At 43.7% G+C, this 144179-nt stretch overlaps 1 protein-coding gene and 1 pseudogene across 3 annotated transcripts; one reads left to right on the top strand and one right to left on the bottom strand.

Annotated features, from left to right (window-relative positions):
- The first annotated feature begins 48582 nt into the window (after positions 1–48582).
- TNRC6C (trinucleotide repeat containing adaptor 6C) lies at positions 48583–118898 on the top strand. Of its 3 annotated transcripts, none has more exons than XM_069953607.1 (22): positions 48583–49152; positions 64027–64126; positions 66175–66196; positions 79218–79535; positions 91789–94332; positions 100349–100555; positions 101874–102034; positions 102116–102196; positions 102524–102581; positions 103008–103153; positions 105597–105746; positions 105908–106054; positions 107197–107316; positions 107578–107661; positions 109930–110164; positions 111952–112122; positions 113160–113351; positions 113437–113580; positions 113670–113864; positions 114888–114958; positions 115772–115911; positions 117629–118898. In XM_069953607.1, exons 2-22 carry the CDS (start codon positions 64064–64066, stop codon positions 117987–117989), a joined length of 5610 nt encoding a protein of 1869 aa, XP_069809708.1. In that variant the 5' UTR covers positions 48583–49152; positions 64027–64063; the 3' UTR covers positions 117990–118898. The 3 variants fall into 3 exon arrangements, with proteins under 3 accessions (XP_069809708.1, XP_069809707.1, XP_069809709.1); XM_069953606.1 differs by having other exon boundaries at positions 105573–105746; XM_069953608.1 differs by lacking the exons at positions 48583–49152; positions 64027–64126; positions 66175–66196; positions 79218–79535 and adding an exon at positions 89148–89342 and having other exon boundaries at positions 105573–105746.
- Positions 118899–132912: 14014 nt separating this feature from the next.
- LOC138772556 (ras-related protein Rap-1b pseudogene) lies at positions 132913–133886 on the bottom strand (annotated as a pseudogene).
- Between the last annotated feature and the right edge of the window lie 10293 nt (positions 133887–144179).

The following is a 144179-nucleotide window of genomic DNA, read 5'->3' as shown; positions in this document are numbered from 1 at the left end:
GGTGCAGAAACCATCCATTAAAGTCCTGAATATTAATAGATTAGCGAAGGGATCTTTGTGCTACTCATATACATAGCTAGTCAGTTCTCTAAATGAAATAACCCCAATTTTGATCATCTTTTTGGGATCTGTAGTCCACCCGTACTTTTAGGCTAGGTTCACACTATGTAAAAACAATGGACGTATTTCTAACAACGGCCATTATTAAATGCAGCTGTTGTTTTTACAAAGCATGAACCTAGCCTCAACCTGTCAAGAAAAAAAACATTTGACATGTCATTACACCAGCGCCAAATCTTTCACATGGATGGAGAAGAAGTTGGGAACACACTACATGCTACTGCCTGTCACCCTGGTCACTCGCTGCCTCTATATATGATGAAACCCCAGGTTACTATATGGAGGCAGTGAGTTATTGGGTAATAGGCATGTGCAGTAGTGCTAGGGATTATATGTCATCCTGGAGCTGCTAAACAGGGAGGCCTACTTACTGCTCAGAGGCCCACTAAGTGGTAGGGCCCACCGGGAGATTTCCCTGTTCCCCGGTGGGCCAGTCCGAGGCTGAATTTACTATTGACTATTGCCCCACTTAGTAATAACCAAAGAAATATTCAGCTACGCAACTTTAGCCTATGTTCACACTGCGTATATGTCCGGCCGCATATTTTCGCGGCCGGACATATACGCGGTAAACTCCGGCCGGAGATTTACACTACTTGCGGCCGGCTACGTACGGACCGCGAACTTACGCCCGTAGTCTACTTACGCTTCCCGAGCGCCCTACGTAGCGATCTGACAGCGGTCTTTTACTTGGAAATCTTCGCCTAGCCCCGGACACCCCACAGAACCTTTTGGATCGGCACAAAAAGCTGCAAAAATGAAGAAATCACCACTACGTACGGGACCGCATGTAACGCTACGGGCGTAAGTTACGGCATTTTCGTCCGCAAACAATGGTCTGGTTCATTTTTTACGGCGCCGCGTATGATCCGGGCGTAAGTTCATACGTAGTGTGAACTGTGCCGCCGTACATCATATACTTTCCATTGTACACAAACTACGTAAGTCTTCGGCCGCTTATTCTCGGAACGCGCTACGGCCGGAAACTTATGTAGTGTGAACATAGCCTTAATATGGCAAGCTTCACATGGTTGTTCTTATTTATTATTATTATATATTTATTATATTGTATTCCTATTCCCATAGACCTAATTCATAAAGTAAACTTTATCCTTCAATACAACTTATTAAAGAGAAGCTGTTCACCTTACCAGCTCCTCAAGGCTTCTTGCCTATCACTTCAAGCTGTATTTAGTCCTTCATCTCAATGCTAATTTTATTGTTTTTTTTATCTATGTACTTTTAAAATATTGGTTATATCAAGGTTTACAATTATTCATCCTATTAAATAATATAATATATAACGTAATTCTTAGGGAGATCAGGGCGCTGTAATCCTTGTTGGCAAAGAAGGAGTTAATACCAGGCCTGTGGGTGGCAGTCATGAAAGTGCATGGAAGAACTGTGACCTGCCCCTGAACTGCCAGCCAGCAGCTTACTCACCTTGGTTACTGCACCTCTGCAAAAGGGGGAATTAGGCACAGTCTGGTAATCCTGTTAGCTATGGCCACCAGTAAATAGATCTGGCATGGCCACTGCGTGAGATGGTCTGGGGGGCTAAAACAGCTAGCGTAAAATATAAAATATAAAACATAAAAATATTACCATGGCTTTGGTTTCAATTCAGAAACTTTTCAACAAAGTTCTACCTATTCCATTATCTGTATGAGTAACTTTACCTCTACTATTACTATTGTATGTGCTGTAAAATATAATGATCATTTGATTCTGACATTGTACAAATGTTCTATATTGGAATGACTGGTTAGAACACATATATAAATATGATCCTCAATGCCTTGAATTAGAACTTGTACAGTATATTGTATGGGATAATATATGAATAAGTTCTTGTATTTTCAAGGGTGTGATTAAGTCAGATATCATTATATATAGGGGGATGTTACTAAGATGCCAGATAGGTCTTGATGTCTTGATGCAGATAGGTAAGGGTAAGGGCAATGCTAATTTGACGTGTTCAAAGTGATGTCCATGGTGCTGAACACAGAGCAAACAAAAGTTTGGAATTCCCCTCTATGTACATCTGAAGGATGAAGGATTCAGCAATCCTGGCCACACAACTGATTGAGTCTCATAAAAGCTATAAATGAGCGCCTATCACTGAGTGACATCAGTGCTTGTTACAGACCCGCTTGACTAGAATCATCTAACAAATCTTAGTGTCTGCATTTATTTACAAACCATTTATAGTCAATTTTTTGAACAAAATTCTCTTTTACTGAATTAGTGAAGTTATGTTTTCTCTCTTCTAGCAAAGCCTACATGGAATCAGCCTATTAGATCCAAGTCTTTGCCAAGAAGTTGTGACGACACAAATCAGGTAAGAAACTTTCTATCACTGTGTTGTTAAAATGTTCCCTTCTTAAAGGGAACAAACCCACACAATTGTGTCCCCTCCCCTGCAATTAGCTGTCCACTGTTATTAGGGGAAATCTGTCTCTAGTAACAGCTAGGATATGTTAGTATGTGATCTGTGCCAGAGAGAATGGAAGAGAGTCTAAGGCCTAGTTTACACATATCCGGCGATCCGGCGGCGTTTCCCTCCGGTGCAGTAGAGAAGCACCGTAGGGAAACGCATCTCTGAACTGATCCCATTGTTTTCAATGGGGCAGTTCGGATGATCCGTTCTACAACTCATGCCGCGGGACAGACCACACATGAGAATGCAGCATGCAGCGTTCTGACGTACGGCCCACTAGGCTAAGCGCCGGAGGCATGCCGTGTGCAGACGCATGCATTATGCATCCTCCGGCGCTCAATGGAGAAGTCCCTGTCCCTGTCCCCCCTGTGACCCTGGCTCTGCAACAGAGTGCCCCCTTGCAGGGGGACAGCCCCCTGCTCCTCTGTACAGGTGCAGCACTATAGGACAGGGGTAGGGAACCTTGCATCTCCCGCTGTTGTAAAACTACAACTCTCATCATGTCTGGGATATCCAGGCATGATGGGAGTTGTAGTTTTGCAACAGCTGGAGAGCCAAGGTTCCCTCCCCTGGTATAGGGGATATCCCCAAGTCCTGATGCCAAAGGTAGAGGGCTTTGGTGTGCTGCTGCCCCCCTACACTGGTGGCCCCCTGTAATGCCGTATAGGAAAAAAACTGATGACAACTGATAATAAACGTATGGCAACTGATAGAACTGATAGAAACTCATAGTTAAAAAAAAAAAAAATGGATAGAAAACCTGATGACAACGGATGCCTTTTTGGCATCAGTTGTGGTCATTTTTTTTTTTTTTTTACAAAAAAACGGAAACGGATGCAACATATTTATGTAAACTAGGCCTAAGAAAGCCTGAGCTGGTCACCTGTAAGCTAAGGCTATGCCTGATGAAGGTGATCCACACTTTTCCTAAAAGATAAATCAAGGCATTTCTCTCCTCTCCTATAACCCATAAAGCTCAGGGCAGCTTTCCCTTGTGTAAATAGCAATGTACCTATAGCACATTGGACCTTGCAAACCCCGTGCATCAGTAACCCCTTCTCCCCGATATGCCATTTCAAGACTTAATGTATAAATTTCAAGATTTACTGTATGAATCACCCCTCATAGAGTACCAGCCTGTTGAGTAAAGTGCACGTTCACCAGCTCTGTTATGGTACAGCACAAAGGTGTACATGCTATGCTAAGCTGTGATTGGCCAGAGGAGTGAGGGAAAGGAGGCTTCTGGCAAACAACCTTGAAAGTGAAAAATAACTGTGCGCCATGGATCAATAAAAGCACAAAAGGACAAAATCAACTTTTTCCCAATCCACAGGATAGGGAAAAAAGTAAGAGACCACGGGGGGTCACACCTCGGTACCCCCTGCCAATCTCCGCATTGGGCCCTGGCTTCTGTGTTATGAATAGAGCCAAGGGTATGGCACGTGACCTGCCACTGTATTCATTCCTATGAAGCCATTGGAAAGAACCGAGTAAGTTGGAAGAGCACTATACTTGGATCTTTCCAGCACCTCAAATGACGTACCTACGGCTCTATTAATAATATAGAAGATGGGGCCCAAGGCAGAGATCATGAGGGCACAGAGGTCGGACCCCCCTCCCCCACTCCCCTGCGATCTCTCAAAAGAAAAGTTGATTTTGCCCGGACAACCTCTTCAAACCTCAATACTATAGGGGTCCACCAGAAAACAATGTGTGATGACCTGTCCCAGGCCAAACCAGAGACTTTTCTGTCTGCAGGAAATCTGGGTTATCGAGTAATGGGGTCATTGGTCATAGTGTGGGAAAGAGTTCTGTCCCAGAGAAACAAGAAAAAGAAGTGGTGATATTGTTGCATTTGTGTTTCATTAAAAAACATGGGGACATTGTGGGGTTGAAGGTTCTTTTTTTAATGCACAGGAATAATGCTCATATTTTAATATAATAATGTAACTTCATGTAACAGTGAATGGTTAGTTAGCTTATTCTGATTACAGGAAAGATGCACACAGCGATGTGCCAGCTTCCCTATAATGCATAATGTAATGTAACTGTAGCTTATTTAAAGGGTTTCCCCTAATTAAAGGCCCTACTACTCTAAACGATTATCGGGCAGCCCGAATGTTAGGCAGCCCTAACAATCCAAGGATCGTTCGGGTAACCATACCCCCCCTCGCTGTCTGCACCTCTTCCCCACCCTGCCATGCGCCCACCCATCCCCCTCCATCAGGGGAGTGGGGGATATGACTGGCGCACTAATTTTTACATTGTGCCAAAGGCTATATTCCTGCACAGTATTTTTGATCAGTTTTATTGTCAATATTTTTCAACCAAAACCAGAAGTGGATTGAAAACACATTCAATGACAAGTAATAAACGTTTTTTTTTTTTTTTTTTTTAAAACAACAAACGTTATTTAAATAGCAGACATCCACTAAATTTCAACAGTGTGGGAACATAGCCTTTCTGTCTTTTTAATCCACTCCTGGTTTTGGTTGAAAAATACTGTGCGTGAACATAGCTTTGGCTATGCTCACACAACGTACTATTTAAAGATCGGCCATTGTTCCATTGATAATGCATTTCATTGCAGTATGAAAATTACGGCCATTGTTTTAATGGGAAACAACGGCCGTTCTTTTAAAAAATAGTATGTTGTGTGAACTGATGAGTGATTGGCTTGGTATCACGTATCCCTCATTAGGGACTGCACAGGTCTATACATGCTTCTCCACGTCACTTCTATCATGACACCTTTTACAGCATGTCCCTTAATTGTACATTGGCGTGCGGAGCAGATAGGCCCATTGTTCCCCATCTATACTTCCCAACCATTACAACGTCTTCCTCACACCTCGCAAACCTCATTCCTGCCTCTTCTATTACTGAATATGCTAATCCGTCACCATTCTCTTCTCATGAATAATGCCACCCCCCAACGTCTCCCATACACAGCGGCCACGCTCCCCCTCCCTCCCCGCCAATATGCAGATTGCCAGGCTCGGCACACATAAATATGCTTATTTGCCGCTTTCCCCGCACATAGCTTATGCACAAAGAATTCTTATTCGATATGTGATTTTGCCTTTCCAGTCGCAATTCACCACCTAGGATGAAAAAGAGAATGATGTCTGCGAGCGACTTCTTCGGGGAAATGTCAATGGAAAATTAACTAAAAGGAAATTTGTAGAGGAGAAATTATCATGTGTGGATGAGTAATGTGTTGACAATGAACCCTGGAGTTAGCTTAGCTCCCAGGTTAGACAAGCACTTAAAGTTACACGAGCCTCTCCATCATTAAATAGAAGAGGTTATAGGTTCCTATGTAAAAGCATCACCTGATTATTATCTATATGTTGTTTAGGAGAATTCAATTACACTTTTTTGCAATCAAGTGTGTTGAGTAGCTGATATAGCTAATAAGCCAATATATTTATAACCATATATATTACAGCCTTGGGTTAGCAAATATGCAGTTTTATTAGTAGCCTGAGAGATGTAGGATTATGTGATGTTCTTTCTGTTTGCCAGGCAGCATTTTACAGCAGTCTGTGGACAGGCTTCCACAAAATTGTCAAATCTAGAGGCCCCATATTATATGGGCCGACCTGATCAGCGCACGCTTGCTCCTTGTTCCCCGCTCCTCGTTCCTAAGGCTCCTTAAGGCCTCATGCTCAGTGGACTCTCTCAGCATCATGTACCAATATGATGCCAGGAGAGCCAAAAGTGTTTAAAACGAATATACAATAAGGGGTGTAGTGACTTTTTTTCCCTTAAAATAAGAAAGACGAGAGGCTCTCCCCATTTAGTGTTGTTTATTCATCTTTAAAGTACAGGATGTGTTCCATGCTAGCAGGACACGAGGATGCCAACCCCCTGGTCTGGAGAAGCATGTGAACACATGCGAAACACCTGTTACACATCCTGTACGTCAACAATTAATAAACAACACTTTGTGGGGAGTGCCTCTCGTCATTCTTATTTCAAGACTCTATGTCATTCAAGAGTAACACCCCATTGTGTCTTTGTATGAATTGCAACTCCCAGTATGAACATAGCATGTGACTACAAATGGGTAGTGACGATCCTGTCCTTCATTGATGTTAAAAGAATTTTTTTTTCACTACCCTGTCGTTACCGGCGTGGGGATCCCAGTGGCATGGTCCTTTATTTTCACAACACCACCAGGTTCCCACGATCAGTGCCATTTTGTTGTTGGGCACCGGCCTGCACTGGAGGTGGGCCCGGCGAACCCAGTGTAATGGTATCCCCTCCTTTCAGTGACGGACCTCCACTAGAATCAAGCCTGGCCGTATCATAGAGGGGAGGGGATATTGTTACACTAGAGGCGCTGGGCCTGCCTCCAGTGCATAGAGCAGGCCAATGCACAAGAAGAAAACAGCGTTGATCATATTTTGAAAAAAGGACCACGCCACTGGGATCCCCTTGCCAGCAACAACAGGGTAGTGAAAAAAATTCACTACTTCTGATGGTACCCTGGCTTTAAATCTTCCCGGTAATGTATTGATACAGCTGTGCGGCTGTATCAATAATGTCCGGGGAAGATTCATAGCAAGATTTAGCAGCTTCCTGAATCAGTAATATAATCTGAATCAGTCATATAAGCACTTTGAGTTGCCCCTACTGTGCCCCACAGTCATTTTATAGCAAGCAAAATAAAAAAGTCATACTTACCTGTCCCTGTGACGCCCCCAGAGGTGCATCAACACCAGCTCCATCTCAACCTCAGGTCTCCAGTTTTCTCCCAGATCCTGTGTCATCACGACCCAGCAGGAACAACCCCTCAGCCCAGGCCCGCTTCTGCCATGAGGCGGAATGAGTATTCCGCCTCAGGCGGCAGATTCTGCGCTCCTGCAGGGGGCGGCAGACAGCAGCCCTGCAGCCGCTTGCCTGTCCTGTCATCAGCGCTCACCACTGTACCCCGCCGGGCTCCCGCGCCGTCAGCCAGCATCTCCCTTTGCCCTTCAGCCTGTGGTGAGTGTCGGCGAGGGCTGCAGTCGGATCGGAGCGCGCGGGGGGGTATTCCTATAAGGGCTGCATTCCCATGTCGAGGAATGCCTGTAACCGGAGTCTCCCCCGCCCGGACAGCATCTGATAAGATGCTGAGAGCGGGGGAGAACTGTACTGATACGCGCGATGCTGTAATGAATCAGCCGCGCGTGGTGCTGTCATTACAGCGCGGCACATATCAATAGAGTTCTCCCCCGCTCTCAGCATCTTATCAGATGCTGTCCGGGCGGGGGAGACTCCGGTTACAGGCATTCCTCGACATGGGAATGCAGCCCTTATAGGAATACCCCCCCCCCCCGGCGCTCCCGCGCGCACCGATCCGACAGCCGCCCTCGCCGACACTCACCACAGGCTGAAGGGCAAAGGGAGATGCTGGCTGACGGGAGCCCGGCGGGGTACAGTGGTGAATGAGTGGTGGTGGTGGTGGGGGGGGGGGGAGGCAGGGGGGGTCGCTAGTGTGGGGCGGCCGCCTGAGGTTTGCCTCAGGCGGCAGAGACCACAGAAACGGCCCTGCCTCAGCCACTCAGTGACTGTAGAGATTTTCTGTCTCAGTCACTGACTACCTGAGTGGGCATTTCTGATCCAAGTCATGACATCAAAGGAGCTGCAGGAGGCCAGCGGAGGACCTTGAGCAGTAACACTTTGGGGACATGTAAGTATAGATTCTTTATTATATTACCATCACCTCCAAAATAAAGAACATTGTCTCATGTATGCGCCTCTTAGAGAATCTGGCCAGGGAAAGAGGGACAAGGCCTAATTTAAGACTGACATACGAGTACGCCGGTCTTGATAAATTCCCCCCATAGTATCTTCTATGTCCTTCTGTAACACAGGAACTGGGTGGCTACCAAAACTACTCTACGCAGGTGTTGATAATGTCCAGGTGCAGGACGGGCAACCTTCCAAACTCAACCCTAACCATAACATTTTGTTTGGGCCTAGAGATACACTATGTAAGCTTGAAATAAGGAAAATCACTGCCAGATTTAGATGAGTAAACATTTCTAGTGAAAAAGTAATGTCATCTAGGAAGATTTTGGATACGTTCCAAGGAAAGAGAATTATTTCTTATAAACACTGATCTCATTTTTAGAAACCTTATTAAAATCCCTGCCACGAACCATTACTGGAAACGTACACTGTATACACTACATAAACTCCACGGCCTAACACATCGAAAAAAAGAGTAATGCTCTGGAGCCGTTCAGTAATTAATCACCAATCGGTCAGGTGTGGGCACAGTCCTCCTGAATGAAAACAGCAGAAGAGCGTAACGCGGTACCATGGAGCCAATACAGAAGATAATTCTCAAGGTCTACCATCAGATAATGGGCACTTTAACTACATTCCCAGCTATAATGTCATCAGCCAAAAAAATTATTAGTGAATAAAATCTCTAAGACTATCACAACAGAAAGGGATTGTCTCCAAATAATCGTCCAATGGTCCAGCTTCTAATGCAGGGGTAGGGAACTTTGGCTCTCCAGGCAAGCTTTATCTTTGGCTGTCCAAGGAAGATGGGAATTGTTTTGCAACAGCTGGAGGTTCCCCATCCATTTCCTAATGGGTGACGTTACTATAACAGTACATGTGCCCTCTGGTGAAACAACCAGTACTCAGGAGGAGCACCCACATAAGTACAACCAACCAGATGTAATGTTGACTTTACATTATTACAAGCCAAAAATCCTTCAAATTATTATTATTGTGCTAAGGATGCTACTGTTCCATTAGAAGGTAAACCCCTTAGGCAGGGCTGGATTAAAGGGAGGGTCATATGGGGGACACATGTCGTGAATCTCCCAAGGACTGCCAAACCTGACTGCATCTGTGTTTTATCATTTCCCTGCTCTGCTGATGGGTGATGCATCTGGCCCTTTGGGGGTGTTACCTACAGGAGCATTGTCCATAGGGGTGACTACCTAAAAGAGGGATTACCTATAGGGGGCATTTCCTACAAAATGCTTACTACAGGGGGTATTGCCTATAGGGTAAGCTAACTGTAGGGGGTTACCTACATAGGGGATACAGATTACTGTGGGGGCTAACTATCAGGGGCATTACTGATGGGTTATGTCTACATGGGGAATGCTACCTACTGGGCATGGGCAGTTTAACAATTGAGGGGGCAGGTAGCATCTACGGAGAGGAATAGCCTAAGTAGTCTATCTGGTACATGTATGCACAGAGGAGACCTAACCATTATATGGGGGCACAAAGGGGACCTTTCTACTAGATGGGGGCAAAGAGGTGCCTAACCTTTTATGGGTGCACAAAAGAGATGTAGCTACTGTTTGAAGGCAAAAAGAGGGCTAACTACTATATGGGGGCACAAATGGACCTATACATGCAAACATAGAAGAACCTAACTACTATATGGGGGCACAAACAGACCTATATTTAGAAACACAGAAGAACCCAACTACTATATGGGGACATAGAGGGACCTAATTACTATATGGGGTGTGGAGAGGTCTAACTACATGGAGACACAAAGACCTATACTATATGAAAATTAAGCATCACACCATTTAAGAAATAGTTGATAATATATAAGACATCACAAGTACTCTAGAGCCAGGGATGCTTTTTTTGACACCTCTCCAATCCAAGACCTGGATCCTGAACAGAGGACCTATTTCTGGCAATTGTTCTGGTGATATCTTCATAAATATCTAGGACATACCAAGTGCTGTGCAGTATGCACGTTTGATAGTCTTCGATATTGGTGAGAGCTATCCAGAGAACTACTACAGTGTAAGTATGGGCCCTATTACAAGGAGCGATAATCGGCCGAATCAGGCTGATCCAGCCGATTATCGATCTATGTAATGGAGACAACGATCAGCCAATGATTGTGTCATCGACTGATCGTGTCTTTAGGTCCAGACCTAAAATCATTGGCCACCAACCATGCGTCGCTAGATGTAATAGCGAAGCGCGGCCAACAGTTAACAATTGAATGAACTGTTATACATCACCTCTCCATGCTCCTACTCCTGTTCTCCGCTTCCTCCCTGGCGCCACAGCTGTAGCTTCAGAGCAGACGGGCCGCTCAGCCAATCACTAGCCACGGAGGGAGCAGAGAACAGGAGAAGACCGGGAGCGTGGAGAGGTGATGTATTACAGTTTAGGGCAAGGGGTGCACGGACATCCCTAACGATGTCCGTGTAGCCCTTGCTAAATGATAATCGAGCCATGCAGATCGGCGCTCATCTACATCATTGATTGGGCCAACATTGGCCCATCTAATAGGACCCAAATAGGACAAACCTAGTAACAGATTCCTTTTTTAGCAATACATACTAAACTGTTTCATACTACTGTCTATATAATGCCTACTACACTGCTGAGAGCTGAGATCTATATTGATTCATCAGACATGCAGCTCATGTATTTCCCACCAGGCAGAATGAGTTTAGAATCCACTGACCAGAAGAAAACAGAATAATCCTTCATTATATCACCTATAAAATGACTATGCAGGATACTTAGGGTGTTCCTGTTAGGAATAGTAATATGCTGCTTGTCTCTTAGCATGCGATAAAGTGTTGATTATTTACAGCACAGATGAAAAACTAAACCACCATTCAACTAGTAGAGGCCTGGGGACAATTACCCCCCGCCACCCTAATCAGACCCACATGCCATGTAAGCAAACCTTTATAATGTGAAAAGCTTTCTCCTTTGTCACATTTGTTGTATTTATAATTAGATTTTATTATATAGAATTTTGTTAGAAATAAATAAAACATAATACATATATATCTACATTCTGTGTAAGCAATACCAGCAGGGAGGTGCTAAGAGCAGCTGTAAAGGAGCACGATATAGAAAACATGAAATAATAATTCGCGGCTAATCTCCCGCTTCTTCTATAATCATACTGCAATGAAAACTAAGAAGTATATTTAGAAATCTTCTTTAGATGTCACAGGAGATCAGTAACTCCTCTCTTCTCCTCCTTGCAATCCTGTGCCCAGCTGTAAGACAACTGGCTGCAGCAGGAGCCTCCCCCCTCGGCCCAATCTGAAATAAAACACTCAGGATCATTTAAAGGAGAAGTCCAGTGATTTTGAAAAGCCGGCAGCCAGAAGGCAGGGAGGAATTTGATCACAAGTATTAACTTACCTCTCCCTATGCCCATGGTGAGCGGCGGGACTGGCTCCAGGATCTCCAGGGTGTACACGTCATGACCCGGGTGACTGGGCTGGGACACCGCTGCAGTCACTGATTGGCTGAGCGGCCTTTCCATCAGCCGGGACAGGCATTTCCCCCCTGAGGATCGCACCACTCATCACGGGCACTGGGAGAGGTAAGTTCCTACTCCTGATCAAACTCCTTCCTGCCTCTGCTTGCTGCCAGATTTAAAAAATGGCCGGACTTTCAATTATTTTCTTTTAGGGTGCGTTCACACCTACAGGATCCGCAGCAGATTTGATGGTGCAGATTTGATGGTGTTCAGTTATTCAAATGAAATCTGCTGCGGGTCCACTGCGGATCCGCAGCAGAAAATACGCTGCGGATCCGGTAAGTGTGAACGTACCCTAAAAATAGTTTTCATTAATTTTTCACAAAATTGATAACAAACGTTTCGAGGTATAAAGGTTTCGAGCTCAACACAGTGAGAAGGAGAGGAAGAAAAATAGAATGGGAAGCTCATACCAATTGCTTTCCCAAAAAGTTTGGGAAACTAACCATCAAATTATAGGTTCCTATCAGGATAGATAACCTGAGTGGATGACAATGCCTATATTACGTTCTATAATCTGAGGCTGATGGAACCAAAGATATATCCAGGAAAAGGGGAGCAGGAAGAGGGTAAGAAAAAAGAGGGGTGGCCGTGGGTCTCCAGTGCTCCTGAGAAAACTGCTCTTCCACCAATGTATAAGTTATAATTGGGGGGTCACCAGCAGTGTTGTACCAGATCGTTTGGCTAAAGGTCCGTTGTAGTTGTTCTTGGATTCTGTTGGGTAGCGTCACAATGAAACTTTCCGAGACCAAGAAGAAGTTTTCCACTCTGTTTTCCTTTAGTATAGCAACTTCTACTCAGTCCATCCGGGAGATGAATAAGAGTTTTTCAAGAGCCGCTGCTGACAAGTGCTGAAGTTTTCTGGGTCCCCACTCACATTTGAATTGTTTGGGGTCTATCCGCCCAAAGATGCCCCACTGTGCATTGTATGGAACAAAGTTCACAAGGTGTGTCTTAGCGAAATGATCCACAATTTTCCAGAATCCCTGGAAGGCTGGACAGTGCCACATGCAGTATGTGAGGTCAGCTTCTGGAGCTCCGCACTTGAAGCACAATGAGGTGTAGAATACTCCCATCTTGTGACCCCATCTTGGAGAGATCTAAGAGTGGTAAAATATAGGTAGAGTCATCTCCATATATCGTGCCGCAGGCAGAGTATTCTAGCATAGTGAGGCGGTCTGGCACCGCTAGATCTGGGAAGTCTTGGAGCCATTGAGGCAATCCTGTTGTTTGAGTTGTATAGTCCAACAAGGAGTGGAGATAGCTATATGTATAAGAAATCGTATGAAACGTAATGTCCCATTCAAGTTCAGGCCGCTATGCAGCTTAGTTTGTTGTAGGATGTGGTTGACAATTTTTGACTTCTTAGAACCCCAAATAAATTTTTTATTTTCACCCCCAAAAAATCAGCTTTTAATTTTGTATTTTAATACTTTAAATGTTATTACAAACTATTTTATGCCACATCTTTTCATTGCTTGGAAGTACTTTAACAAAATGTATCTTCCTTCTAGAAAACAGATTGATATTATTTAACACATTTTATTTTTCCTTTCTAAATACGGTAGGTTAAGATGTCAGTGATGCCAGTTTTTGGCCTTTGGCACCAAGACAGCTTGATGCCCAGAGGACCTGCTTATTAAGCATTTCTCCAGACGCTGCCGATCCTTATGGATCTGTATATTATGGATGTTCCACGCCTCTATCCTGATTAGAGCAGAGAGAATTTCCGTCAATCTTCACAGAATGACCCCAGAACTCAATTCTCCTCTTTAATTGTAATGAGAAATGGTTCTCGCTTTCCAAACACCAGTTAGTGCGCACAAGAGGGTCAGCAAGGTTACGCTTCATCAGGAATAGGGTGCTGAGGCCTAATTGACCCTATCACATTCACAGACAAAGCAGTTAACACAGAAGTATATACTCTGATTTCATTGAGAAAAGAAAAAAAACTAAGAAAAGAGAAGGAGTCCCGGATTTCTAATTGGGGAAGTGCTAGTAGGTCGGAGACTTAAAGGGATAAAAAAATACTGACTGCTAAAATCCTATGTCAAATGATCAGTGACATTAAATGTATGGAACGAGGTGGCACTACCTTCTTAAAGGAGAAGTCCTGTGGGTGGGGGTGGTTGGGATTATATATTAGGGGATCAGGGGAACATTACAGAAAACATAAGCTTATCAGACCTCGTGCCATGCAGTGTGAACCTAGCCTTACAAGTCACGTCTTCTCTGACTGAAGTCTTCTTCTTTCATCATCTTCCCTATTTGGCTCCGACCATCATGATGACCTCTTCTGGTCCCTTAATAGTATCCCCTAACACTGCCCCATAGTAGTAGCCCTATGATAATGCCCTCAAAACGGTAGTTATCCTTTAGTATTGCCCCCACACAGTAGTTGCCCCTTTATTTCCTCCATGCAGTAGGTAACCCAATAATATTGCCCCTTATAGTAGTTAGTCCCCCTACAGTGCCCCATATTCCCCTAATAGTACCTCACATGCTTACTTCCCTCAGTAGTGCTTCCACATGGTAGTTTGATTCCCCCAAACCACCTACATGGGAGTATGCACCCACAGGTCTATACTTTCCTGTCTGCCATTTTGTGGCCCTTCTAGCAGCTGGTCGCGTCTGGTTCAGGAAGGGTGTGATGTGATGACACCACGCTACCTGTGCCAAGATGTGACTCACATGCAACTATTCACGTGACTACCTGCAGCCTAGAAGATAATAATATGGGCAATTCAGGCAGCCGTCTGGGGCCCACTGCTCCTAGTGGGACCATGGCTTGCCCCATATTTCCAGAGCTGGGCTGCAGGGAATATGGGAAGTTCAGACTCAGGTCAACCACCCGAACCACCCATATTATAATCTGCCACTGCACCCACATATACACTGTGCACCCCATTTATACCCTATTTTCCACCTGCATCCATACCCTCTGTACACCTGCACGAATACCCTCATGTACATTTGATGCCCTCTTCCCTCCTGAATGGTACCAACCCCTAACTCCTCCACTACCAGTCTCCACCTTCCCGACAACTCTTGACTGTATGTCCTGCCTCGTTGCATCCAGCATGCTAGTAACCTGATGTACAGTCATTTAAAATGGTGGTCTGTTTGGGTGGTCATGAGAATCGTACCAAAACAACCCTTAGTATAATCCACAATGGATCTAGTGTACCATGATTAAATATCAAATGACCATGTTGAATTTTTGGTTTTCGTGGTCTTCATCAGGGCTCCAAACGTCAACCTCCATTTTGGTACCACATTACTTTTGTTACTATTGGGCAACGGGTGATAAACATTTATTGCAGGTGGATTACCACCGCTCTAGTTGGGATGAATTATTATGATGTTGTCCATTAAGACCTTCAAGAGCAGCTTCATAAATTTAGCTTGAGGTCCACATTGGCTACAGATTACTTTATCTCTACGACAAAGATAGATAGACGCACTTTCTAGGATTCCATGTACTGCAAATATTAAGTCCACTGCTTAGGGGGCAGTTTTTTTTTTTTAAGCCTTGAGCCTTTCACAGAAACTTGCTCACATGTCTACTCACGTTCAAGGTCTTGTACATAGCTCGTGTCTATATCCGTGATGGATAACAATAATTACTGCTGTGTCATTCCAATCTGCTATAGTAACACCAGTATGCTATGAGAACCATTTGTTAGTGTCAAAGATGCAGTATGATCTATGTTGTATTTAGGCCATGCAGATTGTACCACAGGCATGCTTTAGACAGTCACAACATCATTGGTTTAGGTTGGTGCTGCCCCGTAATATGGGTCTGTTATGTTTTCTTGCGTATTTTCTAAGATGAACTAAAAACAGAAAAAATGGCCAATAATAATAAAAATAACCATTTATGTATATGAAACCACTCACAGCTTCTTACAAAATTTACATTTTCTGAGCAGTATTTCCCAGTATGTAGTCTCCGCCGCAGCCGGCTGAACCGATAGGCGTTGACTGTGAATGAAGCAGCTTACTCTCCCACTCTCTCAGCAGGAAATCCCAGCACAAGCTTAAGCACCAATCAATTGTAGATTAACAAGTTCTGAAAAACATGCTACCTTTTATAGTAATTTGTTTCATTACTTATTTCTATTAAAGCTTTAAGAAAAGCACACCGTGAAATACGAATCGTATTTGTTTCCCCGTCTATTAGCTATGTATCAATTTCATAATCTGAAATCTCGAGATTTTCCGTTTCTATTGTACCGGATAAAAAAAAAAATATACAAAGAGATAAACTGGTTATGGGAATCTCTATATTTGCATGAAGCCAATTCATATTCATTACCTATAACAATTTAGAGATTAATGTGTTGATCTCCAGGGGGGCATCCAGCTATTAGTTTGGTAAGCGTGCCCTTGTGACCCACATTTGATAAAATAGATACAGAACTATTTACAAAAAGATTGTAGCATTGGGGTTTTGCATTCTCTATTAATCCTAAAGCTGCCTGCTGGTGTTAATGATATGACTATGCAGAAATTTCCTTTTACAGTGCTGGTGTAATTTGGTATTAGAGGGTTTTCATTACATCACGTGACTAAAGGCAACAGTATACAGAACCGACTCATTTACTGCCAACGCAACGATCATGAGGAGCCACCAAAAGCTTAGAGACAGAAATAGAATTTCTGTATAATTTTATATTGAATTTCTTACATACAGGGGTCTCAAACTCGCGGCCCCCCCAGCTGTTGTTATACTACAATTCCCATCATGCCTGGATAGCTAAAGCTTTGGCTGTCCAGTTATGATGGGAATTGTAGTTTGGCAACAGCTGGAGGGCCGCGAGTTTGAGACCCCTGCTATTTATATGGTGGAAGTTTAAAGTCCGGTAAAAAATTTTATTAAAGTATTGTATTGCCCCCCAAAAGTTATACAAATCACCAAAATGCACTTATTATGGGAAATGCTTATACTACTGCATCAAGGCTTCACTTCCTGGATAAAATGGTGATGTCACTTCCTTGATAACATGGTGATGTCACTTCCTGGCTAAAATGGTGATGTCACGCCCCGACTCCCAGAGCTGTGCAGGCTGTGGCTGCTGGAGAGAATGATGGCAGGGGGACACTGAGGGACACAGGGCACTGGAGGGACACTGAACATCCCTCTGCCATCATCTTCTCTATCAGCCACAGCCCGCACAGCTCTGGGAGTCGGGGCGTGACATCACCATGTTATCCAGGAAGTGACATCACCATGTTATCCAGGAAGTGACATCACCATGTTATCCAGGAAGTGACATCACCATTTTATCGAGGAAGTGACATCACCATGTTATCCAGGAAGTGACATCACCATTTTATCGAGGAAGTGACATCACCATGTTATCCAGGAAGTGACATCACCATTTTATCGAGGAAGTGACATCACCATTTTATCGAGGAAGTGAAGCCTTGATGCAGTAGTAAGTGCAGGGAAAAAAGTACTTTATAAGCATTTCCTGTAATAAGTGTATATTGGTGATTTGTATAATTTCACCGGACTTTAACGTTTTAGATTGATACTCAGCTGTACTTGCCTATCTCTGGCTGTTTCTGTAGAGAATGAATGAAACTGATGAATGACTGATGCTCCGTTCTCACAGGAGACGTGTTTCCCCCTTTGTAGAGATCATTGGGGTCTGATTGCTGAGGACAGAAGATATCTTGTATTTCTTGTCAAACCCTTTTACTGTTTCATGAGCTTAACCCTTTCAGGACCAGGCTAATTTAGAGGGGATAAGCCGGCCAAAATTGATATTGAACTCTTGTATAGCCCCATAAAACTTATATTACATCTAAATATACTGTCTCTACTGCTTCTGGCTATGTTATCTGCACTTACCGCGACCGGAAGTCTTATACGCCTTAGGAAAATACTTTTGTAATGTCTCGGGCACCATCTTGGGTCCAAGAAGTTTCCAGCATGATGTCTGCTTGGTGGGTCTGGTCTTAGCGCTGGCCGTGTAAGAGGCTAGGAGGCCGCCTTTTCCCTGTCCCACTTTCTGTGTCCTGCGAAACTTGGTAACTGAGCAGATACAGAGGCTACGGCCTTTAATAACTGCTCAGTTACCAAGGCTTGCAAGACACTGAAAGTGGGATGGGGAAAAGGCGGCCTCCTAGCCTCTTACACGGCCAGCGCTAAGACCAGACCCACCAAGCAGACGTCACACTAAACACAACACAGACCATGGCGCTTGATTCTAGTCAGCGAGACGTGACTGAAGCAATTTACTATGGAGTACAAGACTTCCAGTCGCAGTGTGCAGATAGAGACAGTATATTTAGATGTTATAAAGCTTTTGTGGGACAATACAGTAGTTTAATATCAATTCTGGTCGGAGTATACCTTTTTTAAAATCTGACCTGTCACACTTTATGCGGTTATATTTCTGGGATGCTTTCATTTATCCATATTGTACTTTAGGTTAGCTTTAAATTTTTGTTAAATATCCTTACAATTTTCTTGTAAAAAAGAGACACATTTAATAAAAAAAATAGCTAAATTTGTCGTTTTCTAGCTTTAAAATTCTCTGCGTAATAAGTCATCTGCTCATGGCCCTCGTCTGGACTAGGACCCCCCTTTGCCTGTCCATCCAGTGTCCTGCCCTTCTGTCTTCTGGTTGGCTGGGCCAACAGCTACCCACACCAGGACCGCTCTTAGGAAATGACCCGGTATCCTCTATCCCATTCCAAGATGTAGACGTTGCTTAAGGTTGAACACTTAGAGGGTACTTATAGTCTGTTCTTATATTTAGCCCAAAGTTAAACCAGTTGGGTGGTCCAGTAGGTCCACACCAATTGCTCTACAGTGATGCCACATTGTCCATATATATTTTCTCACCACACCACAGATGCATCCAGGAATTGGTGAATGAGGGACCCTATATGGACCTATAAGAAGATGGTAAAATTAAAGGAGTAGTCCGCTTAGGCTAGGTTCACACTGCGTTTTCAGCATCCGTTTAACGCATCCGTTTTTTGCAAAAAACGCATGAAAAACGGATTGCAAAAAACGGATTCATTTGTGTGCATCCGTTTTTCCATTGACTTCCATTATAAAAAAAAACGGATCCGTTTTTTTTGACGGACCAAAACGGACAAAAAAACGTTGATGACCCTATTTTTCTGGACGTTAAAAAAAACGGATCCGTTAAACGGATGCTGAAAACGCAGTGTGAACCTAGCCTTAAAAAAAATTTCTTCCAAATCAACTGGTGCCAAAAAGTGTCAGAGATTTGCAATTTACTTCTACAAAAAAAAATTTACTCCTTCCAGTACTTATCAGCTGCTCTATGTCCTGCAGGAAGTGGTGTATTCCTTCCAGTCTGGAGAACAGGAAAGGTTTTCTGTTTCTATGTTTTTATTAAATTTTTCAAAAGCATTGTAGACAAAGCAAATTTTTGCAAACAAAGTATACAATTAAACCGACATGTTGTATATTTAAACATAAGGAGAAATCAAAGAAAATAAACATAACTCATTAAGAAAAACATTAATTCAAGCAGTATTCCCGCAAGCCATTCACAAAAATTTGATAAATTTGCATGTATTATGTTCATACATGTTTTGTAATATGTTCATAATAGTTAAGGTGAGAAAAGTGGACTAATCGTCCACGGTGACCACATCTCTCTGAATTTTAGAATAGTGTTTTTGCTATAGGCTATAGCCTCCTCATATTTATACGTTTTGTTTATTTCTTGAACCAATTCTGATTTAGTTGGTATATCAGGTGTTTTCCACCGTCTGGTGATTAGTAGTTTTGCTATCGTTATAAGCAAGCAGAATAGTATCCTGTGTTGAGGTATTATGTGTTGTATTTCCAAAAATAGTATTGCTAATTGGGGTGTTATAGATATTGGGTATTTGAAGATTTCACACATTACATCTGAGACCTCTGACCAATATCTAGCTACAGGAGGGCAATTCCACAAAATATGAATTAAAGAGCCATCATTGCCACAATTCCTCCAACATTTTTGTGAAGTTGAGGGGAACATTTTGTGGAGCCTTAAGGGGGTATAATACCATTGTAACCTGGTTTTAATACAGTTCTCAACATGTGCTATACAGTGAACAGCTTTATATGACCAACGGAAGGCTTGCTTCCAATCGTCCTCCGAAGGTGATATATTTAGGTCTGATGCCCATTTTTCAAAAGGGCCTATGGGTTCAAACTCCATATGGTTGCCTAACAAGTTATAAATATACTTAATGCCTTTTGGTTTCATATTAAATAATCGGATGATTTCCGAACTACATTTTAAGGAAGTATGTTTCCTTGTCATTAAATAGTTTCTTATTTTTAGGAATTTATATAGGTCTTCTTTGGGCAGATCATAAATTTTCTGTAGTTCTAGATATGTGTGGAAAATTCCCTCCTGGAACAACTGGTTCACCTCCGACAAACCCCTTGCAATCCAATTGGATAAATCAATTTTAGGAATAGCAACATGGAGTACGTCTAATGGTAAATGTGGCAAAATGATATTCTGTCTTGTACCTATAGCGGTATGGGAAATAATCCAAGCTTTTTTTTTTTTTTATAATTGTATCTTTATTAAAGTTTTTGAAAATTTTTATACAACACAAATTACATCAACATTGTAGTAATGTACAAACACAAATAAGGCATTCAAAGCCCCCAGTGCGGAGGTCTATGCTACTGGTCACAAGGTAGTTCCAGTAGGAAAGCAGATATCTGGAGGGTTCCAGTTCTCGTAATACAGATGCCAGTGACAGACAGACAAGACTAAAAGACATTCAACGGGGGGGGGGGAATGGGGGATCAGAATAGGATACAGGTGAATCGCCATCACACGAAACCTTGCGTAGAGGAGTAGGTATCCCACGGGGACCAGATCTGTTCGAACAGGTCTGTCTTTTCATTTATCGAGGCCGTAAGATACTCTAATGAACGTATCTCCTTAATTCGGGATAGTAGGTCCACAAAGGGGGGAAGGGTCCTTTGCTTCCATTGTCGGGCGATCAGGGTCTTAGCCGCGGTTAATAATTTCAGCAGAAGTTTGGTAGGTTTTTTTCCAAAGTCTTTGGGAGTTAGGTTCAACAGACATACTACTGGGTCATAGGGAATGGGCTGTGGGAATATCGCCGAAAAGTTATTACAGAAAGCCATCCAATATTCTTTGACAACTGGGCATGTCCAAAATAGGTGGTAAAGAGAGCCCACGGCCTGGAGACACCTCCAACAAACCGGGGATATGCTCGCATTCAGTTTGTGTAAAAGCTCTGGGGTGTGATACCATGTCATAAGCAACTTGTATTGGGTCTCTTTATATGTTACACATATGGAGGAGGTGGCTGCTCTATCCCAGATAATTTTCCAGCATTCCGGAGATATCTCCTTCCCTAGAGCTGTTTCCCACCTATCCATGTACTTATGACGGACAGGACTATCATCTCCCGGGGATCCTAGTATTTTATAGATATCTGAGATTAAGCCTTTGGCAGATGGGCCCGTTATAATCCAAGCTTTTAAACTTGCTATTGTGGTGCAAGAGTGAATTCTCGGAGTGGGTAAGTGCCATAAATAAGCATATAATAATGACTTAAGTGAATATGGTTTAACTAAATATTGTTCGACAGTCATCCATGGGGGGGTTGTATCATTCTTAAACCATGCGTATGTCTGCGCTAAGATTGTGGCCCTATAATACAGTTCAATATCCGGAAGCCCAATTCCGCCTGCTGAATTATGTTTGTGTAGTAGTTTATATGATATTCTGGGCCTTTTAGAGCCCCATAAATATGATAATAAAATGGTTCTAGTAGCAGAAAAGAATTTCTTTGGTACGCCTATGGGAACATTGCGAAATATATACATCAGTTTAGGAAGCAAAAACATTTTGAATGCATTGAGTCTAAACAGGAAAGGTTTTCTATGAGGATTTGTTACTGCTCTGGACAGTTCCTGGCATGGACAGAGGTGGCAGCAGAGAGCACTGTGAGATTGAAAAAAAAATACACCACTTCCAGCAGCTGATAAGTACTGGAAGACTGGAGATTTTTTAATAGAGGTAAATTACAAATCTCTGGCACATTCTTTCACCAGTTAATTACCTTTTAAAATGGTCTGTTAGAGATTTTGAACTGGGGCCGCAATAACATCAACCGATGACAGAGCCTTGAAGAATACTTTCTGTAGGATGGTAGAGAAAATACATCCAAAAAAATTGGTTCTTCTCGCTCACCCTAATGACATAGTTACCGGTTGAAGATTTTCCAGAAATGCCTCCCCGGTGTGTCTACGGAGTCCTGCCTGATAATGGACTGAACCTGTGCCTGGTATTAATGGAGTGCTGAGCGTTCTCTAAATAGCTCTTTAATGGTTTTTCTTAGAGCAGATTGCTGAGTGGGTGACAAGCAGCTGGAACACTGCTGATAAAAAAATACAGAACGCAGACAGAGGGAGATTGGCAGGCAGAATTTTCATACTGCCGAGAAAGGCGGGAGAAGCTTTCACTGGATGGAAAGGCTTCATATCTTTCATGTCACATGGAGTTGGCAAAGAGGGTCCCGTAACCCTTGTAGAACACATCACTTGGCAGGAAAGAGGAGACAATCGCAAAGAGTACAACATACAAAGCACCAAGGGCGCATTACATACAGAAAGACCATGTCAGTCTTTACATCCTTCAAGTTACATTTATAATTATAGAAATTCCTTCAAGTTACTTGTAGAATATGAAAGATAGCACGAAACACAGTATATGCTCAAAAGCAGATAAAAAAAAATGGATCATCTGGGTTTTTCTAGTATAGTTTTTACATCTGAGAAAAATGTGAAATGCCCTTTGCAGGTCTCCTCCGGACAACCCAAGAGTTACCCATTTATTTGTCATAGTCCTCACAAAAGTCTCTTCTTTCCTGACCTTTCTTCTTCTTTTTTTTTAGCATTTATGATTAGCCAGAGTTTGCGACTGTGTATAACAGATGTCACACCATGGGAAAATCTTGAGCAGTAAAGATGATAGGATTTTGTGATGTACTTAGTTGCACATCTGCATTGTCACTGTCCATCGGTCACTGCAGCCATAGAGTAAGCGGTGGGATTGTGGTACGTTTGATACATGCCACATCTGTGACTTCATCAGGTTAACCAATCTAAACACTATGTTGGGTCAGCTAGCAGCTTCCATCTGTAAACGCAGCAAACGATCAAACGACAAACGAGAAATCGTTCATTTTAGTCTTACAACATGTTCTCAAATCGTCGTTCGTTGTTCGCAAAAAATTCGCAGATTGTTCCGTGTAAACAGTCGTTCCAATGTGTGAGATGGGCTTAAGCGATCGCAAAACGAATTTGACATACGATGTATCGTTCAGTCTAAACGCTGATCGTTATGAGAGAAAAAAACGTTACTCCGACATCGTTAATCGTACGATCGGGCCAATTATCGTCTGGGTTAGGGTCCTATTACACAAGGCAATTATCTGCCCAATCAGGCAAAATTTTCCCGACGTAACAAAAACAACGATCAGCCGAGAAGCTGATCATCAGCTGATATTTGCTTTTCAGCATGTTAAAAAATTATTGGGGACCTGTGTAATAGGAGATGCATGGTTGGCGGCTGATTAAAGTATATATAAAATAATAAAGATGTATACTTACCTCTCCATGCTCCTCCAGGGTTCTCCTACCTGTTCTCCGCGGACCGGAGCCACCACTAAAGCTTCTACACCTGTATCTGAAGTGCAAACTACTCAGCCAATCACTGGCTGTGGCAAAGTCCTTCCTCCGGTCAGGGATTGGCTGAGCAGGCTGTCACTTCAGAGATGGGTGTTGAAGCTTCAGAAGCAGCTCCGGTCAGCAGGAAACAGGCAGTAGGAGAGGTAAGTATACATCTTTATTATTTTCTATATAAAGCAAAGGCTGCACAGACACCACTAACAAACTTGACATTGGGAACGTTACCATATTTCAACACCTACAAATCAATCACCCCATTCACATCAATATTGGTAGAGGTGTGAATGTAGGTTTAACCCCTAACAGCACTGTGTTTACTTTCACTATAAAAAAAATAGCATCTAACAGACTCCATTGAAGCCGTCCAGGCACTGAATGCTGGCCGTTGTAAGTGAGCCAAGACGTCCTTCACGTTGCCTGAAAGCCCTACTTTGCCCTGCTGTCTGATAGCTGGTTTATTCCATCTTTGGCCCAGGCACAGCATTGAAAAATATAATCTGCAGCCATTTTATTCCTTTGGCAAATGGTACTATAAGAAGATTTAAAGAGCACAGAGTGTTAGGGTCAGTGTATGTCACCGTATCACGTAACAATGAAATTTCACAAGGATTCCAGGTTGCGGAGCGCACAATGCACAGAGATTAACTGTGAACACTCTGTTCCCACGCACTGAGCCACCCTCCATTAAAAAAAACATTGGTCTGCATGTGAAAAGTCACTGCCATGAAACTGCTTACAATACAACACCAGTACAGTTTATTATAGTTGCACTGGATGAGGCTTTCAGATCAAGCTAATATTAAAGGGGTACTCCAGTGGAGTTCAAATCAGCTGATATCTGAAAGTTATATAGATTTTTATTTTACTTCTATTTAAAAATCTCAAGTCTTCCAGTACTTATCAGCTGCTGTATGCCCTTAGGGTTGTGGTGTTTTCTTTCCAGTCTGACACAGTGCTCTCTGCTGCCACCTCTGTCCATGTCCCGAACTGTCCAGAGCAGTAGCAAATCCCCATAGAAAACCCTCCCCTGCTTTGGGCAGTTCCTGACATAGACAGAGATGGCAGCAGAGAGCAATGTGTCAGACTGGAAAGAATACACCACTTCCTGCAGGGCATACAGCAGTTGATAAGTACTGGAAGATTTGAGAATTACAAATCTGTCTAACTTTTTGACACCAGTTGATTTGAAAGAATTTTTGTTGTTGTTGCTGGAGTACCCCTTTAAACCCCTTAGCGACCCATGACGTATCTGATACGTCATGGTGCCGCTTGGGGTGTTCAGAGCGGGGTCCCGCGGGGACCGCGCTCTGAACGGCGCTGATCCCGGCTGACACGTGCAGCCGGGCAGTGCCTCTATTAGCCGGCGCGGGTCCCGTTGCCGCGCTGGCTAATTAAGCCTCTAAGTGCAGCTGTCAAACCTGACAGCTGCACTTAGAGGCACTGCGCCGCACGTCCCTGGTGTCTAGTGGGACGGATCTCCCCCCCGCGATGCGATCGCGGGGGGGAGATCCGTTCTTCTGCCCGTGCCGGGCCTCAGCGTCGGAATGACGCTGATCCCGGCTCAGCAATAGATTGCTATGGCCTGCAGCAGGCCATAGCAATCTATGACCGATCTGATCGATCTTTGCTGTGTATATACACAGCATTGATCTCTATGAGAGATCAGTGCTGTCTATATACAAGTGCCCCAGGGGGGCTTCTAGTTACAGTAAAAAAAAAAGTAAAAAAGTGTTTTTATTAATAAAATATCCCCTCCCCTAATAAAAGTCCAAATCACCCCCCTTTTCCCATTTTATAAATATAAATTAATAAATAAATAAACATATTTAGTATCGCCGCGCGCGTAATCGCCCGAACTATTAATTAATCACATTCCTGATCTCGCACGGTAAACGGCACGGTAAAGCACGGTAAAGTGCAAAATTGCGCATTTTTGGTCGCATCAAATCCAGAAAAAATGTAATAAAAAACGATCAAAAAGTCGTATATGCGAAATCAAGGTACCGATAGAAAGAACACATCATGGCGCAAAAACTGACACCTCACACAGCCCCATAGACCAAAGGATAAAAGCGCTATAAGCCTGGGAATGGAGCGATTTTAAGGAACGTATATTTGTTAACAATGGTTTGAATTTTTTACAGGCCATCCGATACAATATAAGTTATACATGTTATATATCGTAGTAATCGTAACGACTTGAGGAACATGCATAACAAGTCAGTTTTACCATAGGACGGACGGCGTAAATGCAAAACTCCCCGAAATCAAAACAAATTCGTTTTTTTTTCAATTTGACAGCGCAAATACGTTATGGAAAAATAATGCCTGTCATTGCAAAGTACAATTGGTTTCGCAAAAAATAAGCGCTCATATACGTCTCTAGGTGAAAAAATGCAAGCGCTATGGACTTTTAAACTTAAAATGGAATAGGCAAAAGCGCAAAAACGAAAATAGGCTTTGACCTTAAGGGGTTAAAGTCCTAGCAACCAAAATTTGAAAAGTTTTTTTTTAACTCTTCTAAAAAGGAGCATTTTCTTTACACCTGACTGTGACCACATCCTGTAGCTGGTTGTATTGGGTTGGATAAGTCAGTGACAAGATGAGGTCTAGACAGAGAGTGTTAGAAACCACACTAAGCCAGCATATGAACATCTCTGGTACCGCGGACAACCAGAAAAGAGGCGTCCATCCTGCAACCTTGCTGTTCCGTGTGCTGAAGAGGCATATGATCTGTCATCTCCACATGTCCTGTCCTACTTCAGTGTGAGAATCAGAACCCAGTGCTCCCAGTATGGTGCGGATACAAAGACGGTACACAATGTGGCTGACACATCCAGAGCACTGTGTGTGTATAACAGCGTCACACATCCAGCTTGGCGCTTTTGAGGTCAACGGTTCTTCGTGTTTCTAATGAATGGTTCTTTCTGTTGTGCAACAACATTTTGCAAATTGATTTCCACAGGGGTTTAGGAACTCCTATGAGAATGCTTGTTTGTATATTTAGCTATTAAACAGAAGTAAGCACTATATCGCTATATATCATTCGATAGTGGGTAATGGTGGGCAGCACTTCTCTCCAGATGTTTTATGTGGCTTGTTTCCAGTACATGCTGAGTAGATAGTGTGGAGTAGTGACGCACGCTGGCACCCAGCTGGTTCACGCTCCACACTATCTATAGCTTTTAAGCTTGTCCGCCACTATTTTTGCTGCACTTAAAGGGGTATTCCCATCTCCACACCTATATATAAAACATTAGTTAAAGTGACACTGTCACCCCCTTTTTGCATTCTGACTTCTCTTCATAGATGTAAAGGGTAAATTTAGCAGTTTTCATACCTTATTTTACATCATCCGTGACGTCATTGGCACATAGGCCCCACTCCTCGCTGACCATTGAAACAGGCGGGCCTAAAGATCTAGGCCCCACCCCCTCTAGGTCAGCCCATACCAATGGGCGTCGAGAAGGCAGGGCCTGTGTCCTGATGATGTCACGGAGGGGGTGGACCCTACGGTGGCGCTGTGGGCGGGGCTAAGTGGTGCAGATGCCCAATCTGCAGTTGAACAAGCACCATGACGTATGATGTAAAATAAGGTATGAAAACTGATAAATTTATCCTTTACAGTGTCCCAGCTCCCAGCTCTGTGTAGCTGTCAGAGTTGGTGTAGCTGAGCTAAGCACAGAACAGCAGAGCTAAACACAGAACAGCAGAGCACAGGCCAGCAGCCATGAGTGCTGGTGAAAAGAACAAATCACCAGAAGAAGCGGTAGGATAAGTGCGAAACGCTTCTGAAACATCCCAGGCTGTTTGCCCTTTGTTTCTGCGCTATTGTTTTGAGCGTGACAAGTAAAGTTTTCTAAAAGTACCCATTCTGGTGAGTGCCGCTGCCTTTGATCTTTTGATCTTGATTATTACAATGTTATAAAACTTTTTAAAAGAAATGTAAAAAAAAAAAATTCTTCCAAATTCCCCTTTCATGTCTCCATATCCATGGTGGTCCATCATTTGTACAGTTGGAGACGGCATTGTAAAGTCCCTTAGGCTGGACTTACATTCATCCAGCAAATCCTGCTGCGTTTCCTTCCAGTGCAGCAGAAAAGCGCCGGAGGGAAACGCATCTTTGAACTGATCCCATCGTCTTCAATGGGACAGTTCAACACATTGGGCGTGTTAACAGTGCTGGACAGGCTGTATATGAGAACGTTTTTTGCAGCATCCGGATGTACGGCCTCTCCGGTAATCCGGTGCCGCATCCATTAAAGTCCATGGGGAGCCGGAGGCGTGGCTGTGCGTAGACGCATGCATTGGCAATGGCGCTGGTCACAGTTGCTGGTTGTAAACATGAGGACTGGAAAGGATGGGCAATGAGTCCAGCTCTGAAATTCATCTACGGAAAAGTAGAGAAAAAAGTAGGCCACCCATGAATATAAAGGAAGAAGAGGAATCACGCTGTATAACAGACCAACACCGCGACAGCAACGGACAAAGACATATGCTGGCGGAAACTGTGAAGCTCCTAGGGAACTAATTGTCCCAGTAAATGGAGAATAATCTAGGATGACTTGAATGGCCAGGATTATTTCACAAACTGCAGGAAGGCCAAGTGAAAGGGCTCAATGTCCTGAAAGTTTAATTGGGCAGGTTACACAACGTAAAAAAAAAAACTTGTGACGCTCAATTTGGAGTGAGGCTTATATAATGTCATCTAACAGGGACAAATCTATAAGTCCCTTAACCGTTTCATAGCCAGAAAGTGTCCACCTCTGATAGCTGGGACACAACTAGACAATACATACAAGTACAACAAAACATATATATATATATATATATATATATATATATATATATATAGTGGTTAAATTTAAACCACCTGCCTTACATTGGGTAGATTGTTGCCAAAGCAGCTTTGACTAGAGATGAGCGAACCTTGAGCATGTTCCAGTCCATCCGAACCAGAACGTTCGGCATTTGATTAGCTGGGGCTGCTGAACTTGGATAAAGCTCTAAGGTTGTCTGGAAAACATGGAGACAGCCAATGACTATCCATGTTTTCCACATAGCCTTAGGGCTTTATCTAACTTCAGCAGCCACCGCTAAGCATTTTTCACTGCACCAAGCACCAAGAAATTTAATGGAAAGTAAGGCATGAAAACTGCAGAATTTAGGCTTTGCACTGTGTAGAGAGGGGGTGACAGTATCCCTTTCAACCAATCTAAGACTGTGGGCGGTCATGTTCCCTCCCACTTTCTTGGTATGACCTATGGGCCGCCACTAAGAGAAAAGTATTCCTTTATTCTGTCAAATTAAAAGGCAGGATAGCAGATACATAGAACAATGGGCATCAGTCATTACTGGGCTTCATCCTGGCTCTAGCCACACGACCCATCACACACTTGTTTTATGGGTTATTAGAAACACTAGGAAAGAATGGTAACGCCACCTACACTTATATTAAAAGCAACATGAAAGAAACATTCTGATTTCTTCTCTATGATATTTAAAAACAAGAGATTAGCAACTGAGTAAAGCCAAAAATGCGCACCCACCTAATCTATGTCATTTCTGCCATTCAGTTCAAGCAGTCCTAATGCAATAACCTGATAAAGCAAACATTTCCTCCCATCAACCCTTTCCTCAATACCAGCAAAAAAAATCAACATGCCCATTGTGAACAAACTAAAAATGATCATCTACCCCTGGGCAACCCCACTCCCTATGTTCCCTTGTATCTATTGCTAGAGACAGTTATCCCCTAGCAAAAGGTAGTGAACAGCTGACTGCAGGGGAGTGAGACACCTAGTGGTCAAAATTTTACATTTTTTTTTTTGGGGGGGGGGGGGGGGGAATGAGGTAATTTTTGGTAAATTTACTAGTATGTTAGGGATCACATGGGCTATCACATGGTCACAGTAACCCTTTAGGCCTGGTTCACACACTCTATTTTTTCATTAAACAACGGCCGTTGTTGCAAGTTTGCAACAACAGCCCTTGTTTAATCACAGCAGCTGATCACATTTACTCACTATGGGATCCCAGCCAGAGTGTATACACGCACCCACATGTCTATTTTGTGTGGCCGCTATTCATTGAATAGCGTCTGCATGAAATAAACTGTGCAGACAACGTAAAGTACGGCTCCGGACGTACTTTACACTGTTTGCTATGGTAATTGGAATGCGGGCACGCCTGAATGTTAACGAATTTCAATTTAAAAAAAAGTAAAGTTCATCCAGTCGGTACTGCACACAGCCGCTGTTAGGCTGGGTTCACACTAGGTATATTTGAGGCTGTATTTGGTCCTCATGTCAAGCACATATTTGCCATTAAATGGCGGCCATCCACTCAATTACAACATTATGTGAACAGAGCCTTTCTGTGTTTTTAATCCACTCCTTGTTTTGGTTGCTATACAGCCTCAAACATATGTAGTGTGAACCCAGCCTTATACTGCATCTGAACATGGCCCTAATCAGTAAAATTCCAAGAATATACTGTATAAGCCATAAAATGTTGCTGCTAAATAGTTTGTTTCCACAAAGGTTTATTGGAATTTAAAATCTCTAAATGATGAACATTGGCTTAAACAGGAAGTAGAAGAAAAATCTGGCTACCACACAGCAAGTCTATGAGAAGATGAAAATATGCTGCTTTACATATACACTGCGGAACCTTCCGGTATAAAGCTCGTCTCTGCCTAACCTACTGTGCTTGTCAATGTTTCTTCTTCTGCAGAGCATTTCATTTATTAGTCCAGCCGTTTGTGCGACTTATCTGTAAGGAGCAGTAGTGGTGTAGGTGATAAGTATAGAGTCTACATAATTATTTTAGGTTATTGCAATTTTTTATGTTCTATTTGAATGGGGTGGTTTGAGCTTTTTTTAGACTTTTTTTTTTAATTTTCAGATTTTTTTGTGGGGTACAACAAAAGCTATAGTCCAAAAAATGCCATCCTGCTGAAAAACAAACAATGATATACACTTAGAAAAAGATAAAATCTACCACTTTGTAGCAGGCCTGTACCCTTTGCTTACTGAGGGAATAAAACGTAACCGATATTGTGCTGCCTATGGTCTGCAGGAAAGGAAAATTTTGTAGTCCACTATTCATATCCCTATGGTCGGAGGAGGCCTGGGCAGGAACAGTAACACCAGGTTCATTTGAGAGTGTTGGTTCTGATGTTGGTCTGCGTGCAGGGACGTATTTACCACTAGGCACCCAGGGTCCGGTGCCTAGGGCAGCACCTTGCAGGGGGCAGCACCAGGGAGCAGGGGGACACAAAAACTTAATTTTTTTGTTTTTATTTTCTTAGTTTCCCTTCTCCCGTTGAGACTTGCCAGTAAATCTGGTGTCTTTTCCAGGGGGGTGGGGGGTATGGTGGTATTGGTCAGGTCTGGTATCGCCAATAGGTGTGTAAGGATGGGGCATCTTCAGGTTTAGTGCCTAGGGCAGCAGCAGCTGTTAAAACAGCCCTGGCTGTGTGAAACTCCGACTGAAGGAGTTTGAGGCACATGATCCAGGCCCGGGGAAGGGGGGAATTAGTGGCAGAACTCCCTAAGAGTGAGTAAGAAGTCCCAGAGTGAGTAAGAAGTCCCAGGAAGTTGAAAAAGGGAAGAAGGCAGTGGGTGGTGGGAAAATAATAAACAAAGTAAACTCACCCATCCCCGTGCCTCCGTAGCGCCCTCACAGGTCAAACTTACAGCCACGGGATAACATTTATGGCTGGAATCTGTGTACCCGGCTCTTCCAGCTGGACCACTGCCTGCTCAGCCAGTCAGTGACTGGGGGAAGTTCCCGCCCCAGTCACTGATTGGCTGAGCAGGCAATTGATCACATGGGTATGTGACGATGCAGCTGGAAGAGCTGCAGGTGGACGCTAAAATTCAACAGGACGCAGGAGTGGCACTACAAGGACAGGTAAGAATACTTTATTATTTCAATGCTCCCACCTAGATTCTTCCCTTTTTTCAATTTTACGGGACTTCTCCTTTAAATGTGAATGTACCATACGAAAGAATACATAGGACTACAACGCCAACAGCAAAGTCAAGCAGAGTCTTAACCAGTGCATAGAAAATAAGGCAATTCACACCGACAATAACTCCATAGCCAAAGTATAAGAATTCGCTGTTTACTCAGGGGACATCGGAGTAAAAAGACTCTAACAGGCCAATAACATCGTCCGTGGGAAGTCCTGATGAAGGTGCATGGGAGAGAGAGACTCTATATCGTATATAGTAATGTATTTTCCTAACATCTACAGTATATCATAATAGGGATGGTCCAAACCGAGTTTGGTTCGGGTTCGTACGAACCCGAACTCTCGGTAATGATTCCCGCTTTCTGCCCGCTCCATGCAGCGGGCGGATCCAGCAGGAGGACTGCCTGGAAAACTGGGATACAGCCATAGGCTGTATCCCAGTTTTCCAGGCGGTCCTCCCGTTGTATCCACCCGCTCCACGGAGCGGGCAGACAGCGGGAATCTGATGCCGAGCATTCGGGTTCATACGAACCCGAACCTCGGAGGGTTCGGACCATCCCTAATCACAATATATAATAAAAGTATATCAGTATATCATACCATATATCATACTACAGTATATCATAATATATCATAAAAAAATCAAGCCGCCTCTGATGAGTGTGCAGCAGGGTGCTGGATGGTGGGAAGATTTCACTGGATCATGCGGAGTGCCCACTCGCTTCTTCCTCATACATGCGGCTTGCCGAAGGCTACATGCAGGTCATGGCAGCTACACAGCAAGGTATACAAAAATCTGCCTCTAAGTGACCACCATTACATGTATAGAACCTGATAAGGAAAGATTTCGGTCTATTGGATCAGAGGTTCAGTTTGGGGCTGCAGTTAGCTAGTTATCTTTTTTTCTTCCAATGTTTTAGCACTAACATGGAGATCAGCTTGTGGAGCACTGGCCTCCTGCTGCGTCTGTGCGTATACATAGCAGCCAATCTGGGCAAGATGTGAAGAGCATCAGGGAGCGGGAAAGCAGAAGAGGATATTTTACTGTGTGTGTGTGTGCGTGCGTGTGTGTGCGTGTGTGTGTGTATATATATATATATATATATATACAGTGTATATATATATATATATATATATATATATATATACATACGTGTGTGTTCCTGGATACATGAGATAAAGCAATGGTCATGGGGGAAGACACTTGGTTCCTTGATCTTGACTGCTCATTACTAATCTTATTAGGAAGCATTAGGAGTAACAGGGACACATTGTGAAGTTGCATAGAAAAGGGGATACTCTAAAAACAGTTTCTTGGTGTGTATTAGATAACACAGGATGATTGGCTGAACAAGCCGGCATTTCCCTGTATGAGGCCACTCTTAGGCCTTCTGTGCATGTCTGTGGACGTGTTTACGCCAGGAAACCCTGATGCTGAAGCCTTTTAGGAGGCTTTAAAGGGGCACTCCACTAATATGTAATTTTTCATATGTTGCTGCCCACGGTGAGACTAACAATTTCTTCCATACTTATTATCTATTCAGTCTCCTTCCCCCAGTTCTGAGCTGCTGCTTTCTGCTGAAGACACAAAAATCTATGTGAGCTTTTCTCTCTGTCTCCCCCTCCCTTCTAAGATGGCTGATGTAAACAAGCCCCTGACTTTGCAACTTTGTAGCTTCTTTGTAATGCTGGAAGGGTTAATCTGAGGTCAAGTTGCTGATCAAATCACTGTGATTCTCCCTGGATTACAAATAAGCTACGATGTTGCAGATAAAGCCAGTCAGGGACTTGTTTACAGTAGTTGTCTCAGAATGGAGGGGGGAGGATGGGGAGACAGAGAGATTTTTGTGTCTTCAGCAGAAATCAGCAGCTAAGAACTGGGGGAAGGAGACTGAATAGATAATAACAAGTATGGACGGAATTGTTATTCTCACCATGGGCAGCAACATATGAAAAGTTATGTTTGAGTGGAATAACCTTTTAAGAAACCATCCGTATTTACTGACTGTAAAAACTAAAGATAAAAAAAAAACCATACTCACCTGCTGCAGCTGTGTTGCATTTAAATGTATGCGCTCAAAGCATCTTCATTTAAAGGGTGAGATGCAGCACCCAACAGCACGTGCCCTGGGTGCCAGCACTGGCCTGGTCTGACAAGCAGCACGACTGGACAGTTTGCGGACTGGATGAGCATACAGAGCTGTCTGCAATTCTGGATGCTCCTATAGGGTTCTATGACAATGTGACTATGTTTAACTTTGGGGATGGAGTATATGTTTTCACACTTTGAGCTTAAGAAAAAATTAAAAATTATTTTTTACTAAATTAATTTAACCAGTTTAAAGACAAAATTCCAAGTGGCTATAGATCAGACACAATAGATAGAACAGTGCTGTACAGTTCAGTTTCCCAACTTTGCTCTCCCCCGCAGAGAACCATCTGTACACCTGCTTGCTTCAGTCCTCCTCCAGTTAGGGTCACGGGGAGTATATTACACCTCAAAGCTTTTTTTTTTTTTCTTATTTTGGAATTCCAGCTGTGTAGTGGTATCATGTTACTCATTCAGGCACTTACGTATTTTCATAGAAAGACATTGCAATTTGCCAAAGAACGATCGGGTGTAAATTTTAAAGAGAACAAAAAACCACTAAGGAATGATATAAACCTCAGCGAGTAGTATAAGTGTTTGTTATCAAAGGTTCGGATGGACGCGTATTTACAACTAGATCTGTAAAGCAACATCAAATTGATAGTGTAGAAAGTAGGGCTATGCTTCGGCTAAAAGAGTGGAGATGTTGTCGCAGCAGGAAGTCCCAGACAATGGGCCGTTGCTTCACAGCAAGGTTCAATCATGTCGCTTTACAAATAGAATCACTTGGAAAAATAGATCTTTAGAAGGGTCAGATATGCGGGAGAAGTACTTTGTAATGGACGAGAACATCCATGAATCTTTTACCACCTTAGAAAAAAACAAATAAAAGTACCTTACATTGCCACGTCCTGACCCCTAGAACCTTTATATCTCCGGAGCTGTGTGAGGGTTCACTGAATGGGCTGGGATCATTCGTTTTTCTCCATTTTTGTTGCTTTGTATTAAAAAAAAGTCAGTAAAAATCTGCAATTCAAGCATTGCCTTTTTTTTTTTTTTGCATAACCCTGTGGCATTAATAATATTATATATATATATTTACACTTTTTTTTTTTAAAGTATATTTAGTATTCAATTGCTTATACAGTTTGAGGCTGCGTTCACACTACGTATATTTCAGTCAGTATTGTGGTCCTCATATTGCAACCAAAACCAGGAGTGGATTAAAAACACAGAAAGGCTCTGTTCACACAATGTTGAAATTGAGTGGATGGCCGCCATATAACAGTAAATAACGGCCATTATTTCAATATAACAGCCGTTGTTCTAAAATAACAGCAAATATTTGCCATTAAATGGCGGCCATCCACTCAATTTCAACATTGTGTGAACAGAGCCTTTCTGTGTTTTCAATCCACTCCTGGTTTCGGTTGCGTTGCAATATGAGGACCACAATACTGACTGAAATATACGTAGTGTGAACCCAGCCTAAGACTATGTTCACACAACGTATCTTTTGGTAAAAGTACGGCCGTTGCAATCGGCAACAACGGCTGGACTTTTCACGCAAAGATACATTGCCTTGTGTTCTATGGGATCCCATCCGGGGTGTATACACATGGTATACACTCCGACCGGGATCCCTCGCGGCGCTGTAGAAAACTGACAGTTCACACAATAGAGCGAGCGGCTCCGGCTGTACGCTCTATTGTGTGCTGTGGGGAGTTCTGATGCGCGCACGCGCACGGATGCGCCCGCATCAGAGCTCTGCAGCCCGAAAGATCATCCCGCCGGTACTGGAGTACTGGCTGGGATGATCTTTTCAGAGACTGGCCGTTCCGTCACCCGACTGGGTCACGGAACAGCTGGTCTCATACGAGGTCTGAACATGGCCTAAAGGGGTTTTATGAGAATAAAACCTATTTTGAACAGTCTGTTGAATTAACATCTATTAATGAATAAAGTTTTGGGTTTTTTTTTTACTACTTTTCTGTAGTCTTTCATACTTTTCTTCTGCTTTTAATGCAAACTATAGCCTGTGGTGTCTTCATTAACCCAACTTCATGTCTGGGGCACATTTTGAAGCAGACTTCCTGTTGCGGTGTACACTCTAGCCAGGAACTCAGTCTACTCTGTTTCTCTTCCACTACACCTTCTTGACTATAATCCCTTGTAGAGTGAACTCCCTGGATAGAGTGTACAAAGGAACTGGAAGTCTGTTCAGTGAACTTGGTGACAGCTATAAACCTGCGAGGTCTGTTCTTTCGCTCCTGTGATTGGTCTTACTTACCTCACTAGCATTATTTCCCTGTACTCAGCTTTCCTGGAACCCCTATGATTTGCTTTGTTTTCTGCCTCCCGATTCTGGACCTGACGTGATATCCTGACTTTTACTGCTTTATTGGTTTCTAATTTTGTACTGCATTGCCATCTAGGTTCTGTCCCTTGATCAATCAGGTTAAGCTTTATTATGTTCTTTGTATTTTGTTTGTATTTATCCCAGTGGCGTAGCTACCATAGAGGCAGAGTAGGCAGTTGCTATGGGGCCCGTGCAGGAGGGGGACCCGGGGATGCACAGGGAAGATAAGAGTCTCCTGTGTCCTTCTGCTTAACCCCTTATGTACTGCAGTGTGTAAGTGACTCAATGTTCACTTACATGCTGCAACATAAAAAAGGGTTAATATGCAGAAGACAAAGAGATCATTCCTTAACTCCTCTGATAACCCCTGACCTCTGTTCTCCTGCTGCAATCAAGTAGGAAAATGTGCCAGGGGGTATCAGTTCATGAGCAGTGAAGCAGAGATCTCATTGTCTTCCTTTTTAACTCCTTTTGTGTGTGTGTGTGTTGCAGCAGCAGCAGCACGTAAGTGAACTTTGGGTCAATTACACACTGCAGTACATAAGAGGTTAAGCAGAAGGTAGTCTGCTCCTGCACCTATGTATTTAACCATAACAGCTCCTAATGGGCCCTTTTAGTTAAATACAGTGGACTGACAGAGCAAACAGCCACTGGCTCTCTGCTCTGCCAGTCACTTTTGTAGCTACTTCCGTCTCTGGCCACAACACTGAGCATATATATATATATATATATATATATATATATATATATATATATATATATACAGTACTTTGTGGTGTGCCTAGGGGAGTTGGGACCCGTACTGTTTTTTTGCTATAGGACCCCATGAATCCTAGCTATACTAGGTTATACTAATAGATTTGATGTGACAGGCACAGAGGCCTTTTGCAGGTATCTGGCTTCTGTGGCAACTGATTGTCACCCCACCTAGAATCCTGACAAATGCAGCACCTGACAAATTACCCTCTACATGCTGTGGGTGTTACTAGAGGGGTAAACTGCTTAATGGTGTGTGTAATATACAGCTGCCATCATATATGGCGTGGTCTTAGCTTCAAAGCCCACCCCATGTGCATGAAAGGATTAACAGTACCATACATTTCAGTTCAGGGTCTGTAGTTGTTTTAGGGGGTCTTATAATATATATTATTCAGTGTGGCCCCTCTCATATAGTGATGGCGTGGCCCCATTCATATAGTGATAGCGTGGCCCCATTCATATAGTGATGGCGTGGCACCATTCCTATAGTAATAGCATAGCCCCATTCATATAGTGATGGCGTAGCCCAATTCATATAGTGATGGCGTAGCCCCATTCATATTGTGAATAGCGTGGCCCCATTCATATAGTGATAACGTGGCCCCATTCATATAGTGATGGCGTGGCCCCATTCATATAGTGATAGCGTGGCCCCATTCATATTGTGAATAGCGTGGCCCCATTCATATAGTGATAGCGTGGCCCCATTCATATAGTGATAGCGTGGCCCCATTCATATAGTGATGGCGTGGCCCTATTCATATAGTAATAGCGTGGCCCCATTCATATAGTGATAGCTTGGCCCCATTCATATAGTAATAGCGTGGCCCCATTCGTATAGTGATGGCGTGGCCCCATTCATATAGTAATAGCGTGGCCCCATTTGTATAGTGATGGCGTGGCCCCATTCATATAGTAATAGCGTGGCCCCATTTGTATAGTGATGGCGTGGCCCCATTCATATATTAATAGTGTGGCCCCATTCATATAGTGATGGCGTGGCCCCATTCATATAGTAATAGTGTGTGGCCCCATTCATATAGTGATAGCGTGGCCCCATTCATATAGTGATAGCGTGGCCCCATTCATATAGTGATAGCGTGGCCCCATTCATATAGTGATAGCGTGGCCCCATTCGTATAGTAATAGCGTGGCCCCATTCGTATAGTGATGACGTGGCCCCATTCATATAGTAATAGCGTGGCCCCATTCATATAGTAATAGCGTGGCCCCATTCATATAGTAATAGCGTGGCCCCATTCATATAGTAATAGCGTGGCCCCATTCATATAGTGATAGCGTGGCCCCATTCATATAGTGATGGCGTAGCCCCATTCATATTGTGAATAGCGTGGCCTAGTGCTGGGCGATTAATCAAATTAATTCGATTAATTCGCCCAGAAGGTTAGAATCGATTAGATTTTTTGTGAAAATCGTAAATTCGATTTTCACAAAAAATCATTGCGGGCAGAGAAGGGCAGAGAAGCGCGGAGAGTCAGTCGGGCGGGCGGGCGGACGGGAGGCGCAGGTGCCGGGCGGGAGATGGAGGGCGGGCAGCACTGCGTGGAGGTGCCGGCCGGGCATGAGGTGCAGGTTACGGCCGGCGGGAAGTGAGGGGGCGGCGCTGCGTGGAGGTGCCGGGCGGGCGGGAAGTGGGGCGAGGTGCAGGTCGGTCGGCAGTCCCCCAGAGCCGCGACCGACCTTCCCCAGCTGTACACATAGCGTTCCGTTCCCCTACCGGCCACACATGCAGGTCCCGGTCTCTGCAGGAGGCTGCAGGGACTGTAGTGGTGATAGCGTCGCTGCCATTACTGGAGCTGTACAGCAGGATCTTCACCCCTGATCCTGCTGTACAGCTCCAGTAATGGCAGCGACGCTATCACCACTACAGTCCCTGCAGCCTCCTGCAGAGACCGGGACGTGCATGTGTGGCCGGGGTGAGGGGAGGAGGGCTATGTGTACTCCTTTCCCAATCATTCCCAGCTGCCCCAGCCCCCCTCCATCTCCCCCAGTCGCCCTCCATCTCCCCCAGTCGCCCTCCATCACCCCCAGTCCCCCTCCGTCACCCCCAGTCGCCCTCCATCACCCCCACTCCTCCTTCAGTCACCCCCAGTCGCCCTCCATCACCCCCACTCCTCCTTCAGTCACCTCCAGTCGCCCTCCATCACCCCCACTCCTCCTTCAGTCACCCCCAGTCGCCCTCCATCACCCCCACTCCTCCTTCAGTCACCCCCAGTCGCCCTCCATCACCCCCACTCCTCCTTCAGTCACCCCCAGTCGCCCTCCATCACCCCCACTCCTCCTTCAGTCACCCCCAGTCGCCCTCCATCACCCCCACTCCTCCTTCAGTAACCCCCAGTCCCCCTCCATCACCCCCAGTCACCCCCAGTCGCCCTCCGTCGCCCCCAGTCGCCCTCCGTCACCCCCAGTCGCCCTCCGTCACCCCCAGTCGCCCTCCGTCACCCCCAGTCCCCCTCCATCCCCCCCTAGCTGCCCATCTATACCTGTACTACTACACCCCTCATCTGTACCTGTACTACTACTACACCCCTCATCTATACCTGTACTACTACTACACCCCTCATCTATACCTGTACTACCACACCCCTCATCTATACCTGTACTACTACCACACCCCTCATCTATACCTGTACTACTACTACACCCCTCATCTATACCTGTACTACTACTACACCCCTCATCTGTACCTGTACTACTACACCCCTCATCCTATACCTGTACTACTACCACACCCCTCATCTATACCTGTACTACCACACCCCTCATCTATACCTGTACTACTACACCCATCATCTTTACCTGTACTACTACTACACCCCTCATCTATACCTGTACTACCACACCCCTCATCTATACCTGTACTACTACACCCCTCATCCTATACCTGTACTACTACTACACCCCTCATCTTTACCTGTACTACTACTACACCCCTCATCTGTACCTGTACTACTACTACACCCCTCATCTGTACCTGTACTACTACTACTACACTCCTCATCTATACCTGTACTACTACTACTACATCCCTCATCTGTACCTGTACTACTACACCCTTCATCTTTACCTGTACTACTACTACTACTACTACACCCCTTATCCACTATACCTCCACTACTAAACACACAAAGAAGATCTCCTATACTATATGGGGGCCCAGAATGGCACACAGGGAGCTTGTCTACTACAGGGGAGCACTGTTACAGTGAGAAGCAATACAGTTGTCTCAAATGTCATTAAAATAGTATCTGATGCTGCAAGGACAAAACTATTCTGTTTATTTAGCAAAAAGGAAAAAAAAATCGAGATTTAAATCGAGAATCGTCCAAAATTTTAAAAAAATCGAGATTTTATTTTTTGGCCATATCGCCCAGCTCTAGCGTGGCCCCATTCATATAGTGATAGCGTGGCCCCATTCATATAGTGATAGCGCGGCCCCATTCATATAGTAATAGCGTGGCCCCATTCGTATAGTGATGGCGTGGCCCCATTCATATAGTAATAGCGTGGCCCCATTTGTATAGTGATGGCGTGGCCCTATTCATATAGTAATAGTGTGGCCCCATTCGTATAGTGATGGCATATGCTAGTAGTATGCTATTATATCTTTTTTTTATTTACACACAGCACAGTTATTATCTATGTGTTTATAATTTTATCTAATCATTGTCTCCTTTATAGTCATTTTCACCCAAAACGCAGGCTATTATCTTTCTAGTATGTAAATTAGAGGGTTGGAACCAGTACAACTACACATTCTGTTCCTAAAATATCCAAAGAAAAAAAGAGACAGCGTCCTTCCTCTGGAAAAAAGAGGGAAAAAAAGGAGACGTTGTTGGAGGAATTTGCTCTTCTCGGAGCCAGAGGGAACAATGCCACTAGCTACGTGTAGCCTTTAGTAGGAAGCGGAGAGACAGCTGGCAGAGCACAAAGCATACAAATACAAACTAGAGAGTACACTGCGATGGAGAGGTCACAATATGGCGCTATAGGAAGAACGGGATAGAAGAGTAAGAAGAATATATAGAGTGGTATATAATACAGAGATAAAACAGAGTAAGAAAGAAAAAGAGCTCGCTTGTGAATGTGACTCCGATTAAATATTCTACCATGAAATAAAAGGAAGCAAAATATCTGAAGGCACGGTTTCCCCATAGGTCTGTACAGACACGCATGGTCAGGTATGCTTGGATACAGCAGAAAATATGGCCAAAAAGGAAGGAAGTAGGAAGGAAAAGAAAGTGTTTTTGTCTGATAAGATATATTACAGTTTCTTATATTTGCTTGCACTTGACTAGAAGTTACCTGACCTCAGTCTCACCAGTCGTTTGACTTCTTAAGCGATGCGGGAGGCAGGCCCCCAGTGTGATAGAGGATCAGCCATCTTCCGTCACGATTGGCTGAGCACAGTTATGCTCAGCCAATCGCGGCTGAGCAGCTGATGACGCAGCATGAGGGACGGATGGAGCGGTTCGTCCGGCCTCCCGAAGACAACGTCATTGTCCCAAGATGGCGGACGGGGGTCGACACGAAAGCGGTAAGTATAATGAACAAACACTTCTGGGTCTAGCGTGGGTGGGGTGGTGGGACACGGGGAAGGGGGCCATTCACATACATAACATACATTACAAAGTTATATAACTTTGTAATGTGTGTTATTTTGTGAATAAATGATTAGCGCCGCACTACCCCTTTAAGGCTTGCCTGCTTCCCCAAGGTTTACTGTGTTTGCTATTTTTGTGGTGACCAATGGGTGGACACCATTAAAGATAACCAATAACCGCAAAGCAAGGTGCTACTAAAAGCAAATTTAAATGGTGTACCAAAAGAGACATATGTAATACAAACATGATGACGTCACACAAGCAAGTGTCATACCCGATATGTTCAGAAATGGTTAAACAACTACAAATATGTAAACGTATCTTCTCAAAGTAGTAAGTCAAAAGGTTTCAGAAAGTTATATAGATTTTTAATTTACTTCTATTTAAAAATCTCAAGTCTTCACATACTTAGCATCTGCTGTATGTCCTGCAGGAAATCTTGTTTTTTTTCACAGTGCTCTCTGCTGCCACCTCTGTCCGAGGTGGGGATTTGCTGCCTCTCTGGACAGTTCCTGACATGGACAGAGGGGGCAGCAGAGAGCACTGTGTCAGACTGGAAAGAACACACCACTTTCTGCAGGACATACAGCAGATGATAAGTATGGGAAGTAAATTACAAATCTATCTAAAAAAGATTTTCGCTGGAGTACCCCTATAACAAAAGATCAAGGTATAGCACAATACAAAAAGGGCTAAATATGTTGAGCGAAGTGGCCACACACCTTCAAGAACTGACGGCCGGACACTGATACCATTTAAAGAGGACCTGTCACCCCGGTGACGGGGTGACAGGCTCCTGACCCCCCGTTAGAGCCCCCTATACTCACGTGATCCCGCCGGGTCCCGCTTCTGGAGATGGTCGGGTCACAGAGATATCGGCGCCCGAAGCCAGGTGCGCGCTCCTCAGATGAGACCAACACTCATGGAGAATGACTGGAGAGTCCAGCGCTCCGTCATTCTCTATGAGCGTTGGACTCATCTGAGGAGCGCGCGTGTCGGGCTGCAGCGGCTGAGATCTCCGTGATCCGACCATCTCCAGAAGCGGGACCCCACATGTTACACGGCTTACTTAGTCAGGAGCAAAGGAGTAGCTGTATATATATATATATATATATATATATATATATATATATATATTAATACTTACGAGGACGGCGTATGGTTTGGCATGGGTGGTGGGGGGGTGGATAACACCTTTAATTCATACTCAGTTTTATAATGTGCTAATCTCACAATAGCAGGTTGTGTTTAATTGTTATCAACTTCAATAGCCGTCTCTTCATTTTCCTCTCGATTCTGTTGTGGTACAGACATGTTTCCTACACTATGTTACAAGAATGCTTGCATCTATTACTAGGCTGCTTATCTTGTCTTTGTTTTCTATGTTTGTGATGCACCACTAGTGTTTAGCTTTACTCATAGCCTGTTTTATATTCTGATGATCTTAGAGGGGTATGTCACCCCCCAAAATTCTTTCAAATCAACTGGTGCCGGAGAGTTGTAATATTAAGAAAAATCTTAAGTCTTCCAGTACTTATCAGCTGCTGTATGTCCTGCAGGAAGTGGTGTATTCTTTCCAGTCTGACACAGTGCTCTCTGCTGCCACCTCTGTCCATGTCAGTAACAAGAGCTGGAGTAAATCCCCATAGAAAATCTCTCCTGCTCTGGACAGAGGTGGCAGCAGTGAGCACTGTGTCAGACTGGAAAGAATACACCACTTCCTGCAGGGCATACAGTGGCTAATAAGTACTGGAAGACTTTTTTTTTTTTTTTTTTTTTTTAAATAAAAACTAATTTACAAATCTATATAATTTTCTGATACCTGTTGATTCAAAAACATTTTATTTTGTCCAGAGTAGCCCTTTAACAGTAGTACCAAGAAGGACATGGTAGAAGTGTGGAGCCTGCATGTGCACTGTTGCCTGGAGTTACAGGGTATACAGGGTGGTACCAGCTGGTGGAACAGGTGTAAGAGACTGACAAAATCAGTGTACGCCAGACACGACATCCGCTTTCACAAAAATACACATCCACTTTATAAACCACCAGTGGTAAAACGTGAAACCAACACAGGACCCAGGTCCCATGACACCGGGGCCCGGGCGTGAACTGGGCTACCATGACAACCAAGTATAGACATGGACAGAAGTAACACACAATCACAGCATTAACCTTTTATCCATAGTCCCATGGAAGGCACAGATGGGCGGCATAGTATAACACACATCACTAGGGGCGTAGCGGGGATTCATGGGGCCCCATAGCAAAAAACTGTACCTCCCCTACACACAACACAAAGTACTGCATATATATATATATATACCAACAAAACACAACAATCACTGAACTCAGGGAGAACAGTGAAAAATTCCAATGGAGTACTCATTTACGAGTCTCCATTGATTGTCCCCTACAAAATTTAAATATGCAAAAAAGGGCTCCGTGGAGCCTCAGTTACGAGTCTCAAAACACGGGAATAGCCAGATATCCCTCTCTCCAGAGAAGGAAGCCCATTGCCAAGGGGTGCCTCCTAGTGGGGAGAGCACCAAACCACCCTGATACGTAGTCCCTCAGGTCCTCACTCTGTTGCGAGCTTTAGGACCTAAATAGGGAAACACCAGGGTGGCCCCTGTAAGTCAAAGTCTAACTCTGTGGCGAGTATAACGACATAAGACAAGGGTTACCAAGGCTAGGCATCCATCCACAGACTGCAGTTTCGGGGTATTTGCCCCTCGTCAGTGTGGAGCAGGATTCTGGCTACTGGGGCAATATATATATAGGCTCAGTGATGTGGCCGAAAAATAAAATCTCTTGCGACCTGCAGCTACAAAAGTGACTGGCAGAGCACAGAGCCAATGGCTGCTTGCTCTGTCAGTCCACTGTATTTAAGTATAAGGGACAATTAGGAACCAAATAGGTGCAGGAGCCGACTACCTTCTGCTTTACCCATTATGTACTGCAGTGTGTAAGTGACCCAATGTTCACTTACATGCTGCAACACAAAAAAAGGGTTAAAAAGCACAAGACAAGGAGATGTCTGCTTCACTGCTCGGGAATCACAGAATAAAACTAAAATATAACTTTTATTAGATACTGTCTAAAATACCTTGTCTAGGCAAATACACACAAACATATAGAAAAATACCAAAATTATCGTCAGGATATTTACTGACAACAAGAAAACCAAGTTGCTGGGGATTAGAGGTCCACACACCAGAAAAATAAATAAATCTACACTCCGGAGACCCTGATGTATGTATGTCCCGGTCCGTGTGTGGCCAATATCCCCTGACCTCTGCAGGAGCTCCAGAGAACAGAGGTCAGGGGCAGGGGCGGATTAACTTTACCATAGCCTGGGCACCCCCACCCCACTGTAACGATGGCAGCACTAGCCTGGCGTTCACAGTACAGGACAGATAATGTCAAGATGTCCTGATTTGTGCAAAATTGCCATAAAAAAAACAGTGATTTTTTGCAAATCATAGCGGAAGTGTAGCCAGGAGACAGTACACCACTGAAAGTATAAGTCTGTTTGGGTGGTCATGCCCCCCCCCAGGAGCTAAGGGCCCCGGGCTGCCGCCCGGAACGCCCCTGTTATAATCCACTACTGGTCAGGGGTTATCAGAGCAGTCAAGCAGAGATCTCCTTTTTTTTGTGCTTTTTAACCCTTTTTTGTGTTGCAGCATGTAAGTGAACTTTGGGTCACTTACACACTGCAGTAGATAAGGGGCTCTTATCATTTCTGTACCTCCCAGGCCCCCCTCATGCATGGGCCCCATAGCAGCTTCCTACCCTGCCTCTGTGGTAGCTACACCACTGCACATCACATATAGCAGAATATAAAAAAATCAGATGTCCTAGGCTGCTCAACTGTGATGTCATAATATTATGGTGTGATGTAATATCACAAGTTTTCTCTTTTCCCTAGCTGATAATGTGCTAATAGTGTGCGTGTCTTTATTGGGTTTGTTATGAAGATGTTAGCACAGTGCGCGATCCATTTTGATGACATCACAATATTCCATGTCTTTCCTTAGGTGATATAATGTTATGGGGTTGCACTGTGCATCTGTTTATATGCTGTGCGTTCTAAAGTGATGCTGCAGAGATATTAGTCTATGGGGGAGATTTATCAAACTGGTGTAAAGTGAGACTGGCTCAGTTGCCCCTAGCAACCAATCAGATTCAACCTTTCATTTTCCAAAGAGTCTGTGAGGAATGAAAGGTGGAATCTGATTGGTTGCTAGGGGCAACTGAGCCAGTCTCACTTTACACCATGTTTGATAAATCTCCCCCTATTTCTCTATGCTGTCACAGCGGCGTTATACTCATGTTTAGCTCATATATACGCTATGTTATGTTGCGATCTTATATAACGCTTGTTTTATGCTTAGGCAGTAATCTATTGTGATGTTTTGTTTTTATTCTACTGCCATGATATCACAATGGTGTGTGCTTTATTTATTGGCTGCGTTCTATTCTGTGGCTGTCACAATATTCTGTATTCTTATCCCGTGTTCTGTTGCCATCCAATAGGTTTCCGTTATCTGTTCTATTAGGATTATTACATAATATTGTTTCCCTTTATTCCTGGTCTTTTCTATTTCCGCTCTATGTTCTTCTGCATGAGATGGGTGACTATACAAAGCTTATATTTTCATGGCGTCACAATGGACTGTGCACTACTGGGATGATGTATATCCAGTAGGGCTCATTTACTAACCTCTTCCCAGCAGCAGATTGTCAGGTTTTTGTCCATTTTCCATTGGTGTAGTGTTCTGACAGATTAACTAAAGGTGTGCAGCACAAAATTTCCAGAAAAATTGAAAAACTCGCTATTTTTGTACAAAAACTTGTCACGTGGGAGTGACTTGGGTGTGTCCTTTAAAATCTGCCGCGACCAACAGATTTTTTAAAGGGAATCTGTCACTAGGTTTATACTGTCTTAACCCCTTAACGACATCGGGCGTAAATTTACGCCCTGATGCCGGTAAGGGAGTTCAGAGCGGGGCCGCGTGGCGACCCCGCTCTGAACCGCGGCGGTCCCGGGTGCCACTTGTAGCCCGGGACCGCTGGTATTAGCGGGCACTGTCCGATCGCCGTGCCCGCTAATACAGTAATCAGATGCAGCTGTCAAACATGACAGCTGCATCCGATTACCGGACGCAGCGTCATCCCTGGTGTCTAGTGGGGAGATCGCTCCTCCGGGATGTTATCCCGGAGGAGCGATCTCCGTAACTGAAGCCGGCCGGGGACCGCTCCAAGATGGCGCCGTCCCCGGCTCGGCACTCGTTTGTTTCCGGCTGCAGCAGCCGAAAGCAAACGAGTGCCGATCTCATGGATCTCTGCAGCATATCTATGCTGCAGAGATCTCAATGAGAGATCAAAGCACTTATACTAGAAGTCCCCCAGGGGGAATAACCCTAACCCCAGGGGGAATAACCCCAACCCCAGGGGGGCTTCTAGTATAAGTGTAAAAGTAAAAAAAAAAGTGTCATTATTAGTAAAAAGCCCCCTCCCCTAATAAAAGTCTGAATCACCCCCCTTTTCCCCGGTTATAAATAAAAGTAAATAAATAAACATGCTTGCTATCGCCGCGTGCGTAATCGCCCGAACTATTAATTACATTCCTGATCTCGCACGGTAAATGGCGTCAGCGCAAAAAAATCCCAAAGTGCAACATTGCGCATTTTTGGTCGCATCAAATCCAGAAAAATTGTAATAAAAAGCGATCAAAAAATCGTATATGCGCAATCAAGGTACCGATAGAAAGAACATATCATGGCGCAAAAAATGACACCTGACACAGACCCATAGACCAAAGGATAAAAGCGCTATAAGCCTGGGAATGGAGCGATTTTAAGGAACATATATTTGTTGACAATGGTTTAAATTTTTTACAGGCCATCAGATACAATATAAGTTATACATGTTATATATCGTTGTAATCGTAACGACTTGTGGAACATATATAACAAGTCAGTTTTACCCCAGGGCAAACGGCGTAAAAACACATTTCCCCCAAATAAACAAAATGCGTTTTTTTTTTTCAATTTCACCACACTTTGAATTTTTTTCTGGTTTTGCAGTGTACTTTATGCAAAATTTCAGCCTGTCATTGCAAAGTACAATTAGTGACGCAAAAAATAAGGGCTCATGTGGGTCTCTAGGTGGAAAAATGCAACTGCTATGGCCTTTTAAGCACAAGGAGGAAAAAACTAAAACACAAAAATCGAAACTGGCTCTGTCCTTAAGGGGTTAAATGAAGGAAGCATGAACTAGTGACAGAAATGCTGAACAGATCGGTGTATTACTTCCATCATTCTGTTCAGCCGTTCTCCTAATATGCAGGAGAATAGGATTTTTGCCACACCCCTACCCCCGCCCTCCAGCTGCTATACACAGCATGGATAGATAACTGCCAATCAGCAGCTGGTGGGTGGAGTTTTCTACTTCTCATGAATATCCAGGACTACTGGGCTCATGCACATAATAGAGAGGACTACTTATTGTCCATGTTATTCAGGAGGAGATCTCTGGATCAGCTGCACAGATCTATATAAGTGATCCATCATTCTGTTCAGCTTCTCTGTCACTAGTTTATGCTCCCCTGAGATAGGACACCATAATCTTACTGACAGAGTCTCTTTAAGCAAACCGTGATTTGTACGGGTTTTCTATTCTAAAAAAACAGCCAGTTGCTGACACGGACAGAGGTGGCAGAAGAGAGCAGTGTGTCAGACTGGAAAGAATACACAACTTTCTGCAGGACATACAGCAGCTGATAGGTATTGGAAAACTGGAGATATTTTTTTTTTATAGAAGTAAATTACAAATCTCTGGCACTAGTTGATTTGAAAAAAAAAAGTTTCTATGGAGTCCCCTGTTAAGTGTGCTTTACTAAGCCCCCACTCCAATCCTCCAGCTGCAGACAAGTCCTCCATTATCTACACTGGTGTCACAGAACAAGTGGTCTTGTTGCCAATGCCAACCAGTATCCGGCGAAATATAGGTAATGAAAGCTGCACTGCGATTGGCCGCAGCGGACAGTGACGTCACGTCTCCTCTCGTCCACAGCCAGCACTAACTATTCCAGACATGCGCTTTCCCCGGCGGACTACTCTGCGCATGCGCACTGTGCCATCTGTTAAAGCTGTCAACTGGAAAAAAAAAAAAACATAAACAACCCATAAGCCCGCCTAATAGAAGGCGGGAGGGGGCGGTAATGATCACGCCCATATTTAGAGTACGCCGTCAATCATCTTGACACGCCCCCTAGTCGTTTCCCTTTACCGCCCAGCACCAAGGTGGACACGCCCCTTTGAGAACTTAGCAGCCTATGAACGTTCCGAACGACTGTCAGCCCCCAGCGTCTCATTTGCATAGCCGCGCCCCTCCCTTGGCTTCTTGTCAGTTAGCAACAAAATGGCCGCAGCTGCCCATTTTCTGCCTCCCGTCAGCGGAACAGCGTTAGCGCTCTGAGGGGAAAGCCGAGGACGAGAGCGAGCAGCCGGAGAGGAAGCCCTCCCCCCGCACACACCGAGGTGACAGCGCCCTGCGGAGGGAGCCTGGCCGTGTCCCGGGGGAGAGGCGCGCGCACCGGAGCCCTCACTCCTCCGCCTCCCTGGATTCCGCTGGGTCTCCCCGGAGCCCCCTCCTCCGCCTCAGACGATCTCCAAAGCGGCGGCTGATTGACAGGAGGGAATCGGTCATCGAGAGCCCTCCGGTACCGACACTGCCATCAAGAAACGGAGGGAGAGGAGACCAGGTACGCGGGGGAGGCGATCCGTCATCTCCGCAGGATGATGGGGGTTGTGGGCTGCGATCCAGGGCAGCGCTACAGGCGCCCGCAGGGGTCAAAAGTCATTGATTTCATGTCAAAAGCCATATATGGTGCAGTGACGGCTGTCACCGCTAGAGGCGCTCTACTCAGCCCATCATTGTTCCCTGCTTGGCCATCACCTGACCATAGAGAGGTCTGATCGCTGGTTCAGTCATTGTGGATCAGATGCTTAAAGGGATCAGAACCCTTTTTAATGTAGGATATCAGCTAGACTGGCACTTAGTGGGTGTGCCGAGTCTCAGCCAATCAGAAGCGCTCCAGGAGCCGTTGTGATGGACACAGCCTCACTGCCGCTTGCTTGTAAATAATCGAATTTCCACTATAATTTTAAGATCACATGTGACGTTCTTGTCAGGACCTGTGGTTCATGATGGGAGTTGTAGTTGGGGAACGCAGTCATAGAGAATGTGACTTTGTTTCGATCACTTTCAGGGGTGTCAAACTCAGGCCCCTCCAGCTGTTGCAAAACTACAATTCCCATCATGCCTGGACAGCCGAAGGCTGTCCAGGCATGATGGGAGTTGTAGTTTTGTAACAGCTGGAGGGCCTGAGTTTGACACCTGTGCTTTAAATGGTCACAGTTCCTCCCCCCCCCCCCCCCCAGAAATATGTTTTTACCGCTAGGGCTCTCACTTCCCTGCAATTTGCTGTTCACTATCTGTTGTTAGGGGAATTCTGTCTGGTAACAGCAAGACAGAACATGGGAAGTGAGGGCAGGGTTTATCTGCTGTTGTGTGGACTGTGTGGATGCAAGTTGAGGCTGTCTGTTTTTGTCACTTCATTCATGTTGTCCTTTAAAGTGACTGAACCACCAGGCCCAGGCAGAAGCACTGGAGGCGGCCGACCCACCGCCAGTGGGAAGAACCCCCAGCCCGTCCATGACGTGACTCCGTTAGAATCAATGGCACCCTAGCTGGAGTTTCTTCCCACTAAGGGTGGGTCGGCCCGCCTCCAGTGCTTCAGCCTAGGCCTGGTGGTACAGTCACTTTAAGGGAAAGGAAGTTCACGTGTGTGCACCGCTGGCAAACAACCCAGCTGTGGTCCTGTGAATAAGCTGAGCACCATGGAGAAGACTCTCATAATCTCAGGGAAATCACTGATTTAAAGGGTTAATCCACCAAACCATGCAGGTGTTCAAAATTTTTTTGAAAGGACAAGTTCCCTTTAAGGATGTCACCTAGTGAGGGACTCCCCTTTAAGCCCAATTAGTACTTTTTTTTATTTTTTTTTATTTTTTTATTTTTTCCATTATTGGTTTGGTGTTTAAGTTCGGATTTGCCATACCCAGAGCACTGGATAAAAAAAAAATTTTAATCCAGTGCTCTGGGTATGGCAAATCCGAATTTAAACATATGTATAATTTTTTTTTTTTTTTTTTCACTGTTGACTGTTGATTTCTGGCTGCTGCACCATTTCGGGGCAGAAGACAACCAGACTCTGTAGCGATTACCCTAAGAAGTGTGTGAAAGCGGCCTCAGGTATGTGGGGTGAATGGCGTTCATCTGCGGAGTCCGGCGGGGAGGTGGCGGTGTGTACTCTAATCCCAGCATTATTGGGTTAAAGGTTAATAGGCATTGTACTCTCTCACGTAAAACCTGGGCTGAATGGGATTACACGCCTGGGTAACGTCGGCGCACACTGCTCTACAGCCGCCAGTTCTTCATCAGAAATTATATCCAATGCATTTTTGCTTTTATCCAGTGGGGGGAGTCGGATTTAGAGCGTAAAACTGTTCCCAACCTCTTGGATCGCTCTGCCTGCCCTGTCGGTACGTTGTTTCTTTTGCGTCTACTAGGTTTGTCCAATAGTATTCTATTATTCAGTAAACGTTAGGGGTCGAGGGAGACTAATGGGCAGTCAGGGAGTTGCCCATAGCAGCCAGTCAGATTCCAGCTTTTGTTTTAAAAATGAAAGGAATCCGATTGGTTGTTGCAAGCCCCTCCCATTTCTGTTTTGACATAGTTTTAATAAATCTCGAGAATAGATGGTGCACCATGTCTAGGGAGTCTGGTTAGGATGCCCTTAGAAGTAGTAAACTCAATGGCTCAAGGATTTTCCTGTTTAAAGGAGAAGTCCGGCCAAAATTAATTTTTGATATGTTGTTACTTATGAAAAGTTATACAAATTTCTAATGTACATTAATTATGGGAAATGCACATATACTGCTATTTCCCTTAATTTAGTAGATCAGGAAGTGTTAGAAATATCTCTGAAGAAGTGACGTCACGACCCAGGGTGTAATTCCTATGGAGTGTCCAGCAGGGGGCGCTCTCTATATAGAAGTCTATGGGACTTTATTGTTTCTATGGGTTTCTATGTAATGTAGTGTACAGTGCTTTATTGAATGAATACATCTATGGAATACTTTGGGGAGCAAGTGTTCTTGCTCCCCAAAGTATTGCATAAATGTATTCATTCAATACATTCAATACACAGTAAGCCCGCCGATCCGCCGAATTTCCGCCGCATTCCCGCCGATCCGCCACACGCTGATCCGCCGCATTCCCGCCGATCCGGACCATATACATTGAACTACAGCTCCCATCATCTGCTTCTAGTATGAACAGGTGATGGGAGCTGTAGCTGGGTAATGGATATGACATGCCGCCGGGCGCAGGGGGGAGCCGCTCAGTACACAGGAGCGCTCCCCCCTCCTCCTCCTCCTCCTTCCGTGATAACTTCCGCCTATACCAATGCTGAGTCCCTGCCTGGCCGCCGCTCTCCGCTCACATATACCGGCATCAGCGCGGACACCAGGATGCATCGGGAGCCGGTATGTATGGGGGGGAGAGCGGAGAGCGGCGGCCAGGCAGGGACTCAGCATTGGTATAGGCGGAAGTTATCACGGAAGGAGGAGGGGGAGGGGGGAGCGCTCCTGTGTACTGAGCGGCTCCCCCCTGCGCCCGGCGGCATGTCATATCCATTACCCAGCTACAGCTCCCATCACCTGTTCATACTAGAAGCAGATGATGGGAGCTGTAGTTCAATGTATATGGTCCGGATCGGCGGGATTGCGGCGGATCAGCGTGTGGCGGATCGGCGGGAATGCGGCGGAAATTCGGCGGATCGGCGGGCTTACTGTGTATTGAATGTATTGAATGAATACTTTATGCAATACTTTGGGGAGCAAGGACACTTGCTCCCCAAAGTATTCCATAGATGTATTCATTCAATAAAGCACTGTACACTACATTACATTACATTACATAGAAACCCATAGAAACAATAAAGTCCCATAGACTTCTATATAGAGAGCGCCCCCTGCTGGACACTCCATAGGAATTACACCCTGGGTCGTGACGTCACTTCTTCAGAGATATTTCTAACACTTCCTGATCTACTAAATTAAGGGAAATAGCTCTATATGTGCATTTCCCATAATTAATGTACATTAGAAATTTGTATAACTTTTCATAAGTAACAACATATCAAAAATTAATTTTGGCCGGACTTCTCCTTTAACAATGGTTGGCGGCCCGATGATGCTATGGGACATATGTGAAAGGCGTTGGGCAGGGTTAATTTGCGTTGGGGCACCGTCACAGATTTTGTTTGGTGAAATCCCGCAAAATAGTAACCTGGCAGACCCCTAAAGTCAGTGTGATCACTAAGGCCCCCTTCACACGTCCGGAAAAACCACACGGATTTCTGGACGCATAGACTTTCATTAGTCACGGACACCGTTCTGGATTTTTCCGGAAGGGTGTCCGTTCCGGAAAATAGATCCGGAAAAAATAGGACATGTCCTATTTATGTCCGGAATTCCGGTCCGGACGCCCCCATAGAAATCTATGGGAGCACCGGAATCACGGGCACTTTCCTGATGTGCATCAGGAAAGTGCCCGGGATTCCGGACAGGTTAAGAGGCCGCTGGCACGCCCGCACACTTTTCTGCCGGGCACCTGCAACCTCAGCACACCTCTCTGCTGGGCCGCCCGCTCGCACCCGTCCATCCAGCCTGCAGGAGTGCAGCCCCCATTATGCCCTGCAACCTGGATGGCCACAGGCTGCAGAAGTACAACTCCCATCATGACCTGTCAGCCGGGCATGATGGGAGTTTTACTTCTGCAAGCTGTGACCATCTAGTTTGCAGAAATACATCTCCCATCATGTCCTATTTTTTCTTCTGATCAGGAAATCCTGAAGGCTTTTCCTGATGGTTTTCTGAAGCTAAAAACGGATTACTGTCAGGAAATCCTGATACTTTCCTGATGACATTTGAGGTGTCCTGATCAGGATTTCCTGACAGTAAAAACTGACACGGACGTGTGAATGGGGCCTAAGAATCTGTCATAGTCCGTCGTGCAACCGACCAACTCTATCGGACTGGGCAGATACTCTCCCTCCATTAAATCAGAAATGTCTGTATTCTCTATCGGTGGGAGTCCCAGCTTTTAAGCAATCTGTTGCATCAGCTGTAGCTACAGTGTGAGCTCCTGTCTCTTTCCAATGTGAACACTGTCAGGTAGGAGTAGTAGTCATCTGTTTGTCCTCGTCATTGAGAATTAACCTAATTGTTCTCACGTTGAGGTTACTCCCCATAGTTCATAGTGTGAAGCTTATAAGGATGCTGCTGTGCTTCTCTCTGCCTTGTGTGACTGCACAGGAGCGCAGCGCGCATGTCTGCAGCCTTAAGATGGATCTCGGGAGACTTGTATTGTTTACTATGGAAGGACTTGGTTTGCCGGAGCTGAGATCTGCTTTGGGATGCAGCTCTCGGCTTCATGTGACAGCTGCCGGTCCAGAGGGATCCTCTTCATTACCCGAGTGCTGGATGGAAGTTACTTAAGATAGTCCAGGGCTTATTTGTGGTGTAGTGAAAAGTCAGGCGATTTTCTATTAAACTTCATTTACAGGTAGTCGCAGCGGTATGAGACGCAGCGGACGTGATGGGGCCATGAAATGCAATGGTCGTACAAGAACTGTCCGCATGCTCTAACTCGACTCCTGCAAACATGGTTGGCATGGTTGGCAGGATTATTCAGTGTATCAGTTCTTATATGAAAAGTAGAGACTCGAGCACGATTGGGTCCATCCAAACCCCAGCATGCATGAAATGCCAAGTTGGATGCAGCCCGAGTGAGTCAGGGAAACATGGTAACAACCTATGGTTTTACACAAAGCTTTACAAAGAAAACAGTACCCGCACTACCCTCCAGGCACAGCTGCTATTGGATTGCGAGATGAGGTTGCATATACCAAAAACACTGCATCGGGTGCTCCTCATGAAATACAAAAACATTCATACGTATATCTGTAGAAGAGAAAAAAAAAGGTTGGAGGGCACTCACCGTACTGATGTGTAAACTTTATTCCACAAGCTATTACAGCTGTTTCGTGCACATGCACGCTTCGCCTGACAAAGCACGCAAAACAGCTGTAATAGCTCGTGCTAATTAGTGGTTGCCGTCCGAGCCCGCTACAGATGAACCGGCTGGAATTTTAAAGCTTGTATGGAATAAAGTTTACACATCAGTACGGTGAGTGCCCTCCAACTTTTTTTTTTTTTCCTCTCTTTTACGGATAAACCTATGGTTTTATCTATGTTTTCCAGGCAGCCTTAGGGCTGCATCCAACTTCTTCATCCACCGGTAATCAAATGTCGCACACTCTGGTTCGCTTATCTCTAATTATAATCCTGCTTGGTATGGCTAGGTTCACACTGCGTTCTCAGCATCCGTTTAACGGATCCGTTTTTTGCAAAAAAAAACGAATTGCAGAAAATGGATGCATTTGTGTGCGTTTACACGGAGCGATAATTCGCCCTATCTAACGATTTTGAAGTAACAATGTGGTTTTTTTTTTTAATAACGATCAGCGTTTAGACAGAACAATATATTATTTGGAAAATTCGTTATTGCGATCGTTTTAAGATCGCTTAAGCCCATCTCACACACCAGGTGAATCGGTGAAGGACTGTTAACACGAAGCGATTTGCAAATTTTTAGTGAACGACCAACAACGATTTGAGAACACGTTGAAAGATCACAATGAACGATTTCTCGCTTGATCGTTCGCTGTGTTTACACGAGCCGATTATCGCTCAAATGCGATCATTATCATGAAATTTCGAACGATAATCAGTCTGTGTAAACGCACCATTAGAAGCAGTTTGGTAACCCCTGAGGCATAACCCCCCCATTTGATGTTTTTAATTTCTGCTCCCATAGTCCATCAGTAACCCCTACTCCCATCATTGACATTTATATTTATGTAATGCAAATCCTCCCCCCGCACAGGGGCAGCTTGGTCAGTGCACTTTCACAGACAAAATGTCATGGAAGATCAGTATGGAATGCTGTGCTACCATTGGCCAAATAACTACAGGAAAGGAAGTCCTGTGTGTACTACTGGCTTACAGCCCAGCTGATACTGCTCTGGGCAGTTCATCACATGGACAGAGGTGGCAGCAGAGAGCACTGTGTCAGGATGCAAAGAGTACACCATTTCCTGCAGGACATACAGCAGCTGATATGTACAGGGAGACTTGAGGTTTTTTTTTAATAGAAGTAATTCTCATATCTGTATGACTTTCTACTGTCTGGCTGAAATAGTAATAAAACCACATATAATTTTCATGAAGCAAATATGAAACTTATTTTCCACAAATCTGCTACTACAGTTTATACTAATGATAATGACTGGTGGTCATAAGTTTCCATACTCTTGGGTCGCAGTCAGTAAAACCCATATTTCTCTCCTTCAGACAACAATCTATAGTTTTAGCATCTGCTTTGTACCTGATATGAGGAATTTTTCCAACAAATGTTCACAAACGGACCATATAAAAATAATATATAAATCGGAAATCCAGTGGTCAGAAGTTTACAGAGGCGACTGTGCATTTTTCTTCCAGAAGGCGTAACTCAACTTATTGTCTCATCTACGAAACCTTGTAAGGACTTGTTTTTTGCAGGACCAATTTGTACTTTGTAATATCCTTCAATTTACCATAAAGTATATTGCAAAACAGGGGGAAAATTTTTTAGGTGAAACTGAAGGGAAAAAAAATTATTTGCAGATTTGAGCTTTTATGCCACTGACTGTGCGATAAAATAGTTGTTTATATTCCTTAGGTTAATACGATTAAAACCGTACCCCATTTATACTGTTTTCTTCATGTTACTGTTTTTATTTTTTAAAAAAACTTTTTGTTAGTAAACAATTTGAATCTCTTTCTAAACTTTGTAATTTTTATTTTTTAAATTTTCTACCTCAGATGCTGTATGGGGGCTTTTTTTTTTTTTCTTTATTAGTACCATAATTTGACGATTTATTCACTTTTTATTCTTTTTTTTTAGGGTAAGAATCCTTTTTACGTTTATGTTGATAACATTTATATTTTTTATTTAAATAAAATTATTTTCAAAAAGGGAAAGGGATTTAAAGTGTCACTGTCTTTATAACTTTCAAAATCTAAATCAGCAGTAGATGTGATATAAAGCAAGTTTGCAATTTACTTTCAATATTTTTTGTTGTTGTTATCATGCTGTAAAATAACGCTGTACTCACCAGAAAATCAGGTCCAGTCTCCAGAAGGCAGATTTTCTGACTTGTGCTTGTTGGAATTCCGGCCAGTACAGAGAGTCACAGCTCAATGTGTCCATCAGTCACATGACTGCCTTCTCTCTGTGAGCGCTCAGATGGCCTGGGGTACACAGGACTTCCTGTCTTCTGTTTTGTCATTTTTAGAAAAAAAATCAGAAAACAGGAAGTGCCGTGCTTTCCATGATAACTACAAAAAAAATGAATGTAAATTGCAAACTTGCTTTATAGCACATCAGCTATTGATTTAGCTTTTGAAAGTTTTAACGACTGCGACATTATATATAATATATATATATATATATATATATATATATATATATATATATATATATATATATAAATAATATATATATATAATTTTTTTTTTCCCCCTAGAGGGCTTGTATGAGATCTGGATTGATCATACAGATCAATGTATTGTATTGATCCTTGAGATCTATCTTCTGTTGGTACAACCACGGAGGCCTAGTAAAGCCGATCATGTTCCATACCCTTATATTACCAATGACATTTACTGACACCTTTTAATTGCCCCCCCCCCCCCTCCTCAATAACCTCTGTAAGCTTCAGTGAACTGTAGACACGAGACTGCTGCTGTCCGCTGAGGATCTACCACGCACTACTGACTTCAGAGTTGGCAGATCCTCTTCAATCTTGGATCAGTAGACAGAAACCAAGTGACCATGGCAGGAATAAATGCCAGACGTTCAAGATGAATCGTAGGCAAAAAAAAAAAAGTGCTTGAATCTAATTCATGGCAGTGTATAACTTTCTATACTAAGAATTAGACCGTTCTAGTAATTCTTGGCCAAGGTCTTTGTGCAGCCTGTATACTCCGGACTAGTGTATTTCGTGCTGGTGATCTATAAGCACAGTATGGATTGAGCCCATGGGGGTGGGGTGGTGGTGGGGGTTAATGCCTTTTATATAACTGGATTTACTTATGACCCACAATGTAATCTATGTTCCAAGATCTGCACTTCTCCATTCTGATCTGCTCAGTCCACAATCTGCCATCTGTTATCATGCTACTTCCTTGTTACACACCTCGATAAGTAGACTGATCAGCGCCCGGGGACTCATGTCCTCATCACGTGACTACTTACACACCGCCGCTTCCTTGGTCCCGGTGTAAAACCTTTTGCCTGACATTACAAATCACCAGAAATAAACAGTTACCAGCATGTCTGCTATAATATAATATTACATAGTGCTCGTTTATTGGGGGACACGGTACTTAATATTATACCCTTATTATAAGCCATTTCTACAGTCTGCCTCCTTCAGAGCTGAAATCTCCCAGCTCACTTTGGTGGCTTAATGTACTGTCTGTACACAGGTGTTGACAGATATATCCCTAGTTGTTTAGCTGGTTATTTTATTACAGTGCAAGCGAAGTAATTCAGTGCAGTTACCAAGTTCCTTTCTGTGCAGGTGTTCACTGCCTGTTACTACGCTCAGTCTGTCTCTGGTAACAGAGACCAAGACAGATATGTATGTCTATATAAGATCTAATAAATGATCAGTGGTAAGCATATATTTTAAAGGGATCTTTAGTAGTTTAACTCTTTCCTGAAATTTGATGTACGTGTAAGTCAGAATGCTGGGCAAGGCGTATAAGGCAGGTTAAAGGGGTAGTGCGGCGCTAAACAATTATTCACTAAATAACACACATCACAAAGTTATACAACTTTATAATGTATGTTATGTTAGTGAATCGCCCCCTTCCCCGTGTTTTCCCCCACCCACACCAGACCCGGAAGTGTAGTGCTCTATACATACCTGCTTCTTGCCGGCCCCCGTCCGCCATCTTGTGCCAATGATGTCATCTTCGGACTGACGGCCGAACCGCTCCGATCGTCCCTAGTGCCGGCCTCCCTCTGCCGCGTCATCAGCTGCTCAGCCGCAATTGGCTGAGCACAGTTATGCTCAGCCAATCGCAGCTGAGTAGCTGATGATGCGGCAGAGGGCGGCCGGCACTAGGGGTCTGGTTTGGGTGGGGGGAAACACGGGGAAGGGGGCCATTCACTTACATAACATACATTACAAAGTTGTATAACTTTGTAATGTGTGTTATTTAGTGAATAATTGTTTAGCGCCGCACTACCCCTTTAAGAGTGGGTGCGGCAGTGTTATGTAACAGACTTGAGTTATCAGTGGCTGGTATCAGAGAGAACTCTGGTCCCAGCTATTTAACCCCCCTACAAGCACCTCTGACATTTGATTGCTTCCCCTCAACACGTTTGGACAGTGATGACAAAGAGATGAGGTTAATGAAGCGACCGCCGGCTTCCCTTAAACTCTGCTCCGTGTGCCTGGAAAAGCTGGATCCAGTCCTGGGAAACATCTTCCTGCGGCACTGAAATCAAAGGCAGCCGTCTGCTAACAATGAGCTTCTCTCCGTTAATACTGTAAATCCGTTCAATTCTTGTTAAAAGTAAAATGAATGTTTTAAGTTTCAAAATTTTTAATTTAAAAATTAATATAAAAATGTATCAGATAACTATAAAAAAATGATTTTGCTGCCTGTTTAAAACGTAAACGAAACGTAGTTAAAACAGAGTTAAAACAAAAAAGCCCCCTTAGCGGGTGATCCTGCATGCGAAGTGTGTAGCAGCAGCCAGATCCTCATTCATATTCCAGGCGAGTTGTTCCTACTGAAGTGGGAAGAATATGTCGGATCTGTATTCGCGGCTGTAGTGATGCGGCAGCTGGGCGAGTGCCAGAGAAGGAGACCCACAGGTAAGGATTCTCAGGGCGTGTAGTAAACATCTCTAGTGTGCCTCCTCTGAAGACCTCCCACAGGAGATCCCATTCAGCATGTTTTAGAGGGTGAAACTAAAGACACAAAAAGGTATTTTTTTTTTTTTTCTTTTCTTTTTACAGGTTTGGGAGGTTTTGGTAGTAGAACAAGTTGTGGGACATCCCCTTCGATCTCCTAAATGAATTTAATTTACAACTTACTGTAAATGGTCACTGGCGTTTGATAAAACGTCCCCCTTATGTGATTCCTACTCCATTTACCAAAAATTACTTCTTACCCCAGTAAACAGCTCTAAAGTCTTGACCTTTCTGCTGTCCACTGCCTGTGGAGGAAATATGGTCTCTAACAACCGCAGGATGGGAGGACGAGGCTTAGCTATAGGTGTGTGGGAGTAAGATGGAGTTTAGAGCTTAGGCTGTCTTCCTGTTCAAGACCCATGTTGTACCTGAAAGGTAAATCAAAGCTTCCCTCTTGCCACCCGTGAAGGTGGGGGTTGGCTGTCCCTTGTGTAAATACCAGGGTTCCTTCCCCTTATTCCTTTAGCTTCTTAGCAACAGCAGTATGTAATCCCTTCCTCGCTGTTCTGCTGTTTTTTTTGGTTATGCTAAATTAGCACCTTTCAAACCCAGTACATCAGTAACCCCTTTTCTTTTCACGTGGTCAAGTTGTGTGCTTAAAATTGTCCTCCATCCTGGTCTGTCCAGTGCTCTTCAGCTCGGTTTATGGCATAACAGAGAGGAGTATGTGTTGTGTTTGGACAGGTAAGAAAAGGAAAGGAGGAACCTGTTAGAGTATGTTCACTTTGAGTAAATCAGGTGGAATCCTGCGTGTCTTAGGGCCCTATTCCACGGGACGATTATCGTTCACATAATTGTTAACGATAAACGATCCAAACGACCGCTATTGCGAAAGACCTGAAATCGTTCACCCATTTACATGGAACGATAATCGTTACTTATGATCGTTCTTGCGGTCGCCTTGTCGTCGCTATTGCGTTCGTCACTACTGCGAACGACCGAACGACGTCTTATTCAATGCGAACGATCCAGGTCTTATTAAACGATCAACGATTTCTCCTTCGGCTGTTAATTGTTAACTGCTATTCAACCGAACAATTATCGTTTAGATTCGACTTAACGATAATCTGAACAATAATCGTCCCGTGGAATAGGGCCTTTAGTGTGACACTGCTTCTCTTAACCCCCTCCCTCCCTTCTTGAAGACATTTGTTGCTCTGAATAGGTTAGCAGAATGTGGTGACCAGGCGTCCTTCATGTATCTGGTATCGTCCCCTGGTGCAGAATACATGATTGTACCTACCTAGCACCATCCTATGCTGCACTTATGGTGCGTTTACATGGAGCGATTATCGTAGAATTTTCGCAATAACTATCGCATTCGAGCGATAATCAGCTTGTGTAAACAATCGTCGGTTGCTCGCTAACAAATTGCAGATCGTTTCATGTAAACAGTCTTTCAAAGATTCACCCTATGTGTGAGATGGGCTTAAGCGATCTTAAAAACGATTGCAATAACTTTTCTAATGAAATTTCTAGCGATTTTTCAAATGTTTTTTTTTTTCATCTAAACGCTATATTCGTATAAAAAAACAAATTGTTGCTTCAAAATCGTTAAACGATTGATTGGGCGAATTATCACTTTATGTAAACGGACTATTACACGGAACGATTATCATTCGAATTTTAAGCGCATTTGAGCGATAATCGTCTTATGTAAACACAGCAAATGATTGTTAGCCATCTGCGAATTTTTAGCAAAAGACCTTGTGTAAACAGTCCTTCACTAATTAACCCTGTGTGTGAGATGGGCTTAAAGGGGTAGTGCGCCCCTCTGTCGCGTCATAACTTGGCTGAGCACAGTTATGCTCAGCCAATCGCGGCTGAGCTGCTGATGACGCTGCATAGGGGGGCCAGCATGAGGGACGGATGGAGCGGTTTGGCCGGCCTCCCGAAGATTACATCATTGTCCCAAAATGGCGGACGGGGGTCGACACAAGATGCAGGGAGTATAATGCACCACACTTCCGGGTCTAGCGTGGGTGGAGGGAAACACTGGGAAGGGGGTCATTCACATAACACACATTACAAAATTGTATAACCTTGTAATGTGTGTTATTTTGTAAATAATTGTTTAGCGCCGCACTACCCCTTTAAGCGATCTTAAAATGATCGCAATAACATTTTCCAAACAATATATCGTTTAATCTAAACACTGATCGGTATAGAAAACACATCGGTACTTCGAAATCGTTAATCGTTCGATTGGGCAAATGATCGCTCAGTGTAAACATAGCATTACACTGCAGAAGCCATCACAGACCGCTACTGCATTGCAGAATAGATTCATAGCTGGAATTAAAATTTATTATTATTGTTATTATTATTTATTATTATTTATTATTATTAAATAATAATAATATTATTATTATCTTTTGCTTTTTGTTGTCCACTTAGTATGGTTGTTTGCACCTAGCTGTATAGTGTATTTGTGGCCTGCTAATCTGTATACCCTGGTAAGCAGCTAGTGTTTACCATTAAGGATTGTAGTGCGGCCTGGGATTAGGCGGCAGGCTTTTTCTGTGCTGGTTTACAAGCCTGAAGGACCCTTGATAGCAGGAGAAAGCTATTTGAGCAGCCTTCTGGCATTTTTATGGCTGGCTGCCCAGATTGGATTCCCCCTCTCCTCCGGCTCTCTAGTCTGCTGATTGCTCTGGAGGGTCGCAGAAGGTGCAACTTATTTCCTAACCTCTATCAGAGGCAAAGACAACAACGGCATTGTGTGGCTGTACACCACATGATTCCGCTCCTGGCCAGGGACCGATCCGTTTTCTTTATATTTTCACCTATTTCAGTCCTGTCACTTGGTTTTCTGTTATTATATAGATGAGGTTACGTTGTCCATGTATAAGGATGGACATAATGTGGCATGTCTGTCTTGATGCAGCATCCTCATGTTAATTGGACTTTGTGAGGAGATACCCTTAAAGTGTACCTGTGTGGTGTCAGGTGACCTCTCGGGATAAGCTGCTATACGTGTTATATAACATTTATATGGCATTTTCTTCAGGTTTCTTCTCGGTAGGCTTCATTTTTAGTTGTCCCTGAGATTGTAGGGGGTGGCCAATGTGCCTTCCATACACTGCCCCCATATAGGAGACGGGATCCTGCACCTTTTTCTTTATAGTGCACCTCAAAGTGTACCTGTTGTCATAAGGACGTGTCAAATGTTTTCATCGGTCCAGGTCTTAGTGTTTAGACCCGTACCGGTTGAGAGAGGAAAAATCAGAGTTGGGCTCATAATGTGAGTCTATGGAGCCCTAGGCTTTACCCTCCCCATAGAGAACACAGGAACGCTTGGCCATGCTAAACATTCCTGTTTATGGGAAGAATGGGGGTCATGTGGGAGAGAACTTATGTCCAGTTATTAAAAGTTTAAGGCCACCTTTAGAAGAGGCAACAGCATGGAGGACTTTATAGAGCAGTAGTTAACAGTCTAAGCTGTCAGATCAAACACTCACACGTTTTATGGCAGTCTATTTGGCTATGAGCGCCTAACTTCATCATGGGACGCCGACCCCACGTGCAGCTGACATTGCTCCTAGGACTCAGGACTCATCTAGATTAACAGAAGTCATCTACATCACTGTAAACAATTGACTGAGTGACTTATTCTGTTGACCAAGTGAGGGTTCACAATATATGTAAATATTTGTATATATTGGTATTCAATTAAAGGGGAACTCTGGTGTATTTTTTTTTTCTTCTTTCAAATCAACTGGAGTCAGAAAGTTATATAGATTTGTAATGTACTTCTATTTAAAAATCTCCAGTCTTCCCATACTTATCAGCTGCTGTATGTCCTGCAGGAATTGGTGTATCCTTTCCAGTCTCTGCTGCCACCTCTGTCCAGAGCAGGAGCAAATCCCCATAGAAAAACTCTCCTGCTCGAGATAGTAGTACCTGACCTGGACAGAGGTGGCAGCAGAGAGCACTCGAAAGAATACATCACTTCCCGCAGGACATACAGCAGCTAATAAGTACTGGAAGACTGGAGATTTTCTTTAAATACAAAATTTATATAACTTTCTGACACCAGTTGATTCCAAAGTAAAAAAAATGGCTAAATTCCCCATTTATAAAATTGCACCAATAGAGTTTTTTTTTTTTTTTTTTTTTTGCAAGCTTTAAACTGTTGCTATAACCTCTTCACTATCAACAGTGAGACATAGATCTCTCTTTACAGTCAGAGACTTCTACAACAAATCTGCTCTGTGTGAATAAAGCCTAAATGAATGCGACCACTATTGTCCTATGACAGACAAATCTAAGAAGTTCCCAGTACTTAGCCGGCTCTTTCTATGTACCTGTTCACACAGTGCTCCCCTGTTTATAAGGGCGCGATCCCTATAACCTGCTCATACTGCTCTTCATGGAGGGTTCACAATTGTTTCTTTCTTTCTTCCTCAGGGACATAGAGCCAGAGACTCAAAAAGAGGAACATTTGATGGAAGAAAAGAAAAAGAAAAAGCAGGAAGAAAAGAAGAAGAAGGAAGGTGCCCAGAAAAAGGTCAGGGTTGGTTTCTTTTTGGACATTGTATTTGGCAAAGATTTCCCTCTAATTAAAATACCAGAGTCCTGATGGCGGAGGCCGAATCTGCTGGAGATGGATGGGAACCGCTCTCAGGATACTGGGAAGCTCTGAAGTTCTTGCACTTAGAAAGCGTCAAGGAGGCAATTAGCAGTAGAGAGGCCGTAGTCTGCCCTCTCCAACCTGTAGCAGACCCTCTCACATGCCCTGTGTCTCTACTGTGCCCTTCCTTACCCCTCACTCTCTGCTGTACACACTCTTTCCCCTTGCTCTCTGTTCCCCCTTCGGTTTTTCATTCTGTGTTCTCAGTTTCCCCCCTCTGTCTCTGTCATGCACTCTTTTGCTCTGTGTTTATTGTGTGCTCCATATCACCCCCCTCTGTGGTGCGTTCTTTCACCCCTATCTCTTTGCCGTACACTTTTTTTTTTGCCTCATGTCTCTGTCATCCACTCCTTAGCTTGCCCTTCTTCACCCCCACACGGTTTGTACCCTCTTTCTCCCCCTCTGTTGTGCCCCCTCTAACCACTGTCTTTTTGTCACATGCTTTCTTTCTCTCTCTCTTTTTCTCTTTCTTTCTCTTTTTCTCTTTCTTTCTCTTTTTCTCTTTCTTTCTCTTTTTTTCTCTTTCTTTCTCTTTTTCTCTTTCTTTCTCTTTTTCTCGCTCTTTCTCTTTTTCTCGCTCTCTCTCTTTCTCTCGCTCTCTCTTTCTCTCGCTCTCTCTCTTTCTCTCGCTCTCTCTCTTTCTCTCGCTCTCTCTCTTTCTCTCGCTCTCTCTCTTTCTCTCGCTCTCTCTCTTTCTCTCGCTCTCTCTCTCTCTCTCGCTCTCTCTCTTTCTCTCGCTCTCTCTCTTTCTCTCGCTCTCTCTCTTTCTCTCGCTCTCTCTCTTTCTCTCGCTCTCTCTCTTTCTCTCGCTCTCTCTCTTTCTCTCGCTCTCTCTCTTTCTCTCGCTCTCTCTCTTTCTCTCGCTCTCTCTCTTTCTCTCGCTCTCGCTCTCGCTCTCTCTCGCTCTCTCTCGCTCTCTCTCGCTCTCTCTCGCTCTCTCTCGCTCTCTCTCTTTCTCTCTCTCGCTCTCTCTCTTTCTCTCTCTCGCTCTCTCTCTTTCTCTCTCTCGCTCTCTCTCTTTCTCTCTCTCGCTCTCTCTCTTTCTCTCTCTCGCTCTCTCTCTTTCTCTCTCTCGCTCTCTCTCTTTCTCTCTCTCGCTCTCTCTCTTTCTCTCGCTCTCTCGCTCTCTCTCTCTCTCGCTCTCTCTCGCTCTCTCTCTTTCTCTCGCTCTCTCTCGCTCTCTCTCTCTCTCGCTCTCTCTCTTTCTCTCTTTCTCTCGCTCTCTCTCTTTCTCTCGCTCTCTCTCGCTCTCTCTCGCTCTCGCTCTCTCTCGCTCTCTCTTTCTCTCTCTCGCTCTCTCTTTCTCTCTCTCGCTCTCTCTCTTTCTCTCTCTCGCTCTCTCTCTTTCTCTCTCTCGCTCTCTCTCTTTCTCTCTCTCGCTCTCTCTCTTTCTCTCTCTCGCTCTCTCTCTTTCTCTCTCTCGCTCTCTCTTTTTTACCCCTTCTGTCTGCTGCTTGCCTTTACCCTTCTGTCTCACTCTGTTATGCCTCTCTCAGCTGTGTGCTCATTTTCTCAAAACTCTTTTTTTTTCCCCCTCCCTGTCTGTTGCGTGCTCTCCTCTTCCCTGACTGCTTCCTCCACATGCCCTCTCGCTCCTGTGTCTGTAACGCTCTGTCATTCATACTTCTTTTGCCTCCTGTCTCTCTTGTGCTCCCTCTGTCTCTTTCACCTTATGTCTGTCTCACGTACCATCTCTGTTCCTGTCACGCTCCCTCTGTCATGCTCTGTCTTTTGCCCTTCCGTCTCTCACTGTTTCGTACACTCTTTCCTAATCCCTCTCTTGCTGTTGAGCGCTCTCTTTCCTCCCCTGTCTCCCTATTCTTGTATGCTCTTCCCCTTCTCTCTCCCGTTTAGCTTTCTGTCACTTTTTTCCATAGTGTTTTTTTGACCTTCAATTAAAGACTTTTTCTTTCTTTTTGTTTCAGGCTGCTGAACAAAAAACCAAAGGTTAGTGAGCCTCTGCCTCTTGCCCCATTCATATGGATGTCTTGTGAGTTCCCTGGCTGCTCCGTTTCAGTGTTGCAGCCTGCTTGTCTGGCACTGCTGAGGACGGGGTCCCTGCACTCATTGGTATTCAGTGCCGGTACACGGATGGTGAGGGTGCCTGCAGCCTTCATGCTTGTGTGCCTGCCATTTTCTCCTGTATCAGGCCATCCATCTTCCTATACGTTTCATTCACAATGCACCTCAGCCCTGTTCTAGGCCTAATGTTTACTGTGACCGGGGGGATTAGACTCACAATATCTGTCTACATCTACAGTATTGAGCGGCTGCAGAATTAATGTCTGTGCCCCCCCCCCTCTCTCTCTGCTCAGATCACATATTGATGATACATTATCTTAATCTGTGTTTTTTTATTTTTTAGGCAAAATTATTTTATTTTCCTAAAAATCTATTAGAATTTATAGATTTAGCACTACATAATGCAAGTGCAATGTACTAAACTACTTATAATGATTGATGGCCCTCACAAATGTTTCAGAACCTTCGCCATAGATAGGCCTCTAATATTGACGAATGGATTGATCGCTTAAAGTGGTTATGCAGGGTTCGAGAAACATGGCTGCTTTCTTAAAGCGCCACTCTTGTCCTCACCTGGTATTGCAGCTTTGTTCCTTTGATGATGCAATACTGCACTTAACCAGGGGACAGGTGTGGTGCTGTTTTTTTGAAAGAAAGCTGTGTTTATTTTTTTTTCTTCAAATCCTGGATAACCCCCTTTAACCTCTTCATGACCTAAGGTCAGAAATGCACGGATGGTCGGGTCACATTGCAGCAGTGCTCCTCCTTGCCTTCTAATAACCATACGCTTTAATTTTTTTTTCACCTACGGGGCTATAGTTTTTATTTGTACCTTACTGGTGTAAATAGAAATTTTTGATTGATTTTTTTTTTTTTTTTTTTTTTTTGGTATTTAAATTTTTTTCCCCTGATATAATATAACAAATCGGCAATCCTGGTGTTTATTTTCATTTACACTATTCACTGTGCAGGAACAATATTGTTATGTATACTCTATTATTTTTACTTTTTTTTGTTAATTTGTAAAATGGGATGATTTAAACTTTTATTACATTAACTTTTACACTTTACTTAAGGACTTTAGATTGCTTATACCCATTAGATTTCTTATACTGATCAATGCTATTCCATTGCATAGCATTGATCAGTATTATCAGCGTTATTCGCTGATCCAGCTGGAAGGACTATTCTTCCTCTGTCTGTCAGGGAATCTGTTCCGGTCCCGATCAGTCACTGACAGATACTTCTCTTGTCACTGGCCTCCTTAAACTCTTAGATCTCTATAGATTGCGTTGTTTGAATAGAGCCGCGGGTCACAGCTGTATTCATAGCAAAGGAGCCCGGCGCCAATCTCTTACTTCTTCACTATCTGTTATTCCTCCTGGAAATTAGGAATCATCTGAAAACTGGCTTTTGTCATTTCCTTTGTCTAGCTTGTCCCTGTGTGCTGGAAATGTTGAGCCCTCCATTGAATACTGGGAGTTACCCTTCTCCTTGGCAATTTTATTCAGGAGGAATAACAGAAAAGCTACTGTAAGAAAGTGATTCAGAGTGATATATGAGCTATGGAGGGTGGTCTGCTTCTCCAAAGGAGATGGAAATTGGGCAATGGCCATTTCAGATGATGCGCTCGCCATTTTTCAAGAAAATTGTTGCTCAGTCAACAACAGGTGGCGCTGTAGCAGTATTTAATTTGCATAAATTGAGGCTTTGACAAATAAAAAAATACACTCCTTTTAGTGTTAAAGGCAAAGATGTTTTACTGTCATTTTAGCAGAGAGAAATCACAATTGGAGCCGAGCTCTCTACAGTAAGTTCTGGTGCGCAACCTCCTGAGCGTTATGTATTTTACTCCCGGTGGCCTATGGCTGGATTCATGTTTTCCATGCAGTCCTCAGGCCTGTTTTCTATCAAGTTAATTTGTTAAACTAGGATTTAACTACATGCAAAGGGTTAATCTTCTAGAGTAGGACATAACTGCTTGTAAGGAGTTAATCTTGGTCTCTCACACAGAGAACCTGTAGCTGGCACAGCACACTGAGAAGACAGACCACACTGAGACTTTGTTATACATCCGCCTCCATAATACATAAGATGCCTTCATCCTTCATTATTGCTCATGTATAATATTGTCCTGGATTCTGTAAGAGATCAGCACTGATCTTCCTATGTTTACAGACCCCCCACCCCCCACTAGACGCCTTTGGCCTACAAAACACAGCAATTACTGAGCTCAAGGAGATCAGCGACAAAAAATCCAATGGAGTAAATAAATGGAATAAATTTAAATATGCAAAAAAGGGTCTATGGAGCCTCAGTTACGAGTCTCAGAACATGGGAATAGCCAGATATGTGTCCAGAGAAGGAAAGCCTGTTGCCAAGGGGTGCCTCTCAGTGGGGAGTCAAAGTCTAACTCTGTGGCGAGTATTGCAACATAACAAGGGCTACCAAGGCTAGGCATCCATCCACATACACCTGTTTCGGGGTATTTGCCCCTCGTCAGTGTGGAGCAGGATTCTGGCCACCAGGGGCAATGAAAAATAGACCAACAAAATTTTAGGGGGCATTGTATCAGTGGAGATTTTTGAGTGAGTACTCCATTGGATTTTTTTTGTCACTGATCTCTTTAAGCTCAGTAATTACTGTGTTTTGTTGGTCTATTTTTCATTGTCCCTGGGAGCCAGAATCCTACTCCACACTGACGAGGGGCAAATACCCCGAAACAGCTGTCTGTGGATGGATGCCGAGCCTTTTGAGACTCGTAACTGAGGCTCCACAGACCCTTTTTTGCATACTCTTCTGGCCTACAAGCAGATATTATATCAGGGTAGTGATCTGTCCTCTTGGACGCTAGCTTCTATTTCTTAAAGGGCCAGCGCAACATTGAGAAAATGTTTATATTCTAGTCTTCTATTGAGAAGGTTTACAAGCCGTGTTAATAGGAAATAAGGAGTATGGCTGTTTTGGATGTTTTGAGGGAAAAATGGGGAAAATTCACTTGACATTCTCTCCTGTTAATACATTTCTTCCATGAGATAGTAATCTGTTTTTATCCCCTACAGAAAGTTATAAGTGACTTGTTAACTGTGCATTACCACTGAGGGGCGTGTCTTTGCACACTGGCTTCGGCCAATCACTGCTGAGAATGGTGCTCTGGAAAACACTCCCCTTTGACTAGAGAAACCATAACAAACCTCCTTTAGCTAAGACTGAGATCTCAAATGCTGGTCTTCAGTAAGTTCCTCCAAAGATGCTATAGAATTATATTCAACAGTATACTAAGATGGACATGTCAGTGAAATGGTCTGCATTCTAAACAGGAGTTGGTACTTAAAGGGGCTGTCTATATTTAAAACATTACTTTCGGATACTTAAAATGGTTGTCCAGGATTAGAAATTAATTGGCTTGCTGTGCCAAAAAGGAATCTGCCAACTTAACATCATGCTCTGAGCTCAAGTGTCAAGGAGCCGCAGCATGCAGGCCTGCTCCCTCCCCCACTCCTCCTTGTCCTGCATGACTACTGCACAGGGCGCAGCTTCCAGCAATGAGCCATCAACGTAGACCGTAGGCCTCCCTTCTGCCACCTATTGCAGAAGTGGGTGCCACCGAGGCCCTGGGGATGGGCAGGACTGTGTACAAAGCGCTGCGGAATCTGTTGGCGCTATACAAATAAATATTATTATTCCATACACCTTCCGTATCTCATTCAGACATTCCATTGATCTCAGCAGGACAATGTAACTGCTCAGACCTATGCCAGGCCCCATTGATCCAGCTATTTCTCGGTAACGTGTGAACCATCACTTACACAATGCAGTAAAGCCGGACCCAGACTGCCCTGTGTGAATGCGGCCTTATGGTGAATTTCTGGATTTTATGTATTCCCCCGGATCTTTTTGCCAGCTGGTAAATGACAGTGATATGACGGCTTTCATTTCTTCTCTGCCATCCGATAGCTGTAAATGTAATGGAAACAAACCATGGAAACATGGTGCCCTTCTCTGATTATTTCCATGGTTACTCCTCTTTGCTTCAGAAGGTCAGGTCTCAATCTGTGAAATATAGCAGCATTGGAGACACATTCACTAACCTTGTGTTTTTTTTTTTTTATTTGCCTGCACAGACTGAGCAAAATTCACGGCTGGACAATAATTTTTTAGCAAATCGCGATGACACGCCATAAATAAACCAAGATGTGCTCCTTAAAGGGGTATTTCCATCTCATAAGGTAATGGTGTATTACTAGGCTGGCTGTTTCCACTGTCTGGATTGGTGGGAATCCCAGTTCCTGTCATCGACAGAGGTGGCAGCAGAGAGCACTGTGTCAGACTAGAAAGGGGGAAAAAAAAAAACACTTCCTGCAGGACATACAGCAGCTGATAAGTACTGGAAGACTGGGGATTTTTTAAATAGAAGGAATTAATGTACTAATTTCTTCGATTTAAAAATCTCCAGTTTCCAGTACTTATCAGCTGCTGTATGCCCCGTAGGAAGTGGTGTATTCCTTCCAGTCTATAATGGTGCTCTTTGCTGCCACCGCTGTTTATTATAGGAATGTCCACAGCAGTAGCCTATCTTGAAAACCTCTCTTGATCTGCACAGTTCACATGATGCCACATAGGTGGCAGCAGAGAGCACTGTCAGACTGGAAGGAATACACCACTTCCTGCAGGACGTACAGCAGCTGAAAAGTATTGGAAAACCAAGAGTTTTTAAATAGAACAAATTTTTATAAATCTGATACCAATTGCTTTAAAAACAATTATTTTACCACATTTTACCACTAGTTGTAAGTGGCACCTGGACTAAGCAGATGCTGTTTTAAAGGGGTACTCCAGAGAAAAATAATTGTTTTCAAAGCAATTGATATCAGAGTTATACAGATTTGTAAATTATTTCTATTTAAAAATATCCAGTTTTCTAGTGCGTATCAGCTGCTGTATGTCCTGCAGGAAGTGGCGTGTATCTATCTCCATATATATGTATATGTGTATGTGTATATATAATATATATAAATGAGAGGCTTCTGATCTGGACAATTCCTGTAATGGACAGGGGTGGCAGCAGAGAGCACTGGGAAGAATACAGCACTTCCTACAGAACATACAGCAGCTGATAAGTACTGAAAGACTGGAGATTTTATGGGTTATGTTCACGCAGATTGGCTGCAGCGTCTTGTCACATCTCAGCAGCAAGCGGGCGGACGGCAAGGAGGAGGACCAAGATGGCACCGGAACTCCTCCCCGGACCTACCGGCAGGCATAGGGGCGGGCTTCCAGGCTTGGGGAGCAGGAGGCAATACAGTAAGCAACTAATATGTTGCAGGGGAAATGAGCGGGCGGGGAGGAAAGCGGCATGCATATGGCAGAGAGGTGGATGGGGAGCAGAGCGGCAGACATATGGCGGCGGGGCGGACGGGGAGCAGAGCGGCAGGCATATGGTGGCGGGGCGGATGGGTAGCAGAGTGGAACACCTCCCGGCAGGCTTATGTGGCGGAGCGGATGAGGAGCAGGAGGCATGTTGCAGGGGAAATGAGCGGATGGGGGGCAGAGAGGCAATACAGTAAGCAACTTCTATGTTGCAGGGGAAATGAGCTACTGGGAGCAGAGAGGCACACCTCCCGACAGGCGTATGGTGGCGGGGTGGACAGTCCGGAGGCGGACTGGAAGCAGAGCGGCACATCTACCGGCAGGCATATGGCGGTGAGGCGGACGGAGAGCAGGGCGGCACACCTCCCAGCAGGCATATAGTGGTGAGGAAGACGGAGCAGGAGGCATGCTGCAGGGGAAATGAGCGGACAGGGAAGAGAGTGTCAGACCTCCCAGCAGGCATATGGCGGCGGTGCGGACGGGGAGCGAAGCGGACAGGCTGGGGGAGCAGAGAGGCAATACAGTAAGCAACTTCTATGTTGCAGGGGAAGTATAGAATTCATTCCATCATTTCCCTGAGAGGGGTCGGGGGTTTTGATCAAATCACTGACTTTCTTCAGGGGTATGATGGAACAGCTATTTCATTATTTTCCGGGATTTGATCAAATCCCTGGATTCTATGATTTCGCTGCAACACATACAGAACCAATTGCAGAAAATCTGCCCGTGTGAGCATTCCCTTAAAGTGACAGGTGCTGCCTATAATTTAAAAATTGTAAAAATTCACCTGCGACCTGACAACTGCCTTTAAATTGGGGGCCGAACATCCCTCTGTTTGATGAACTGATTCTTTTGGGCTCCGATGTTCTATATGATGGGTCCTACGGGTGCTACGTGCCGCTGGGCAGATGAGGTCAAAGCGTAGTCACAAAAGGAGAGCGGCTTATGTAAGAGAAGTGATAGCTGCCGGTGAACATCATTATGAGCCGGCTTTTTATTAATTCCCTTTGCCGCGGCCGGTAATGAAGTGTCAGTGACTGGGAGGGGCATTTAATTACTACAATTCAATTTACAGACGTAACCGCATTAAACATCCGTCCAGCAAATCGCCCTCTGCCAGTCATTCCTCATCGGCGACACGCAATAAGTTCATTTAGCTCTGCTTTTGTGGGGAGGCCTGCCAGTGGCGGCTTAGAGGTTGCCATAGCGACTGGCTGACGAACGAGAGCTGTCATGCAAGGCAACAAATACTGGAGCATAGCTTAGCGCGCAGAGTGGCCGCCCGTCACTCTACAAACACTGACAGATGGGTCTTGTTTGTCAGACGTCTGTATTCCGGGCTGAGCTGCCTCTTGTGATCTCGAGAACCTTTTTTATTTGGATTCATAGGGATTGATGGTAAAGGCCACGCAGGGGATTGATCTGGCTCCTTGTCCCAGTGATCAAGGATAAGACTGGGTTCACACCATGGTGCAATTTTTAGGGGAAGAGGAGGAGAAAAATTATTCTGGTCCCTTTTTTCTGTCCTATTTAAAGGGGTACTCCAGCGAAAATCATTTTCTTTCAAGTCAACTAGTTTCAGAAAGTTATATAGATTTGTTCTATTTAAAAATGTCAAGTCTTTCCGTATTTATGAGCTGCTGTATGTCCTGCAGAAAATATTGTTTTCTGTCTGACACTGCTCTCTGCTGCCATCCCTCTCCGAGACAGGTACTGTCCAGGCAACTACAGGTTTTCTATGGGGATTTGCTGCTGCTCTGGACAGTTCCTGTCACGGACAGAGGTGGCAGCAGAGAGCACTGTGTCAAACTGGAAAGAAAACATTTCTTGCAGGACATACAGCAGTTGGTAAGTATAGGACTTGAGATTTTTGAAAATAAGTAAATTATAAATCTATATAAACTTTACAAACTAGATGTTTTAAAAGAAAAAGATTTTGGCTGCATAACCCCTTTAAGAACAGGATCCAGACGGATCTTGCTTTTGTTTTTGTTTCTTTAAAAGAGAGATCATTGACAACAGAATAGATATGGTCTTGCATCCCTCTTTAAAGGGAATCTGTCAGCTCCCGGGCCCTTCCTAAAGTGCCGACAGTGTGCTGTAGCTGGCAGTCCCCTAGTGAGCATGGTGATTTTTGGTAATTTTCCGTGCAGTGGATTATGCACAATCTCCGCTTTTCTACTGTTCTGAAGAGGCAAAGAGGAGTTGTTTGTGCCACACTCTGGCACACCTCACCACTCCTTCCTCCTCCCTCCTCTTCATGAATAAACAATGCTGCCCGTCCTCCTGCTTGCTCAGCTGTCAGCCAGTGTCACTGATTGCAGATCAGTCCTCTGTAGGCAGATATGTCTGAAAAGAAACACTCAGATATAGTTGAATCTCTGATCCTGTCAGCTGTATAGAGACCTGCCAGCAGTTCATTCTCTGGTTCAAATCCCCCTGGTTTAAATTTTTTCCTCATTATTGTACCCTTTTTAAGGCTATGTTCACACACAGTACTTTGCTTAGTGTTTTGCAACCAAAACCATGAGTGGATTGAAAGGCTATAGAAACACTGTTGAAATTGAGCAGATGGTTGTCATTTAATGGCAAATATTGTCCGTTGTTTTTAAATAACAGTAATTTGACATTAAATGACGGCCATCCACTCCATTTCAACAGTGTTTGAACATAGCCTTTCTGTGTTTTTAATCCACTCCTGGTTTTGGTTGCAAAATACTGCGCAAAAGTACTGTGTGTGAACATAGCCTTAAAAATGATACAATAATGAGAAGAAAAAAATAAGAACTCTATTTCATTTCCATCAGGGGATTTGAACCAGATAATGAACTGCTGGCAGGTCACTAGACAGGTGAGTTACGCCTAGACCACAGCCCCAACACATTAGGGCTGAGAGATTCAACTATATCTGCGTGTTTCTTTCAGACATAAATTGCTTACAGAGGACTGATCTGCAATCAGAGACACTGGCTGACAGCTTTGTGAGCAGGAGGCCGGGCAGTATTGCTGAAGGAGACCCAGGGAGGTATGATCTCCCCCGCCCCCTTTCTTTATGCCATTTACAGCTATACATATAAGCTTTTAGGGTTAACCCCTTATAAGGCTACTTGTTTTGTTTATTTTTTTTTTTTGTGAAGACAAAATAAGGAGTGAATGAATCATGAAGGATAGGATAGTAGGTTATAAGATCTTCAAAAAACCTGATCAAAATCCAAACAGGCGTTTACACAGAGAGATTTATCCAACAGATAATTGAAGCCAAAGCCAGGAACAGACTATTAATAGAGAAAAGTTCAAGACTGAGATTTCTTCTATTTTTCAAATCCTCTCCCGGCTTTGGCTTTAAAAATCTGCCAGATAAATCTCTGTGTAAATGCAGCATTAGGCTAGGGATTATTTTGCAGCAAGACTTTCCTTTCTTAAAGGGGTTTCTTAAATTTAAGCTATGCTGCAGGGGGACATGCCAGTCAGTTATACTTGCCTTTCCTGATCTCTGCAGTTCCCGGGTCTCGGGACACTCACTCCCCACTGCTCTCAGCGATTTCAAAACATCCGGTGAATATAATTTTACCCCTTTAAAACACACCTACACCCCTCTTCATGTAAAGTGCTGTGGTTTGCATTCATTCACAAGGCACACCACTTTCTATTAATAAGTGAACCAGCTTCGAGAGGACCACCTAAAATTGTGGTCTACTATAGGGGTTGTCTTCTCAAAGAAATTGGCTACCGTGTGTGATGTATGATGGACTGATATTCTCCATGAGGGGTGGTCTTTTATTCTACCTAAAGGCCTGGACTCCATTATGGCCAATCACAGGCCTACTTGTGTGTTGAGGAAATTTACAAACACCATAGGCCACCAGGTGAGAATTGCTGTGATTGTTGTGTGACATCCACCTACCTCCAGATAGGGTAATACAATGTGTGACTAGACCATCTTAGCCTTATCATCAGTATTTATTCATTGGGTTTGAGCAGAAGTTTCTATGAGGGTTTGTAATGTCACATGATATTCAGTTACAATGGATTGTAATGCTGTCAGTATCTGGGCTGGCAGTGCTATGTCCTGGCATTGGTGGCAGCATACCCCTGATTCGTGGAGCACCACTGCCTCTTGGTGGCCGTCTCCTCTCATCGGCTCCTGATGTAAAAGTGTTAGGTCATGGCAATGGGGCCTGCTGTAACAGTGCTATAAAATATTGGGGACTTGATGTGATCACATTCTGCAAATACATCTGTATAGTCCGGAGATATGAGGATCTGTAAATGAGAAGAGAAAGGGTCACAATGCTCAGAGCAATGCCGCATCCGCTTCATTCTACCCGGGGTCTCAGAGCAGTGCCGCATCCGCTTCATTCTACCCAGACCTCCTCATGAAACTTCATGGCTAAAAGTGAACCATCTCTTTAACCCTTTCATGTCACCGACAGTTTTTGGTGGTGACTTTTTTCTTTTTCATTCCTATAACTTTTATTTTTTTATTTTTCCATAGCTGTTTGAGGGATGTGTGTTTTTTTTTTTTTCTTTTTTTATGCAACCATTTAAAAAAATAACGTTTGTATTGTCAAGTCCCGCTGTGGAACAAAAAGCTTAAAAAACAAAAAACAAATATAAATTTGCAGTGAAAGACTCAAAGATTATTGAAATGACAGGACCACTCTGACACTGTCCAGTACACTATACTCACATATACACAGCTCTGCTCAATGCACATTACACCCACAGCTCTGCTAGATTAAAACATACAGCTCTGCTACATAAACATATCCACAGACACACAGTGCTACTACACTAATATACAGACACACTCACCTCTGCTACATCCCCATACACACATAGCACTGCCAAAACATGCGTCATATAAAATGAAAAATCCGGTATATAATAAGTTTTTTTGTTGGAGTTATGAAACACTGAGAAAAATCTCAAGCTCTTAGCAATTCTGTCAATGGAAACTTAAAAATGTTTTGGGTCATAGAATGCAGCAGCACAGAAACAAGTATTTTTTTATGTAGAAGTAATTTTAATAATTATATATACATTTATTTATTTTATTATATCAGTTATATTTAAAAGAAAAGGGATGTGTGTCTGTGTGTTTCTATATAGCAACTGTATTTTGTTTCATAGTAACAGTGCCCCCATCTAAACAGTAGGGGCCCAATATGTGGCCCCAAATAGTATGTGCCCCCATATAGGTAGCCCACTAGCCTGACCAGCTGGATTCCCCATGTACCTGTCCTAGTAATCAGCCTCCCCCCCAATAAATTGGAATACCCCTGCAGTAAATAGCGACAGCACTCGTTGGCTCCTCTATGTCGCCCCGTGTAATAGGGGATTTAGAGTGGATTTCTGTAACCCAGGATGTATGAGCATCCTCCTCCCATTTTAGAAAAGGACTAAGTAACTATTGGAGGAACCTTATCCACAAAAGTGCAAATCCTTGTAAATCCAACAATAGCCGTGTAACATTACCTGCCCTATTCTTATCTACAGCAGTCAGTGCAATGTATTCTGGCACAGGACTGCTAATATAGCTTAATCCTTTTTATATAATGGAGTTTTGCCATTTATTGGAGGACTACCAACTTAAAGGGGTTATCCAGTGCTACAAAAACATGGCCACTTTCTTCCAGAGACAGCCCCACTCTTGTCTCCAGCTTGGAAGGGGTTTTGCTGCTCAGTTCCATTGAAGTGAATGGAGCTTAATTGGAAACCGCACCTGAACTAGAGACAAGAGTCATGTTGGGAGGCTCCGTGCGCTGCATCTCTCAATGCTGAAGAATGAACATGTTCATTCTTCAGCATGGAGAAAGGAGCCGTGTGAGCCTCCTATAGACTCTCATTATGACACGGAGACTGGCAGACAATTCGCCACTCCTGCTCTGTGTTCACAGAGCTTTAAGGGTACAAACACACACACCGTATACGCAGCAGATCTGCAGCAGATTTGATGGCTCAGATTTGATGCTGTGTTCAGGTACTTAGATCTAATCTGCTGCGTATCGCAGCAGAAAATACGCTGCGTATACGGTGTGTGTGTGTGTTTGTACCCTTAGGGTTCAAACCCACTTGCTGGATCTGCAGTGAGTCTCCATGCTGCGTTTTTGCAGCGAGACTCGCTGCAGATCCCGGCCCTATACTTTCATTAGCAGAGAAACTCGCAGCAGGGATGTACATCCCTGCTGCAATTTTGTCTGCAGCCCTCCCCATTAACCCCCCGGCTGCCGGACATTATACATTACCGGGTCCCCGATCCTGCTTGCTTCGGGGCTCCCGGTGTCTTCACGGCCCGCCCGGCCAGGGCAGCGCACTGATTGGCTGGGCAGAACGTGCCGGGAGCCGCCGAAACAAGCAGGAGCGGGGACCTGGTAATGTATATCCTGCCTGCCCCCCGCCCCCCCCGGGGTGCGGGGGGCGATCATGCGGCTGGGGGCGATCATGCGGCCGGAGGGTGCGGGGGGCGATCGTGCCAATCAGTGCGCTGCGGGGGGTGATCATGCGGCCGGGGGCAATCAGGGGTGCAGGGGGGGGCGGGCAGGATATACATTACCAGGTCCCCGCTCTGCCCGGCCAATCAGTGCGCTGCCCTGCCGCAGCGCACTGATTGGCCGGGCGGACCGTGAAGACACCGGGAGCCCCGAAGCAAGCAGTAACGGGGACCCGGTAATGTATAATGTCCGGCGGCCGGGGGGTTAATGGGGAGGGCTGCAGACAAAATCGCAGCAGGGATGTACATCCCTGATGCGAGTTTCTCTGCTAATGAAAGTATAGGGCCAGGATCTGCAGCGAGTCTCGCTGCAAAAACGCAGCATGGAGACTCGCTGCAGAGTCGGCAAGTGGGTTTGAACCCTTAAGGGGTTATACAGGATTAGAGAAACAGCGCCACCCTTCCTCAGGTTGTGTGTGGTATTACAATTCAGCTCCATTCAGCTGAGTAGAATATATATATATATATATATATATATATATATATATATAAATTTTTTTTTATTTATTTCTTTGTGGGAAGGGTGAACAGATTTTCTTTATGTGCTGTTTATGTTGTGGTTCAGATTTTGAAGCTATGTATGTAGTAGCCTGACAATTTAAGGAGAACTCCCTCCCAAACTAATGCTGCGTTTACACGGAACGATCATCGCTCGAATTTTCGCAATAACAATGGCATTTGAGCGGTAATCGTTCTGTGTAAACACAGCGAACGATCAAGCGATGAGCGAAAAATCGTTCATTTTGATCTTTGAACATGTTCTCAAATCATCGTTCATCGTTTGCTAAAAATACGCAGATCATTTCGTGTAAACGGTCTTTCAAAGATTCACCCTATGTAAAAGATAGGCTTAAGCGATCTTAAAAACGATCGCATTAACGATTTTTCTAACGATTTATTCATCTAAACGCTGATCGTTATAAAAACCAAATCGTTGCTTTAAAATCGTTAAACGATCGATTGGGCGAATTATCGCTCCGTGTAAACGTAGCATTAAGCGGTGCAATACATACATATTTTGTGTACAAACTTACAATTTAAAAAAAAAAAATTTCAAAATGTATTCCTTTTTTCTCTCTTTAGTGCCAGAACCAATCAAGATCAGTTCCAACCAGCCCCAGTCTGCTGCTCCCAGTACTTCCACCAGCACTGTCCAAAACAGCAATGGCAAGAGAGCACCTGCCAATGGCCAGCAAACCGCGGCCTCCCGTTACCTGCCACGAGAGGTGCCTCCTCGCTTCCGCCAGCAAGAACAGAAGCAATTATTGAAAAGAGGACAGCCACTGCCAACTGGGACACTGACCAGTGCTAATACAGGACAGGATACTGGACAAACTGGGGCAAGCCCACCTCCACAGCAGGGGGCTGGTGGAGCTCACCACCCTGCAAAGACACACTCTGGTAAGAACTGCATGGTTTCTGCTAAGAAAAAAGTTTGATTTGGGGATTGTAGGTGCATGTGCCCAATAAATGCTTAGTGCGTGAAATACACTCCTCCCCTATCTGCAGAATAGGACATGAGTGGCCCAGCAAGACCCCCACTGATCACAAGAACGTGTATCCTGTGGCTGAACATGTGCACTGCCGCTCCTTGCAACTCTGTGGGTCACATGAAAATAGCTGAGGGAAATGCCGAAGGTTATAACCTTTGTGGATTGCACATAAAAGGGCTAAATGCCATGTAGGACACCATGAAAAACGGCAAATAAAAAATGAAAACATGAACATAAAAAAAAAAAAAAAAAAAAAATATATATATATATAAAAAAAATTATTCTGCATAAGGCTGGGTTCACACTCCGTTTTTGCAATCGGGGTTTTTTTTTTTTTTTTTTTTTTTCATCTGTTTTTTGCAAAAAAAAAAAAAAGGATGAAGAAAATGTGTGCCTTTTTGTGTGCATCCGTTTTTTTCCATTGACCCCCATTATTAAAAAAAAACCAAACGATCAAAACGTATCCGTTTTTGTTTTTTTAACGGACAAGAAAGTGAGGTTGTTAATGGAAAAATGGATCAAAACGGATGCACACAAAGTCATACGTTTTTTTTTTCATCCGTTTTTTCCAAAAATGATGAAAAAAATGTGTGAACCCAGCCTGGTATATTACTGCAGTGGGATTCTCTATAGTGAGACATGAGCTGTAATGTCAGTACAGACAGGTTGGAGCAGCTGTTCTCATCGATCAGCACTATCACACTCCACCAACCAACAAGTGACCGGTGTAACCTATGTAAGGACCTTTACAGGCTGCTATAGAAGCCATATAGTTATACCCCAGAAGCCATATAGTTATACCTTTTACCATGCAGTACTTATCCTATTACCTTAATATACAGTTTCCTATGTAATTTCACCTAAGTATATCCTCTGGTCAGCTCCCGCTGTGTGTAATGTGTATATGGTGCTGTTATGTAAGCTTTATACCCCAGAGAGTTAGGAACCCCTCTCTCATGTAGGAAGTACCTTTTTTTTTCATATTGTGTTTACTCTTGAGGACAGCGGTTTCTATTGAGGAGGAGGATGGGGGGGGGGTGCTGCTTGTTACGTCTCCGTTACTGCTGATATTGCTGAAATATAAATCTGGATCTGGGGACTAGAGGCTTTGCCAGGATACAGGCTGACCTTTTGTCAGGAGGCAAAATTGTGTTTTATAGAGCATTATAATTTATTCTACTGACCACATATATAGATAAATGTTAACTAATATAGATGAGCGAACCGGGTTCGGGTTCGAGTCCATCCGAACCAGATTGTTCGGCATTTGATTAGCTGGGGCTGCTGAACTTGGATAAAGCTCTAAGGTTGTCTGGAAAACATGGAGACAGCCAATGACTACATCCATGTTTTCCACATAGCCTTAGGGCTTTATCCAAGTTCAGCAGCCACCGCTAATCAAATGCCGAACAATCGGGTTCGGATGGACTCGAGCATGCTCCAGGTTCGCTCATCTCTATTAACTAACAAGATTATTGTTTATGGGGAGAGCAACACAGGTAATGCAAGAACAGTAAAGTAACATAGATTGATAGATAGATGGATAGTAGATAGATAGATAGATAGATAGATAGATAGATAGATAGATGATAGATAGATAGATAGATAGTAGATGGATAGATGGATAGTAGATAGATAGATAGATAGATGGATAGTAGATGGATGGATAGGAGATAGATGGATGGATGGATAGGAGATAGATGGATGGATGGATAGGAGATAGGTAGATGGATGGATATACACTTCCAGAAGAATTTGCCATCAACACTTTTTATTATAGTTTTCTCCTCTTTTAAGTAGAACTGTTTCTTCCAATTTGGTAACCAAAGTAGAGCTTATGGGGCTGCTGGGTGTCCTAAACTACTAAAAGGGAGCAGCAAAATAACAGCATGTAGATGGTGTAATAGTAAAGTTGCTGTGCGCACTTGTTGAGGCCGAGTGATCAGAAGGAATATGGCTGTGTATATATGAATATGCAGAAAGGGCAGAGGAGCCTCAGTTACGAGTGTCAAAACACAGAACTAGCCGTATAGCCCTCCAGGGAAGGACCTAGGGAAGAGATGGCCCCTGTATGGAGACCACCAAAGTCACCATATTAAGTGGTCCCTTCAGTCAATATCTAACTCAGTTACGTGTATATATATAAAGGCTGGTGAATGGGGAAGACGCTGGTTTCTCTTGATGCCATGGCGGACTCTAGGGCTGGGCGATATATTTATTTTTTGCACTTTTTTTTTTTTTTTCTCGATTTTAAATCTCTCTTTTTTTTTTAATTTATTTATTTAATGCAGGGTGTAGTAGTGGAGGCCTAATGGTTAAGGGGTGTAGAAGCATAGAAGATGAGGGGTGTAGTAGTAGATAAGGGGAGTAGCAGTAGTGGGCATAGTAGTAGCAGTTTTGGGAGTAGTTTCTAGTATCAGGAGTGGGGGTAGTAGTAGCAGAAATGGTAGTGCAAGCAGTAGAGCAGTATTAGGAGCAGTATTGGGGGTAGTAGTAGAGCAGTATGGGGAGTAGTATTGGGGGTAGTAGTAGAGCAGCATGGGGAGTAGTTTTGGGGGTAGTTTTAGAGCTACGGTGCTCCTGGTGCTGGCGTGGGCGGCGGCGCTCCGGGTGCGGGCGGCGGGTGCAGGCAGACGGCGGCTGTGGTGCACCGGGTGCAGGCGGGCGGCTATCATGTAGGTGGGTGTGTGTTTGGTAGGGTGGCTTTTGCGGTTCTCCGGATGTGGGCATGCGGTCCTGCTCTGACCTGCAGGAGGAGCAGCTTGCCCGGAGCGCCACTGCTCCCCCTGCAGGTCGGAGCCCATTGTTTTTCTTTTCCTTAAAAATCGAAATTAACGATTTTCAAAGAAATTGAAATCCATTCTTAAAATCTAGTCAAATTAATCGAAATAATTTGATTAATCGCCCAGCCCTAGGGGCCTCCTCTCCGATCCGCTTCTATTCCAGTCCTGTCACTGTTTTGCTTCCATTTCATTTTTGCTAAATCGAGTTCAAAAGCCAAACAATGAAGTCTAGGCATGAAGGGGTTCATGAAATGTTCGCTCTCATTTGGCACCAAACCTGCCACTTTTATCCTGGTCACAAGGCTATTATTATTTGAGGAAATAGCTGACTTTCCCACTTTTTTTTTTTTTTTTTATTCTGAAGAGGCGAAAACAAGATGGAAATTCTGACAGGCCTGCAAATAAAAAGGCCAAGGCAAACAAAGAAAGCTGCGGCCATGGTTTTTTATTAGAAGTTCTCGCTCCAACAGCCGAGCAGAAAGGAAGACAGAGGCTGGCCTGCAGCAACTTCTACTGAGCAGTCTGGGGGCCCATTACCCAGAGACTCCGGAGATGTCTGGAGGAGGGGGCCCGTTACCCAGAGACTCCGGAGATGTCTGGAGGAGGGGGCCCGTTACCCAGAGACTCCGGAGATGTCTGGAGGAGGGGGCCCGTTACCCAGAGACTCCGGAGATGTCTGGAGGAGGGGGCCCGTTACCCAGAGACTCCCGACATGTCTGGAGGAGGGGGCCCGTTACCCAGAGACTCCGGAGATGTCTGGAGGAGGGGGCCCGTTACCCAGAGACTCTGGAGATGTGTCAGGAGGAGGGGGCCCGTTACCCAGAGACTCTGGAGGAGGGGGCCCGTTACCCAGAGACTCTGAAGGAGGGGGCCCGTTACCCAGAGACTCTGGAGGAGGGGGCCCGTTACCCAGAGACTCTGGAGGAGGGGGCCCGTTACCCAGAGACTCTGGAGGAGGGCGCCTGTTACCCAGAGACTCTGGAGATGTCAGGAGGAGGGTACTCATTACCCAGAGACTCCGGAGATGTGTCAGGAGGAGGGGGCCCCATTACCCAGAGACTACAGAGATGTCAGAACGAGGGGGCCCATTACCCAGAGAGTTACTTCATCAGAGACTTTCTTCCTTTCTTCTAAAAGCCAATCTATATCCAAGATGGGAAACTACTTTTCCCATCATGCATTTCCCTGACTGGTCCATTTGCGTACTCACCCCCTTAGCTTTCTTTCCTGCCCACTGCTCTCATTACTATTGCACAGTAAACACAGGACTGTTTTCCACTGATTTTTGAATTACATCCCCCAATATGTATTCCATACTAGCTGATGATGTAGCATCGGCATTTGTTTACCAGGGGTGGGGAGTGTAGTGTAGTTTTAGATCTCTGCTTGCTGACTGTGAATGAAAACATTCTAGTTCCATCAAGAACATCTATAACACACTATACAGAGCTGTGACACAAAGACAGGTACATATGCCTGCATTCACTGACAGCAAGCAGAGATATTGTATTACATGTATCCCTGAGCCTAGGTTTCTGTAAGTACATGGAGGCAGCACAGGTGCATGGAGATGATGCAGATAATGTCTCTGGGGGTGGGGGGGGGTCGGGTTACCAAGTCAATAGACAGCTAACCCTGCCAACAGAAAGGAGATCACATGTCCTGTGTCTACAAAAGGGAGGAGGGAAGAGGGAACTGAGCGTGGTCAGAGTGCACCCAGAGTAGAGGATTTTAGTCATCCAGAGCGGATAAGGATGAGAAGAGAAAAAAAAAAAAAAACAGGGAAAGGGTGCAAGATACATGTATATTAGACATAGGATGGTATTGGGGAGGGGGGGTTGTTTTAGAATATTTTTTGTTACTCGGATAACCCCTTTAGGTGCCGAGCAGGTTAGTGAAGCACGCAGCCATTATACCTAATAGTCTGTATCTAATAATATTTGATAAGTGGAGGGAATCTCATTACTGAGACCATGACCAATCTAATCTTCAGATATGTCTTTGTGACTGTATGAATACATCAAGAAGGAGAATCCAACAGCATCCAATATAATCAAGAAATCTTTAAATTTTTATTGGCTCACAAGTATAATACGACGTTTCGACTCTACATGAATACAAGACTCATGTAGAGTCGAAACGTCGTATTATACTTGTGAGCCAATACAGATTTGAAGATTTCTTGATTATATTGGATGCTGTTGGATTCTCCTTCTTCAAGTCTACACACCCACCAGGGATAGTGGGCTCCAGCGTGCATCTTCATTTGTGCCTATCAGAAGGGATTGACTAGTGCTGCTGGGCCACATACGTTTTTTGTATGAATACATCAATCCGCCATAAGCCATCCTATCCAAGGGACACTATAAGTGGGTCATTGTACCCCATATACAAAGTAAAGATTTAGACCATCACTAAACTCCTCTCTCAGTACAGAGCAATATGTGATGACAGGGTCATGGTGGCAACTCATCACCCTGTAAAATAATGATACTTTGCCACTCCCGGAAGAAAGTCCCAGAGAGGCTTTGTTGGCTTTCTATATGTGGAGAGTAGCTATATGTGGAGAGTAGCTATATGTGGAGAGGTACTTCATCAGAGACTTTCTTCCTAGCAGTAAGGAGAAGAATAGTAGGTTCACTTTTTCCACTTTGTTCTCTCTAGTTGCATCCAGAGCTGCATTCAAAATTCAGCTGGTTTCTTCTTGGCTTTTGAGCTGCATGATATCACATCTCCTGAATCATTGTATGAGAAGTAGTTTTTGCATAAAGAATCCACCTTTGCACTGGCTTTACATATCAGTGTATACCTGCGTCCCTGCTGTGACAGTAGACGTGTGCTGATGGATGGCGGCGGTCCATGTTTTGAATACAGATTTGACTGTGAACGGTCCGGCCTACATGCTCTAACTAAAGTAAAGCAGTATATTTTCAGAATTTTACAATGTGTAGGTTTTAGCTGTAAAATTGTCATGGAAGATGGAGCTTAAGGGTACGTTCACACCGGATCCGCAGCTGATTTTCTGCTACGGATCCTGTAGATAAAGTATATGCTCGCTCCAGCTGCCTTCCCCCAGCCCCGGCCGCCCGATCAAACCCCCCCCCTGCAGCCCCGGCCACCCGATCGCTCCCCCGCATCCTGATTGCCCCCTGCAGCCGTGGCATGCTCCGGCGGCCGGGGGTTAAATGGGGCGGGCTGGGGACAAACTCATCCCTGCTGCGATTTTGTCTGCCATTGAAAGAATAGGGCCGGGATCCGCAGTGAGTCTCGCTGCAAATACGCAGCGAGAGGACTCGCTGCGGATCCGGCAAGTGGGTTTTACCCTTCACACCTACAGGATCCGCAGCAGAAAATACGCTGCGGATCCGGTTAGTGTGAACGTACCCTAAAGTTTTTCCGGATACTTTTTTTTTTCTTCTTCAAATCAACTGGTGTCAGAAAATTATACAGATAATTCTATCAAAAAGTTATGCAGCTTTGTGAAGGACTTTTATTTAAAAACAAAAAATCAGAAGTCTTCCAGTACTTATCAGCTGCTTTATGTCCTGCAGAAAGTGGTGTATTCTTTCCAGTCTGACACACTGCACTCTGCTGCCACCTCTGTCCCTAACAGGAACTGTCCAGGGCAGCAGCAAATCCCCACAGAAAACCTCTTCTGCTCTGGACAGTTCCTGACATGGACAGAGGTGGCAGCAGAGAGCAGTGTGTCAGACTGGAAAGAATACACCACTTCCTGCAGGACATACAGCAGCTGATAAGTACTGGAAGACTTGACACCAGTTGATTTAAACACATTTTTTTTTTCTCCAAAGTACCCCTTTAATGTTTAGGTGTCACATTAGGTAATGCATTGAACGGGCGATCCCACTGAATTTTGGCTTTAGGTTTACAAGATATGTATGTATACTGTTCGCAGCACTTTGTATGTATTGCAGGGAATGCATGTTATGAATCATTCTGTAAATGATTGTAAACTGGATTTTAAATCCAATCTGAATATTTTTTTGTTTGTGTACGTTACTGTGGGGACAGCCATCTTGCCTGAGCAGTTTTAAACAGCATTTAGGGATATGCTTTAAAGCAAGTCCCATGGACATAGACAACAATAGACAGGAACTGTCCCTATGAAATTACTGAGCATATTCTGTCACCTTTGCAGAGGTCATTCCACAGGGAGGGGGAGGCCGAGCTGTGGACGTCATCTATTGTGTTTCTGATCTACTGGTGTCACTATTCACTGTAAGGTTATGTTCATACAATGTAAGAACACAGAATGGCCGGTCTCAGGAAAGATCATCCGGCCGGTACTGCAGTAGCATCCGGATGATCTTTAGGGCCGCAGAGTTCTGATGCGGGCGCATCCATGCCCACAGCACACTCCCCACAGCAACCTATGGAGCTTGCGGCCACAGCCGCTCGCTCCACAGTGTGCACTGACAGAATTTTCTGTGGCCGCTATTCATTGACTAGCTGCTGCAGAAAACGGACATGTCAGTTGTTTGCGGCGCCGCTAGGGATCCCGGTTACATTGTATACTATGTGTATGCGCTCTGGCCGGGATCCCATAGGTGGCAAGGTAACATATATTTTCCTAATAATCACGGACGTTGTTACAACGGCCGTAGTTTTATGAAAATATACATAGTGTGAACATGCTGTCCAGATCACTTTACAGCAGCCTCCTCATTTCCAGAGACAGAACATGTAACCTCACCTTAGATTTAGGCCTAGTGGCGAGAATAAAAAAACTGCAGTTTCAGGATTATAGATGTATATATGTTACCTAAATATGTTTAACCTAAGAGTTGGTTATTTTCTGATGACACATTCCCTTTAAGGCAGTAATATTTAATTCCCTGCTGGCTTGGAGTGGGGCATGATGTTATATTTTATTCCCTGGTGGTCTAGGGTGCTGGAGGGGTAAGGTGTTTGAGTTTAGCATAGTGAACCGGGCTATTATTTGATTCCCTGGTGGTCTGTAGTAATGCCCCTTCCTTGGTGACCTAGTGTAGGGAATGGTGATAACATTTTATTCCCTGGTGGTCCAGGGATGCTGTGATTCCTTGATATTCTAGGATAGTGACTGAGGTTAATAGGATTGTGTTGCTCAAGGTTAGGGAATAGAATAAATATTCTATCCCCTTGTGAATTAGAATAGAAGAAAGGTAAGGGGGTTATGCAAGATGGGAGAGAAGCATAGCTTCCCCAGGTTGTTTGGTGTTCTTTAATGTAACTGAGCTGCAATACCACACACCACCTGAAGACAGGTGTGGCGCTCTTTCTGGAAGAAACCAGTGCTGTTTCTCTAGCCCCTTCATTATTCTCTCTTTTTAGAAGTTTCATGGCTTCCTTTCTGCCAGGCAGCTGAACAGAGACAATATTTAGGCTGTGTTCACATCTGCTTGTGGTTTTCCCTTTTTATAGCCCTGTCCTTCCCTTTAAATCTGCCCAAATTGGTGTCTGAGCCCTTCAGATTCCATTGTAAGTCAGTGGGGTCTATGGGACTGGTCCAGATCCGCTGCTGCATTGTGCTTTCAAGTCGGCTGCAGATCATCTCACCATCTGCAGATGCTGTTACCACAAAAGGAAACCTCCAATAGTGATGTCTGTTTCTCCAAGACTACAAAATACATCCCTTACCTGCTGTCAAGTGTCAGAGAGGCGGTCCTGAGACGCTACCTTTGGCTTGGTAGTCAGGAGTTTTGGAAAAGAGCTAGGCACTGGAAGCCAAGCCCTGTCCGTCAATCAAGGAGGAACAGAGGGGAGGAGGCACATCAGGGACCGCCTCTTTGACACTTTGCTTTGGACCTCTTTGAAGGATGCACAGTGCTATGGCAGGCACCGTGTATATTATCCATATAACAGCTATACAGATGACAGATCCACTATAAATGTGAACACAGCCTTATCTTATGGTGCGTTATTGCAGGGACATAGTTATTACCGGTCTGAGGATCTCTCTGCACATAGGTAGCGGTGAGCTCTGGTAGTAGTTACATGTGTTTTGCTCGGATGTGGCTACGAGGGACACGATGAACGTTGAGTCGTTGCTTTGATGACAGCAGGAGACGTATTTTAGTCTGATGCCATTGTACTTTTCCAGCCCGGTGGGTCGGGTGCACAGGCTGCGGCGTATTGTTTAGGCCCTGTATGTGGCACATGTATAAACAACCCTGGCTTTGATGAATGCGCTGGTGTTGTGCCGCTCCAGACTGGGGAGATGGAGGCTGGGAGGCGATCACAGTGGCTGGCACGCCACCAGGGTGCATATACATGTGGCTCTCGTTGCGAATGTTAAAGCTTAGAAATGCTACGTCTGACTCTGGGGCTGCTTGAAAGGAAACCTACGAAGGAGGGGGCGCTGGAGGGGGGGAGACGAAGCTGAGCGAAGAGCATGTTAGCAAGACGCCAATCGCCAACATACCTCTGTTGTTTTGGCTGACTTTCAAACTGGGGTGGAAGAAAGGGGGGGGGTTCGCGAAACGCAGAGTTAATTGTAACAGGGTCCCGAAGTGCGAATGTTTAGTGACACATGAAAGAATTTAGAAGGAAGGAAGATCGGTTTAGTGTCAGATGCAATTACATAATCAAAGCCTTAAAGAGTCTGAGGCCGTTGATACCTTCACCCAATCTGGGGGAGGGGGGGAGTGACCGTGTGTGTTGTGTGTGTGCGAGAGAGCGAGGGAGAGCAAGGGGGAGAGAGAGGGAACCTCCCTGTAAGGACATTTCCAAATCCAGTGCAGCGAAGGCCCAAATGAGCTTGCAGGTTGTCCGCTCCCAGGCTTGCACAGAGGTTTTCTTGGCAGAGCTACAGGATGAGGCTTACACAGTGCACAAGCGACATATCGGAGCCGAGAGCCTGGTTGCAGAGAGAGGCGGCTCTGCACACAATGTAGCGTTTCCTAGGATGGTTGGGCGTCACCTTTCCTCAGGTATTTCACTCCCCGTCAGCCCTCCCTACCCGCTCCTCTCCTCTCTCTCGCTCTCTCTCTCTCTCTGCCCCAAGGCCACAAAAATATTGTTAGCAAATTGCTTTGAAATCTGTATATTACATAACGTCTCTCGGAGGCAGCGGCAGTCAGAGCTTTTTTGGCTCCAGTTCAGGTTTGAGAAAATGGCGTCTTCACAAGCCGAGCTGCTTTCCACTCGTAGAAGAGAGAGAAAAATAAATTGGAGAGATTATGTGCCGCGTTCCGTGCCCCTTAATAAGCTGGTGCTGATTTAATTGGTTACGGCTTTCACCGTCCCCGGCTCTTCCCCCCCCCCCATAACCACTAACTTGAACGTCGTATTTGTTTACTCATGCTTCAGGGTTTGTGACAGAGGAAAGGGAATGTTTGTTTTCTTCAGCTTCGAAACGCGTGCGTCTGGGGCGCCGAGGGTTAAAGGAAATGCCTGGTGTTTCTCTGTGTTGCCGTCTGCATCATTTTTTCATTTTTTTTTTTTTTGTTTGTTTGTTTTTTTTCCTGCAGAAAGTTTGTGTTTTGTGTTGATGCGTTCATAGTGGTCACAGTTGGCGTCCCTGTACGTTACCGTCAGCGATGTCATTAGCGGAACAATTAGCGGCCGACGAGTATTTAACGTCCTGGTCGTGTGCAGGATTGATCAGAATGCACGTCAGTAACCTTCAATAGAAACTTCATATTTGTTTCTTATCTATTTCAGGGTTGACACTGCATTTTTGCCGTCCGTTTAACAGATCTATTTAATAGAACATCCATTTTAAGTGCTTTTTCCATTGACTTTCATTTATATAAAAAAATTGAAAAACATTTTATTTTATTTTTTAGCTGGCCATCTTTTTTACGTTTTTAGTGTTTTGTTTTGTTTTTTTGTTTGTTTTTTTAAAATAATAGAAGTCAATGGAAAAACAGATAAATTCTGGGGCAGTTTCCGAGGAAGCCAACACCGTTTTACCTGTATAACTCAGAAAAAAATGGCGGTAAACATTGTCGTTGATTCTAAACTTGCAGCTATTGGAAGATTACGACTCCCAACATGTCCAGACATCTAAAGACTGGGAGTCGTAGTTTTTAACAGTTTGGGATCACTGCATTAGGTGACCGTTTTTGTGCTAAAATTCAGTATCCTTACGAGTCATGAGGTTTAATTCCGAACCGGATGTCAGAAACCTAAGGGTCCTAGGAAAGAGCGGGATATTTGGAGGGTCTTGAGCCGGAGTCTCCTTACTGGTTAATCCATATGTTTTAATAAGATATATGAATAGTATTTCAACCAGACAACCTGTATGCAGATCTAGTGAGAAACTATTGTCAGACGTGATCCCGTTCTTGTCTGTGGGGCATCTGGTGTGTCAGTTCTGTCATCATCTCGTCTGCCCTTTTTACTATTTCCCTCATTATTATCTAAGGATGGATATATCTTTATCCAAGACAGGATTACATTCAGTTATTGTGGATGTACCAACCACATCTGCTGGAAGTTTGTTCCAAGCATCTACTACTCTTTCAGTAAAGTAATGTAATGTCGTTCAGTTACGTGAGCTGTACGCAGACAATTAGTCATAAATTGTTGCAGTCATTAATCTTCTGAAAGTCCTCTCTATGGTGCATAGCTATTTATTATTGTTTCCATTTCGGGAGGGTCGGACTAGAGGTGGGCTGTTAACCAGCAATACTCTCCCTTACTTGTCTGGCCAATCAGAGGATAGCATCCACTCCTCTCTATGTCATGACATAGTGCACTGGATTGAACAGGCAGGAATTATGCAGGGGGATTGTTTACACAGTATTATAGATGGGAGAAGGGGGTTATTGGTGCACTGGGCCCTAAAAAAACTTTTTTTTTTTTTCTTTTTTAATCCATATACTGCATCCCCTCTTTTCAGTTACATTAACTATCTACTACAACATTTATTTGTACTTCTTAAAAGTTACTGTAACCTCTATCTGTAACCAAGAATATCATTGAAATGACTCTTTAGCAGGATGCCGCAGCCTGTACCTGCTTGGCAGGGTTGAGAACGGAAGAGACGACAATAGCATGACTTACTGCCAAGTACAGAGCTTTGTGATGTGAGGGGCTCTAGAATCTCACAGCATAACCTCCGCGAACCCTGTGCAGACTAGGAGGAGAGGACTTTCTGTTAAAATAAACCTAATAATACAGTTGTCCATTTAAGTATCCTTATAAAATTACAGAAAGTGGTCTCCCCCCTATATCAGTCAAGGCTAGTGTGGACAGGGTGATATTCCCGGGGGTACGCCTCGATGTCTCATGATATCTGTGCTCCCCTTCACCAGGTTTTTATCCTATTACCCATGGTAGCAACGGGCATTGCAAAATATTGAATGGTATTTTTTATTTTTTTTTTAATTCTGGGTTTTCTAACATTTTATTTTTTTCTCTGCATTACAGATCTCGGTCACAGTGGTCTTGGAGACCATTATGAAAATTCCCATTGGGGACCGCAGCCTACACTCAGAGGTGAAACCAGTTATAGCTGGGATAAAGTGATAATAGACAGGACTGACAAGGAAGCGTGGCCTTCCATTACAGGAACTGAGACTGAATCTGCCTCAGAATGTACTACAGACACTGACTCTGCCTCCAACTGTGGCTCAGAGAAAAGTAGCATGGCTACGACGAGTGCCCAAGGCAACTTCACTGGACATACAAAGAAATCAAATGGCAATAATGGCGCCAATGGAGCACTCATCCAAAGCACTTCTAACCAGAGTGCCATTGGAGCTGGTGGAGCGAATGGGAACTTGTCTAGGGTTTGGGGTCCTGCGTCTGGCTCCAGCTCTAGCATTACACACTGCTCCTCCAGTAGTGGGGAAGGGAAGGTGGACAGCATGATTGGAGAGGGTAGGAGCCAGAACTGCTGGGGTTCTTCCAACTCAAATACCGGCATTAATCTTAACCTTAACCCTAATGCCAATCCAGCTGCCTGGCCTGTGCTCGGACATGAAGGAACTATAAGTGGAGGTAATCCTTCAAATATTTGCAGTCCAGTCAGTGCCATAGGTCAGAATATCAGCAACCAGAATGGAAACACAGCAGGTACCTTAGGTGCTTGGAGAAATTTGCAGTCACAAGAGAGCACAGAACCACAAACGTCCACTTCTCAGAATGTGTCTTTCAGCATACAACCTCAGAACCTTAACACTGATGGACCAAATAACACTAACCCCATGAATTCTTCACCAAACCCCATTAATGCAATGCAGACAAATGGACTGCCCAACTGGGGAATGGCTGTTGGAATGGGGAGCATTATCCCACCACACCTGCAAAGCCTTCCTGGTGCTAATGGTTCGGTTTCTCAAGTAAGTGGGGTTGGTGGTGACAGCACAGGCAGTTCAGTCTGGGGTCTATCACCAGGTGTCCCCGCTACTGGAAACTGCAGTTCTGGGTTCAATCAGGAAACTGGAGATACTGCTAGTACAGCAGTAAATGCTAAACAGAATGGATCAGGATGTGTGGCTCAGAAAGATGGTTCGGGTGTTAGCGCTTGGGATTCAGGACCACCTACCAGCCCAGGAGTACTGGCATGGGGTAGAGGAAGAAGCAATGGAAATATGCATTCTGGACCTTGGGGTCAACCAAACCGTGGCACAAGCAACAACATGAATGGTGAATGGGTTAAGGCTCCAAACCAGCATTCCAGTAATGACATCAATGGAAAAGGATCAACAGGGTGGGATAGTATTACCATTCAGAATCCTCCTCAGCAGGGAAGTGATCAAATTAACTCAAGGGCCAAATCTGTATCGTCTGGGACATCATCAAATGACAGTGCTGGAAATCCAAATGAAGGACGAGTGGGAGAATCTCAGCGAGGGGACAAGGGTTCGCCAGATCAGGGGCAGATGCAGTTGCCAAGACAAGACCTTGATCCAAGGGTCCTCTCCAACACTGGTTGGGGACAGGTCCCAGTTAAGCAGAATATTGCCTGGGAATTTGATGAATTTCAGCGGCCTGACAAGAAGACTATTGGGACTGAAGCTTGGGGCTGTGCAAATCCACAGCCCTCAAACTCAGGGGGGAAGAGTGAAGGGTCCATCATGAACAGTACAAATACCTCTTCAGTATCAGGATGGGTCGGCCCCCAACCTATATCTGCTCCTGTAAATGCAAGTTGGGTAGAAAATAACAAAGCGCCAAATGGTCCAGGGGGGTGGGGAGATCCTGCAAGCTCTACTGTTGTCAATGCTGCTGCCAAAAGTGGTCACGCTTGGAGCGGGTCCGCTAATCAAGAGGACAAGTCTCCAACTTGGAGTGAGCCTCACAAGTCCAAACCCCAAGGCTGGGGAGAGGGACAGAAGTCAAATCCCAGCTGGCCAGCTGGCGGGGGAGACTGGAATGATGTACCGCCTGTTACTACACATATGACTGATGGAAAGAAAAATACACCTGGGTGGGATAATGATGGAAAGCCTGCAACGGGGTGGAGCGAAAATTCACGATCTGGGACCAGTGGGTGGGGAAATGGCACAAGCACTAAGGCAAATCCGGGTACAGGCTGGGGGGAGCCCTTGAAAACAACTCCTCAGCAAAACTGGGGCAACAAACCCCAAGACAACAATGTGAGTGGTTGGGGAGGAGCTGCATCTGTAAAGCAGACTGGATCTGGGTGGGTTGGCGGACCAGTGCCATCACCACCGTCAGCCAAGCAAAAGGATGCAAACGCTGAGTCCAGCGGCTGGGAAGAGCCTTCACCACCGTCCGTACGCCGTAAAATGGAAATCGATGATGGTACCTCAGCTTGGGGAGACCCAAACAATTACAACAGTAAAAGTGTAAATATGTGGGATAGAAACAGCACCGTGGTTCAGACTGCCCCCTCGCCCAACACCAACACCGCCCCAATCACTCCTCCCAGTACCAGTCTGGTTGAACCACAGCCACCTCATCAGTCAAGTGCCCAGCAAAACCGATCCCCTCTACTTGGTCCAGGTTAGTGTCCGCTTTTATGCGTTTGCCTTTAATATCATTTGTATTGTAAATTCAGTTTCTCGTAAATACTTTCCACTCGTGTTACGCATCATATATGGTATTTTCACATGGGATTTCTGTGTGTAAAGTTATCGTTTTAGAATGACCAAAATTTTTACACAATTTTTTCCCCTCTATGTATTGGCAATGTGTACAGTCCACTTATCTGTTCATATGGGGATTGGGATAAAGGGGTTTTCCAGGACACTTTTGTCGATCACGTATCCTTAGAATATTGGTATCAATAGTGATACTGATACCAATATATTGGATATTGGTAGTTGGCCGCAGATTGCAGGGACATCTGTGCTGATGTTAGTGCTGCGGTCTCTTCTTACCAGGCACTCTGCTGTACACCCAATAGTGGTGCTTTGTCCCGTTCACTCCATTAGGAGCCACCATACCAAGAATAGTGATTTTCTACTGTACTGTGGGTAGGAATTGAAAACACTGCAGCGGTTCCACAAGGACACCAGACTCTTATCAACTAGAGCAGAGTTCCTCAACTCCAGTCCTTAAGGACCCGCAACAAGTCAGGATATGAGGCTATCCTATATAAAAAAAAACACCTGTGATAATACCTGATGCACTTACTATAATCATATCACCTGTAAAGTCCTTAAAACAGGACCTGTTGGTGGTTCCTGAGGACTTGAGATGGGAACACTGAGCTTAGAGGGTCAGGAGTCCAACCCCTACTAATAGGAGATAGATGCCCCAGGTTAAGTGGTAGGCCACCAATAGAGATTAGCGAATCTACAATATTAGCAAAGCGCTTTGCTACAGCCAGCCATTTGCTTGTCAGCCTTTGAACTCCTCTTTGATCCCAGGATGGCATCCAGCTTTTCCTGGCGCCTGTAGCAGAGCGGAGTTCAGAGGCAGCCAGCGGACAAGGTGACAGCTGAGCGAAGTGCTTCGCTAATACTGCAGATTCACTCACCTCTAGTCACCAATACAGTCTGGGAAAACCCTCTTATTTGGCAATATGAAAAAAGTGATGTTGGTTTGATTTTTATACCATTTGTAGCCTCTTAGATTTGCAGTTCCTTTTTTTATTTTGTTGCAAGATTTAAGAATTTTACTATCTGGTTGACTATCTGCACCTCCCTGAATAGTCAGATGGTCGTGACCTTTAATTTAAAAAATCGGGTTGTAAATATGAAGCTGAGGGGGTGGGATTTGGGCATGGGAGGGCGAGATAAGTACCAGCCTGAGGGGATGTGTGAATGAGACCAAAGGTGCGTGAATCGGGCGGAGGATGTGGGGTGACTATGAGGCTAAAGGGGCGAAAATCAGACTTTAAGGGTGCGTTCACACCTACAGGATCCGCAGCAGATCCGGTAAGTGTGAACGTACCCTAAAGGGGAATTATTTTTTTGTTTTGTTTTGTTTGGGTTACAAATGTGTGGTCCCTCTACCCTGTCCTACCTGGTGAGAAAACTGAAAGTGTGCAGTTCTCTTCATTCTGTTATGTGGGAGGTGGGATAGCGTTCAGGGGACCCACCTAGTTGGCTCCTGGATGAGGGGATCCCACCTTTGCCATTTATGGGGGAATAAAACTTTACATCTCAGCGATCCAGTTTCAGGAGCTTTGGTCTATGTGAGCAGCTCAAGAGCAAAGGATTGTAGGAGAACCTGTGTAGCCACCATAATCAGTAGGTCCTGCGGTCAGAAGATATTTATCAGCATTTGCCATCAGGTGACAGGAAAGAGAGTTAGCTGCCATTTCACGCTGAGGAGAGGCGGCCCGCAGTTTTGCTTTTTTTGGATTACTTGTCAGGAAGTCTGTAGGAAAATCTCTCTCCACAGAGGCGGCATTCTTACATATTTTCACTTTAATAAATTCCTCAAACTTCTATATTTCTGCATTGTGGAAAATCTTCCAGCGCTCTGCGGTCGCAGCTTAGAGAGGCCACAAAAACATTCTGTGCGGCCGAAAGACAAGATTGCACTTATGTAATATAACTTTTACTGGGGGGCCATCAGTAATGATCTATGGGGCTACTATGGTGATCTTCATAACCCCCTTGTCTCAGCCTCTTCTATTAGATAACTGGGCACCAATCTAACGTCTGTCAGCAATCCGGTAGTGCCCTGACCCTTTGCTTCCTTGGGAGATAAGTGGCTTAAGAGGTGTCTGGCAGCAGCTTACCTCCCACTTTGCTATGTAATAGGCCCAGCAATCACATGAAAAAAAATTCCTTGTTCCTCAGAGCCATATTACATGAGATGTGTGGCTTAAGAATGATGGAAACAAAGGGCTGTATGATATTTATTCTGAACATATCACCGCCACTTTAAGAAACATTTGTGTCAAAAGTTTGATTGATCCCATTCTAAGGGTCCGTTTACACACACACAGATTATCTGACAGATTTTTGCAGCCAAAGCCAGGAATGGACTATAAACAGGGAACAGGTCATAAAGGAAAGATTGAGATTTTTTTTTTTTTTTTTTTTTTTAAATCCATTTCTGGTTTTGGCTACAAAAATCTGGCAGATATCTGTCAAATAATCTGTGTGTGTAAACGGACCCTAATGCTGCGTTTACACAAGGCGATTATTGGCCCGATCGTACGATTAACGATTTCGAAGTGACTATTTTTCTTTTATAACGATCAGCGTTTAGATGGAACGATATATCGTACAGAAAATTCGTTTTGCAATCGCTTAAGCCTATCTCACACATAGGTAAAATCAGTGAACGACTGTTTACACGGAACTATCGGCGAATTTTTTGCGAACGATGATTTAAGAACATGTTAAAAGATCAAAATGAACGATTTATCGATCGCTGTGTTTACACGTACGATTATCGTTCGAATTTTATCGCTATCGTGAAAATTCGACCGATAATCGTTCTGTGTAAACGTAGCATAAGTCCAATCACTAGAACGAGCGGGGAGAAGGACTCTAAGTGCTTCTCTATGGCTCCATAGACTTGCCATAAAGTCCGTCTCCTAAGGAGCACAATACGGGGACAAATGTCATAACATATAGGGGTGCTATTACACACCACAGTTACCAGCTGAAAAGGCCGATTCTGCCCTGTATAATAAACCCACAAAACAATGAATGAACAAGCAGATGTTTTTTTGGCATGACTGCCTGGTGTGTGGTCATGTGTCAGCCACTAGTAAATGGTCACTGGCCCCAGCTGTTACGTGCCATACTACTGGCATCATGGCTCTATTGCCAAGTGTCACCATTCTTGACCCCTGAGCTTCTGCACTACATTGCAGAGGTGAGTAAATGGTTTTATATAATTACATTTTTTTCCCCCCAAAAGATGGATAACCCCTTCAAGCCAAGGTAAAGAATCTTTATACCAAATAGTTTCCCTCCAAAGTAACCAGCAGCTTAGTATTTGTAAGCATCCTAAAGGATGATGTGGAAGTACATTTTTTTTTTTTTTTTTTTTACCGAAAGGCATAAGTCTGTAATGTCAGGATGGCCGGCGTATCAATGTCACCTCCATAGTGACAGACACCGGCTGTTTGTTCCCTTCTGAAAGCGCTGGCAGGATTAGAGAAAGGTAGATCAGCTTATTAAGATGCTACCTCTTTGTTCTTAGCCGGCTTAAGTGTCCTTCCCAAGCTGTCTAAAATGGGAATTGTATTCTAAAGTCTCTCAGTATCGGTGTGTCTCTTATAGTATAGGAGCTGGTCATTGTAGAAGGAACTCTCTGTATAATGTCTGTTGGCGTCCTGTGGAAATGATGGTACTCTGGCCAGGCTGAAGTGTCCTGAACTAGTTCCTAACCTTAAATGATGATAACTGTTGGGACTCGACATTGTCCTGGTTTCCAGCTATGCATGCAACCAAAAAGTTGTACTTAAAGGGTGGTCTTATATTAAGCCCTGCCCCCTTTTCACGCCTCTTAGTAAAACCAGCCGGGCACCCGGTGTACCAAATCCACACCTGCTTGCAAGCAGGCGTAAATCATAAGTGAGGCACTGGAGGAGGCCATGCCTCCTCCCCGCCTCATTACGCCCCCACAAAATTATAGACACATTTAGATTACATATGTCGAAAAGCTGGTCTCTGCTTGTGTATATCATTTATTTTTATGTTGCAGCCTGCCTCTGATCCTGACCAAATCTAGTGTTCTACATATACCAGTAACCACAATAATATTTCCATACCCGGTTGTATAACCCTGCTGTGAATCCAGTACAGTTACATCCAGTGATTCACAGGTGATGTCTTCACTGTTTCTCGATCTCACCCAGACGGCTATGACGTCTTCTCCTGGCCACGACTCGTCTCTGTGGAGTTTGCAGTGCAGATGTTTTTAGCTTTCTGCTTTACTATTCAGTACAATTCAGAGTCTGTATGGAGGGTGCTGGGAAAGTGCTGCGGAATCTGTTGGTGCTATATAAATACATTATTATTACTGCTGTGACCCTACAGTAGTCTCACACAGTGCCCCCCCCCCCCCCCCCCCCCAAATAGTAGTGCTGCCTGTAGTAGTAAAGCCTCCTTTATCCCTCACACAGTAATGGTTCCCCTGCACACCTAGTCCTGAGGACGCCAATACAGTTAAAAGTATCGCCCATTGAAGGTGCAAATAAACGTTTCTGGTGCTAGCAATGCTATGGGACACATTGGAACAGTCCGTGCCTCCCAGCACCGCCCCGAAGGGTCCTGGGATGGTTAGGAGCTAAGAGAGCAACTAAATACTGTACCCTCCTCGGACTCAGCGGTAGATCTAGGGTTAATGGGGTCAAGTTAAAGGGTTTTGCAGGAAAGGTCAAGACTTGAGAGTGGCAGATGGCATAGGGAAAGCAATGTGAGTAGAGTTAGGGCGCACAAGACATAGGTTATGTGTGGTATCTGAAGGTTAGTGTGTCCCTGCTGGGAGGAGCTGGGCTAGATGCAGTATAGCAGGTCGAGCTGCCCATACACCCGCCATCTCGCTTCACATCCAACCAGCGTTCTGATGCTTTACACCATTGAGCTGCTGCTTGTTGAATCGGACATTGAAAGTCGACAATCAGAATCATTTTTCATGATTGATATCGCTCGTGAAACTTGCAGATCCTACGGCTGAACATGAATTTACTCCTGATAAATCAATATATGGCCGAGGCCTAAATCACTCACAACCTCCGACTGACTTCTCTATATACAAAAGCACAGCTGACTATCACTATGTGTATACCAGTCCGGCAGGTTCCAAAAAGCTATGAGCTCTGTATATGGTACTATATGTGTGGTTCACTGGTTACGGGTACCTAGAGTTACATTTACAGGTGGAGTTTTTTCTATAACTAAGAAGGCAGTCATCTGCAGTGAATCTTAGATTGGTGCTTTGGGACATTGTAGTAAAGTGTAGTAATGCAAGTTGAAATACTGATCTAGAGAAAATGCATAACTGCTTGTGGTCTGACGTTTGTGTGTGTGTGTGTATATACACCTATCATTAAAGTGTGTGTGTGTGTGTCCGTGGATATATATATATATATATATATATATATATATATATATATATATATATAATATAATCAAAAATTTTAAAAATAAAGTATAATACTATGGCAACCATCGAGGTGAGCTACTATTTTAAGGTTACCAGGACAATAATAGTGTGCACTCTAATCCAGTAATGGATGTTGTTCTGCCAAGTGCCAGACTATAACGGACACGAATAGAATAGGATGTAATTTGGAGTTATTTGCCTAGTATACATGTGCTAGATATAACCCTGACAGCCTCTCCTGTGACCACAATATTAGGGGTGATGTCATACTGGACGCTTCATGTCAACCCAACTCTACCCCACCAGTATCAGACAGCTGTAGAGTAGTGGTCCCTTGTGTATTAAATGTTTCTTTCTACTGATGTATTGTTCTTTTATGAATTGAGGTTTAGATGTATTTTCTGTCTATACAGTTATGATCCATTGTAATGATTCACTCAAAGCACAAAGTCTGTCATTTTAAGGGTAAGATGTAACCATTTTGTATGATTTTCAGGCTGGGGAGATATGCCCCCTGTCCATTCAAAGACTGAAGCCACTTGGGGGGAACCTCCATCTCCGTCTGCTGCAGTTGACAATGGGACTTCAGCTTGGGGCAAGCCGTCTAATACTGGTTCAGGTTGGGTGGATGGCGCCGGGGATTCTCCTGGATCTTATGGAAGGACAAGCGCTCAAACTGCTGCCCCTGTGCTGTGCAAACCAGGTACGTAAACCTTTCTTTCTGTATTAGGGCTATAACCACATGGCAAGACTGGTCTACATGCTTGTATGTCTGCATGATGTTATGACTAGTGACAATAGAGCGTGTGTGTGTGTGTGTGTGTGTGTGTGTGTGTGTGTGTGTGTGGTTTTCCCCATATGTTAGGGCCATATTACACAGCCCGATGAGGAGTATAAGCGAGATCTTGCCAATCGGCGCTCGCTTACTGAGCCTGTTAGACAGCTTGACAATCATGTAGCAAGGGATGTATATGTATAATACAGTTTTATACTTAGTGTCACTGTTGTTTTGCAAAACTTTTGACATGTCATAGAGACAGGTCTGAGTGTTCCGACCTGTACCAGTCGGGATAGCGCCTGCTCTGTGTCACCTGATCAGTTGGGATTATAATGGCGCTCTATAGAACCCAACTGATTATGCTGAGACAGTGCGGGGAAAGGACACGCTGCAGCGCCGTCCTCTCCCCACTTGTTTTGATGACATGTCAAACGTTTTGCAAAACGACAGTAACACTTTAAGTATTCAGGCGCCTTTTCCCTGTGATTCCTGCTCCCCGCAGCCGCCTCTGACACTTCTGACCATGTCTCTTCAGTGACAAGCCACTCAGCCAATCACGGGCTGAGACAAGACAGCCCTGCGGCCAGTGATTGGCTGAGCGGCCTGTCAGTTCAGATACAGGGCCAGTATAGTCTGCAGCAGCTGCGGGGAGCAGGAAACGCAGGGTAAAGGCTGCAGGACACCGGGCGAGCCTGGCCACATAAGTATAAACTTTATTTCCCTTACACTGTCATCAGCCGTGCATTACTATTACACCTAGCGATGTGCGGTCGGCAGCCAATGATTTTTAAACTAGCTAAAAGACAACAATCAGCTGGTGATCGGCTCCTTGGCTGATGTCTTTTACAGAGCGGTAACCTGCCAACACTTAACCAAGTCACCCTGAATTACCTCTACGTTTCTATACACTATGCATTTGTTGCTTGAGACTCTGGCTCCTATTAGACAAAGCGATCTTTAATTTTCTCCGATTACCGATAAACGATCACAAGCGAATGCTTTTGTGAACGTCCTGAAATCATTCCCCGTAATAAACGTAACAATCAGTAACTATAGCTCAGGAATTAATTGAGGATAAACTTAAGGTTGTCCATAAAGCAAACAACATGCGGTATGTATGAGCAGTGGATGGAGTCCATGTTGAGTCATCTGACTGATTTTTGAGTGTACATCTACCCGTACTAGCTATGGATATTAATGACCGACCAAGCATTACATGTTTACTTTGATTTCCCAAATGTAGCTCCAAAATCTATGCAAGAAAGCTGGGGAAGTGGAGGAGAGGAGGTCGGCCTCAGTCAGTGGGAGGATGAGGAGAATGATATGTGGAGTAATACTGCTTCCCAAGACAGTAACTCATCCTGCAATTCTTGGGGCAATGGACCCAAGAAAGGACTTTCAAAGGTATGTGTGCAAACAGTAACGCTATCTAAGAGAGAAAGCTGGTTTATGGAGTATGTTCTAATGTTTTGTCATTTCTATCAGGGCATGAAGACCCCAAATAAGTCAGATGAGGCCTGGATTATGACCCGATTGACTAAACAGCTCACTGATATGGGCTTTCCGGTAAGTTTTGGCCAAAATTTAAAATTTACATGTCAAGAGTTTGGTGAAGGGCAGTCCCGGAGAAAATAAAATACTTGCCCTCTCCACTGGTTTCCGATTCCACACCAGAGGACTGCCTAGGAGAAGTGTATAATGATATCACTGTACAGCCAGTCACTCTGTGCGCACTTACACTACTGTACCCTGTACCACTTACACTACTGTACTACAGTATGTGGGTTTTATTTTTGTCCTGCTTTTCCTTAAAGAGGGCCCCTTTGATGAAATTGGAAATAGTTTTACTATTTTGGTGTGTATAAAATGCTGACGTTTAGTTTTCCCCCTCAGAAAGAGCCTGCGGAGGAGGCCTTGAAGAGTAACAACATGAACCTAGACCAGGCCATGAGTGAGTATATATAAATATGAGTGAATAGCAAAGTAAGAGCAGACTAAAGGAACCATGTGATCCTTTTCTGCCATCAAACTTCTACGATCATATGATTGTTTTCAGCTAGGAACGAATGTACATATGTTTATTACAATGGTGGTTTGAGACAAAGCTGTAGTCGAATGTTGGGAGATGTAGAAAAAGTTGGAATATATGAGCGGTTAGCCTTACGAGGAGGGCATTACTGCTCCAGTCACACGGCATTCTCATGGATCTCATTGTCTTGAGCGATGAGTGTCCTGGTGTTCAGATCCCCAGTGATCATTTATTTATTACCTATCCTATGGGTTGATGATAAATGTGGCTACAGGTCAACCCTTTAACATTTTGAGAGTCCTAAGGTCCCTTATGACTTCTGTGCTCTGTACCTTTTTACTTTTACAGGTGCTCTTCTGGAAAAGAAGGTGGAAATGGACAAGCGTGGACTGGGAATGGCTGACTATAATGCTATGGTCGCCAAGCCCCTGAGCTGCCGCCCACCACCGATCTCCAAAGAGTCTTCCATGGACCGCCCTACTTTCCTAGACAAGGTAGTTAGAGAAAGCTTGTATGTTCTTCTGCCCACAGAAATGTCCTCCTTATCCTGCAGCAGGTTAACAAAGACGCCATGTTTTCCGATCACATCTTTTATTTAGTAAACTACCTTATAAATAAACCTGATAGGTGTAGTTGTAGTTTAGCTTGTTCTCATTATTCTCTTTATGTATGCCCTGGCAAAAAGCCTCAGAATCCTTCCTCTCCTTTTTTTTTTTTTTTTTTTTTTTACTTCTCCTTAACCTTAGACATAAAGTATCAAGTAACGGCTGGCCTAAGCGGCACGTACCCTCATTCCATGCCAGCTTGTAACTAGAATCCACAGCAACTAAAATATCCACAAGACAATTTGTCTTTACATTTTGTGTATTTTGTAATTTTATATATATTTTTTTTTTATGTGTGTGCGTGTGTGTATATATATATATATATATATATATATATATATATATATATATATATATATATATATATATATATATATATATAAATTTCAATCAATCATATAGACACAAAAAATTATATAAATTATTGTATAATATAAAATATTGTATATAAAAATTATATATATTTTTTCTACAATATTTTATATATTATACAATAATTTATAATATATAATAATTTTGTGTCTGAATATAAATCATATATATATATATATATATATACACACACAAACACTATATAATTTTTATATATATATATATATATATATATATATATAATTTTTTTTTTTAATGTTTAGTGAACTCTATGCATAATATAATATGCTTTGTCTGCTATGAATGCTGCACCGCATGCTGCCTTCCCCTGTGCAGTCCAGGCCTGACTGTTCTGTAGCAATGGCTGCCGGGGATATTATTGGCCTGGTGCTGTTTGTGCATTTGGCCGTGTCACAGATACTTGAGTTGGCTTCACATTCTGATAAGACTTGATGTCTGCTGTCCTGCAGAATCTAGGTTGTGGGGGGTGAAGCAAAAGGATTAATGTTCTGCACAGTGAACAGCTGAGCAGCCGAAAAACACAGACTTCTGGCCATGTGCTTGTCTTCTCTTAAATGTCAGCAAAGCTATTAGGTCATGAGAAATCCCTGGTGACTGAACGCAGCCGACTTCCCGGGCTGCAGTTAACCCTTCTCGTAGGAAAGATGAGCCTCAAGACTGCAATAAAATAATGGAAATAGAAAATGGGAAGTATTGCATTAGGCTGTTATATGTTACTTGTCAGGATTAGTTACTTGGAATGACAGGTACATTTAAAGGGAACCAATCAGACCTTACAGCTGGGTCTCCTATGGTGTCAGGTGCAAATTGGTTCCCTTTAAAAGGGTATTCCACTATAAAAAGACTTTAGACTTTATTTGAACATACATGGTACAAAATTTCAATCCTCAATATATAGTAATTTCAGTTTCCCTACATAATAACGTATCACATACTATGTTTATAGCTGGCCTCCCAGGGTTACAACCCGTATTTCAGCTGCAACCTGCTGATATGAGAGACTTAAAGGGAAACTGACAGCACATATATGCATATATCCAAGCTGCCAGTTTCCCATTGCTGATCACACAAGCCGTGCGTACTTACCATTCGTTCTGCTCTGTGATTTGGTGTCCTCATGAAAAACCATCTTTATTTCCAGGCTGACAGGTTCAGAGAAGTGTTGTGACTTTGTCTGTGCCGGCCCGGTCTCTATTTAATGCTGTAGCTTCAGAACACTGCCCGCCTCCTCTGTCTGTTAATCATTCTGGAGGATGGGGTTTAGCTTTGGCTTTCTAGGCATGATGGGAGTTGTAGTTTTGCAACAGCTGGAGGGCCAAGGTTCCCTACCCCTGCTCAAGGCCCTGCCTTATTTACACCACTGCTTTATTGTTTTGTGTTTTGCTTCTTTTTTCTTTTTTTTTTTACCCCAAAGAAGGCACCATGACTAATTTAGGAAAGCACTTGATTTCAGCTGACCAACAGTACCTGTGGTTTTAGGGGGACTTGTGGGTGGGTACAGATTCCCATTAATAGTGAGGGACCACAGTATGAGATGCACAAAGCCAGAGACTCTCTCTCCAGCTGCCGGGGGAACACAGGGTTAGGGGGTCTGGTGGGCCTGGACTAGTTGTTGGCAATAAATGATGGGAGCGGTAGTCTTTCTACTTGCTACACAGAGAAGGAGCCTATAGGGAGCAATGTGTGCTCTTTATTACGCTCCCATTCTATATGATTTTTTATTTCCCGGTGAACATTGTTACAAAGACTTTACATATTCTCGATTTGTGAGTGCACCATAGTGTCACCAGTAATAAACACTGTAACGCCTCGTCTTATATCATTGCCTTCCTTTCTTTGTCAGCGGACGGTTTTGCGGCTCATTCAACTAATCTCATTTTGCCTCCTTTCTCTGGTGCTGATGGACAAACTCCAGCTCACCATCTCTCTCTCCAATCAGGATGGCGGCCTAATGGAAGAGCCCACTACTTCACCATTTTTGCCTTCACCAAGCCTGAAGCTCCCCCATCCAAATAGTGCACTCCCTAACCAGGCCATTGGTGGCATGACACCAGGCCTAAACATGCAGAACTTGAATTCCTCTAGACAGGTAACAATAATCTATGGGTTGTTTTTTATCCTTCACTTTGTGAGAGATTAGAGCCCATTGTACCCCGGGGCTGGGGATTCAGTTTACAATTCGGATCCTATAGCTGTGTATAATTTGATTATTTGAATAGTCAGTGTTTATATCTAACAAACTTCTTCTAGATACAGAGTGGCAATCTGGGCATGTTTGGCAATAGCGGAGCAGCACAAGCCAGGTCCATGCAACAGCCACAGCAGCCACCAGTGCAACCTCTCAACTCATCCCAGCCTAGTCTTCGTGCTCAAGTGCCTCAGTTTTTATCCCCTCAGGTTAGTTTTTGTTGTTTATTAAACCGCTATCCACCAAACCGCTAGTACCATCCGTTTGATGAACGTTAATCCTTCCTGGTCGTGTCTTTTAAAATGCGCCTGGTGCCTTGGTTAGAGCAAAAAATTATCTTTTAATCCGTAACAGGCAAGTCAAACTGGTGTGGCCTACAATGTGCCCCAGGTCTGTGACGCCTCTTTCTTTTTCCCCACCCTCCTCATGATTAGGAACGCCCCCCAGGCAAGATTTCTCGTATTCATCACTCGTCTAAACACTGCACATGTTCCATAGTGACACAGGTGCAGTTGAGACAATTAATGAATAGAAATCTTGTCTGGGGACGTTCCTTATGATGATGAGGAGGGTGGTGAGGAAGAAAGAGGCGTCACAGACCCGGAACACAGACACTCTAGGCCACAGCAGTTTGACTTGCCTGCTACTGATTAAAAGAATTTTTTTTTGTTTTAACCAAGGCACCAGGCACATTTTAAAATATACGACCCATGTAATAGGGTATTTACACACTCTTAAAGGGGTTTGCAGATTTAAAAATACTTGTCCCTTATCCAAGGGGATCTCTCTTTCGGCACCCTGGCTCCTATAGTTTGAATAGAACCGCAGGTCTGCATGTGACCCGCAGCTCTGTTCATTCTTTATGGAGCCGCCGGAAAGAGAGGAGTGTTGTACTCTGCTCTCTCCGGAGGCTTCATAGAGAATGAATAGATCCAACAGGTCACCTGCCAACCCCGGGTGCCAATACAGAGATCCCCAAGGGGGCCCAGGGGTCTAACTTCCTCTGCGACCTCATACTTGTCCCCTATTCTGTAGATAGGGGACAGGTATTTTTAACCCCTGTAAGTATTTTACCAACAGCTGTCTCTACTTTTCACCTTACACACATGAACATTTAGCTCAACCAAACATTTATGTATTCTTATTAGGAAGAGGGGAGGTAAGCCACTACATGTTGAATACAAATGAGGTTACACAATAGAAATCTACCACGCACATAATCTGTCAGGGAGGAGTCATGAGGCCTCAGTACTATTACTAGAAATTAATTATTACCAAATCCAATAAAAAAAATAAGTACATTAATAAAGTGCACATGAATGTAATGTTATCTTCTCTTCCTATTCCGCAGGTTCAAGCACAGCTTTTGCAGTTTGCAGCAAAAAACATTGGTCTCAACCCTGCACTATTAACCTCGCCAATTAATCCTCAGCATATGACCATGTTGAACCAGCTCTACCAGCTGCAGCTGGTAAGTACTTTCTATCCTTATCTGACACTAAGACCCCATGCACCTGACTGTCTATTATATACTGTCGGCAGATATGGATTTGTAGACATCCCGTGCACATCTGCTACTGTTGCGGACAAGAATAAATAGGATATTTGGGATATCATTTCTACTTTTTGAAACTTATTTGAATTCTGATTCCAGATTTGCCTCTAGTGAACAGTGCCGTCTATGAGCCCAGTGTTTTCTCCACTCTCTGACCCATTTCTCTTGCACCTGCAGGCGTATCAGCGTTTACAACTCCAGCAGCAGATGTTACAGGCTCAGCGTAATGTTTCCGGACCCATGAGACAACAGGAGCAGCAAGTAGGTCAAACCTGCTTATCTCCGTCCGGCTCTGTCTGTAAAACTTTGAGTGTCAGTTTTGATTGCCTATAGTTTTGATTGCCTATAGCTACGACTGTCTGCCTCGGCTCAGTCATTGCCTTGGGTACCAATTATTTATTGCCAATCAGATCTTCCTGTGTGATCTCTGTTTCATAAACTTGCCAAGTGGAAAACAGACCTGTTGTGAATAGAATTAATCTACTTCACTTCGGAGCTGCCATCCGTTTTGAAGCTGCCCATGCACATTGCTGTTGGCAGAATGAGCATTTTGCTGACTGATGTGCGCTTTGTATCAAGTTTGCATATTTATTGGTACAGGCGATCAGTGGCTGCCAGATACCACCTATGTCTCTTGAGGACGCAAGCGACTAAACATGAACTTTTCTTTGTTCACTGCTTTCCTTCTATAGACATCAGGTTGCTGATAGATCGTAAACCCCCCTCCCCCCCCAATAACTGATGTATTATCAACAAATCTCCTCACTTTATGAATTTAAAAATAATAATAATTCTCTTAAATGGGTTTCCCAGTCAAGTGTGTGGCTCCCCATACGTACGGTCGCCAGAGGGGGGAAAAAGGGCTACCTGTTGTTTCAAAAGATTGTTTGGCTTTGTTAGATTAACCCTTGAGAGTTGATTTAAAGTGCTCTCTTAACCCATTAACCCATGAGGGTCCCCTCCAAGGTATACAGCTATGTATTCTGTTCTTTGTGTTTCATGGGGCAGGACCAGAGCTGGGCTTATTTGTAGAGCACACACAGGAACTGCCTAGCCCTTAATTGTCTAGCCAATCACAACACAGCAGTTACTCACCCCTTGTAGTATATGACCCAGTGCTAGTGAAAGGGTGCTACTGTAGATGGTATGTGGTGGGAGAAGGGAACTCCAAGGTGCTGTGTGAAAAGAAAAAGCAGCAACACTAAGCACTGAGATGATGGTAGCCGGGGGGAATAACATTTACACTTACACAGCCCTGTGTAAATATAGTAGTAGGAAACACAAGGGACAGCAACCCTAAACTTTATGGAGTTAGAGGGAAGCCTAGATTTACCTTTCAGACACAGTGTGCATCCTCTGGAGAAGGCAGCCAGGTTCACAGATGACTGGTAAACAGCCCAGCCCCCCCTTTCTGCACATAGCACTAGCTAAGTCCCGCCCCTACTTCCTGTGTTCCATTCTGGTGTCTCTGTTTCTAGAGATGGACTGAACCTAGAGACAGGTAATGATTAGCAGATTGAAGAAAAGTGAGACACCTAGTAGCAAAGCCTCTCTCTTTTTGGGGGTAAGGAGTAATTTTTAGAAAATATAGTGACTTAGAAATATGTTAGGTATCACATGGTTGGAAACAACAGTGATCATTTAAAGAGGACTAAGATTCCTTATTATCTGGATTGGAGGGAGCCCCGGCAGCCTTGACCCAATTTATCAATGTACCCTAGCTATATGCCATCACTTTTTGTGAGTAGAACAGCCCTTTTAAAGCATCTGCTTACACAGACAACCCTATTAATATGAGAACAGTGTGGGAAATTAAGAATTACATGGCAGCCATTCACATAAATGGCTATCAATGTAACACATGGACACCATGAGGCCGCCTTCACACTTCTGTGGACACAAATCAGGATGCCTTTGAGAGGAGGCTTCAGGAAATAGTCAGTGTTTTACTGGTGCACCACAGTGGCAGAGAGCGACCTCTTGTGGCCAGAGGCATAATACTGCCTATGGCCAGAAGGGTGATTGACAGCCTGGAGCCAATGACTCCCGGCCCTGTCATACACAGCTCTGCATTTAACTGTATGCACTCCTGATTAGTAGCACATACAGTGAAAGGCCCAGTGTCAGCACCTAGTGGCACTTGCCTGGCTTCTATAATTTCCGGGCCTTTTTTCCAGCATGGACACCCTTCAGAAAAAATCCTGAAGGGGCGTCCATGCCCAGTAGAGCCCTATAGTTCATGAAATTTATCTGGATTTCTTGATAAGTGTTGCACATTTTCTCTAGAGCTACAAGCAGTAAAACAGGTCTTCTGAATAACAATAATTGTGTATCAGCACATTAATCTTTTTAAGCCTATGGATTATTTTCTTTATTATACTGGACTAAAGAATTTTACGTTGGCCTGGACCCTTATTATATACGCTTATTTCAGAAATATGCATTACGCTTGTGCCTGCACAGTCTTGTACATGTGTTATCTTTTGTATTCAGTATCATATCTCATTCTTTTTCTCTCTTTTGTTCCAGGTTGCACGTACAATCAATAACATGCAGCAGCAGATACAGCAACATCAGCGCCAGCTAGCCCAGGCCCTGCTCATGAAGCAGCAGCAGCCTCCCCATCCCCATCCACCATTACATCCTCCTGCAGGCAAGTCAGGCCTGGACAGCTTCTCCCCCCACCCAGCTGGCTCAAGCCTGACTGACCTGCACACCAAAGAGCAGCAGCCTTCTTCTAATACCTTCTCTCCGTACCCAATTGGTAGGTAGAGTTACAATACAATACAGAAATTGGTTAATATATAGAGCACGACTTGTACAATATGCCCTCGGCCTATTCCCTCTTGGTGTGCTAGAATGTCAGTCAGGAGGGTAGAAGAGCAGATCTATTGTTCCTGGTTCCTCAGAAACAGGGGCGTTCTCCCAGCTCTGGGACTATGCATGGAAAGCTACTTTTCAGCCCCCTCTTTTATGCTATGCCATCCTTAGGATGATCCAGTGTATGTGGGCCCAGCGCTGTTGAGTTTCACTACGTTGAATGTGATTATAGTTATGTTGGGTCTGCTATTTCAATAACCTATGCTGATATAGTTAATTCTTTTTAGTGTTTTTTTTTCTGTTGTGCTTCTAGTCTAGACTGTGTCTTGTGCACTTCTTCATGGTGATTGTATAGTGTTTTCTGATATAGAGCTCCAAATTTTCTACATAGACTCAGAATGCTGACTACATGCAAGTTATATATACACTGAACCTTTACCCCTCCCTGACCCATGATGTACATTTACATGGTGGATTAGGATTCCTAAATCACTCCATACAGGGCAGGTGGTGGCTGCTATCTGCAGCTGACACCTACTGGAAATGACTGATATTAGAGATCTCTTATGGTGCGTTTACACAGACAGATTTATCTGACAGATTTTTTAAGCCAAAGCCAGGAATGGATTTGAAAAGAGGAGAAATCTCAGTCTTTCCTTTATGACCTGATCTGTTTATAGTCTGTTCCTGGCTTTGGCTTCAAAGATCTGTCAGATAAATCTCTGTGTAAACGCACCATTAGGCTGGGTTCACATTATGTTTTTGCAATCCGTTTTTTCAATTGTTCTTGCAAAAAAGGATGAATGTGTGCATCCATTTTGATCCATTTTTCTATTGACTTCCATTATAAAAAAAAAAATTAATCAAAATGCATAAGTTTTTCTTTATCGTACAGAAAAACGTAGCTGACCCTATTTTTGTGTATGTTAAAAAAAATGGATGCATTTTCATCCTTTTTTCTTTTATAATAGAAGTCAATACAAAAATGGATCAAAACAAATGCACGCATTAACTGTTTATATGCTGTGTTTAATGGCTACTGTTATAACTGCACTGTAGAAACAGTTTTATTAGGCATCAATGATATTTTAAGAGTCCAGACAGCAAGGCAGTCACGTAGTGCTGATCGGGTGTCATGGCAGCCCAAGGCCTTCTCTAGGCCTCAATGGCTTCTGCAACAGCTCAGCTTAGTGCCAAGAAAAAGTAACACAATTAGTATCGCTACATTAACGATAAACGCCATAAACAAAAAAAAGATACCGGAATTGCTGATTTTTGGTCACTTAAGATTTCAGAAAAAGTAAAAAAAAAAATTAATATAACAAACAAATAACTAATAGGGGTCAGAACAAAATGATGCATAGATGATTGTTTACTTTACCCTTCAAATATTATTTTTCTGATTTCACAGTACATTATATGGCAAATACAATGGGTGCCAATAGAAAGTGCAACTTGCCCCGCAATAAAATACAAAAAGCCCTATTTGGCTCTGTCTATGGAAAAGGCAGAGTGTTAAGGGGAAAAAAATTAAAATTTTCAAGGTCGGGAAGGGGTTAATAATATGCAGTTTGGAAATTCTGTATCATAAAATAAATATGGCTTTAACAATTATACACCATTATATAGAGAACAAGCAGAGCGAAATTTTAGACTAAAATTTTTAAGATTTCATACTGTAGTCAAATGTGCAGATCTGGCCTAATGTGCAACCCTGTTCCTTCCTTGCAGTTCCTGGATTAAATCCCACCATGAATGTAAGCAGTATGGACATGGCTAGTGGTCTGTCAGTGAAGGATACAACCCAATCTCAGTCTCGTCTGCCTCAGTGGACTCACCCCAACTCTATAGATAGCCTGGCAAACTCCTCGTCACCTCTTGACCCTAGCCCTGGCAAACCAAGTAAGACAAAGATATATATTCAAATACACAGCCACTATCTTTTGATTTTCTATTTTTCTTGATGTAGTCTGTAAACTTTGAGAACCAGCCATGTTTTTTGTTTTTTCAAAGGAATCCTATAACATCTTGTCTTGTTCTTGTAGGACTGTTTGTATTTTTTAGTGGCACCCTTAATTTTAGCATAAAATGTAAACATCCCCTCCCACCACCCCCAAAAAAAGGTTAGAGGCTTAAAATAAACTAAGGACCAGTTCACACGGAGTTTAACTGGCGGAATTGTACTGGCAGTCTATGAGAGTCTTGCGCACCGACATGCCCATTCTTCCGAGCTGAGAGAGGAGGCGCACGAGCCTCCCATATATTGCCAGTATAACACGAAGGCTGGCGGCATTCGGAATTCCGCCAGTTTTACTCCATGTGAACTTTTTTTTTTTGGTGTGCAAATTTTATGTTTTTCTTATCTGTGCGTTTTGCTTTGACACTTTTTTTTTTTTTTTTTTCATGTCCCTGGATCTGTGCGAGGGCTTGCTTTTTTTTTATATTCAGATGTATTGTGTATTGGTGTAGCTGGGACTTTACAGTCACCCTAGGGAATTCTACCATGTTATTAATTCTATAGTTTACTGCAATACATATTTATTGCAGTGAACTGTCAAACTGCTTGTCATTGAAGGCTTGTCATTGATAGGGCTTCTACCACGGCAAGCACTGAGACCTTCAGAGGATATATATGTTCGTGTTTACCCGATGATGCAAAGGAGTGACAATACACTCTCTGGCCTTATTCTGCTGCCATATCATCAGAGATTGGTCCTACCACCTCCTTATAGTTTGCATCTCCTTCCCTCAATAGCCGACCATCGCGGTTACAATTTGTGCCTCTTGTTAACAGTCATGGGGAGCCCCTTATGCCAACCTGCTGAAAATTGTGCCTGTAAATTGTCATGCATAGCAGTGTTTTTATTATACCAATACCGTTTGCAGACCTGGTTTTGCTATGTTAATCCCATGTATCTTTTTTTTGTTTTTCTAATCAGGTAATCTGCCAGGGAACCTTAGTATTGGCCCTCCTGTGAAGCCATCTATAGAGGACTCTTACAGCCGATACGATCTTCTCCCAAACAGTGAATCTCCCACAAGTCCCCCTGTTGCTGTTCCTGATAGCTGGTCACGTGCCAAATCTGAAAATGAGAAAATCTCAAATGGATCCAGTATTAACTGGCCTCCTGGTAGGTTTCCGATATCACAATACCAGGTCAAAGCAGTGCCTTGCATTTGAATATAGGTATTAATGAAATATCCATATATATACAGAATTTCATCCTGGAGTGCCTTGGAAAGGTCTGCAGAATATTGACCCTGAAAACGATCCAGATGTCACCCCTGGAAGTGTCCCTACTGGACCCACCATTAACACCACCATCCAAGATGTAAACCGCTATCTGCTGAAGAGTGGAGGTATCTCAGTCTTTATATTAGCTCACTTATATAATAAGCTTAACTCTGGTTTAGTGTCTAAAGTGTAAATTTTTTTTCTCTTACTTTAGCAAAACTGTCTGATATAAAGTCCACCTGGTCATCGAGCCCCATCTCCCACACTCAAGCGTCATTGTCTCACGAGTTGTGGAAAGTACCTAGAAACACTACAGCCCCAACTAGACCGCCACCTGGGCTGACCAATGCCAAGCCTTCGTCTGCCTGGGGCTCCAACCAGCTGGGCTGGACCAGCTCATACTCTACAGGTATTGAGATATCTTAGATGTTTTGTAGGTTTGCGTTGTCATGCACCACACATAATGCAGCAGCACTGCATTGCTTCGCACCGGGTCAGTTCCATGCACAAGCTCTAGGGCTCGCATACATAGGGCCCTATTACATAGAGCGATAATCAACTGAATCAGGCCGATTATTGCTCCGAGTAATAGAGACGAAGATCAGCTGATCGGGTCTTCTAGGTCGGACACTAAAATCCTCGTTCGTCGGCCGTGCATCGCTACATGTAATAGCCATGGACAGCAGATGGCTAATGATTGAATAAACTATTAACACGTTACCTGTCCAGGCTCCCAGTCTTCTCCTGCCCTCTGCTTGCTTCCTCTGAAGCTACAACCACAGTGCCAGGAAGCAAGCAGAGGGCTGGAGAAGACCGGGAGCGTGGAGAGGTAACCGTTTAGGGCAAGGGCTGCAAGGACATCGCTGACGATATATATATGTGTGTGTGTGTATAATATATATATAAATATATATAATTACACACACATATAATATTACACACACACATTATATATATATATATATATATATATATATATATATATATATATATATATTATTACACACACACATTATATATAAATATATATATATATATTACACACACATATTATATATAATATGTTATAATATGATATATATATATATAATATATATATATATATATATAACAGCCCTTGCTAAACGGTTATCAAGCCTTGAAATAGGCTCAGTAAACAAGTGCCGATCGGCGCTCTTTTATATTATTGATCGAGCCCCCATCGTCCCATCTAATAGGACTCTTAGTTACCAGGATTTCTGGCAGGATGGACTGCAAGCCGATCGTGTGAGTAAACCTAATGATGGGTAACCTTTAAACAAGTGTGAGATAGGAGAGTCCGCTTGGCCACATTGTCTACAATAATAAGGATGTGTCCCTAGTTTCCATCCGAATGATTCCTCGCTGTAACATATTACTAAAGACAATTTACTTTGCCTATTTGTTGTTTCAGCTTCAACTTGGAGCACAGACAGTTCAGGAAGAACAAGTAGCTGGCTGGTCCTGCGCAATCTGACGCCACAGGTACTGAGATGCTACAGATGACAGTGTGTCACGCTGGGCACAGACAGGGACTGCATTAAAGATTTAGATATACATTGTATCTTCATGGTATAGATACAATATTAATAACACTCTAGCATCAGAGATAAGGTTTGCTGTCAATCAGGTCGGTATATTTGGTGTAATCATAAGACCCTCTCTGTGTGCTGCCACCTGGTGGCGGCTTTAGGGACAATGTAAGGGGTAATGCCATTATTCTTTTTCTCCTATGATCATAAAGGGAGCAGGAATCCCTTTGACGAAGGATAACATTTTATGTGTCAAGCTAAATATACAGATGGCATATAACAGAGCTATAAATAAGACTTAAACCTGCAGCCTTGGGATTATGTCCTTAATCCAGGTTCACACCTCGGTTTTCCAACACATTGCACATATGCTGACAGCCTGTTTACAGTCAATGGGGACCACGCTTGTATACATTAACATGCCTCCTGTTTTACCAGGATGCTGATGTGTACGTGAAACATGGCAGCAAAACAACTGTGTCCCATCCTGCACAATAGTCAAGCTTTGTAGTAGGCTCAGTAAACAAGCATCGATCTAAAAGATTGGCGCTCCTTTACAGCACATTAAGCCTTTGCACAGGGCCCTTACTCCCCTCTTCCTATTCAGAACACATGCATGCACGGCTGAGCTGAACATGCGTGGGTATGGGGATGGCACTGCCAGAAGAGAGCGATGTCTGTTATCTAATGTGTATAGGCAGAGCTAGGGTTAGTCATTCTTCATTTGGTATCACCTTACAGTTAATGGCTCTCTCTTCTCCTACAGATTGATGGTTCCACGCTGAGGACCCTATGCCTGCAGCACGGCCCTCTAATAACATTCCACCTGAACCTTACTCAAGGCAATGCTGTGGTGAGGTACAGCTCCAAGGAGGAAGCTGCAAAAGCCCAGAAGTCCCTACATATGTAAGTGTGATGGATTCATGTGGATACATCACTGTGTTTTCTTCCTCTACTGCTATTTTAGGTGTGTTAGAATGCAGCAATAGCTAAAACCTACAGCTGATTCCGCATGCATGGTCCCAGGTAACCTATATGGTTATTCTTAAAGGTAATCTGTCACCTGGCACCCAGCTTTCCAGGGTTTTGATTAACAATTAGGTCACAATTTACCATTGTTTTTCCATTATGGTCTCCAGGACAAAAAAGCTTATTTTCTATGTTTGTAAGTTAAACAGTCAGAGAGGAGGTACCAAGCCCTAAAATGCTGTGGGCTGGCATGGTTCTCCCGTCCACTTCCCTTCCCATGCCTAAGCCTAACCCTGACTGTCAATGAGCCTGGGAAGGGAAGTGGAGAGGCATGGAAGTCCAAAGCATTTCAGAGATTAGTACAGTCTCTCTGGCCGTTGAGTGGAAGCAAATAGAGCTAATTTTTGACATTTATAAGCCATGGAGCCAAGATGCTATGCAGGATTATCAGCTTGCAATTCTCTGTGCTGGCTGACAGATTCTTATTGATGGAATTTTACCACTAAACCCTTCTAGCAATAAGGTACGTGATAAGTGTGTGATCACCGGGATCCGATCATCAAGTGCACTTTGTGAGTGGAGAGGCCGTACGCTCCCATGCCTCATTCACTGCTGGGACACTGACAAATCGGCAAGCATGATCTCACATGAGGCACTCGGGAACCCCCATTCTCATAGCCGGTGGGGGTCCCTATGTGGACTTGCATGTCTCCTTGGACTACTAAGGTAACATGCCAACCTAGTAACTGTTTAGAAAGTTCAGATTTGCTATACCAGTAGTGAAAACCATTGGAATTAACAAAACTCTTGACGTGTCTTAGAGGTATGTCAAGAAGTTCTGATCACTTGGTGTCTGCATATTAGATCGCTCCATCGGTTTACTCCTCCAGCAATCTAGGGAAAGAAGTTCTCAGCCTAGTGCTTCTCCTGGCTCATTCTAGCAAACAGTGGGGGTCTGCCCACCCAGAGCCCAACCGTTAAAGGGGCACTATGCCAATTTTTTTTTATATAGATTTTAAATAGAAGTTACTTCTATTTAAAAATATATTTCCAGTCTTTCAGTTCTTATCAGCTGCTGTATGTCCTGCAGGAAGTGGTGTATTCTTTTGTCTGACACAGTGCTCTCTGCTGCCACTTCTGTTCATGTCAGGAACTGTCTAGAGAGCACTGTGTCAGACTGGGGGGGGGGGGGGGGGGGGGGGGGGGAAACATCACTTCCTGCGAATATACAGTAGCTGATGAGTATTGTAAAACTTGAGATTTTTAAATGAGGCAAATTACAAATTTATATAACTTTCTGGCCCCGTTTGCTTTAAAAGAAACTAAATTTCCCCGTTTAAAGGGCAGTGACATGTCTTATTAATAGAGATGAGCGAACAGGGTTCGGGTTCGAGTCGATCCGAACCCAAACGATCGGCATTTGATGAGTGGGGGCTGCTGAACTTGGATATAGTCGTTGGCTGTATCCATGTTTTCCAGACAACCTTAGAGCTTGATCCATGATTTCCACATAGCCTTAGAGCTTTATCCAACTTCAGCTGCCACCGCTAATCAAATGCCAAAAGTTTAGGTTCGGATCGACTCGAGCATGCTCCAGATTCGCTCATCTCTACTTATTAACTTAAATAACTAAATGTGACTTTCTTATGTGCAGGTGCGTCTTGAGTAACACTACGATTCTGGCAGAGTTTGCTGGTGAAGAAGAAGTGAATCGTTTCTTGGCACAAGGGCAGTGCTTGCCCCCCACTTCCAGCTGGCAGTCTAACACTGGGAATAGTCAGCCTCGACTGGGTGGAGGCGGGGGCTCTCACAACATGGTGCGCAATGATACCGCTCACTGGAATGCCCCTTGTTTGAGTGGCAAGGGAAGCAACGACCTCCTTTGGGGCAGTGTCCCCCAGTACTCCAGCAGTTTGTGGGGCCCACCTGGATCAGACGACGCGAGGATCATTCGCAGTCCGACACCTCTCAACACCCTGCTACCAGGAGACTTGCTGAGCGGGGAATCCATCTGAAGACACGTTGCACTTGGATGCTATGAATTTCTCGATCATCAGCACGAACTGAAAACTTCTCAACAAATAATATCCAGTCCTTTCCAGTCCAGGCTTTGTGAAGACTCCTCTTCTTCAGACCCAAGTCTTCTCTCCATGCAGTATCTTCTCCTTCTCATCCTCCCCACTGCACCCCTTGTGAACTGTTCAAAGAAACAGTATGGGGGCATGGGAGGGAAGGGGAAAGGAAGGGTTCAGGAGGAAGGGGAAGGGTCTGATCTTCTTAGTACAAGTGGTCAAGCAATTTTCTTAAGTTTTTTTTTTTTTTTTTTTTTTCAAGTGTTCAAAGAAGAAAAAAAAAGATCAACGCTGCTTTTGCTGGGACTCGAAAGTAAGGGCACTTTTTCATATGACAGGGCTGGAGAGGGTTGTTTTGAGGGCAGGGGGGATAGTAGGGTGGGATTTAAAAAGCCTATTATAAAACAAAGCCTTGGTCTCTTATGCACATCGGATGGGGCCCGTCAGTCGTAGGGGCAGAAGCAAGATCTGCATATACTTGTCGTTCTGTATGAAGTTAATATTGGTACGGAAACAATGGAATGAAGGCTCTCGTATGACATCCCCCTTGGATCTGCCTATGCACATAACCTTTTGTCCAGAGCCTTTGCTCCAGTTTTTATTTTTTAGGTAATTTTTTTTTTTTTTTTTTTTTAATCCCTCTAAAACTTCATATCAGTCATTAGATATACTTGAATCCAGCAGATCTACTCCATATTTGCTTCTGTTAGGGTTTTGGGCCTCAGCTATACTGTTTGTGCAAGTGTCTATGCACTTTCAAAGGGGCAGGTCACATGATTTCCAAGAGGTGACATACAATATAAAGTGTGCACAGTACCCTTATCCACAATCCATCCCTCCTCCCCCCCCCCCCCCCCACCCCCCCCCCCCTCTATATAACTTTGCTCTTTCCACCTTACCACCCACAGTTTTGTGCACAAACTAATATATGAGCAGTTCAGGGGGGAATGTTTTTTTTTTAAAGTTTTTTTCCCCCTCTTATATTGGGTTTATTATTTTTGCTTTTATGCTGTTTTAGGTCAGTTTTTGAATAGATTTATCTTGTACTTATATACTTTTATCTTCACCTTTTTGACTTTGCACTGAAAATTTTCAACGCCGCATCAAGAAGACCTTTGCGGTTAACCAACTGGTTATAAACGTATATGTATGATCATATATATGTATGTGTATACGTATATATATATACACACACACATATATATATATTTCTCTAAGAGTATGGAAAGAGGGACAGAGTTAACACGTATCTATGTTTACTCAAGGACTTATTTTTCAAAAAAAAAAAATGAAAGAAAAAAATTTGCAGCGTGCTTATCTCTGAAGAAAAAGTCACAAACGTTTGTCTACCTTTCCATCGTTTCATCCTTGGGGAGTAATGCATATTTATGAACACTTGTATCTATTTGGGGTATTTGCTTTGTGGCTCTTGGACTTGCAAACTGGAGCAGCCGCCATGAGCAGATCCCTAAAAGGAACACTGCAGAATGCAGGTTTTGAACTGCGTCTAAATGCAGAAGCCTCTCCCGGCTCTAACCTGTTTACAAAACTCTTTGTTTTATGTTACTCTGTGTTTTCTGCTTTTCTCCCAAAAAAAAAAAAAAAAAGTACAACGTTGAAAAAAAAAAATGAAAAGAAAAAAAAAAAGAAAAATCACAAAAACAGGAAAAAAAAAATACTTCCATTGAATTTCAAAACTCTATTTTCAAATAGCTATTCCTTTACATCTCGGGGAAAGTACCAGTGTTTTATTAAAGAAAAACAACAATAACTTTAGCCATTGCTGTGCAACATTTTATTTTTTTTTCCCCCCTTTTTATATTTTACATATTGTCGTTTTTTTTTCCCGTTGGTGAACGAAAATCAAAAAGAAAAAAAAGAAAGAAACTTTTTTTTTTTTTTATCACTATCTTGCACATCGTGGATATCTTTCTCAGGAAAATGTGACATTTCCAGAGGAGTAGAACACCACAAAAAAACCATTTCATTGTATTTTTAAGAAAAAGAAAAAACAAAAAAAGATATTTACAAAAAAAAAAAAAAAAAAATTAAATAAGTGAAAATGTTAAAAAAAATAAAATAAAATGAAAACTAGATTACCCAGCTTCAAGCACTGAAAATATTAGGGGGGAAAAACTGAATACGGGCAAGAGGAAGGCAAACAATCCCTGTTTGTAGCAGTTACATATTTACCAAATAATGGACTCGAAATGTTTCAAGAGTGCTTTATATGTTGAAGAAAAATTATTGCTTTATGTTGAATCAAAAACAATGGTTTTCTTGGCTCTTTAAGTTAGAAACAAAAGAACAAGATACTTTTCCAGAGAGCTGATGGAAAGACCTTCTTTATTACAAACACAGCCTGTAATGTAATAGTAGGCCGAACCTTTCCTGTTTTTGGGGTCCACTTTGATGTTCTCGAAAGGGGCAGGATGGACTGTGAGCGATTTAGGCTTTAACTGGTTTTACGAAATCTATGGTTTGGATCTCTGCAATGGCTGGTGCCATCTCTATTTGCTAAAACGGCCCGTGAATTGTTCTGCCTTGTGGGTCGTTCCAACAGGGTTGGTGTTAAATGCCTTCAGTACCAGCTGGGCCTCCATCCCTTGGGGTACTGGAGCGGTTTTAGGATCCTGATCTATGCACAAGCCAAGTTTGAGACAGAACTACCATTTATTTTTATTTTTTTTAGTGTACTAGATTTCTTAATCCAAACTAATTTGTCCTGTGCAAATATTGAACGTCCCTTTTTCACCCTTCTGGCAGAGCAGATGGGGGGAAATGACTTCAGACAGTACAACCTGTGTATTGTAACCCCATTTTATGTGTGTTGAGGGGTGGGGGTTGATTCATCAATAATATTGTATGTGTAACTTCATAATGCTACCTCTGTCTGCCATACACTGCCCCTAGACGGGCGGAGGAACAGACTGTGACATGGGAGGGTTCTTCCCCTCTCTCATCTTACTTCACAATTAGAAATTTGTCTGTTACAGGCACTGGGACAATCCTTAAAAATATGGCACTCCAAATGGGTCGTTGGTTTAGAATTTTATTTTATATATTTTTTTTTTGCTTCTTAACTCTATGTGCATTATGTGTTGCTGATCTCTCCAGCGCTTACTCGTGCTTTTTTTTTTTTAATTATTTTATTTTTTCTTAATGTATAAGAGGAGAAGGTGAAAAAGGTTTACAAAACAAAAAGTGATCGGAGTGTCTGACAAGGCTTCTTTCTGTGAAGAATGTTTTACGTTTCACTATTTTCTGTTGGATGCAATATTGTCCCAAAGATTTAAAAAAAAAAAAAACACAAAAAAAAGTTTTTTCTTGCCCTTAATCTCTCTAGCTGCAAAAGGGTTATTTGTTTAATACACAAGTTCTACTGTACTAGCGAGGCAGGTTGTAGGATGTAGGCACACAGCGGGAAAGTGCATGACGCTATTGATTGTGTACAAGCAAATGTTAACTGTTCCTATGTGTGACATGCATCAATCCGCAGTTCCTCTGTATTTGCAGGATTTCTGTACGAAAAAAAAGAGGTAATTTTTTTTTTTTTTTTTTAAACTGCTAGCCACTTTTCTGCCAGTGTGATCAACACCATAGCGCACTACAAATGTATTATAATGTGCTCCTCCCTGACAGAAAAGAGGTTAAAGAGCACTTTTTGTCATGTATTGTGGAGAGTTAATAAAAATAAAAAATTATAAATGCAAAAATGCCACTACACAGCGATTCTCCCACCAGAAAGGTACCACCACCACCATCATATAACACTCTCCACATTAGATGCCCTCTGAGCAACAACAATGACTGGGGGGAGGGGAGAGTTCTGTGTACAGAAAAACGGGCATTTGAACATTTTCTTCCATGTGAAAAGATTTCTATGAATATATATAAAAGAATATACAGTATATAGTATTGAAGGACACACAAATCTCTCCAAATATGTTACTGAATTTAAAAACAAAAAAAGCGTTTGTGTCATTTTTTTTTTTTTTCTCTTATGTTGGCGTCTTACCATGTCTGTAACTGAAATTTTAAGGACGAGGACGTTTGTGGCTTAATTTTTTTGTTTTGTTTTTCTCTCCTAGAATGTGTTTGTTAATGAATTGCACCAAAAGATGCTTTCAAAAATGTTGAAGCTTCTTAAAAAAAAAACTTAATAAACTGCAGTTTTGTTTGTTTGGGGTTCTTTTTTTTTTTTGGGTTGTAATTATGTTGATGGATGTTAACTCCCTGGATCATCCCTAAGGGCACCTATATGAGAGAGAGTGGAAAGACATTGGAGAGGATTGGTCCTCACAGTTTTAGTACCTGTAATACTTAACTAAAAAGACTCCAGAATTGTTATTTTTTAACACTTTAGAAACACACGTTCCAATGGGTATTAGCAATTAATTGTCAATTATAGGTCTATTCCTTTATACCCATATCTTTCTTAACCCAATACAAAATATCCAATAAAAAAAAAAGCCTATTATGTTAAAAATTATAGTATACAAAAAGAGTGAAAACAAGGCTTCAGCTGAAATTCATAATTTAATTTTCACAAGAATTTAAAAACAACATGTGTCACATAAGATTACAAAATGGCGTCCTACAAACACACCGCTTCTACTCATGAAATACTAGGTTAAAAATGCCTAATGTCTGGAGTCAATTGTGTAGTACTTGACCCCTACGCACGTTTCGCGTGGCTACGCTTCCTCAGGGGGCCCCCTGAGGAAGCGTAGCCACGCGAAACGTGCGTAGGGGTCAAGTACTACCACACTGTCATGGGTGAGTCAATATGATCTGATAGATTTGTGTTTACAGATAGTGGCCAGAATCATGTTTTATTCCTACTTTGGGAGGCCTTCTATTATGTATTAGAGATAGTAACACACAATTGACTCCAGACATTAGGCATTTTTAACCTAGTATTTCATGATAGAAGCGGTGTGTTTGTAGGACGCCATTTTGTAATCTTTTGTAATTTTTTTGAATTATGTGATACATGTTGTTTTTAAATTTTTATGTGAAAATTAAATTATGAATTTCAGCTGAAGCCTTGTTTTTGCGCTTTTAGTTAACACTTTGCATTGTGCTGCACCTTTGTTATTTCTCTAGGGAATATATAAATAAATCAACTGGGTTTCACCTTTCCACTTGGCAATAGGGTGTGGTCTTACAAAGTGCTTTTATTTGGCTGCTGTCATACGGAGCGTTTTTTTTTAAACAGCCGCTGTAGCTTCTGAGCTGAAACTAAGGGCCCTATTTCACGGGGCAATTATCCCAATCGGGTAAAATTGTGCAGATATCGCCTCGTGTAATACAGACCAAGATCGTCTGATCGTTGTCTTTGATCAAGTTAAAAAAAAAAAAAACGTCGGCCGCTGACTTCATTGATTCGTGCAATAGAAGGTGCGTGGTCTGCAGCTGATTTAAGTGTATAAAAAAATAATAATAAAAACTATACTTACCTGTCCACGGTCCCCGTTGTTCTTCTGTCTTCTCGGTGATTGCAGCTGCCACTGGTAAGTCTAAAACCGTCTGTGGTGTGACAGGCTGCTCAGCCAATCATGGTACAAACTCGGCCAGTGAACTCTCAACTCCTAGATGGCTTCAGAAGTGCCAGCGGCAGCTGCGGGGAACAGGATGGAGGACACCAGGGAGCCTTGAGAGGTAAGTAAAACGAATTAAAGATACATATACACAGCCCTTGCGTCATGATCATCGAGCCACTTTCGGGCCATTTAAGGCCTTAAGAGTGGATTAAAAAAATTTTAAAAAAGGGGGGGAGAATATTAAGGAAGGATTTATTTCTGGCTCAAAAAATTGCAGCAAGCGTTTTCCAAAAACACTACTGTGTGCAGTGGCGGCTTTAGCATTAAAGCCTGTCATTTCGGAAAACTTTTGCTGTGTCATAAAAGCATGGCGCACATTATATTATCGTGGGGGTCTCGGCACCCATACTGTCACAGATCAAAATGATTGACGCCAAAAGTTTTCTGAAATAGGTTACACTTTGGATAGTGTCTGTTGAGAAAGGGTTCCAAAAATGTGTGTTGAAAGACACCTTTTGAAATTGATAGGGGGCAGAGAGTATAGGACCCAATATTTACATTTTGATAAGATGCTCCTTTTCATGATATAGTTCATCTGCATAATTTTTCTTGTGCTATATGACCTTAAGGGACCACCCTTCTATTAAAGGGGTTGTTCAGGGTTTAGAAAATTGTTATATTTGCCTTCTCTTGATCCCTTGCAGGTGACACTCTGTTCCTATTTTGTTACCTCTGCTCCAGGCATGTCCAAAGTCCGGCCGGAGGGCCATTTGCGGCCCGCGTTCCGAACTTTTACGGCCCCCCAGGTATCCAGCTTGCTATTATCTGCCTGTGTTATAAAGCATATAGCATGTAGCATGTAAAATGGTCGGCCCTCGCACATGTTCACTTCATCAAATTTGGCACTCTTCGAAAAAAGTTTGGACATGCCTGCTCTGCTCCCTTGTTGCTGAGCGGTGTGAACGCTCCAAAATAAATTCCTCCAATCATTGGAGGTGGGACACTACTGCCCCCTGTAATTAGGTGAGTGGGGCAGTTTCTGCCGGAATGATACATCACCAGTAAGTAGTGGTGGGTGGGAATTACTTTCCTTTTCCCATACAATCCCCTATAATGGGTTGTCATATACAAATGCATTGCTATGGAAAATGTGGTAACTAGAGATGAGTGAACCTGGAGCATGCTCGAGTCCATCCGAACCAGAACTTTCGGCATTTGATTAGCGGTGGCTGCTGAACCTGGATAAAGCCCTAAGGCTATGTGGAAAACATGGATATAGTCATTGGCTGAATCCATGTTTTCCAGACAACCTTAGAGCTTTATCCAAGTTCAGCAGCCCCCGCTAATCGAATGCCGAAGGTTTGGGTTCGGATGGACTCGAACCCGAACCCTGTTCGCTCATCTCTAGTGGTAACACAAGAGTTAATTGTATCTGCATCCTTCATTTAGGTAACACAATATCATGTAGTGCGGCCAGCCCTATACGGACCTGTGAATGCAGCTTAAGGCCAGTTCTACACAGACTTAGGGTAGGTTCACAATACATAACAAGAGCAGAGAATTTCCGACGGATTCCGTAGCTCGTACCCGTTTACGGCCGTGTGCCTCTTCGCCGGCTCCATAGACACCATTCTATGGGATATCTGCCCATGCAAATTATTTTGGCGGAATCCGCCCGTGCATAGAATGGTGTCCATGGCACAGGTGGAGAGGCGGGCGGCCGTGAACTGGTACGAGCTACAGAATCCATCAGAAATTCTCAGCTCTGGCACTGTAGTGTGAACCTACCCTTAAAGCGAATGTACCATTAGGTGCATTCGCTTTAAGTGTTTGACATGAATAGAATGGTGCCGGCACGGTTTTTGAACTACGGCCTGGTTCCCGCAAATTTGGTCTGTCTAATACCGAACACCGGTGCGGGCTGAAGCACTGGAGCATAACTGTGCTCAGCCAATCGCGGCTGAGCAGCTGATGACGTGGCAGAGGGTGGCCGGCACGAGGGACGGTCGGAGCGATTCGGCCGAAGATGACATCATTGTCACAAGATGGCGGACGGGGGTCGACACAAATCAGGTGAGTATAGAGCACTACACTTCCGGGGGAGTGGGTGGGGGGAAACATGGGGAAGGGGGCCATTCACTAACATAACACACATTACAAAGTTATACAACTTTGTAATGTATGTTATTTAGTGAATAATTGCTTACCGCCGCACTACCCCTTTAAGGATAGGCTGGCTGTTGTGTTATGTTTTGTGTCGGGGGAGCAACATATTAAAAGTTAATACTGATCATTAAAAGGAAAATGTATGTTAGAAAAGTTTCCATCATGGACTGATGTTTTTGTTCTTTTGTGCTCTGGACAAACAGGATCCCACAGCCCACTCTAGTGACTGGCATTGGAAGTCTGTAGCGACCACGGCATCCAGGTGGTTAGAGGACAGGTGAGGTCATGTCATAGCGATTGGTTTTTATAGCAGATAATTCCCTTCTGAGGAGTTCTGTGGTAATGTAAGAAAAAAATCCTATGTACCTCAAAATGGTACCAATAACTGGAGAGTTTTCTATGGGGATTTGCTACTGCTCTGGACAGTTCCTGACATGGACAGAGGTGGCAGCAGAGAGCACTGTGTCAGACTGAAAAGAAAACACCACTTCCTGCAGGACATACAGCAGCTGATAAGTATGGGAAGACTTGAGAATTTTTAAATAGATATATATATATATATATATATATATATATATATATATATATATATATATTTCTATGTGTGTGTGTGTGTGTGTATGTATATATATATATATATATATATATATTATATATAAAAATCTATATACCTTCCTGACACCAATTGATTTGAAAAAAGATTTTGGCTGGACAACCCCTTTAAGGAGTTAAAGGTAAAAGATCACTAAGAGATGCAATAATCATTTAAGTGCATTTCTACCCCAGAAAGACCAGCTTTACTGCCATCAGCATGCATCTGATAATTTTAGCTCACTGGCTTGGCAAAAGAAATCATTGAATCACTTCTGGGTTGGTGACTACCAATATGCACATAGGTACTGATGGTTTAAAGGGGTTTCTTTTAAATCAACTGGTTTTAGAAAGTTATATAGATTTGTAACTTATGTCTATTTAAAAATCTAAAGTTTGCCCATACTTATCAGTTGCTGTATGTCCTCCAGGAAATGTTATCTTTTCAGTCTGACACAGTGCTCTCTGCTGCCACCTCTGTCCAGAGCAGGAAAGGTTTTCTTTGAGGGATTTATTGCTGCTCTGGCCAGTTCAGAGATGTCAGCAGAGAGCACTGTGTCATACTGAAAAGAAAACAACATTTCCTGCGGGACATACAGCAGCTGATAAGTATACTAAGACTTGAGATTTTATCTATATAACTTTCTGACACCAATTGACTTGAAAGAAAAAGATTTTATCTGGATAACCCCTTTAAGGGTTGTCACCAGGGGTGTAACTAGAAATGCCTGGGCCCCATAGCAAACTTTTGATTGCCCCCTCCCCCCACTGACCACAAACCCATAGTAACTGCAAGTGCTTGTGTAGAGCACTTGTAGTTAAAGGGAACCTGTCACCCCCCCGTGCCGGGGTGACAGGCTCCCGACCGCCGGTTAGAGACCCCTATACTTACCTCATCCCGCCGGGTCCCGCTTCTGGATTCGGTCGGGTCCCGGAGATCTCAGCCGCTGCAGCCCGGCGCGCGCGCTGACAGATGAGTCCAACGCTCATAGAGAATGACGGAGCGCTGGACTCTCCTGTCATTCTCTATGGGTGTTGGACTCATCTCTCAGCGCGCGCGCCGGGCTGCAGCGGCTGAGATCTCCGGGACCCGACCAAATCCAGAAGCGGGACCCGGCGGGATGAGGTAAGTATAGGGGTCTCTAACGGGGGGTCGGGAACCTGTCACCCCGGTACGGGGGGTGACAGGTTCCCATTAAAGGTGTTATCCAGCACTACAAAAACATGGCCACTTTTCCCCCTACTGTTGTCTCCAGTTCAGGTGTGGTTTGCAATTAAGCTCCATTGACTTCAATGGAACTGAGTCCCAAACCCCACCTAATCTGGAAACGAGAGAGGGGAAAGTGGCCATGTTTTTGTAGTGCTGGATAACACCTTTTAAAGGGAAATTTTCAGCACTTGAAGACTCACTCAGGCACCAGTTGGGGCAAATGATGGCATCTCAGGGGGCCCAGTGTATTGCAGCAGTGGGGCGGCGGGCCCTATAGCAGTTGCTATGATGGTAGTTAGGCCCCTGGTTGTCACTCAGCTTTCATATGTGCATTATTGTCAGGAATGTATGTGTATATGTGTGTGTGTATATATATATGTATATGTGTGTGTATATATATATATATATATATATATATATATATATATATATATATAATATAATTATAAAATGTGTATGTTGAAAGAGAGAATATAGTTTTTGAACTACGTCGCATCTCCATATCTTCTTTTATAGGAATTTGCATCCTCGGCCAGTGGTCAGCAATGTTCGGAATCCCCATAGAGAATAAATGGCTACGCTCCATTCATTCGGAGGGCATTTGTTCTCTAGGTCTGCAGGGGTCAGACCCCCCACCTATCCGCTGTGTCACCCATACCCTGTGGATTGGGGGATAGCTGTAGATTATGCTAATATCCCTATAATGAGAGTGCTAATGACCATTTAGTCCAAGCAGTTAATGTATATTCTGGCAGAGTGACTGCATATGGGTAATACATACATAATACATACATCCTAGTGCTAGCTTCAGGGCATCATTAAGAAGCCTCTGATGGATTCTCCGCAGCTTCTGTGAATTACATTATATATATTTGTTCCCCTAGACCCAGGTTCTAAATATTAAAGAGATTGTATGAGACCAGAACCGGGGGCTGCAAGAAACCCCTCTATTGCTGGAAATGTGGCCCCATAATGTGTATGCTAATGGAAGCTGGTAGAAATGGTGTCCGTGAGCGATTATAAGTCTTTATGCAGCTGAAACTACCACTAATGGCCCTATTATGTATAATTTTATGTATATGTGTGTGTGTGTGTGTATATATATATATATATATATATATATATATATATATATATAGTTAGTGTGTGTGTGTATATATATATATATATATATATATATATATATATGAGAGATTATATATCTATCTATCTATATTCTCTCTATCTATCTATTTATTTTTTTTCATATTCCCAGGGTAGAAAAAACTCCATCTAAACTTTTATGTAGATCAGATCACCTTGTGGAGGTTATTGGCCTCTGTAACCTTTGCCATTAAAAACACTAGGACACCAAAGCAAAGTTGTGACCCCTCAGTATATACAATAAAAAGGCTTATCTAATTTAAAGGGGTACTCCAGCGAAAATCTTTTTCTTTCATATCAACTGGTTTCAGAAAGTTATATAGATTCGTAATTTTCTTCTATTTAAAAATCTCCAGTCTTCCAGTGCTTATCAGCTACTGTATGTCCTGCAGGAAGTGGTGTATTCTTTCCAGTCTCACAAAGTGCTGCCACCTCTGTCCATGTCAGGAACTGTCCAGAGTAGCAGCAAATCCCTAGAGAAAACCTCTCCTGCTCTGGACAGTTCCTGACATGGACAGAGGTGGCAGCAGAGAGCACTGTTTCAGACTGGAAAGAATACACAATACACTACTTCCTGCAGGACATACAGCAACTGATACGTACTGACTTGAGGTTTTTAAATTGAAGTAAATTTCAAATCTATATAACTTTCTGTAACCAGGTGATTCGCTGGATAACCCCCTTTAATGGCTTTTTTACACACTGGGCATACAGCCCAAACTATGTACTAATCCGTCGAAAATGAAAATAGCTGTTTTTGGCTATAGCCTGTGTTAAAAAAAAAAAAAAAAAAAGTCCAAAAAAGCCCCCTCCTTTATTCTGGTTGCTAGTAGACTTGAATGATCCTGTTGTTTGCTGATCCTGAAAACAGCGCCTCACCTGTCCTCAGGTGGTGTGAGATATTACAACTTTGCTTTATTCACTTCAATGAAACTGAGCTGTAAACCCCCACACACTAACTGGGGATAAGAGTGGCGCGGTTTCTAGAAGAAAGCAAGGGTATTTTTCTATTTCTGAATAATCCCTTGAGGCCATTGTGTAACCAACGCGGACCATAAGGCCAGGCTTACAAGACTGCTTGCTCATCTCAGGCCTACAGACCACTGCTTTTAGGGCAGAGTGGTGGTCGGTAACCTAGACAATGAGCTGTCAACAATGGGAGGAATTGCCTCCAGGAGAAGGAGACCTGTTTGCCAAATGAATGTATTTGCAGACATTTTTAACTTGACTTGAATCCTTCAAGTATAACTATATTAGCTGAGATGGGAATATCCCTTTAAGAGTCCTGATCAGCACAATAAAGAGATGCTTTAGTTTTATAGAATGGTTGTAATACATCATAGTACGTGTGCGTGTGTTTTCCTAGCTAGTCAGCATAATTTAAAGGGGTTATCCTGTGCTCTAAAAACATCTCCACTTTCTTCCAGAGACAGCACCGCTTTTGTCTCCAGGTCAGGTGCGGCTTGCAATTAAGCTCCATTCACTTTAAGTTGCAAAACCTGCACCCAAATTGGAGACAAGAGTGGTGCTGTCTCTGGAAGAAAGTGCCCATGTTTTTGGAGCACTGGAAAACCCCTTTAACTATATAATAATAAAAAAAAAAATTATACAGTGTATTTAGTACTCAGGACCTCCAGAGGGCAGTATACCCTCTCTGTGCTTTATAGTTTAGAAGTCTGACAGCGTCTCCGTGCTGATCTATTATATAACCTGTACACAGATTCACGGTGAAGTAAAGGAATCAAAAGTATGAAAGAAAATGCTACAATCTTTATTGTGTTCATATTATTTTTTTTTAAATCAGTCATCCTACATAAAGATAATCTGCGCCAGTACGGCTATAACCTGACTGGTTAGCTTTGCTGCAGGCATTTCTGCCAATGAAAATGTTCCATACGTTTGAATCTGACCGCAAGCACATGGGTTCCTGCATTCCCCATTCAGATGAATGGGACAGTCACAGACAATTGTGCAACATATCTGCTGCGTGTGAAGCTACCCTAAGGTTTTCTAAGTAGTCATAATTAACGGGAACCTGTAGTCACTTCCATGCTGCCTGAACCATAAGTCATCAGGGTGGTCCCTGGCTGCTTCCCACCCCACTAGTCTTGATTGATGGATCTCTCCCTGCTTGGGGTATAGGGAGAGGTCTATCAATCGAGGTCGGCAGGACAGGAAGAAGACACCAGAGACTGCTCTGATGACTCTTAGTTCGGGCAGCATGAAAGTAGCAGTTAAAGGGGTTTTCCAGCGCTACAAAAACATGGCCACTTTTCCCCCTACTGTTGTCTCAGTTCAGGTGTGGTTTGCAATTAAGCTCCATTCACTTCAATGGAACTGAGTTTCCAAATCCAACCGAAAATGGAGACAACAGTAGGGGGAAAGTGGCCATGTTTTTGTAGCGCTGGATATCCCCTTTAATAAGGTTGAAAGAAGACAAGAGGCCATCAGGTTCAACCTTGAGAAACCTTAAAGTGTTGATCCAGTAGGAAGTCAAATGAGGCAGATGACAACTGCCCCACCACAGGGAGAAAATTCCTTCCCGACACCAATGGCAATCAGAATCAATGTATCCCAGGGATCTTTTCTCCCAAATTCTGTCTTCTTCCAGCCACTGCTCCGACAGCTGAACGCAATGTGCACTTTTTCCCCCATTTTAATACATACCCTACTAGCTCCAAGGCTCCTCTGCATCGTGTGCAGAATCTGGACATTGTTGGTGGCAGAAACCTGTGTGCAGCAGCCAAGGGGGGTAAGTACTGGAGTCTGATCTGGAGTCTAAATCATTTTCTTTTTACTTTAGAGGAATGAGGTTTGGAATCTAAAGTCTGGATTCATTTTGGAATCCGGTCTGGGGTCTAAATTTATTTGCTTAGATGGGGATGGAGTGCAGAAGCAAGCAGTCTCAGATATCTTGCCACAAACTATACAGTCATGGGGGAGAGCTGTAATAATATTCAGAGCTGAATGGAATAGAGAAAGAATGACCCCAATCAGAGAGGATGGCACTGTACGTAATTGTGTATTCTGGCAGAGACTGCATCTAATCAGTGGTGGACTCCGTGTTACGGTCCGCAGCATAATAATACACCGCAGACCACCTGCGTGGACCTGGGATCTGATTGCATACAGCCACAAATGTATTATGTTTCCATGGTAGTGTGAACGGACACAGGGGATCTGGAGAGAAAATCCACATTTTACCTTTTCTGGGAAAATGAAGATTCTTCCAATCTGCAAAAAATTTCCAATTCTCTTAACCGACTAGTGGATGCACCACAACAATGGATTATATAGGTAGTGCCATCATGTCACGTCTACTGTAATCCCCTGTAACTGTCGCTACTTTGGGCAAGTTAAAAGGCAAAGGTATTATATATAGTATAAGACAATTGTAAACATGAGTGTAAAACGTAGAAATCAACTTGATGGTATATAAAAAGATTGATAAACTAGAACCAGCTATATGTTATATGTAAATCCAAAATATCTAAGGGGTTAAATGTACAGTAGTATAAAGTACACCGTATCAGCATCTACACAATGTCAACCACTATCTGGAATCTTGGGCATTCCTTTCCTGTCTACAACCACGCACCCATATGCTTATATAGAGGTTGAACTCGTCACCCTTAGACCTCTAAGGATTGTGCCATTCAGCTTAATAATACACGTCTTGGTCTATTGGGTTTTGCTTTCTAATACTTTCTACTAAGTTTACGAAAATTAAAACCCTAATCCACTTAAAACACAAAAAGTTGGAGACGTAAAAAGGAGGAGAAGGTTGGAAGGTTGTCTATAGACGTTGGATTTTGGAACAACTTCTGTTAGGGAAAAAACTTCCAACCCTGTACCCCTCGTGTCCATTCTAATGGCTAGATAAAGTATCTCTTGGAGGACGTCCCCTGACATTGATGGAGATGCTAGATAGAGGACCTCTAGAGGAGCATGGAAGTTATTCCTTTTATTTGCTCTATGGTGATGAGAACATCAACGTTTTATTGATAACTACGACTCGGATCAATATGTCATTTGTGGTTTGAGCTGCCTAAAAATCACACAAGATCCACCATCTAGGAAGCAAGCCCTGCAAGATATTATATACAGCATATACAGAAATTCTAGATCATCTCGATAGCTCGCACCACCCTGCGATATTATCTCTAGGGAACAATGCTGATTTCCAATACCTTTATTATAAAGTCTACAGTTCTCTGGTTACAGCGATAAGTAGCATTGCTCATATGCAAGATTAACACCAACGACAATGAAACAATGCAGTCAGGCTAAAACGTACAAGTTATCTAGGTGTCTACTTTGATCTCTCTAAGGACAAGTCATGGAATAAGTTCAGAATGGCGAGGCATGGGGCAAACCGTGTCTTACGCTGGAAAGTTTTGCAGCCCTGGTAACAAACACTTTTCACTTTTGTGTAATGGACAGCCTTTCCAGATACCAGTTACCCACCCATTCCACCTTTTTTTTCTTTCCCTCAACGTCTCGGATGAGTCAAGTATCAACAGACGATGCAGCTGTTGGTCTTATTCATGGGAGGCTTGCTGTTCTCATTGGGGATCGTCTCTCTCCTCTTTCTCAGCGCAGGACTTAGTCGACAGGGAAGGTTGACCTCCCTCAACAGTTCTCGAAATACCTCCGTCACATTGAGGTTCTCCTTCGCGGAGGTCTCCACTAGGCGGCAGTTCCATTCCAGCTCCACCGTGGCCATCGCGTCATCCCAAAAAACCTTCTGGGCATCAACATTGTCCTTCTTGTTGCCAACTATAACCATAGGTGGACATTTCTCCTCCTTTACATCCAGGATCTCTTCTCGTAACCTCTTCACTATCTCAAGAGAGTCTGGGTTGTCCACAGAGTATACCAGTGCAAAAGCGTCTCCACTCCTCATACTTAGCTTCCTCATAGCTGGAAATTCATAGCTGCCAGTGGTGTCCAGGATTTCAATCTTTACTTGTTCCCCATCGGTGGTCTCGTACTCTGTGCTGTGCAACTCTTCCACCGTCCTCTTGTGTTTGGCTTCGAAGGTGTCCTGCAGGAAGCGGTGGATGAGTGAGGTTTTCCCCACACCTGCTGCTCCTAGGAACACCAGCCTGAAATGATTCTTCTCCTTGACAGACAGTGACATATCTGCACTGCACAGAGAATAGTCGCTTAACAACAACCTGATGTCCTGTGCCTTGGATCAGTGTGCACAGATTCCCAGCACCTCTATTTATTCATATTTTTATGAGGTAGCTGTGCTTTTACCCAATCAGACTCCACCACCCCGAGCAGGATTGTAGGGGGGGAGGACCTGTCACTGTGTTGCTCTTCTAGTGTTTGTGTTTGAGATGCTGGTGTTAACCTTTTCACTACCACTAGGGATTCATCGTTCTGCTCAGTTCAATGCAACTGAAATAACAAGATTTTTTTTTGTGTGTTGGAAGCTGGCCGCTTTGATGTGCTAGAACTTCTGACAGCCACATGCTGTCAGAATAATACAGTGTTCTTTTCTTATAGGAAATTTAGATGACAGCTTTGTTCCTGCTGTTCCTTCCTGCCATCAATATAATGTCATGTTTGCATTTCTTTAGACATTGAATCCATCAGACCGTTGTTTTTTTTTGTGTGTTTCTAGAAAAACTGGTATAGTTTGCATGGAAGTAAAAGAAAATAGTTCTCTGCAGTTGTATTTCTTTTCCGTAGACTATAAGTACAGACTCCATTAGCCAGGTATGGGTACAGACTGCATTAGCCAGGTATAAGCACAGGCTGCATTAGTCAGGTATAGGTACGGACCGCATTAGGGATAGGTATGGACCGCATTAGTCAGGTATGGGTACGGACCGCATTAGGGATAGGTACGGACCGCATTAGTAAGGTAAGGGTACAGATTACATTGAGATAAGTACACATAACATATAGGTGTATGACTGAGCACTATGCCTGCATGCAGTGTTGATGAATAGGCTGAGATCGGACAGGTTTCCGTGTCCTAGAACACAATCTTAGGGCAATACCAGCCACAGATGCCATGTACAATCCTGTATTACTTGCTGCTTTAAACACCTTCAGTGTTTGGTGAATCACAATATTAAGGCCCTATTACACAAACGATTATCGGCCGTACTTGGCCGATCACCGGGTGTTCAAGATAATAATCGTTTGGCGTAATAGCGCATGTTAACAGACCACAATTAGCCGACATGCACAATGTTGGCTGATCGTGGTCCTTCAACATGTTAAAATATCATAATCACGTCAGTGGCCCACTTCTCGTCACAATAGGAGCGGCAGCTGAAGACCGCCACTGACTTCAATGGGCTGCCCAGACGATCTAAGGGCTCTATTACACCGAGCAAGAATCAGCCAAATCAGGCCGATTCGAACGATTTTCCCTCCGTGTAATAGAGACAACAATCAGCTAATGACAATCACCATCGGCTGATCGTTTCTTTAGGTCCCACAGCAAAACCATTGGCCGTCGACCACACATTGCTACGTGTATAGCGATGCGTGGCCGATGGCTAACAATTGAATAAACTGTTATACATTATTAAGCTCCCGGTCTTCTCCTGCCCTTCCCTGGCTTCCCAGCTACATGGCTGCAGCTTCAAAGCGGCCAGTGATTGGCCCGTCAGCTCAGAGAAGCTGCAGTGCTGGAAAGCGGGCAGAGGGGAGGAGAAGATCGGGAGCGTGGAGAGGTAATGTATAAACAGTTTAGGCCAAGGGCTTCACAGACATCGCTAATGATGGCCGTGGAGCCCTTGCTAAATGATTATTGAGCCGTGTGAAAAAGGCTCTTTAAACAAGCGCTGATCTAGCAGATTGGTGCACATTTACATTATTGAGTGGGCCGCCATCAGCTGTCTAATAGGACCCTAAGGATCATTTGGGCAGCCCCTACTGCTACTCCCCGCATGCTGTCTGTGCATGTAGTAGCACAGGCAGCGATCGGAGGACCTGACCGCTCGTCGCTCTCTTCCCCGTAGTATTCTGCCATGTAATACAGCCTTTACCGGCTAGCTTTGGCCACTGGCGCTTACAATTCACTGATATTTATAAGCAGCACCTGGATTTGCAACAGTTTAAAGAGGCAAGTTTTTTTGTTGGCTGTTTTTGCATAAAAAATGGTCATTTTTTGGCTTTCGATGGAGGAGGATGTGACATACCCGTCTCTCTGCATTCTCCATAAGTGTATACAATGTCCAAGAAACAAGTGACCCCTTCCAGTATCTGCCCCAGGGCAGTTTTGTAAAGCCCCTACAGGAGAACTGAACACTTCCTTCAAGGTTCCTCCACAGGGATTCTAAAACATGTACAATCTATTAGGGCATATAGATATAGTCCCCCCACTTGGAATCCTCTTCTGTGGACCAGAAAGCGTCTCATTTCGGCAGACTCAGGCTATCCATACATACATGGACTGCCTTTTTCTTGGCCATGTAATGCCACATTTTTGGCCCAGCGCAACTTCCTCTAGTAATATTGGCTGATAGCCAGAAGTTAGTAACCAGACTTGCACATTCAACATGTCTGGTTCTGTTTAACCCTTAAGCATTACTGTCATTAGAAATAACTTTTGACATATCATCAGATCCAGAGATGCAGCCAGGGCTAAATCGCGGCAGCGCACGTCTCTCACAGCTGTCAATCAAATCCAACTATTTCGCCTTTATATAGTCTATGAAGGGAAAGAGTCACATTTTTGGCTGCCAGGGGAATGGAGTGCACTGCCATGGTCTCTTCCCGTCTGTATCTTGGGATCGCTGCGGGTCACGGCAATGAGACCTGCTGGGATCAATAACCTTTTGACATGTCTTATGACAGTAACGCTTTAAGGACAAAGAAAATTAAATTCACGTATTTTTTGTTCCTCCTTGCCTTCTGAGAGCCATAACTTTTTTTTTCCCACACAGCCATAAGAGGACATGTTTTCTTATAGATTGTAAGACTCGCAGGCAGGGTCCTCTTCCCCCATGTACCAGTCTACCATTTGTCTTTATGTAATGTGTTTTTGACCTTGTATTGTTCCTGTTTGTTACCCCCTATCTCTTGTATAGCTCTCAGGAATTAAAGGGGTAGTGAGGTGTTTAAAAATTATTAACTAAATAACACACATTACAAAGTTATACAACTTTGTAGTGTGTGTTATGTAAGTGAGTGGCCCCCTTCCCAGTGACCCCCCACCCCCGGAAGTGTGGTGCAGTATACTCACCAGATTACTGTTGACCCCGGCAGCCATCTTGGGTCGAACTACGTCATCTTCGGGAAGCCGGCTGAACCGCTCATGCCGGCCCCCCTCTGTCGCGTCATCATCTTCTCAGCCGCGATTGGCTGAGCATAACTGAGCGTAATGTGAAACAAGAAAATAATTTGTGCAGTAAAAAGGTGGAAAAAATGCATTGCTGCCATTTTGGAGGGAAATTTATTTTCACAGCGTTCTATAGCATACTATGAAAATGACTTGTTAACGTGTACCTGTCAGTAAAGAAAAGTCTTTTCACATCTCATAAATGTCATGTAAGTTAAAACAAGCAAAGAGAGTGGCTCTCTACAGTGTGCAACTATCTCTCTCTGTACCTGTGAGACTAGCCTCATAGGCTTACATAATGAGTCCACCCCCGTCATATGACTCAGAGAACACGCTAAGCACTGACTTCTCCCAGCTCATTCTCATGATTGATTCTGATCGATCAAAACTTTTGATATGTCTCTATGACTTGTGAAAAGATTTTTTTTTTATCATACCTGCTTATTTAGCGTCTGAATTTTAAAATATTTTTAAAAACATTCTTTTTTTCTTTACATTTTTTGTTCCTGTTCCCCCGGGGGGACCTGAACATGTGATTGCCCAATTGTTGCAATGTAATGTCATTTTGCTGATTGCCTACTACACCCAACAATCATGACAGACTTTGAGGCTATCACTAGGCCCCCAGCTGAAATCAAGCACAATCAAATGGCACCCGGCAAATCGCAGGTCGAAGGAACCTGGAATCTAGCTATCCTACAATGTGCAACCTGAAAGCCAGCAACCTAGATGCCACTGCTGCTGTTGTGGATAAATGACTACACATGGAGGTATCTCCAATCCCAGCAGCCATTGGCATCTGCAGTTTACATTTGGAAACCACTTCGGCCTACTCTATACTTTCTTAACACCTCCATAGTGTTCATGCAAGTCATGGACTATTAAAGTGAATCTGTACCCTGCAATACAGTTGCGTATGCTGATCGGTTGACATGGCAGCCAGAGGCCTTCTGAAGGCCTCCGTGGATGGGGAATAAAAGCATTTTTCTGTGTTCTAAAAGCACAGACAGATATATGAAAAGTACCATGTGTCCTTTCTCTAACAGCCATCTAACAGTGTCAGCAGTTTGGGATGTAAATCGCTGCTGACAAAATTACTTGACCACCATAGGACTTTTTCCAGCACACATTAGGGATCTTATTCTAGTACACCGCCATTTTATAGTGGGGGTATGTAGCTGGCACACATCTCCCATGTTGGGTTTCATAGTAGCTCAGCATTAGAGATGATCGAACAGCAGAAAACTTAGGTTCTATAAAACTCGAACCTTGTCGAACCTTCCACATTTGATTCCCGATGCCTTTCCCGGTCCGTGGGGAAGGAGGAGACAGCCCGGGTACTGCCTGGAATTCCGGGATTCAGCCTAGGTAATAGGCTGTATTTTGGAATTCCAGGCGGTACCGGGCTGTCTCCTCCTCCTCCACGGACCTGGAAGGCATCGGGAATCAAATGCGGAAGGTTCGACAAGGTTCAAGTTCCATAGAACCTAAGATTTTCCGCTGTTTAATCATCTCTACTCAGCATGACGGCTGGGCTCTCGCTCTAACTGCCAGAAGCTGAGAAACTTTGGCTCCTGGTAGTGGCCAGTCCATCAGCCGGGACAGGCCTTTTTCCCCGAGTTGTGACGTAATCACAGGAAATGCCTTACACCGGGGGACCCGCCACTGAACGTGGGCACAAGGAGAGGTAAATAAGTACTTGTTATCAAATTCCCCCCTGCTGGCTGCCGGATTTTTATAAATCACCAGACTTCTCCTTTACATAGTACAATTTATCCCATAAAAAAACTAGTTCTTATATGAACGTATGAAATATGAGGATGAAAAAACTAAGAAAACTGCTTGAACATTTAGGCCCAGAATACATGCCAGGGGAAAGGGTTAAGCCCTAAATAATTATGTATGTATAGTTATATAATTCTTGTACACAGACAGTACTTAAGCCATACTGACAGCTTACAGCCATCAGCCGTCTCCACCAACCTCCCCATAAGCATGCAGACTCAGCTTAAGCCATATATAAAACCGTTCACGTACTGTCCTTCATGGAGACATGGTCAGACATATAACCCGACACTGCCGTTTGACATGTATAGTCCAGCAGCTTGACACATGTCCCTCTGGCTATACATGCATATGGCGGTATTAGACATGAGCTAGTCAGTGGAACAAACGCTCTGATCCTGTGTCTATAGCTGGGAAATGACTGTCGACATCTCCAGAAGTGATGAAAAGCAGTCATCTAGCAGCATCTGCCATGTTAGCAGTGGACTGCCTTCATATTACAGGACACAGAGGTCATGCTAGGCCAAATACAATGTAGAAGCGGAATTACTATGGCTCCTTAGATTTATCTGCGTTTCGATGAGAAAGCGCTGATAATAGATTGTGCCGGAAGAAATACATTAGCTTATCAAAAGATTTTGCCGCCCTGAATGGAAACTAGCAGCAGATCAGAAGACTCTTAACCTGCTATTAAGTTCCCATAAAGTCGGGGATACTGAGCGTGAAGGTTATTTTCTTACCTTTATCCTTAGCATTGTTTTTATTAAAGGGGTATTCCACTCAAATTAAACTCTCAATATGCTGCTGCCCTTGGGGAGAACATAACAGGCAGCCTATTCTTACGTTTCTGCACTCCCCGGTGTCCACCTACGTCATCTCCTGGTCCCCGACCTAACAATCATACTTCCAAAATGGACTTGTGTCAGGGGTGACAGCTCAATCAACCAATCACTGACTGAGATGGGACAGCGTCGTGGACAATGATTGACTGAGCAGGCTGTCACCCCTGATCTCGGGTTGGTCTCAGAAGTGGAAGCGAGATTGTTCAGCTAGGACCCGAAGATGGCATAGGAGGACATTGGGGTAGTGTGAAAAAGATAAGAGTAGGCTGTTTGTTATGTTCTTCCCAAGGGAAGCAGCATATTAATAGTTTAAAGGGGTATTCCACTCCAGTAAAATACGTGTTCATTCATCCTCCTTCCAAGAAACCAACAATTCCTTCCATACTTGTTGTTATCTTTTCAGTCTCCTTTCCCCAGTTCTGAGCTGCTGCCTTGTGCTAAAGACACAGAAAACTGTGTATGAGCTGTTCACTCCATCTCCTCCCTTCTGAGATGGCTCCTGTATTCAGCTCTCTGGCCAGCTACACTCTGTAATGTTGGGAGGTTAATCTGAGGTCAAGTTGCTAATGACCTCACTGTGATTAACCCTTTCAGCATTACAGAGTGCGATACAGCCAGACAGACAGATCAGCTGTCTCGGAAAGGAAGGGGGGAGGAGGCGGAGACGTAGAGAAAAGCTCACACTCATATCTCGATCAGCATTTCCAAAATGATAGCGCGGTTGATTTGGGATCTTAAATCTTAAAAGTCAGAAAGTTGAACGATTATCCAGGATTAGAGAAACATGGCTGCACGAGCAGCACGACTCAATTCAATAGAACTCGATTAAATTCAATATAACAAAGAGGCAATACCAAACACAAACTGAGGACAGGAGTGGGGCTATTTCTGGAAGAACTAGCACAATACAGCCATATTTTGGCATTAAAAAATTTGAGGCCCCCTCAGCCGCAAAATCTGCGTGTGTAAAAGAACCCTAATGGCCCTATTTCACAGAACGTAAATCGGCCCATTTCGGCCAATTATTGCTCCGTATAATAGAGATAACGATCAGCCAAGGAAACGATCTTCGGCTGATCACCGTTTCTTTAGGCCCAGACCCAAAATCATTGGTTTCTATGTGTAATATCGATGCGCGGAAGACGGCTGACAATTGCCCAAACAGTTAATACTTTACCTGTCTACACTCCCGGGGTTCTACTGCGCTCTGTATGCGTCCCGGCACCATGTGAGTGGCCTGTCTGAGCTGCAGCGCACGGTGCCGGGACACATACAGAGCACAGGAGAACACAGGGAGTGTAGACAGGTAAAGTGTTTACTGTTTGGGAAAGGGCTGCATGGACTTCACTAACAATGTCCGGGCAGCCCTTTATAAACGGCCCAGTAAACTGATCTGATCTAGCAAATCGGCGCTCGTTTACAATATTAATCAGGCCTTCACCAGCCCGTGTAATAGGAGCCTAAGTCTGCACTTCTGTTCAAAGACTAGACCATTTTGTTGGCTTACCATAGGCCACAAAATTTTAGTGCATTTGGGGTCCATGACATTGCTATTTAAGCCATGCCCCTTTTCTTCCTACCCCAATCCCTTATATGATGCTTCTGCTCTTTTTGATTCACTGGGGGAGATTTATCCTACATGGTGTAAAGTGAAACCGGCTTAGTTGCCCCTAGCAACCAATCAGATTCCACCTTTCATTCCTCACAGACTCTTTGGAAAATTAAAGGTGGAATCTGATTGGTTGCCAGTTTGTCTCTCTCATACATTGCTAAGGCTGGAGCCAGTTCTCCAAGGTTTATAGAGAGACATGCGCGGAGCACAGGGGCGAGGAATAGTTAGGATGGAGTACATCTGTATTCCGGTCCTAACTATTCCTCGCCCCTGTGCTCCGCCAGTCGTGATATATCTCCCAATGTGTTTTGTTTGCTGTGGGCCACACGTCTAGTGTAACATCCTTATTAAATCTGGGCCATTTTCCGTAAGCATGGAGGCAGCGTGGAGCCCTTTCCTCATTACTCTCATATATAATTGTTTTATCTTTTAGAAAATTACATTTTAGAGTTGACTTTTTTTTCTATAAAATGTTGAGACTGAAGCAATGATGCAAGCGATCACAGAAGATTCTGTATTTCATTACATCCAGAGGATTATATTACTATGTAGCTCGACTTTGATGCACCTGATAAAGGGGAAGAGGAAACGTATTGAATTCTCCTGTAATTGTGTTGGTGTACAGCGGCCGCCGCGCTCGCTCGCTGTTATCTGGCTTCACATGGTAGAGTGATAACGGTTTATCTGACACAAGCCTGCAGCTGCCTCATTATCCTCTGTCGCTCCTGAGAACAGGCGGAAACCCCTGATGTAAGCCACATGGGGGAGGGGAACCAGGGAACATGGAGATTTTAGATTCATATTCCATTCTCGCCACATTCGGCTACAAGTGCAATACTAAGGTGCCATCAACAGTATAAGTATATAAAGATGTTATATATTAAATCCAAAATCCATGGCCGAATCTGCTAAACACTCCCCATGGCACTACAGGCCATTGTTAGAGTGAAAGATGAAAGTGGTGGTGGTGGTGGGCACTGGTCACAGGTCACAAGTGTGTAAGGGGCTTCCCTATGGAGCCACCAAACATGTCGGAGTTCAGCATCCAGCAATCTTCGGTGTCCCCATAGCGAATGAATGGAACACTAACTGCGCACCGTTCACTCTAGGGACAATTTTTTCCCCTATTCTTGAAATCGGTGAGGGTCCCATCAGTGAGACCCCTACCGATCGACTGTTTATTCCACCGTGGAGAAGCACATAGGGGGGCATTTAGCAATGTGCGCCCCTGGAGTATTCTACAGAAAAAGGGGCAGATTCTCCCCTTATCTGTGTCTTAGCATAAATATAATATTGTTTACTGTGAAGATAGGCAGCTGATAATACAGCTTTGATACAATACTTTACACTTAATATACCAAATCTGTACTGAGAGTGGTAGAGGAGATACAGCCGTGCTGGCTGGGTTGCATGCTGAGAGGAATAGAGTTCAGAAAAGCAGAGAGGAGGATGCCGAGAGAGTCCCAACCCAAGTAGTACAGTGCTCTGCCGGAACTTCAGAGGTAGAATAAGAAGAATACTTGAAAGTAGAGAGAGAATACTTGTGCCAGTATTTTGACTCTTTGGTCTTTGCACCACCTATTGCCCACCAGTGTCGGGTGACCCGTCCTAGAGGGTGACACATGCCCTAGACCTGGGATGAACAGAGTGGTCAGGGTTCTCTGATTACACCGGCGCTGCGAGATGCATATGCTTCCATCAACTTTGCTCTATGTAGGTCAGTTCCTTTACGTCTTTGTGGATACTGTCCTCACTTTGTTTCTTTGGTCCACGGCGTGGGTGAGGATGATCCCTGACTTGTTCTCTCTAGTAGTAGCTTAACACTGCATAGTGTGGAAGAAGGTTACTTGAAGAGAAGTTGTGTCTTGGTACATGTGCTCTTTGTCTAGACCACAACTTAGACTGGGGAGCGGGAGCGTCCTAACTTGCATCCTTCCTCTACAGAATACAAGACAAAAGACCTTACACTTCCTCTACCCATGTGACTTCCTTCCTACAGCATGTGTAAACTGTGCTGGGAGTGGGTGAGGAGTGCGTGTAAAGAATTAAAGAGAGAGATGATAGGCTAAGAGAAGAAATAACTCTCATTAGTGTACAGATCCATGTGATAGATAAACAAACAATAACCCTTTAGTTCCTACAGCTGTGCAATACCTGGATATACATACTTAACAGCGACATCTTGTGGCAAAACTCTGGTACTGCTACATTACCACTTAGACTTAAAAAAGTACAGGCTTTTGCAAAGGGTGTAACCTATAACAACAATCGTGGTGGGATACCACACATGCATAAATCATGATACAAATCGGCTCCTGCTCCCGAGACTCGGTCCAAAATGCTTGCCAGCTTTCCTAAAAGGTGTCCTCCGGTCTTAACAAATGTCCCCCAATGTCTCTCAAGCAAAAGAGTCTTTATGCTCTTTGTGGACAAAGTCTGTATTGCATTGAACTGTACCTAAAGAACTGTTCTGTAAAACGTACAGGTTACCTGAAGAAACTGTTTGCTTGATGTCCTTTGCCCATAGGGATAGCTAAATTTGGTAATAGTGGTTGTGGATCTGGGGAAATGCTAGTGTACAACTCTGGCCCGTGACACAAGCTGTGCACCAGTATCACAACACTTAGCTAGCCTTCACCCCAGCTCACCATAATTGCACAACAAGACTGTAGGGGCCCTATTACATGGAGCAATAATTGGCCGAATCAGGACAATTTGACCGATTATCGCTCCGTTGCTACGTGTAATAACGATACACGGCCAACGGCTGATAATTGTAGGATAAACTAATAAAGTATTAACTCACCTTACTACGTTCCCTGGTGTCCTTGAGCTTTCTCTGGTGTTCTCGGAGGCCTTCCCCAGTGTCGGCAGCTGTGCCTGAGCCGCCAACCGCTCAGCTAATCACAGACTGCGGCCTGTCTCGG

The sequence above is a fragment of the Dendropsophus ebraccatus genome, chromosome 14 (assembly GCF_027789765.1).
Source record: "Dendropsophus ebraccatus isolate aDenEbr1 chromosome 14, aDenEbr1.pat, whole genome shotgun sequence".
NCBI lineage: Eukaryota > Metazoa > Chordata > Amphibia > Anura > Hylidae > Dendropsophus > Dendropsophus ebraccatus.
The sequence above is the reverse complement of the archived record's forward strand: the minus strand, read 5'-3'. Positions and strand labels throughout refer to the sequence as shown.

Bases quoted from the DNA above. Each gene is read 5' to 3' on its own strand.
- TNRC6C (XM_069953606.1), top strand. From the start codon at position 64,064: ATGGAAGAAAAGAAAAAGAAAAAGCAGGAAGAAAAGAAGAAGAAGGAA. The intron at 105,747-105,907 runs GTAACAATAATC...AACTTCTTCTAG, and splicing joins ACTTGAATTCCTCTAGACAG to ATACAGAGTGGCAATCTGGG. The intron at 110,165-111,951 runs GTAGGTAGAGTT...CCTTCCTTGCAG, and splicing joins CTTCTCTCCGTACCCAATTG to TTCCTGGATTAAATCCCACC.